Source organism: Cricetulus griseus, chromosome 2 (genome assembly GCF_003668045.3).
Source record: "Cricetulus griseus strain 17A/GY chromosome 2, alternate assembly CriGri-PICRH-1.0, whole genome shotgun sequence".
NCBI lineage: Eukaryota > Metazoa > Chordata > Mammalia > Rodentia > Cricetidae > Cricetulus > Cricetulus griseus.
This window is the reverse complement of record NC_048595.1, coordinates 346042495-346186673: the sequence shown is the minus strand read 5'-3', so window position 1 is coordinate 346186673 and position 144179 is coordinate 346042495. Positions and strand designations below refer to the sequence as shown.

Here is a 144179-nt window from a genome sequence, read left to right as displayed (position 1 = left end):
GACACCCAAAAGATTCACAAGGGACCCTCCCCAAATATGAAAGGAGTGAACGGGTGCTGATGGAGATGGCTGTTGAGTGGTCCACATGTCTTCAGGAGCTCTTCAGGCCTATTCCACTGGCAGCAGGTCACGCGGTATGCGCCAGGGTCCAGCTTTCCTGAGCTTCACTTATGCTGGGGTGGGCTTTTAGGAATGAAGCTGTCTTTGATCCGTTTCCTCTCCTGGAAGTAACCTGTGCCCATACCCCTCTAAATAACCCAAGTAAAACTGTGTGGTTCACCAAGATGGACTCTGGTGACATCCTTGCTTTGATCTGTTGTGAGCTTCCTATCTGGGGTGAGTAGATGTATGTGCCCTGCCTCCCCAGGAAAAGACCCTCGCACTAGAATTTTGAGTAAATTTCCAAGAGCTATAGAGAAGTCCTCGGCTGAGACTTAGAGCTCTTCCTGACCCTGTAGGAAGGATTCCTCCCTGAGGAATCAAGACTTCCCCTGAAGGTCAAGAAGTGTTCAGAGGTGGTTCTGTCGAAAAGCCAGTAAGAGTCAGCACACCTTTGTAGATGGTCAAGCACACACGGTTAATGGGAAATAGGGGTCAAGAATGGATTCTAATTCTGTTTAAAAGGAAAAGAAATGAGCCGTACACTGGCTTTTTCTCAGTTTTGGGGAACGCTTAGGTAGGAAACATTGGAAGCAGGTAGAATAAGTCAAACACAAAATAAAGCTGAATTTTCTTGATTCGAAAGAAAAAGTTTTCTTGCTTATTCACTGGTCCTTAAATTTAGCAAAAGTATGGTTTGGACGTGAATTTCTTGGACAGCAAAAGTATGGTTTCAAAATAAATCCATTATAAAACTGAAACCATTATCCAGATATTTTGAGGCAAATAACATAGAAGATAGTCGTGTAACACTCAAAATATGTTTATCTTAGATTCAGACATTTCAGACCTTGGCAGGTTCTAATTTTCACATCATGGCACATAGGCTCAGCAGTAAGTTCTGTAGGTCTGAAAGCACCTGCAAGAGCTCTCTTCAAAGTATGCGCTTGCATCTCAGCTGCAAGTCTTTACCTTGTGTGACCTCAAGCAAACTGCCTCCCATTCCTTGCTTCCCTGATCCAAAAATGAGGGTGTAACGATATCTCATGCACAGATTGTCAGGAAGGCTAAATGAGATCATCTACATAAAGAACAAGTGCCTGGTGGGCTGGGCGGATGAGTCTGCAGTTGAGAGCACTCGCTGCTCTTGTAGAGGATCTGAGTTCAGCTCCCAGCACCCACATTGGGTGAGTTGCCACTGCCTGTAACTCCAGCTCCTGGGCATTTGATGCCCTCTTCTGGACTCCCTAAGTACTTGCACTCCTATGCAACATACACATAAAATTAAAAAAATAAAAAAATAAAAACAGGTTCCTGGCACATCCTATGAATCCAGTGCATGCTACTGTTTTCATCAAAATGTTGGTAAGCCCGTTTTCTGTGCTTTAAGCTGAAACTGAAAGCAAGAATAAACAGTGAAGGAAAGCAGTTTAAGATTGAAAATGGGAGTCATTCATGTCCAGTCCCTCCACGGTTGGATTTAACACTGGTGATACTTGTTTTGTCATCCAAAAACAAAAAAAAAAGTTTGTATGTACATTCATTAACATGTTTGATATAGATGTGCAGAATTGTGACAAGGGTAGTCCAGAATATGACAAAATGTCTTCAGGGGTAGGACTCATCTCTGCCAAAAGTTGCCAGCATTTCTCATCTTGAACCACAGAAGAATTGAAAGTCCTTCTGTATGGTGAGCTAATATCAACCTTGCACTTTCATCATTTGATCAGATCTAAGATATGAATGGTCGGAAGCAATGTCATTATTTTATGTGTCACTGGGAAAAAGAAAGGATCAGCCAATTATACCATGAGGTCATACTTCCTTAGCTTATCAAATATCTCAGGCACATACAGACATCTCAGTGAGGTCAAAATATGAAAATATGGGTGTTGTAAGTTAACAAAATATGACTGCCTAGTGGTTGAAGCTTCTGACACGTTCAAACCAGCCTGAAAGCTTCGGATATAGCTCAGTGATAGAGGACTTGTCTAACATGTGTGAGGCCATAGGTTCAACCCCCAGCGGTGGTAGAAAATGAAAGAAAAAGAAAAGACCAATCTAATTGCTCCATAGAACAGTTCTCTAAGAACAGGAATTTCCTCTTTTCCAGGCTTATTACCATTAACTCATACTCATGATCTTAACCCTATCTCCACATTCCATCCATTGAATCCACTCTCATTCTTCTGAATTTCTGCTTATCGGATCAGATAAACGCCAAGCGTTTTCTCCAGCATCAGAGGTAAAATGATAACTAAAACAAACAAATGCTGTAACTTCAATAATTCAGTGTAAATATAAATAGCAGATGAAACAGAATATGTAAACAATGAAGTCTAGCCAGAGCACTAAGAGTGTCTTAGTATGTGCTAGAGAAGATAAAAAACCAAGAAGAGAAGGGAATCTAAATATGGTACCCAAAGAGGTACTGACGGCCAAGGTGAGTGTGGGTCTACTCTAGACAGAGTAATTACACTTAAAATAATTTGCCTTTTCCATCCTCTCATCTTCATCTTTGTCTTCTTTTTGACAGCCATGATACACTGTGAAATTTGATGTTCTCACTATCTATAAAATCCCAAAATATTTTTGAACATATGCTATTATATTGTCTTCCCCCACTTCAGCCTGTCACTCTTTCTAATCAAGTATTTCTAAAATTGGGAGGTGGGTTGGTGTGAGAGGAGAATTTTTTTTCCTTTTTGGAGGAAAATGTATGATTTTGTGTTTATGTTGACATATACCACTTATTTGAAAGAATATACTAAGCTGGGTGGTAGTGGCACATGCCTTTAATCCCAGCACTTGGGAGGCAGAGGCAAGGTTAGCCTGGTCTACTGGGTTCCTGGACAGCCAGAGCTACACAGAGAAACCCTTATCTTGAAAAACAAACAAACAAACAAAAAGGGGGGCAGAGTTCCTGCCTAGCAAAGTCTCTGAGTTTGATTCCCCAACACTACAAACAATATTAAAGTAAAAGAGCATACTGGCATGTTAAATTTCTTCCTAATGGCCAGTCTTCCTGAACAAAGCCTGACCCTTCACTGTAATATTACAATTTTGGTTGCCAGTCTACCAAACGTGAGTTGTACATATATGAACAGACCAACTTATATTCTGCAACAGGGCAGTGAATAAAATGTAAAAAAAAAAAAATCAGAAGAAAAAGATGAAGAAATAAATCCATTCTGTCTATCCTGAAATGCCCATTGTATTTTAAAAAAAAATACCTTGTATAAGTCAATGGCTTTTTCTGCTATACATTTATCTCATTGGGAAGTCTTCTGGCTTGCTGTAATCTACCTGTGCTAATGAGTCAAATATAATGATCACGAGGGACGTATCTCAATGCAACCAGGGATCCAACCTATTTCAGATAACGTATTGGAAGCTCTCCCAGGGCTGGGGACCTACAGAAGCACATGCAGTTTGTATGGATTTGCTTGAGCTCATATTGAGATGTCTATGGTGCTTACAAAAATGGGAATTCCATGGAGAGTTCCTGTCTCCTTTGTTTCACTTCAATGGCACTTAGAAGTCACTAAAGTTCCCTCCCACACTTTTAATCATGTTCCCGTCTCTCACTGACACATTTGAGTGCTTGTGCACTCAAACATACAATGCAGATGTGGGGGAAGGATATTTGTGCCTCAGTGAACTCTCTTCACTAGTGTTCACCACAGTGATGAAGCCATGAGCAATGCAAACGTGTGCTTTCCCCAATAGTAGCACATTTAGGGTGCAGCTTCCGTCCAAGCGTCAGAGTCCCTACAACTGGAGTAAGAGACAGTTGTAAGCCACCATCTGGTGATGAGAATCAAACCTGGGTCCTCTGCCAGAACAATCAGCGTCTTTAACCACTGAACCATCAGCCCCAGTGATTATTTATTTATATGTATCCCTATTACAAGGATAAGATAGTCTGTTAATCATCTGAAAATAGACTTAGGAAAAAGCAGAGCATTCTTCACAAAAATTAATATCCTGGGCTGAGGAGATGAGTCAGTAAATAAAATACTTGATGCACAAACATGAGAACCTGAGTTCAGATCCTTAGAATCTGCTGTAAAAGCTGACTCTTGTTGTATACCAGTAATCTCAGTGCTGAGGGGCAGAAACAGGCAGGTCTTTATACATCACTGGCCAGCCAGTCTAGCCAACCCTTGAGCTTCACATTCAGTAAGACACACTGTCTCAAAAATAAATAATTGAAGTGGAAAGCAATAGAGGAAGATACCTGACATTGGCATCTGGCTTGCCTCCACATAAGGACATACACATGCACGCACGCACGCGCACGCGCGCGCGCGCGCGCGCGCGCGCACACACACACACACACACAGAGTCCCTAGTCATGGTCTCTGAAGGAGAGTCTTTTTTAATGAAACTTTACAACAAAAAGGTGAGAGAGGTAAAGTAATGTTGACTGCTATGTTCATAGAAAACAATGATATGCCCTGGCACTATTTCAAGGTCACCAACATACTAAAGAAAACAGAGAAACGTGGCAAATGAGAGCTTTTTGTAGAATGTCTTCCCAGCATCCATTGACACACCCTAAGTGTGTCTGTTCATGTTGCTCCTAGAAAAGCCAGGGTAGCCATCATGAGTGTGCCTTCTACTCCTTCCCAGCCCCAGCTCCCTACCTACGCTTGGAGGAGCCTGACCAATCAAAGCTATTCTCAAGAAATTAAATGGGGAGGGGAAACAAAGAGAGAAACTCCCCCTGCCTTTCTAACAGGCAAGCATCAGGAACTAGCCACAGGTGGTGCTATTTGCCTTGTGGATTTAAGGCGGCCGAGGAGGGCAGGTGTGAAGAGAGACAAAGAAACAGTGGAAGTGAAGAAGGGAGAATAACTCAGCAGAATGTTGATGCCTTCTCAACACCTGCTTCTAGACCTTCCCAGAGGCCCGGGAGACTCTCACTCTTGGGCTCATTAGAAAACCCCATATGATGATAAGGATTGCAGCATTTGCTCAGCACTTTCTGACTAGTTTGCATGGCTTGTCAAGGTGTTCCAGGGTGCCAAAGAGCAACTTGCAACAGGACTCAGCCGTAATGGGCAATGCTCTGTCCACTGCGCTGGAAGAAGGATGAAATAACCTCGGGTATTTTTTTTATCAATATCATAATTGAACATTAATAGTCATTGTGGTAAATGTCAGTAGGAAGTTTCAAGAATCACATAAAGTCTTTTAGTATAATATCCTGGGGTTACAACCTCCTTAATGTCACTTAGTGCTGCCACATGAGACTGTTCAGGAGCAAGCTGATTGTCCACTCTTAATAAAGTGAGGTTGTTTTAACCACCTTTGATGGGTAGCTAATGGAGTTTGAAGGGTAATACATCACAAATAATTAAGAGGTTTCCTTTGTGAGATATTAACTGGTTCGGTGGATAGAAAATCTACTTCACTATCACCCTTCATATAGCATAAAATCAGTTAATTTATACATCTATCTGCTAGAGGCACTCTTACACAATGTGTTTTTTGTTAACATACTTGCATATGTTCCTTGATTAATTTATTATCACACATGCTAATAAATCACATATGCACACATACTTCATGGACACCTTGGTTGGCATATACACATCCAGGTTTTTCATCTCTTGTTCTTCCGAGTTTTATTACCGTAGGCACAGTTCTTAGCCTCTATTGTGCCTTCATCAACCTGGTTCCTGTCTTTTTCTGCAAGAAAAAAAAGTCACATCATATTGACAAAAGAATCGTCTAAGAATACACCGTGAGCTGTAAAGGACAATACAGACGTACCAAGATAGACTCTCAAATTAAGAGGTATGTAACCGGAGGGATGACTCAATGTGAAGCACCTTGGCCCTTCTCCACCGTAGCAGTTCAAATGGTCACATGAAAGGAACATGCTCAGATTCCCGTCTGCAAACCGAAGGCAGCTCCTGATCAGGGGGATGTCTTTTCAAGTCCTCCTCCCTATCCATGTGCTGAACATCTGTGCCTAGGCCGTTCCATATACAATGCTTTGAAGCCCCGGCTGCCTGGAAGAAATACTTTGATTTGGGCTTCATTAAAATGCCTGAACTTCTATTAGGGACACAAAAGATTTTCTAGTAAGAGCTCTCTTGGGAAGAAGACCAACCTCTAGCTAGTTAAATCACTCAGAAGCCAAGTGGCTGGAATGACTGTAGAGCACCAGGCAAGGAAAATCTTGCTGAGAGCTTGTAGCATGCACAAACAGCTGGCTTGGGAAGGCACTGACCCAGGGTGAAACCATTGTGGTAATTAGATTTAATTTCCTTAATCCAACAGTGCCTGGCTGCAACATGTCTACATCTTCTACGCAGAAAAGGCATGATTCCCCTTTAACAATGCTTTGACGTAGTTGAGATTTCTGTGCTTAGTCCCTTCAGAGTAGAAGTCCTTTCTTGGCAAGTCTAAGGAAGCCATCCGGATAGCTGTGTGTACCAAGGAGTTTAACATAGACGTTATCCTACTTCAGTAACTTCCCAGAAAGATCTCAAAACATTAAACAAGTCCTAAATATCAAGCTACACCCTAATCTGCAAGGGTAGTCTGTCCTGGTATCAGCTAATTTAGAAAGATAGATAGCCATGAAGACATTGGTGAGCCTGAGGGGGTTTGGATTTGAACCGCTTCTACAGTCTCCGGGGCATATGGCTTCATGCTACAGCACTCTGGAGTTACCCACTCCAAAACAGCACCAGAGCTCCTGAAGCCACAAAACAAAACCCCCGTGTTCTTGAAATGAGAGAAGCGAAGACATTCATGAATCTGTCTGCTCGCGTCTGTTTATTCTATAAAGAACAGCCATCGGTATTGTTACCTCAGGAGACCGGGTTATTTTATTCGCGTGCATGTTGTGCGTGCTGTCTCCCCAAACTGGCACACAACGCCACGCGGTACCGTGTCCCCGGGAATCTTAATTGCCTAGTCTATTAGAAAAGAACATCCGAACGTAGCTGGTAATTGAACACGGTGCGTTTTGACAGCATAAAAGAAAGATTAGATAGAGTCACACAAGTTCTCAGTATGTCTTAAGTCGTCCCCCCCCCCCAAAAAAATATATATAAGAAAAAAGAGGAAGGCAAAGCCTGGGGCTGCAGGAGTGTTCCTGAGAGCGAACTGCTCCGGACTTCAAACACTGGGAGTCATTCTGTCAAGGGGAGGGGGCGGGCGGGGGCAGGCACTGGGCCTCTGTAACAAAGTCCTCCTCTCTTTGCTCCCTCCCACTTCATTCACTTGCAAATCAGTGTGTGCCCACAAGAGCCAGTTCTCCCGAGCCATAACCTTCCCATCCCGAGAGCTGCAGTTCCAGCCACAGCAGCAAGAAGCACAGAACCAGCGACCGCGGCGGAGGCAGGAGCATCCTGGGCTAGTTGCAGGGTGTCCCCAGGATCCGGAAGGCAAACAGAGGTGGGTTCGGACTCTGTTGGTAATGCGGGAGCTTGTGCGTGCGTTTTCTCTCTTTCTTTCCTTCTCTTTCTTTTTGATACATACATATCTTTAGTTCTGTAGCGTTGATGGAAGCCAATCAGAGAAAGAGAGCGGTCCTCGGCGGCGCCGGGTGTGTGTGGTGCGCTGAGTTGGGAGGGATGCTCAGCCGCCAGCTGGAGTGCGGGCGGGCGGGCGCGCGGGTCGGGCTGCGTTGGTGGTGCTGCTGCCCCTGCCTAGGACCAGCGCCGCTTCCCGGGGAGCCTGGGCGCCGCTCCTCCGTCGCCTGGTAAGATCGAGACGCCTAAGGGTTTATGGGGGGTGGCAGGGAACAGTGCGGACTAGAGGAAGCTGCCTACTTCCTCTCGGTGGAGCTGGCAGAGGCGGCCAGCCGAGCTCCAGCTTTACAAAGTTGGCTGGTCAATTACCAAGGGCACTAGTGCGTGCAGAAGCGATGGAGCCGTTTGGGGCTTGATTTATTTCCACCTACCCAACAATACAAGGGTCTGTGTGGTGACTGCTCGGGCTGAGTTGCGTTTTTGGCTTTGAGAGTAACGCAGAAATGAATTCAGGTAGTCTGAAAACTCTGGAATGCACCCAATAAGGAAAACTTACAGAGATGGTTTGGCTGAGAGAATGGACTAAAGAAAACTGTTAGCTTGCATGTTGGGAGCAATGCCTGCAGGCTTCTATAGGACAGAAATGCTTAGGTTGCAAGGCAAGTCCGACACTGGACTTCGAAAATGGAGCATACTGTCCAGGGAAAAGTCATGTGGAAGACGCCGCTCGCTGGTGCTCTTTCACGGCTACACACACACACACACACACACACACACACACACACACACACATCTGGGGGAGAATGTCTTCCTCTGACTGTTTGGAGAACAGATCTGGTGCGCCTGATTTAGGTGTCAAATGCTAGAACGGAGTTCCCATTGCATTCATGTGGAATTTAATGAAGGCGGTCGTTGCAGCATCCTATACTGCAGCAGAGCTGGGGTCACTTCCTCCGTAGTTATTCGCCTGCCAAGAGTTATGGTTCATGTCGAGATGGGAGATGCTGGAGAGGTCAAACGTGGTACTGAGAAGTGTTGTCGCTGCTGCAATAAAATCCATATTTTATGGGAAGTTACATGCAGGTCCCTATGTTTGCAAGGGGCTGGTCGCCTAACTTTACTACTGAGAACATTCAAGAAGTTTAATCATGTGGAACATTCACACATTTCTTTCTCCCACTCATTTTTTCCTATGAAGACACTTTCCTGTGATAGTCACTGCAAGATGTATCAGTCGGTGTCTCTTCACTTTCACTTACCGAAGTCACACACTGTGGACCAGAAAAGATATTTCCTTTAACAGTGTGGCTGGGGTGTACTTATATGTCTGGGGTGGGAGATGAATGTTAATGGTGAGCTTCCCCAGCGGTTAATTATCCAGGGGGTGCAAACTCCTCCCTGTGATGCTAACGGAGGAGCCAGAGATGCGGCTAGTTAATGGACAACTCCTCAGAGAATGAGTAACAGCCATGTGAAGGACGGCCAAAGCTGGCTTATTCTCTTTCTTTTCTTGCTGACAGTTTTACCTGGAAATGGAAACCCAGAGGATGTTTTCTGCTTTGGAGAGTGCAGGGGTAGCTGGACAAACACCCCCCTCAATTTAGCTTGGGCACAGTCCTTTGTGTGTGTGTGTGAGAGAAAGAGCGCTTGCTTGACTCTGTGTCTGGCATTCTGGAGAATCCAAAAGCCAGTTGTGACCAGAAAGGGGATATGATAAGGCAGATAGCTTCATGATGTCATGAAGAGGGCAAAGTGCATGCCATATTTTCAACGCAGCACTACGAAACTTAAAAGAAATCCAGCAGAGAACTGTGCCTCACCCCCTTTCCCTTTGGTGTGTATCAATTAGCAAAGTGTTGGCATGAAATAAAGGATAGATCTCTTCCTACCTGCTCTCATGTGTTGTGCCATACTTTGGAAGCAGAGGAAGTAATCAATGTCTTCAGAAAATACAAGATAACAGTACCTTGCTGGGAGAAAAATGCAATGATGTAACTCCACTGTATTTGTCCACAATTATCTTTTGCTGCCATTAAGAGGAAGTGACAGGCTGGTGTCTCCAGGGGGATTTTCAGTCCCTCTCCTAGTTGGCTTTTATGCCAATTTATTGCAATTACATTTTGCAGTGCTAACTCTGCAAAGATAATATATGGAACAAAAGCGTTTTCTATCAAGAGGTCTACTATAAAAAAAAATCTTGTGCCTTACCTCCTCCACCCACCACTTCCACCAGCTTTGCAAGGAAGACTTGCTGTTTTCCTCTTCTCTCAGGGGCAAAACTGTCTTGCTGAATGCTTGAGACACTTGCAAATAGCTGGTATTTCTAGAAACCATATTATGAGGGCTCACATGCCCCTTTAGTGAAGCAACAAGTTAGAACAATGGCTTTGGCATGTCTAATTAGTGGTAATGGGATGGCTGCCCCATCCAAGGATAACAGAGATAAACTGGAAAGCACCCACTGTCCTTGGGAATTTTTGTGTGGGCTTCCTTTCTGGCTCTACCTGCTTTGTAGTCGTGGATGGTAATGTATTATTAAGTCTTCATTTTTCCAGCTACCGCAACTTCTTGTTTAAGTGGGAGGAACCTGTAGTGGACCACTCCAGGCCTCTGCCGTGCAGTTCAGTTGCAACACAGATCTTGCTATGATAATAAGAGCCTGTCTGCTTTTTCTTCATAGACAAGTTAGCATTCTCCAAGCAGAACCTTAGTATGTGTGTCTCAGGTCAAAACCACCGCCTGCCATTTGTATAGTTCCCTTCATTGAAGGGACTTCTGAGATATTTTCATAATTTCTAACTACATACGGTTCCAAACCAAAGCAAAGGCCAATTAATCATGAGCCTACCACTACCAAAATTATTCAAGATTTTTCTTATATATTTTCCTAGAACCTTGCCAAGGCTCTGCTTCCTAAATACCATCTTATCAACTACTAAGAATGAACTTATAGTTATGACTCCAACCACTAAGGACTCTCATCACTAAAGAAATGTTTGGAGGTTAAAAAACAAACAAACAGTAACTCATTTAGGGATGGATAGGCATGAAGGACTTGTGCTGAAATAGAGGTACCTAAGGGTAGGAAGTTCCCATTCCAATAGACACAAGGTCCAAAGTGGATAAGACACACATGTTGCCCTTGTTATTGTAATTGTTCCCTATGTTCTTTCAGAGAACTTCTTTTGAAACAATAATCATTATATTTTTCATTTTATTTGTGTGAGTGTGTGTGTGTGTGTGTGTGTGTGTGTGTGTGTGTGTGTGTGTAGTGTATATGCACACATACCATGGCAACTGTGTAGAACTCAGACAACATACAGGAGTATGTTCTCTGCTTCCACCATGTGGAGTCTCAGGATCAAACACAAGTCATTAGGCTTGGCAGCAAGTGCCTTTAGCCACTGAACCATCTCATGGGCCCTAGATAACCTCCCTCTTTAAAAGCTCCTCCTGGAACTAGGAGAAAGATAAGTTCCGGAGGGTGAATCAGTCTTTTCTACTGGCACTCTTCGGCTTTCAACTCAGTTTCCAATTGAAAAATCTGTTCTGAAGTTTGAAATGTGTTGCAAATGAGATAACACCCTGCAGAAGCCAGTGGCCTTGTCCTTGCTTAGTCTCTGCAGCCACTCACAGGGTCCATCTGAATTAGGGTCTCATTTATGAAAATAGCAAGCAATGACTCAGTCTGAATTGCATTTTTCACACTCTCTGGGCCTACCCAGTGTCTACTGAGCCTACCTCATTTGCTTCACAAAAAGGTGAGAATGTAGATAATCAAACTTTCTGTGGCTTCACTTGCTTCTCATAATGACTCTTTAATACAAAACTCAAGAACATTATGGAAATAGGTGAATTGCAGACAAAAAGAAAGTTAAACATGCATGCACACAAGAGAGAGAGAGAGAGAGAGAGAGAGAGACCCCATTTGTGAAAACGTTCTACAAACTAAGAAGAAATGCAGAAATGTAGGTTAATCTTGTTTCATTTTGTCTTTTTGTTTCCATAGGGATGCCTATCTTAATTTTAAGATAAATGAGAGGTTTGGACACATCCTTAGATATAAAGAGTAATGGTTTTGTTTGAACTTGTTCTTACAGAAATTCATTTGCCTATAGTTTTAAAAGTTCCTCTTTAGGGCAAAGGCCCCTATTTTCAAAACAGTCCTATGAGAAACTTCAGATTTTCCTTAGCTATTGAACTAACTGAATATAGTCCTTGGAACACTATCAACCACAAAGTAGGAACATAAGGAACATGGGAAAATGTGTAAGTAATCTTTCAGAAAGTTGGTTCATTTACTAGATGAGAAACAGTCAGATTGTTTAAGCCAAAACAGTTTGGCCCGAGGAAAGCAACTTCAGCCAGTAGTCTAGCTGTTCAAGACTAGACTACCCATGGAACTTCTAAGACTTCCAGTAAAAACACCTGCTGTATGATTATCTCGAGAGCACCTTCATAAATGTTTCATAGATGTGTGTGCAGAGGGCCCTGTCTCCCATCCACACAGATTTTTAGAAATCATTCCACTTCATTTCATTAATATCTTGACATGAACACTGTTGAGCACCCAATTTCTCAAGCAGTCACACCACCTACCAGAGATTTATAAGAGGAGTTTAATTAAAGTCACAATGTTACTATTAAAATTTGATTTGCAGTATTTGGCAGCACAGGTCAAAAGCTTCTACCAGCAGATTGGCGGTGCTCTCTTGGAAGAGAACAATTTTTGCAGATGAAGATCATAATGCCAGCATGCCATGGGGTCTAATTTATCTTCACAGCTCATCACTTGAGAGTGCACTGTGTCTTTCTATAATTTCCTAAGTAAGGAGGTCTAACCAAAGATGTTCAAGAAACCTAATAAGTTACAGGAATGAAAAACAGCAATAAGAAAAGTTAAGCTGAGGGCATGGCTAAGACAGAAACAGAAAGAGACAAATTCCATATATGTTGGGACACAAAAATCAAAATAGAATGAAATGTGCCTGTTTCACATTGGGGTCTATTTCTTCCTTATAAGCACAGTAATTTAAGCACAATTTCACCCTTAGCATGTTCATACACATTGCTGGTTTCTACTGTGGAATGCAAACCTGAAAATCAACCTTTAAAAAATTACCACCTAAAATGATGGTCATGGCTTGGTTATAAATTAACCAGATAAGTACTTTTTTTAATGTGGTCAGATATTCATCAGAATCAAGATTCTTAGTTCTTTAAAGACTAGTAACTCTTTCCCACCTGTCTCTTTCTTGTGCTACAAGCCAAACAGGTGACTCTTTGGAGGCACACAAGCCAAGCATAAAATAGTGATTCAGACAAAAATACTCATTACACATTGTGTATAGTTCAGTTATTGGGGTCTTTTAAATCTATAATACTATTGTTTATGTGTATAGGGAATAGGACTTAAACACATACACACATGCTTGTGTGTATGCGTGTGCAACACATGCATGCCTGGTGCCTGTAGAAGTCAAATAAAGGCATCAGAACCTCTGGAACTGGAGTTACAGATGGCTGTGAACTGCCATGTAGATCCGAATTGAGGTTCTCTGATATAGCAACAAGAGCTCTTAACTGTCAAACTGTCAAACAATCTCTCCAGCCATTGAGTTCAGGGTTTGTGTATGACCAAATAATAATAATGATGAACTCAGCTTTACTGAACTTTTCTATAAAGTCATACAATGCCCTAAACATTTTGCTTTAGTTTTGTTTGTTTGATAGGTTGGTCTTTTTGAGACAGGATGACACTCTGTAGCCCTCGTTGTAGGGGAACTCACTATGTAGCCCAGGATGGCTCACAGCAACCAGTCAAACTCGGCCTACCTTGACTAGGATAATAGGCAGGAGCCAGCATGCCTGGCTAAAACATCAGTTTGGGGAGCCTTTGATCTGTTTGGTGGTGTGGAGTTTAAATGTAGGGCCTTATATGTGCCAGGCAGGTCTACCACTGAGACATCTCTCCAGTTTTATGTGCATTCTGCATCATAACAACCGCACAGTATATCAAAGGAGAAATCTGTGTTTCCTCTTTACTCAGCCCTTTCTTGCTTTGAATTTCCAGGGAATTTCCCTTTTAGCCAAGCACTTAATGAATGTGCTGTTAGCAAATACTTGTGATGTCTTAGAAGTGAAAGTGTGACTCTCTCTGAGAAATACTGAACAGCAGAGGGCATGGGAATGGTTTGATTATTTTGACCAGAGCAAGGCAGAGCTTAAGGCTAAGGAAAATGTTTCTAGGTTACTCGATTTTTAAATTTCATTTGTAATCACGTTTTAGAGCTTATAAACAGTAAAAATCATATGTGGGCTATTTGTCTGAACATAATTATCTTTGCCTGCCATGAGAGATAACTCCATTGATGGAGGAAGCACTTTGAGGAAGTAGAGAAAACTGAAAAGCATTCATTTCACTAATGGCAAGGAACAGCTCGATTTCATAGTACCTACCTCTAAGCACATCAGTCCAGTATTTAACAGTAACAACCTAGTAGTCCAAGGCAATTGGGAGGCTGAGTAGAACTGAGTGAGAATGTATTTGTAGGGTTGGGATGGTCACTTGGTCAGGAAAGTGCTTGCTGTACACCCATGAGGATATTCATTCAATCTCTAGCATCAGGACCCATATAAAAAGCCATTCATGGCCTGGACTGTGATCCCAGCACTGGGGAGGAGACAATCCAGTCCCTAGATCTCACTGGCCAGTCAACAAAGCCTAATCAGAGAGGCCCAGATCCCAGTTAACAGACATCGTAGTGATATCCAAGTTTGCCCTCCCTCCCACCCTTCACATGTACACACATGGGTGGAAGAATATATTTATAGCCTTCCCCAAGTGATAAGTAAAAGAAGTTATTTGATTCTTTTATAACCACAACTTTGTTATTTCATTACTGTCACTGTGTAGTATTTGCTCTGAATAACTTAACAAGAGGGGAGGGATCTTGTGTAGCTCTACCTGGACTCAAAATCCCCATATATCTAAAGACTGCTTTGAACTCCTTGTGCTCCGGCCCTTAGCTCCCCATTGACGGTAAGGCCTGGCTCTTACTTATTCTTCTCAAAGTAAAATTTCATATGCATACACATACAAATCCGCAAAGAGAAAAAAATAGTGAGAGAGAGAGGCAGAGGCCCTCTTAACAACGGGGTCACTTTGTGTGACAAACATAGATGGGCCACCATTCTCTTTTATTCTCCCTACTGCCACTTTTAAGAAGTCACGTAGTTCACCCAGACTCCAAAGAAAGTTTGATAATTAGACACATAATCAGATAACGTGAGGCTTGAGAAGGCTCTCGGAGACTTATCCCATACCGACCATTTACATACGAGATAGCTGATAAGCAGGGAGACGAAGAGTGACTTATCTGTGGGTGTACTACATTCATTTTGTTCTTCCATCTCCCTCCTTTATAGCTTGATGTCTAGTCACCGGATGTCAGTGCTCTGTCATTTCTGCTTAATTCTGGCATTAAAAATTAAAGAAGAAATACATCTATAGTATTGTTGTTTTATTCCGTGGAGGTGCAGGCATGGCAACTTACCAATAAGAATAAAGACCTGAGCCAGGCGTTGGTGGTGCATGCCTTTAAATCCCAGCACTCAGGAGGCAGAGGAAGGCAGATCTCTATGAGTTCGAGACCAGCCTGGTCTCCAGAGCGAGTGCCAGAATAGGATCCAGAGCTACACAGAGAAACCCAGTCTCAAAAAAACAAAAAGCAAAACAAACAAAAAAAGAATAAATACATGGGCTTATTCTAGATTTTTGTGCTTGTGCATTTTTCCCAAACTCTTGTTGCAAAGAATACATTTTAAGATCTCCTTCAGAATTTTGTTCCTGTTTGGGTGCTGGTGATATGCTTTGAGACTTGGTTTACTTATTTAAAAAATGAAAAAGGAAAAACTGATGGCAGTTTTGAATGTTCTTTATCCAAATAAATGACTCTTCCACATAGTCAAAGCCAAGCGTCCATCCTTCTAAAATAAATTTACTGCTTAGCGAACAGATTTGAACACTAATGGCAATCTCTTTCTGTGTTTCCTAAACCTCTATTTATTCTATTTAAAAAAAAAAAACTCAGACAATGACCTTCCTTTGAAGTTAGAATGTCAGTTCTTTCACGAGGGTGTATGTATGGATAAATTATGCTGGTTTTTTACCTTGGCAAGATTAAAATCTGGCAAGCAACTCAATGTCAACTCTTCCCCCTTTTAAAAAATAAAACTGTTAATGTTCCATGAAATCCAAAAGCCTTATGACCAATGGGTTGTATAATGAATGTCTTCATATTGAAAAATGAAGCCTTGTTTGCTTCCTTCTTATATGGATGAGCAAAAAAATAAAGGCAACTTGTAATTATAGAAGAGGCAAGAAGAAAAACTATACAAAACCACTGAACCAACAGGTATCCTTGGGACTTGTAACTACAACACCCATGGGGATATCACTCAGGGGTAGAGCACTTGTCCAACATGAGCAAAGCCCTAGGTTTGGTCTCAAGCCCTGAAAAAAATAAACCTATAGATATTGATTCTACTATTTGGAACCAAAGTAATCTTTGACTACATTAACATGTCCTCTAAAACTACTCTTTTCCAAGCTGATGGCCAGAACGCGTCACAAACAATTAATTTTCCCCACTTGATTGTACAATGGGTTATTCAGCAAGCAATGACAAGTTTTAAATTTCTATCTAATCTGATTCGCAAGAGCAAACACAGCTCACCTTAACCAAATAAATAATAAAAGAGATGTCTTTTCTCCATAAAAATAAACTTCATATACTTGCGGACAAACAAAAAGAAATCTCTAAAGTGTTGATTTGTATTTTAATGTATGCATTTTTTACTTTTAAAAGTGATAGTTGTCTAGGGTATAATATAGCTTTCATCCATGAAAGCCAGTGTATCATGCTTTTAACAGTAAGAATAAAAACGAATTTTATTAATCTGTCATCCACCTTGTAAAATGTTTGAAACTGCTCAACTGCACATTCAAATGAAATACTCTGAGTTCTCCTTAGCAACATGTACTAATTCAACACTGATCAGAGCAGTGTGTGGTCAGACTGAGAAATCACCAATGCAAAGTGACAGAGCTCACCATGACGACTGCGTCGCTGATGAACCCTAATGTGGACCACATCAAGCTTCTGTGTCTCCTAGCAATTATCCTCAAATTAAGCTACTTGCTTAAAAGTACCTAGTTGGGATTTTGCCAGTGTTTCATAAAGAATTAATTCTACACGGGAACCTTCTGATACATCAATGCCAGTTTCTTTCACTGACTTCTCCCCTTTTATCAAAACAAGAGATGTTTGGAGCAGGTCCTGATTAAACTAGCCGAAGGACGCAGGATCACTTACAGTTACTGTCCTCAAGAGGAGGTTCTGCTCCATCACCCCCATATACCAGAGTACCAGCTGGGCAGCACGTGTCACCTTCATAGAGAGCATCCTGACCAAGCAGTCAGCTGGCTTGGAAGGAAATGCAAACATACCAGACACACCTCCTAGACCTGCATTTCAATTTTTTTCATACCATCTATCTTAATCTTGTTTTCCTCTCCCCCATGTCCCTCAGATCCTCCCAACTCACCTAACTTTGTGTTCTTTCTCTTTAGAAAAGACAAACACACCAAAAAAAAAAAAAACAAGAAGTACACAAGAAAATTAACTTTTCAAAAACACAAAGAGGAAATTCAAAATAAACACATGAAAGACCTATAAGAAAAAAAGTAAATAAATGCCCAAACAAAGCAAACTGAAACAGAAAGTTTACAAAAATACCATTGAGTTTGTTTTGTGTTGACCATTTTCTCATAGGGATGGGGCCTGCCCTGAAGTGTGGTTAATATACCCAGTGACAAATCTTTGGAGAAAACTGATTTTTCCATTGCTAGTGGGTATCAATTGTGGATACTATACTCCTAAATATCTTTAGATGGAGCACTGTAGTTTATAAAACAAACAAGCAAACAAAAATCTCCCCAGCTTTTGAATTGAATTTAAATGGACACATACTTTTTTGTCCTGAAAAATAATGAAATTGTTTCAGAGATGGCCACAAAAGAGTACTGGGCAGTGTGCAACATGGAGGCTGGTGATCAAAATGACCACTTTCTCCCCAAACAGGAAACTCATTGGGGACAGTGGCTTTATTTAAATATGTAGGTTAGAGCTTCACAGGAAAATAAAATGCTCTCAAGCAACTAAATTTAACATGATCTGACAAAAGAGTTTAATATGATGGACACAAAGAGAAGAAATGATTGAAAGGTAGGGCTAGATTGACTGGACACTCACTCTAGAGCCAAAGGTAGATTGTACCCTGCTGTTCTGAGCACTGGTGGAGCATATGTTTGCTTCCCAATTTGTCACTGCACTAAAATGGGACTTTTAAACCACTTGCTTTCGAATCCTTTCACTATATCATGGTCTTTTCATCATGGTTGATTAGCAATAGCAGTCACCTAAGACAAGGGCCAAAGTTTCCCTGACTAATAATTAAGAAATGTGTGCTAATGTCCATGATGTTACGAAAAAGTACCTTAAAACCAGGAGTGAAATTTGGACTATGTTAAACTCAACAATTCAGAGGAGCAGCCACGAGGGTCTGCATGCTAAGGAGACACTGTGCCTGTCACATACTTTCCAATTTAGGTTTTAACTGATTGACAAGTGTTCCTAAGAATGATAATTCAGCCAAGAGTTTGGGGGAAATTCATTCTTTGACTCTTTCCACGGTGAAAGCCCTTCTGATACAAATAGAAGACGCTTTATGAAACAGATAAACCTAGGTTGGGGGGGGATAAGAAGATGGTTTTCAAATATCACTTTCCAGTCACAAGATCAGAATTTTAGGGGGACAGCAGCACGAGTGACCGAGATTCAGGAAATGTTTGCTGGGTGAAAAATCACTTGCAAGCTACAAAAAATTTCTCTTGAAGAAATTTTTTTCTGATTTATTTTCTTTAAAGCTCATTCATGCTAGTGGAAATATAATTTGTCTACCCTGTGCTGACTTAATTTTTAATAACTAACTCATTTAAAGAGAGTCTATTTCAAAGATAACTCTGTCAATGATGGACTAAGACCCAGAGGGCGTGAGGTTAACAGGCTGCCTAGCCTTCAAAACAAGCCACCTGACGCCTCCCTTCCTCCAGGCAGACTTCTTACTAAAGTTGGTCCTAAGCATTGTAGCTAGGAGACTGATTAACAATTTATGCTTTCCTAAGCAGATTACAGAGTCTGTTGTTCTGATTTCTTCAATTCTTAATTCGTGTTTGGAGACAGAACATGTTTCTAAGTCTATGCTTTCCATATATTTTTATTTTGAGAAGTCAAACCTAATTCAAACATTGTCCTCCTGAGAATTTTTACCTTCATAGTTTTAGTATCCATGTGTAGACTCTTTTCCCCCTGCTAATAGCTAAGACAACTGCTTATATGGTAGGTACATGAATTTTTTGCCTCTTGTTGAAGTGACCCAATGTGTTCCCTGCTTCTTAGGAAGAAAGACGATTAGTGTAGTAACTAAAAACTGTCACTCAGCGAGCATCCACAAAGCTTTAGGCACATTCTAAAGATCATTCTAGAAATGTAAATTCAATGTTCTCAACAAGACCCTGAAGTAAATACTGTCAGGCTTCCCGGTTTACAAGATAAAACCGGGGAAGAGAGCACTTCTGTGCCTTGCTCCAGAGTCCCATTGCTAGTCCTTAGAAGGTAAAAAGTATTCCTATATGCTGTTTGAACTGTACATTATAGCACCCATTATGCTTAATAATAGAGGGAAACATTATAGGTTTAAAGAGAAATCAGGCACTAGGGAAATGTCTGGAGAGCTACAAAGATGACACCAACTAATAATCTAAGCAGGCTTAGAGGAGGGAGAGGCTACCTTAAATGCCCTCCCCTGATAATGAGATTGATGACTAACTTATATGCCATCCTATAGCCTTCATCCAGAAGCTGGTGGAAGTAGACGCAGACACCCACAGCTAAACCTTGAACTGAACTGAAATCCAGTTGCAGAGAAAGAGGACTGATGAGCAAAGGGGGGCATACCAGGCTGGTGAAACCCACAGAAACAGATGATCTGAACAAGGCAGAGCTCTTGGTTCCCAGACTGATAGCTGGGAATCCAGCATGGGACTGATCCAGACCCCCTGAATGTGGGTGTCAGTGAGGAGACCTTGGAAATCTAGGGGGCCCCTTATAGTGGATCAGTACTTATCCCTAGCATAGGAATGGACTTCGGGAGCCCATCCCACATGGAGGGATACTCCCTGAGCCTAGACACAAGGGGGTGGGCCTGAGCCCTATCCCAAAGGATATGACAAACTCTGAAGACCCTCTAGGGAAGGCCTCACCCTCCCTGGGGAGCAGAAAGGGTATGGGGTAGTTAGGGTGATAATTGGGGGGGCAGGGGAGAAAGGGAAGGAGAGTGACCTGTGATTGACATGTAAAATAATCTTCTTTCTAATTAAAATAAAAAATTTTAAAAATAAAAAAGAATATACATACATGTATGCATTGTGTGTTCAAATAATGAGTGGATGGATAATAAATTAGATAGGTGATAGGTGATAAATGCAGGTAGGTTGATTCTAATGCATATATCTCAAATACAAAAGTGTCAGGTGTACACATCACACACACGGGCACACACAATATTTATTTCTCATGACTCAGCAACTAAGAAACTTCCTCCTTCCTTCTCATCCATCAATCCCTCAGTTAGTACACTGCTCATTCCCTTTTAAGTTAGGTCAACTCATCATAACCCAAATCCACAGATTTCAGCCTCAAGAAAGCCTGTTTCACTTCGGGCCCAGCTCTTCAGTTTAATTCAAATCAATCTTTTAATCACTTATTGTTGTTCCCAAGGGAAAGCTGGCAAAAGCGTTTGGAAGGTTCACATTCATCGTTCACTAGTTAATTCATTCCATAATATTTATTGAGAGCCCTGTGCTCAGCTCTGGAGAGACAGGCAGGGGTAATATAACATTTCAGCCATGTGGGGGGAAAGAGTTTTATTCCTCACACTCTATCCAAGGTCAACAGCACATGCTTTCCATGGAAAGTATAGGGCATTATGAGTTATGTTGACCATTCTCCCTACATTTACATCCTAGGAATACAGAATTAATGTTGAGTCTTGATTGACATGAGCAGTGTTTCTATATGTTTTCAAGTTTGTCTCTGACATCCTGCCCAGCTTCACAACTAACATCACATCCATTTTTACCACAAAAATCCTAATATGTTTTAGGTTTTTGACGGTGTGTCTCAGAATATTTTCATAGTCTTTTTATCTCTACACCCTTGAATAGCCATTTAGTGAACATTTTTATGCAATGGGTAGTGGCACCATGTGCTTGGACATTAGGTTGGTTTCAGTAGGTATCAGCACTTAATATGGCTTAAAAGTCTTTGGGGAAATAAATAGATAAAAAATACATAGGGAATGAATGGATCAGTTTGGTTTTCAAAGTGGGATGGGGTACAGACAAAGTCTTACTATGCAACTCAAGGTGATCTGGTACTAAATATGCAGCCCAGGCTAGCCTTGAAGTTGCCATTATACTCCTGCCTAAGCTTCTTGAGTGCTGGGATTACCACACCTGGCTAGACCTGGGTCTTTTACTCATGAAAGAGATGACCATTGCTAAATGAAGTTGAATATGTTAAACACAACTTGGTGCATGTTCAGCCAGAATCACTGGTACAGATGTCCTAATTGCTGACTCCCCTCTGTCCTCACTCATCCTCATTTGGTTAGATATTTCTCCAGGGAAAAGGTCGTGAATGTTTCTTCTCAGTACTTCCTATCCCCTCCCCCCTCCTATTCATTTTTTTGATGCAAGATCATGTCATTACTTAGCCTTAGTCTCACAGCAGCTGTCACACCTCTTCTTCAGAAGTCTCTTCAGGCCCATCTCAGTATCACCTGCTGCATCTTGAGAATAAGGCCACTGAGTGAATTTCTAGCTCTTAAGATCTAGCAGTGCTTTTGACAAACAGCAAGAACTCATTAAATGTTGGTTGAAAGAACAAATGGAAACTGCTCATTATGGAACTTTGGGCTACATTTATACACTTTTACATTATTCATGTTGGATGTTAGCTTCTTTTCTAGTAATCCGATTTCCTTCAGATGCACTGAGAGGCAGGTCCATGCCAGTCTCCTGAACTGTCCACAGAGGCACTCAACAGGAGGGGGTCTCCCTCCCTCCCCCACCCTCTCCTCCATTCCTCCCCACCTTCTCTCTCTCTTTCCCCTATCTTGCTGTCTTTGACCAAATATCTGAGAACAGTTACAGATCCTGAGTGAAGTGTCTAATAACAATTAATTGAACGTCTTATCTAAAAGTTGGTATTTCATGGGTCAGTCTACACAGAAGTGTAAAATTGTTACAGTTCTTCACTTCTGTGCTCATGTTGGAAACTGGCTGTCTGGTTTTCTTCTCATAGGCACAGACGACCAGGATAAACCTTGGTTATCTTCTTTATCTTCTGGCTTATTATCCACCCATAGTCATACATCAAACTGAATCTGCAAAAGAAACTGTGGGAGACTCTTGTGTATGTGTCTTATGAACATGATCGTGTTTTTTTTTTTCTTCCAATTCCTACCTCGCAGATGTTTCTTGGAGTACTACAGGAGGCCAAACATCAGATTCTATATACTTTGCTGTAACCTTGAGCTGTACAAAGAGACCAAATTAAACTTGACTGATGATGTAGTCCTGTTTTGTTCCTTAAGTGGCAGTCAAGGCACAGAATAAGACCCTCATGAATGCCGCTTGGCAGTGGGTTCACAGTTCCACCCAGCTCCATCTCAACATGTCAAATGCTGCATAAGGTTATGAGATGACGTGAATGAGATCTGGATGGTGTTCCTTTATATGGCTGTTAACTGTGCTGTCCATCAACCTGAAGGCAAAGGTACATAAACAATTTTAAGCTTACTAAACATTGAAGCAGAAATTAGTTTAGTTCATATCCACAGATTTCTTGGACTAAATTAGGTACTATGTTCCCTTCAAGAAAATATTTCAATTGCATCTGACAGCTGTGGAACATTGTAACTTTCAGGAAAAAGCCATAGAAGCCTTGGTGCGGAGACATTGGGACAGCCCTTCCTGGTGCTGTTTCCATTGATTGACACCTCCATTCGGTAGCATTGCTCATTAGCAGAAGTAATATTAACTGGTTTAGTGAACTCTTCTCCCACACTTCACCTCCAAACTTCAGAAAAAGAAGGGAATTAAAGCATTTGGGGAAGTGACTGAGTGGAAGAAGTAAAGAGGAGGCCAGTGAGTACCACTATCAACAGGGAAGATATCAGAAAAGCCAGCTCACTCTTGCTTAGCATCTCAAGATCTGATTATTTCCCAGTCCTTCGGGCTCTGTGTTTCCAGCATATGTATCAGGATGCTGTGAGCCCTGGCTAAGAGTGAATCTTGTCTCAAACTTAAGAATAAGTAAAATTTTGCATGAGAGACTCCTAGAGAAGTAGGCTCCAACATGAGTGGCAAAAGCCACAACCCAGGGTCATTCTGTCTCCTTCCTGCTCAGAGCAGCATCCAAGTCATTCATCCAATGGTTTCTTTGAGAGTTTAAAATGTTTACCACTGGCAACTGAAGCTATAAGCTGCCTCATTCCTGTGTAGCTAAAGGGATTGGGTGCAGAGAGACATACCAACCACTCTCCAATACAGTATTAATTTCTGAGATCTTTCCAGGTGTTATTTGGCTTTTGGACTAAAGATTCCACATTTGTAATCAAGTCCTCCATGTGTCGCGCAAGTATGCATGTATGTGTAGAAAGAGCACTCTTGAATAAAAGTCGAATTCTATTAGGAAGGAAAAAATGGTGAAAAAGGTCTGCTGGGTAGCCAACAGCTCCATCTGCCACAACTTAGCCAGAATCTGTGTTTCTGTGTGTGAAAATACAGGCTTGATGTAAGTGGGGCATTCAAAGGCAGTAGGTTTGACAAACCACGGCTTCAGAGATAATAAACAACCAGCCCACCTACCCTTTCCCACTGACTGGAGGTTACCTGCAAAATGGCAATTTATAGCAACACTTCACCATTTGAGTGATCTCTGCTCCTATCTTTTATTTTAGTCGGAGTCTGAAATGGGTTTTTGCTGTGTTTGTTTTGGGAATAGACTTACTAGAAATACATCACTGTCCAAAGAGAAAACATTTCTTTTTCATCTAGGGATTTGAGGCTTAACTAGCTGGAAGGGAAATATAATTTCAGTTTGTTCTCATAGTCTCATCTAGAAAACAACCTAAAGAGATTCAAAGGACACCCCTGTCACATGAGCACTTTCCTCTCTCAGGGGCTTCAGCTTGAGCTTTAGCTGTTTCCAGCATGTTCTATAGGGTTTTCATAAGCAGTTTTTTTGCCTTGAGCTTTGTCCTAACCACTGAAGCTTTGAGAAACTTTAAAAAGATGTTCTTTACAAATAGCACCAGTGACAGGAGGTGATGGCACACATCTTTAAACCAGGAGGCAGAAGCATATGGATCTCTGAGTTCAAGGCCAGCCTGGTCTACAGAGTGAGTTCCAGGACAGCCAGGGCTACACAGAGAAACCCTGTCTCAGGGAAATAAAAAAGCACTAGCAAACAGTATTCTTCTTTTCTTTTCTCTTACTATAAATATCCCAAATCCACCTTAAGAAGGCTTTTTCACCCTTCGGGCTTTTATTTGAAAGACAAATGAGCTGAAATGTACATGTTTATCTGAATCCAAATCTAAACACTATGAGAAACAATTATAAAATGTAAGTGAAAAGGCACTGAGCCCTGTCCCTGTTGTACCAGGTAATTCTGGGCAGAAGTGGGGTTCTCTGGTTGCTTTTTGCTATTGTGTTTATATGGATGTAATGCATGCCACACAAAAGGGTGTTTCTGAAAGGGGTGACATCGAAAGAGAAATTCTTGATCTCATTTGAATTCCTTAGAACCATTATCTCTCTGCAACAATCTGAGTTTGCTTCTGTGCAAATGTAGTTAAAACAAAATGTTCACAGTTTTGTTTTTCAGCAAATTACATAGCAGAATTAAGAAACCAGGCCCATCAACTTTCCTATTAAATCACAAGATGAACTGTTTGTGAAATCTGGGGGTGGGGGCATCTTTATCATAGTACTCTGGAGTCATTTTTGTGTGACAAAGCAAGTCCCGAATGGACTGTATAGGTACAGTGACTGTCCTGTGGATATGGGCCTTGTATTATCAGGAATAACTAAGAGAATGTCGGATAGAATTTTAGTTTGGTGGGCTGGGAAAGTGGCACAATCATTGAGGTGCTTCTCATTGAAACAGAAAGTTGTGAGTTCAGATCTCCAGAAAACCCTGTAATCCCCATGCTAGGAAAGAAGAGGCAGGGAGATGCCAAGGGCTGACTGGCAAGCCAGTCTAGCAAAATCCAGGTTCAATGAGAGACCTCCTCCATCTCAAGAATAAGGTGGAGGGTCAGTGAGGAAAATACCCAATGAACCCTAGTCTCCACATGCAAGCACATGTGCATGCGTGCACACACAAAGACCTTTAGCATTGTACCTATCATCGAAGAAACCACCCCACCCTGCCCCAGTGTTCGCTGTATATTTTCCTGCAACTGTTACCATTCTTTTTTCTAAATTTCCAATCAATGTGGAACATTTTTAAAAATCATCTTTCAGGTTTTCAAAAATATTTCACTCCCTGGAATTTTTTTTATGTTACCCCCACATTTTTTTTTATGTTACAAGTGAAATGTGCCACTGGGGGCAAGATGCCCACAATTCTACTCGCCGAAATGTGTTTTGGCTGACACAGTCATGTGCCAAATGTGGCTTAAATTCAGAATTTCCTCAGAGCATCTTCTGCTCTCTTCCCTGGGAATCTGCAACCCAAGCTGGGCTTCTCATCTGGACTGGCAGAGGTGTGAACCAGCCACAGCCAGTGTGAAGTAAGAATGGCAGATAGATTCTGTTATGGAGTTTGCTGCCTTGGGCTGTGATGGTACTCTGGTCTGTTTCTCAGGCAAGAGATCACAATGGTGGCATAAAAAGTACATGGCACTCATCCTGAGCTGAACACACATATACACCACACAACACATACCACCAACTTTATTACCAAAAATATAGCTGGCTATAACTGCCTTTCTATGGCCCTGCGTACCCCCTTCATTCCTCATAACTCTTACTTTTCAATATTTTTCCATTCATCCCTTTATGATTCATTCATTCACTTCACTCTTATTTTCAGATGCTCGTTGCTTGCTTACAACATGGTAATAAAGAGTTTTAGCTATTTATTTTCCCTCCACAAGAGCTTTATATCTCCAGGAGAAATTCTCAAAAGGAATCAACATTCTGGATGCATCATCCTCAAATCAGAAAACACAAGAGATAATGATGGAGGGGAAAGGACAGGACATCAGAACACAAACAGTGAAACCATAAAACGAAAGTTGTGATGCACCTATCGGGAAATCTCCCAAGAAACCCAAGTTGCAAACTTCCAAACATGAGCCAGGGTGCGTTCACCAAAAAGGCAAAGGGCCCAAAACTAAAACTACATCTCCAGTCCACACGCTAGGGAATTAGCTGTTGATGTCTCTGTCCTGTGTGAAATTCAGTTAGAAAACATGTCCTGTTCAGCTTGGGAGGTGAGGAGCGCTGGAGTGGAGGGGGCTGGTACCTTGGTGGGTAAGGAAACCAGCAGCCATTCAAGAAGTAGTTCAGCCATGCAATAAATGCTGTTGAAACAGCTTTTTACGTAGGATTCGAGTGTAAGTCTTTTAAACCACCTCTAAGAGTCTCTGTTGAAAGCTGTTTAGGAAGTGCTTTCCTTGTTTCCTGTTGGACTGTCAGTTGGCAGATGCCTCTGAGAAATGGCTCTGGGAAAGGGGTCTACTTTCCAAAGCACATCTAAATAATGTGGGCTAAATTTTCCCTTTAGAGCTCTCTGCATAATGGCACCTTGCCCTCTGCATCTCGCCCTCCCTAGCCCCACCTCATTTGCCAATTACTTCCTGCAGGAATCTCCTGAATTCTCTGACACCCAGGCTGACATAACATCCCATCCTGGCAGGCAGCTGCCAGTCCTCATTGAAAAATGATTACTAAACATTTCAGCACCAGCTCCAAGGAAGAGCTCCCTCCTCTGCCCACAGCACTACAGAAACCACCATTGTCTCTCACCCTTATGGGCCCAACCCCTCTGCTTTGTACCCCTGCCCCTGTGGCCATGGTGGGCTCTGGGACAGCACAAGGAGGAGTGGGTATCCTTAAAAGTCCATGGCCTTGGGGACTAGAAAGATGCATAGAAAAGAATCTTTGCCAAAGGGGAGGGGGGAGGGGAACCTGGCCAGCAGGCTGGGAAAAAGCCAAACACACAGTGCAGCCAATTCAGAAAGAGGTCATGGGACCATGTCAAACAACGCAGCCATTCTTGTTTTAAACATTTTTTCAGGATTGAATTCTGCAGGCCATTTTCATACGTCCTAAGGAGAACAAAATATCATCTACATACTTTTTAAGGGCATTAATTAAGTTTAGCCCTGACACTAAAAGAGTAATGGTCTCTGACCTAAGCCCCAACCTCCAACTGGGGAATTTGGATGAGGCTAATGGCTGTCGTACAATCAGATCTGTGTCACATATTGAATATAGGTCAAAGGACGACTGCTCCCTGCAGAAAACAAAAATAACCTTTCGAAGACACCATTTTATATTAGCATAAGCCCATATGCTCAGGCTCAGAAAGACACTCTATTGTATCTAAGAGGAAATCATATTGGGAGAAGAGCACATTTGAAGCCAAGGTATTTGGTGATGCAGCTGCACTTCTGTAAGCCTTTATTTACTGATTGGAAATAAATCTTGACCTGGAATTAATGGAAAACCATGAGCATGTCCTGATAAAGTTTTAGAAATTCATATGAATTTGAATCATTCTTTTGGCTTGCTATCAAATGTTTAGCTTCAAAATGTTTAAAACACACACACACACACACACACACACACACACACACGCAGGGCATAGCAATTCTTGTTAGTCCCTCCAGGAAATCCAATTGAACTGGATCAAGTCACAGATATGAATGGCTAGATTTAATTCCTTTTATCCACTTGATACTGTAGTGCTGCTGTTCGGGAGATCTCTTACCCCATTTGAGATAAACCAGCAAATCCTTGCCACTGTAATTCTCACTGAATAGTCTCTGGGATGATGAGAATCAACTTTAATATATTTTCATCTATAATTGTGAGTAAAGTCCTTTCATAAACACCTGTCGGCGAATTAATGATGCTTCATATATCACTTCCCTCTTTTTTGAAAATACTTAATGAATTTTTAAATCCTCTAAATACATAGAATTATATCCTGAGTGAACCATAATAAACTTGCACTGCTATAAATTCTGTTCCACCAGTGCTCCGGCCTAGTTGAAAGTTGAAGCCTTGAAACAACTCATAGCATTTTATTCCTTGTTTTGACTAACCATGAGTTTAAAGATGCAGTGCAGAGAGTAGATTATGGGGTGCCATGTCTCCTCAGGGAAGAGAAAATGTAAAACTAAACAGCTTGGGTACAATTAAGTTCTGCTTCATAAGATAGATGTTGCTGAGATCATACCAATGCTTTGATTGAGATGCCTAATAGATTGAAACTCTGATGAAGTTGGGTAAATGGAGAATCTATGTATGGCGTGTAGAAGACTCACACTTGTCCCACAGTGGTGGTTTCAGTGTTTGTATGTGTAAAGGTGTATGTATGCAGGCTCAGTGGCAACAAAGTTTAGGAATCAGTGGCCTCTCTGCACACTCACTAGTGGGTTAGCTTAATGATGTCATCCAAATCCTTCTTCAAAATGCTCCCTCCTTAAATTATTGTGAAGGTTAAATGAGATTTGGGGTAAAGCCTTCATGTTGTTTATGGCTCATGGTTGAGCCTCCTTATAACTTAGCCATTTTGATTGTTGTTCCCAGCCTAAAATATGGACAAGGGAATAATGTGAGCCTGTCAGAATACCACATACTTTTTCATAAAGATGGAGAGGAATAGAGAGGGATAGGAAGAGGGGCAGGAGGAGACAGAAAGACTTACAGGAAAATCAGCCAAGATTTTCATAGAATTCCACTCATTCACCTGATTAGACACAGGGCAGAGATGTTCTACACAAGATGTAAAAACTGTAGTTCCTGACAGTGGTGATGTTCTGGAAGACGTAGTTGCCATTGTAAAGCAGGAGGGGCTCTGACTTCTACACCATAAGCAGCAAGGTCCGTACAAGTCTTCAAGTTCCAACAGATAGTCTCTTGCTTCGTTTAAATTATTCGGTCATGCTCACATTCAGTATGCTTTCAGAACTTCTAATATATCTAACTTTAAAAAAAGACTTGAATTTTTAAAAAACTGATCATTTCTGGGCTTAAGAAATTTGCAATATTGTGCTAGTTTTGTCAATTAAGACATAAAAATATCACATTATACTTCTTTGGGGAAAATTCTAATATAGAGGTCCCAAATCTCCGCCAGGCCACATCTGGCCACTGCTCATTTTTGTATGACCCACAAGTTAAGAATTTGCTTTACATTTCTGTATGTGTATGTTTCTGTGCACATGTGTGCCTGTATGTGTGCAGGCACAAGGACAACTTCAGGTGTTGATCCTTGAGAACTGTCCATCTTTATTTTGAGGCATAGTCTCTCCCAGGCTTGGAACTCAATAAGTAGAATGGGCTGGCTGACTAGTGAGTCCCAGAAACTGTCTCTGCCTCCCCAGCACCATGCTCCGCTGTGTAAAAAAGTGGGTATTAGGGACCTCAATTCCTCTTATATTTTCGTGCACCTTACCAACTGAGCCATCTCTCCAGCCCCTGCCTTTTAAAGTGTTTAATGGTTGAGAAAAATAAAAATAAGGATAATACTTAATGATATTACTTAATGAATATTATTTAATGAAGCTATCATACATTATAATCTTACATGTTACATAAAATGCAAACTTTAACACCCATAAATAAAGTTTTATTGAAAGAAAACATTTATATATTATGAAATGGAGCCCACACCCAATACTGCTTGACTGAGCAAGAACCAGAGATTATATTGCCCAGAAATCTAGGATAAAACAAAATAACAACAACAAAAAAAACGTTATAAAATTACTCCTAATGACATTCTACTGTATTCATATATTAGTGCCTTCTTTAGTCACCATCAAAGAAGCTTCCTTCTACAGCAGATGGGAACAAAAACAGACACACAGAATCAGACATTATATACAGAAAGATAGACCTCTGCTCTAAATGAGATGTCCTCACCAAATCCCTTCCATCAGGGCCTGGGAAACCTTGCAAAAGAGAAGGCAGAAAGAGTACAAGAGCCAGAGGGATGATGAACACCAAGGAAACAGAGCTCACTAAATCAACATGCACAAAACTCATATGAACCCACAGAAGCTGACACATCAGGTCCTCTGCATGTGTGCTCTGGCTTCCAGTTTAGTGACTGTATGGAATTCCTGAGTGTGCAGATGAGCTGGTCTCTGATTCTTATGCTTTTTCTTGAGCTCTTTTCCTTCTGCTTGTCTTGTCCAACTTTGAAGTGGTAGGGTTTTTTTGTTTGTTTGTTTGTTTCATCTCATTATATTTTGTTTTGTTATATTTTAATATTATCTCTTAGAAAGCCTGCTTTTTTTAGTAAGAGGCACAAAGGGAGTAGATCCAGATGAGAGGGAAGGTGGGGAGGAACTGGGAGGAGTAGAGGGAGAGGAAACCATAATCAGGATGTATTATATAAGAAAAGAATCTGTTTTCCATAAAAGGAAAAAAATCAATTAAGTAGTTGCATCCCAGATTGTACATGAGCCATGAAGCCTAAGATCTTTCCTGGCTGGCTGTTACAAAAGGAGTCTACTGACTCCTGTGCTAATATAGCAAATCACACACACACACACACACACACACACACACACACACACACACACACACACACAGGGTGGGCTGGCTGTTACAAAAGGAGTCTACTGACTCCTGTGCTAATATAGCAAATCACACACACACACACACACACACACACACACACACACACACACACACACACACACGGGTGGGCAGTGGCAACACACAATTTTGGCTCAGTTTTTAACCAAAAAATCTTTTGGAAGTCAGATATTCATAGAAACAAGACTAGCAGCTTGATTCTTCGCCTAGCCCATAATTCCTTGGCTAGCCCATATAATTTGTTGTGATAGTAGTGATAAGAGTTTGAGATAATCCACACCACCAGAGAAGTTAGGAAACAAGGAGGACTCTAAGAGAGACATACATGGTCCCTCCGAGAAGGGAAAAGGGACAAGATCTCCTGAGCAAACTGGGAGCATGGGGGGAGGGGAGAGGGAGTTAGGAGAAAGAGAAGGGGAGAAGAGAAGGGGTGAGGAGGACAAGAAGGAGCAGGAATATTGTGTCAGGGGAAGAATGGAGGAGAGCAAGAAAAGAGATACCATCATAGAGGGAACCATTATAGGTTTAAAGAGAAATCTGGCACTGGGGAAATGTCCAAAGATCTACAAGGATGACCCCAACTAAGAATCTAAGCAATAGTGGAGAGGCTACCTTAAATGCCCTTCCTCTATAATGGGATTGATAACTACCTTATACGCCATCCTGGAGCCTTCATCCAGTAGCTGATGGAAGCAGAAGCAAACAGGGGTAAACATTGAGCTGAACTCCTGGAATCCAGTTCCAGAGAGGGAGGAGTGATGAGCAAAGGGGTCAAAACAAGGCTGGAGAAACCCACAGAAACAGCTGACCTGAACAAGAGGGAGCTCATGGACCCCAGACTGATAGCTGGGAAACCAGCATGGGACTGTTCCAGACCCCCTGATCATGGGTGTCAGTTAGGAGACCTGGGCAGTCTATGGGGCCTCTGGCAGTGGAATCAGTATTCATCCCTGGACTTTGGGAGCCCATTCCACATAAAGGGACACTCTCTCAGCCTAGACACCTGAGGGGAAGGCCTAGGCACTGCTCCAAATGCTATGACAGACTTTGATGATTCCCCCATGGAAGGCCTCACCCTCCTAGAGGAGCAGAATGGGGATGGGATAGGGGACTGGTGGAGGGCAGGGGAGAAGGATAGGGGGAGGGAACGTAGATTACATGTAAAACAAGCTTATTTCTAATTTAAATTTTAGAAAGGGAAAAAAAGGAGTTTAAGATATGAAGAGCTAGGTTCAGAGTGTCCCCCACAGCCAGCTTTTGTGAGGGTGTGGAAATTCTAGGAGGTGGAACCTAATAGAGAGACATTAGAACATTGGGGACATGCTCTTGAAGGGAGTTTGGGACACTTCTCTTTGCCTCCCGGCTTCCCTGAGGTGAACAACTTTGTCTCCACCATGTGATCCTGGCCATAATGTTCCACCTCACACAAGCCAACCAACACAGAAAACTCTGAGACAATGAGCCAAAATAAACCTGTCATCTTATTAAGTTGATTTAACTCAGGTATTTGTCAAGGTGACAGAAAGTTGACGAACACATGAGGTTCGGTAGTCAGTGGCAGTTAAGTCACCAAAGGGAGAGGAAAGTATTTCTGTAACCCTTTCCTGGTGGAAAGACTGCAGACATGTATGTGTGCATCCTTAGGACCCCTTTCCATGAATACTCTCACATTCTTTGAGCAGAAAAATACATTTTTATCTTCCTCTCAATAGTTAGCCAAGCCCATTTAAACCCATGAAGAGAAGCTCTGTGTTATATATGTTCAATGTTCAGTGTGGCCTCAGTTTTCCTTTCTAGTCTTACTGTCTCAGTATAGAAACAGCCTTTTTCAGATGTTTAGGTTCTCTTTTTGAGGAAAGAAAACAAGACCACTTTAGACAGGGGACTTCCCAGCCACAGAGAAGGAATGCAAGAATGCAAGGATAGCCAAGATCTCAGCCTTGGTCAGGCAATCTTCTGTTTGCAGTGTGTGACAGTTAATGGAGAGACTCGTACATGGCCATATTGCCAAGTGCTGATGGGTGCTCACACCAGTGGGACATCTGCACCACCCCTGCAAAGCTCAAGGGACATTGCAGGGGAGGTAGAAAGAAAAGCCTGATGAGGATGGGGTTGGGGAAACCCTATAAAACAGTGTCTTATGGACATGACATGGCTGTTGCCCAAATGATCTCACAGCTTTAAGACTGGGTCCATCTACATTCTATGCCCCATTCCTCCCTGAGGAGCCATAACAGTTAATAGGGTGGAGTTACAGGGGTGGAGAGAATCAAATTCTTCAGTGGTGAATTATCCTTCCTCAAGTAAAATAACCCCTCACCCATGTCCATGCAAGCAACCTTAATTAAATGCCACACAGAAAGAGCTACCATGGAAGTAAGAGGCAGATTGAACAAGAGAAGGGATTTGTGTTTGGGGGTTATGGAACAATGGGAGGGTGTTATCAAAGTATAGTGTGTGTGTGTGTGTGTGTGTGTGTGTGTGTGTGTGTGTGTAATTATGAAAGAAGAAACACATTTTTAAATAAAAATAAATTGTAAAAAGTTCACAAGCCAAGAAAGAATAATAAAAGAACATTTCAACTTTAAAAAACTACACCAGTAGTTTTCCAATATTTTGACCACAAATTCCTCTAAAAACAATACACTTTACCTTACAATCTAACACATATAACTAAGACAAAAGCTTAAGCAAAGAAAACCCTGCAAAGCATTCTATGTGTAGAACTCTCTGTCCTGTTATATTTTATCCCATGGAATGACCTCTTAAATTCATGTCAGAATTGCTGATTTAGTCACAGACCGATGGGTCAGAGTCCACAGTTTGAAAAGCTGGGTCTATAGAATTTCAAGATAAACAGCTGAACACATTCGAGGGCTAATTGGGTAAGTTATTTCAGAATTATTAATTGAGCACGTTAAGAAGGCCCATCTCAGCCCAGATGCCAGAGGCTGAGATGCTGGGATTTTCAGCATGGCCTCCCTGGGCGCTGAGGGTTGAAGGCTTTGGCAGAGAGGTAAGAGGCCACCAGTCAAGAGAAGAGGTGCTCTGGGGCTCAGGGCTTCCGCAGGTGTACATGGGAAACAGAATCAAGTTTCAGGCTTGGTTCATCACCATTTAACTAAGTTTCTTTAACCTTGTGATTAGCATATGGTTTCAGGGTCTGCTATATGGGTCTAACTACTCCCCCCAAATGTGAGTTTTTGATAGTTTAAACACTCTAAGCCATTCTCAGCTTAGATCCAAAGATGATTTGAGCTTCAGTATGGTTGAAGCTAGGAGCAAATATTATATTTTTATAAATTTTATAAAATAGCAAATTTTAAGTAGAGAAGGCATTTTGCTATTTTCATCAGTTTAAGCTTTAGTTCATTTGATAACTAAATTATGAAATAATAACATTATTACTATGATGCATTTGAAATTGAAGAGCATAAATAACCATGTAAATACCAACTTGAAATATACCTGAAACATCTTCTTGCAACCATTACTATTTTAAACTTAATTATAATATATTATCCAATGAAGCAATTAGATACTGTATAAGCAGACAAATTCACAAAGACAACACAAAGGGACACAATGCTCAATTGTTGTATTTAAAAATTATAGCCAAAAGGAAACTGTGTCTGAATGAGCTTTATCTCACATGTCTCAAAGATTTATAGTTAATTAAAGTAAAACACGAGTAGGTAATTCCAGCTGCACTGCAATTTCATCCATTTAACAAAGAACTTATGCTACCAGTATAAATTACAGATGCAAGAAAGTACGGGGATTTTTCAGTTGTTTTTAAAGAAATTATACCCATGCCCTCTTATTCTGATAGACAATCCCTAGGTGTGTTCCTCCCAGTCTCTCCTCATTTTTAAGATGGGGAACATGCTCAAGCCCTCTTCTATCAGGCCCACTTTCAATCTATGGGAGCCCAGTCCAAACTGCTTCCTAGACAGCCCTGCCTTCTGTCTCCTTTCTTATCTCTCTGCCTTCAGACCCAGAATCCAAACCACAATTGCTTCTTGTCCACACTGCCACAGATACCTGGTGTGGCTTCCTCTTTCCCAGGCTCTCCATATGGAAACTGGCCTGAAAGATTTATCTAAATCAGAGCAAGTTTCATGGAAGAACCCCTCATATCCTCACCAATGCCTTGCCCTCCCTACTACCAACCCTTCCTCTCCATGTATCCTGTCCACTGTCGCAGGCTGATAGCTAATTTTGTGTGTCAACACAGTGGCACCAAGGTACCCAGAGACTGGACAAACATCATTTTGAATGTCTGCATGAAGGTAAAATTGTGGATTTTAAGTGAAACAGATTACCTTCCATAACTGAGTGGGCCTCTTCCAAAAGATTGAAAAGATCAATAATGAATAGAGCACATACAATACACACACACACACACACACACACACACACACACACACACACACACACACGTGCACGCACTCATGCACACACGTAGGTACGGGTATGCATACATACAAACACACATAGAATGGATGGATATGCACATGTGCATACACACATCATCTACACACACACACACACACACACACACACACACACACGTATGTGCATGTACTCACACACACACACACACACACACACACACACACACACATACACACATGTGCATGCACACATGGCCAGCAAAATAAAACAACAGTTTCTAAGGACTCAATCCTGCCTATGCCTACCTCTTTAGGCTCTCTGCCTCTCTGTCTCTGTCTGTCTGTCTCTGTCTGTCTGTCTCTGTCTCTCTGTCTCTCTCTCTCTGACACTGACTCACTATTCAGTCCAGGTTGTCCTGAAACTTGTGGCAATCCATCTGTGGCAATCCAGCTATGTGAGTGTTGGAATTACTCTTGACTCCTTTGAGATTAAGATTTTAAGAAACCGATATATATTTATATCTTAATCTCTTTCCCTCTCTGTCTCTCCATATATATGGGTATATTAACATGTATTAACATGTATACATGCATATGTATACACATTTATAAACTTCTTTAAACCTACGTATTTACTTACTCACAAATTAATTTAAAATATACACTGATTTATAAATTATTCTATATCTATTTATATAAAGAGAGACATAGCTAAGGAGAGAGAGGGAGATGCTATGACAGTCAGCTGCAACACACCAGACAGTCCAAACCTCCTCTCTGATAACACCTTGGCTCTTGCTGTCTCTTGCTGTCACCTGTTTCTGGAACTCCCTTTCCAGGATCAGCAGAGCCATGCTGCCTCCTTCACCTCATTCTTACATTAGCTCCCTGTAGACACTTCACACATCCTTTTCATCCTGAGGGACTCCGGTTCATCTGGCTATTCTTTTGCCCCTGATGGATTCCAAGCTCCAACAGGTAAAGACTGAAGGTACCTGAGACAATGCCTGAGATATAATGAATATTCATAAGATAGTTACCAAATGAATGAATAAACAAATCATTTAACAGTATGAGGCTAAAGTTTGAGTGGTTTCCTGTGCACTGCCCACAGTCAGAATTTGTTCAGTCTAGTATGCAATTCTCCATCTTGAATCCACACAAGGAAAAAGCAGCTAGATGATTTATGAGAATGTCAAATGCTCTCTTAAATCCCCCGTGCAACCATGGTACTGATACTGAAGTCTTAACCAGGAAAACTCAGGTGTATACAAAAAAAGACCCCCCCAAAAAAACCCTCTGTTTTGTATAGTTTATTCTAACAAGACCCTTGCAGAGATCAGAGCAAGGGACCTAGTGTTTTCTAATAAAGTATCATGATTTAAAAACTGTTTTTTGTATCTTCCTGGAATGAATCTTCCCCATCAGGGACCACCAAAGGGTCTTGTCAGCATGAACACTACTTTCAAAGATTATACCTACTAACCGGCTTCTTTTTTGAATTAACGAGATGATATTGTCTCTATTGCCAAAAATCAAAGCAAAATACTTTTTTTTTTTTTTTTTTAGTGTGAGAACTCAGGAAGCGTGACTCACTCCAACAGATATGCTAAATCCATCTACAGGGTGTTTGGAATATTTTTACTTCATATGCACATTATATCACACTGCTGGGATTACCCCATGTTATTACTCTTAAGAGCTGGTGTAAGTTATTGGGGGGTCAGATTATCTGGAAATTTACAGATAGACTCTTCTGTTCATTTATTTCCTTTAGAGATCAAGGACTGAGATAAATGGCAAGTGCACCCTAGGGAACAAAATAGACTTGTGTCTGTCTGCCTTTGAGATAAAACAGGAATAAGCCAGTAAGTCAATAGCAGGTATATTGTCTTGGAGCTATAATGCATGTTATAAAGAGATGGACTTTAGTATGGTAGAGGAGAATGCCCTGCTGGAGAAGTCATGAAAGACCTCCATGAAGCAATGTTTTGTCCCACACTGAAATGATGAAAGAAGAGAACCAAGAGAGAACCTGGGATGGAAATATGGGGATAGCTGAACCTGTAAGGACTGAAGGGAGCAAAGGGCATTATCTAGTCAATAACATAAAAGGTCATTTTCCAAAAGTTGTCCTCCCTAACATCTGGATTTTGCCTTTCACTTTGATCTTACTCTTCTGTCTTAATTTCCACTCTATCCTGGATGCTGAGAGAATGGGGGAGACAGTTCAATAAAAACCACAATTTGAGTTTCCTGAACAGAATTCCGTTTAACAGGTGTACGGGTTGTTCACTGTGCAAGTTCAACCTAGTGGCACATTGTTGAAGTCCTTTGTCAACTGTGGCCACTCCATTATTCCCCATCACTCCTTGCTCTCAGGTCGAGCCTCAAGCTCATGGCTATAATGCTTAAGAAAGAAAAACACTTCTGATTGGACACATGGGATTGATTGCTCTTTACCTTACATACTTAAGGCACTGATTTTGTAAGCCAAAGTCCAAAGCCTGTGTTTGTTTTACACTCAATCCCATGAGTTTAAGACACTTCACGGCTGCTTTAACTCTGACTTCAGTGTGTTAATGCTAGCACCTCCACACCAGAAAGTCTTAGAATTAAGTGGGAGAATAATTCTGATTCTAATCACTATTTTTCAATGACTTTAAGTCAGCATTTTATTGAACATGATTCAAAGAAGATTGTCATCAAGGGTCGATGACTCATGGAGAGAACTGGAAGAAATCAGAAAATCTGATTTGAAATCCCAAAAGAGCTTAGTGACTATGATCTTGGTGTGAATGCTTGTGTGATTTGAAATTGATTTCTCTCATTTGTCATTTGCATGTCACTGTGAAATAATGGAATACTGTCTCTCTAATGAAAGGCATGTGTCAACAGAATTAGACATGCTACCCAGTTAATCACCACAAATGCTAGTTGAAATATAAATGTTGGATAAGGTGTTAAAGGGAAAGTTGTCAAAGAAAGAGAGTATGCTGCATTGGGTAGGCAAACTGGGATTGCAGAAAATTATAACTGAAATTAAAAATTCCAGTTTGGCCGGGCATTGGTGGCGCACGCCTTTAATCCCAGCACTTGGGAGGCAGAGGCAGGCAGATTTCTGTGAGTTCAAGGCCAGCCTGGTCTCCAAAGTGAGTGCAAGGATAGGCTCCAAAGCTACACAGAGAAACCCTGTCTCGAAAAAAACAAAAACAAAAAAATTCCAGTTTGGCCCTTGTTGGTCATGAGCTCCTAAAGTAGACAGCACCTCCAGTTCTTCAAAGTTCAATTTTCTCATCTATTAAAAGAGATAGAAACTACTAGCTGTGTTTCTTAATTAGAGTTACTAATTAAGTTACTAGACAAACACCATAACCAAAAACAATTTGAGGAAGAAAGGGTTTATTTGACTTATATGCCCTTAGTCACAGTTCACTGAGGGAAGCCAAAGTGGGAATTCAAGCCAGGCAGGAAGCTGAAGGCAGGACCCGAGGCCACGGAGGGGTGCTGCTTACTGGCTTGTTTCTCGTGCCTTGCTCAGCCTTGCTCAGCCTGCTTTCTTATAGAACCCTAGGCCACCCAGGATCAGTGGCCTAGGGTGGCACCACTCACAATGGTTGGACCTGCACTCATCAATCGCTAATTAAGAAAATGCCCTATAGGATTGCCTACAGCCTGATCTTATAGAGGCATTTACTCAACTGGAGTTCCTGCCTCTTAAATAACTCTAGCTTGTATCAAGTTAACTTTAAAAAGACAGAGCTCTGTGTTACACCGATTATGTGAAAAATGGTGTATAAAAAAACCATGAAGGATGCTCTCTCCAACTGGGAGTTCTAGGCTTAACTTCATTTGACTTTCTTTTACTTACTAACAACCTCAATAAACCTATATAAATGCCTTTCTTCCATTGTAGTTTTATGTATAGACAAGACTTCCCAGACCAGATTGTCTATAAAACTCCTACCATGGAAATAAATCTTAAAATGACCCAAGGAACGTAATTCTTTTGGAATGGAAATCTTCACTACCTCTAGGGAAGTATTCCTACTTGGAATATAAAGCTCCTAATACATGATATACGGTAACCAGACTCTGACAATCATGTGAACATTCTTCAGTACCAATTTTTCTTTACTCTAAGAATGTAATCCTGCCATCTTGTAAAAGTGATTGATACAGATATAAAAGTTAGTCCTGCATATAAATCAGAGGGAATAGAACTATGCTGAGTCCCTTATTTTTCTATTTGTCACACACATCAAAGTTTATGCATTTTTATTTTGCCTGGGATAATGCTATGGGAAGTTTTTAATTAAAAAAAAACTTTCCAAAAGAATATATTAAGTTGAGCTTAAGATAAAGTGTTTTCTTCTAATGATTCAGATACCAGCACAATAAGTCACATACTGGAAGCTGAGATCAATGCTAAGACTTTAGCTCACTTAAACCACTCATTACATGTAACATTTACATATGTACATTGATTTGTCATACAGGTGATACTATTAAAATTCAGAGAAAGAAAATATCTAAGGTGGCAAAATTAGTTACTAATGATATAATCCAAATAATAAAATTTGACTAATTCTACATAATCTTGATTCATACATTGCAAACAGCAAAAAATAAAACAATAAAACCAATCCAATATAAATGTTATTCATTTGTTGCTTTTATTATTTTGTGCATTATCCTTAAATGGTTGTTAGTTTGATATTTTCTTGTAAACTCATCTTATGGATGATGGACTCCTCTGCTTTTACAAAACACTCCTCCCCCATCCCTTCCTCCCTCTATCTCTCCCTTTCCTTTTTCCCTTCCTCTCATATGCACACACAGCACAGAGTGCTTTGTACCAGATCTTTGTTACTTCCACTTATAAACTATTTTTTAGTACTAACAACATCACCTCCCAGTTTCTCTCCCAGTTGACTCATATGCAAGCTCTTTGATGCCACCTTTATCTTTTGAGCAGCAAAGATTTGCTTAGAAATTCTCATGAAAACACCCAGATTTTAAGGCCACAGTCTGGTAGTGAAGGATATGCTTCCCTCTTAAGGCTTGCTCGATGCATCTTCATCTCCCTTTCTGTACGTGCTCTGCTCGAATTGCTCTGCCTTAGCATTTATTTCTTCTTAAAGAATTTGTTGTCTCAAAAATTCATGACTTTGCTGCTAATAAAAGTAGGCTTCCAGAAAAACTGAAGCTAGGTAACACTATCCCTCCTTCTGGGCGGTGTACCTGTGCTCTCTAATGTAGGATATAGGATTTTTATAAATCAACTACTTCATTCAGATAGTTTAAGAGATTATTGCTTTGTTCTTTTTTGGTGACTATGTGTAGACTATGAAGTTTTCCGTGTTTTAATTCTTAAAAAACTAATTAGTGCTGTTGGGATGATTGGTCTCCTGTCTCTGTGGACACGCTCTTGGTTGTGGTGATGTATGTTGCTGGGGGTTCCCTGTGGGCATCAATGGATGGAATCCATATTTAACTGTGCCAAATCCCATCAGTACTAATGAAGGAAGGAGTCAAAAGGAAAAAAAAGAGTCAATATGAAATGTGAAATCCCATAAAAGAAAGAGAAAATGTTTTTACCATGGAGATGCCTTTTTATTGAGAATGTTGGGGGGTTTGGGGGGGAATAGCTCTGGGTGATGACTGTGATGAGTAGTATAGTCAACAATGAGGAAGGAGTTAGATTTGCTAAGTGCACCCAACACTGAGACTTCACAAGGATTCCACAAGGCATGAGGCAAGTAGGGTTTTCATCCCCCATGCTATTCACAATGAGAGAACATAAACATTGTGGGGTTCAACAAGTCAAATGACAAGAGATAAACTCTAAGCTTTCAGAAACAAACATTTAGCCAATGGCACTCTCATTTTCAGTCTCAAATATTTATGTCTCAGTCTAGTCCTGAGCATTGTTATGTTTTCTGTTTACTTTGGTTTTGGCTTTGGGAGTGTGTGTGTGTGTGTGTGTGTGTGTGTGTGTGTGTGTGTGTGTGTGTGTGTTTGTTGTTTTTTCAAACTATCATTGTTGTTTTGTTCTATTTTATTTGTGCACGGCAGGGAACTGAATCCAGGATATCATACATGTGCTAGGCAAATGCTGTCCTATAGATCAGTGGTCTTCAAAATTGTTCAAGTCATAATTTTAAGACAGAGTTTCTCAACAAGAGGTATGCCCCTGCCCAGGAAACATTTGACAATATTTGGAGGTATCAAGGACTGTTACAGATGGGAGGGGCTACTGGCAGCTAAGTGGGCAACATCCAAGCATGCTGGGAGATATCACGCAGCGCAAGAGGCAGTAGGATGCAGAGGAGGCAGTGCTGATGTAAAGCTCTGCTTACGCGGCTATCCAATGAAAGGATTTTCTGGCAGCCATGCCTTTATATGGCTTGATTTCAACTCTAACTGCTCTGTTTGCTGCATAAATGACTCCAGGCTTTGTGTCTGTCAGAGAGACTGCACAAAAACAGAAAGTTAACATCATTCCTCAGAGCCTCTGGGAGTGGAGCTCATGCATCCTTCAGGCATGAGCCATGACAATGAGAGTGGTAGACGCAACAAGAAAGCACATCCCAGATGTACAATACCCACCCATGCCACATATGCAGATGTTCACAACACTGTGCGGAGGTGCTGTTTCCCTCAGATTGTGGGTGAGTAACCTGAGAAGTGCAGAGGTTAAATAACTTTCCTAAAATTGCATAGCTAATAAATATATTCTGATCCCTATGCAGACTCTGTTCAGCCCACCCCAGATATAATTAGCGTGAGAGAAATGTGAAGTCCTGGTTCTACTTAATCCTTCCCTGAACTAAAAGTGGGGCTTTCTGCTGTAAGTGAAGCACTTTCCTGCTTCATTTTTTATCAGCTTGGATTTAATTGAGTAGCCAGGCCATTTAAGAAGTTTGTTTTTAGTCCACAGAAAAATAGATCCCAGGATCTCACAACGGCGGTGTAATAGTAATGCTGCTGTAGCGGGGCAATCGAATGGCAATGTCTTCTAATCTGCTACTGTCTTTCCTCAGACGAGGAAACCCAGGCACAGAGAGGTTGAATAACTCAACCACATTGGTAATGAGTTAGGGGATGTCTGCAAGCGGAGCTCAGTTGTTCCTTCCCTCAGTGCCCACCTCCTCCTCTTGAATGAAATGCTTTTACAAATTATGTACATAAAATTCATTATCTTTGTTATTCTCAGAAATTGTTTAGAACCGAAAATATGTTGTGAAAAATTGGGCTTTTGAGGAAGAAGAAAGATGAGACAATGAAATCCCACAATCCTCATTATTATGCCATCAAATCACTCTGTGAAACTAATTAAGGATGTAGAGGTCTTTTTTTATGCCTCTCAGAATCAAATGGGGAAAAAACCATGATCTCATGAAAATGATGAGGTTGTTCACACCGAAATCTAGTGCCTTGGAGGTACTCCTCAAAATAGGGGCCCCTTCCCTAGCACAGTGGCCTCTTTAACATGGGCAAGCTCCCTGGGAAGCCGGGTGTAGCATGCACTCATTGTGTGTGAGGCCCTACTTTAGGCCCCAGCCCCAGGGAGGAAGAAAGGAGGGAAGGGATAGATGGAGAGAGGCAGAGAGAGGCTCCTCAAATTTCAAAGTGCAGTGCCCCCTCCTGTACCCTGCTCTAGTTTTATTTTCCTCACTGTGATAAACACCTGACTAGAATTACCATAGAAGAGGGAAGGGCTTATTTGGCTTATATCACTTAGGGGAAGTAAAGAAAAGAACTCAAGGAAATCATCCATCCTTTCACAGCTTCAGTCAAGAGTAGAGAAGTAAATGGATCTGTTCTCATTATCTGGTTAGGACCATCTGCCTAGAGAGTGGTGCCACCCAAAATGGGCTGGGTCTTCCTATGTCAATTAGCACTCACTTCCCAACATGATCTAGATAATTCCTTATTAAGACTCTCGAGTGATTCTAGTTTATGGCAAGTTGATAATGAAAATTAACCACCACATCTCCCTTTATAAAATTTAATTGGCAAAAAAAAAATTTAAAAAGGACATTAGGATAGAGGAGCATCACACTTTTCAGAACCTTCCTGACTTCCTTCAGCACTCTGTCATCCCACACCTGAGGCAACACTGTGGTCTGGGGAGGAAAATAGCAGAAGTATTATAGACATATTAAGCATTCATGATCTAAGAACCTTAAATCCACAAAACTCCAAAATCTGAAACTCTTTCAGTTTCAATACAACATCACAAGTAGACAATAACACACCATAGATCCATTTCATAAACAAAACTATAAAATTCCTTCCCATCTCCTGGGAGAAGGGAGTCTTACCTTAGCTATCCTACATATGAGCGAGTCGTTTGCTTCTTCTTGCTCTGATACAAGATTGGTGGCTTAAAATAATACAGATTTATTCTTATAAACATTTATAGATCAGAAATCTCGGGGGAGGGGGACTCCGGAGGAATTGGAGGATTAGAGGGAGGGGTGGAGATGATGAAAATATAGTACTCATGTATGAAATTCTCAAAAAATAGCAAAATAAAAACAAAGTTTATGTGGCCAAAATCAACCTGCCGTCTCCAAGGTAAATCGATTTCCTTGTCTTTTCCCGCTTATATAGGCTACCTGAAATTCTTGGCTTGTAGCCCTTTCCTCCACCATCAAAACCCATAGTATAACATCTCCAGAATCTTCTCTCTGTCTGTGCTTGTTCCTCACCCTCACATCTCCTTCTCAGACACCCCGCCCTCCTAGGAGGACTTCTGTGATTACAGAGGTCATCCGTGTGATTCAGGATGATCTCCCTAGCTCTCCCTATCTCAGTTTCATCCTCAGTATCCCTTGAGATGGGAATGATAACCCAGGGTCTGGAGACTGGGAATGACTTATCTGAGAGATTATTGTTCCTCTAACCACAGATCTCCAAGTCTAAGGCTCGGGAGATGAATCAAACCCTGGAGGATAAAATCAAATGCTGATCCCAGAGCCAGATGTGGGATTCTGTTCCAGCTAAGCCTGTAACAGAATTATGTTTTTTTAAATAATCTTCCTGACTTCATTTCCTCTTCTGTAGCACAGAGAAAAATTATACCTCTCCCATAGTGTCTTAGAACGGGAAACCCACCTAGTACAGTGGCAGGTGTTCATTCCTGGCTAGCTCTTTCCCATCCTACATGCCTCCTTCAATGCTTTGTGATACTAACAAGAACTGGGCAGAACATCTAGGTTTACCAGCTGCCCATCTCTTGACCTATGTGACATCCTTAAATCCACAAAACTCCAAAATCTGAAACTCTTTCAGTTTCAACACAACATCACAAGTAGACAATAACACACTATAGATCCGTTTCATAGGCAAAACTATAAAATTCCTTCCCATCTCCTAGGAGAAAGGAGTCTTACCTTAGCTATCCTACATATGAACAAGTCGTTTGCTTCTTCTTGCTCTGATACAAGATTGGTAGCTTAAAATAATACAGGTTTATTCTTATAAACATTTTGAGGACAACTGTCCTTAAAAACGCTGAGTGTGATCAAGCAAGAGGAATTTAGTGAGCAAAGGAATAGGGGCAAGGTAGGCACTGGAAGCTGAGTGTTTGGAATCCAAATCCCATGCATGTCACACTCCCCCGAGAGCCCCTGTGCTGGCTCTGGTCACCACATTAGGTAGACTTTAACTGTCTGGCCAAAGTAGGCTGATGTGTAGGCAGTGGAGCACATCGCCCTTTGTCTTTGTGAAGTCTGCAAATGAGCAAACCAGGATCAGGAGCTGCAGGCTGGAGAAAATATTTTCTCTCTGGAGCTGGGAGGCACTTGTTACAAGTTGTGAAAGTGGTTTGGCTGTTGCGACTGTATGGCTGTTGCCAATTTGGAAGCCCTTACAGGTCTCTAGTTTCCCAGATATTATTGGTGAAACCAATAAATGTGGTTAATTTTTTATGTAAAAAGAATTATCACTCTGAAAGAATGTGTGAGAAACACTTGACTCCTTCCTAAGGATTTCTTAGTGAAGAACTCATTATGATGGAGAGATCCTTTGTGTCTATGATCACAGCAACTGTGTAAATGTTTTCTGGGCCTTCAATCTGCAAAGGAAAGGAAGACTCTTCTATGTGTTTCTTCGTGAGTCTAAATTTGGATTATTAAGGAGCAGTATGATTATGGCCAGAGGCTTTTTGTCCTTGGTGACTGACGTAAGGGACCCTGCTATCTATCCTCCTGGCTGGTGATTAACAGGCCAATGATTCCCTGGCACAACAATTAAGATTGAATGGTGTCATCTGTTTCATAATTAAAGTCTATCTTCCATATCCTTTGAACACTGTATTGGTGTTTAATTGGCTGATCTGTTTCCTCTGCCTCTGCTGTTGGCCCCCACAATGACATCAAGATAATCACGATGCTACTCAACATAGACTATCCCAGTGGAAAGAAAACTTGCTTTCTCTTTAGCACACAAAGAGCCCTGAAGTCCTAATTTAGAAGCAGAACATAAGCAGCCTGGGGCCTTTCTGCTCCTCCAGGTTCTCAGGGTGTTGTTTAGAGTCTAAAAATTAAAAGATAAACTCAACATATACAAAGAAAATATTGTCCCTGTCCAGTAGCTAACTCCTCCAAAGACACGCAGAACTCACTAAGGAATGGTGAATACTGTTTGAACAGGCTTCTCTGTGCCGTGCCGCATCACAGTGTTTTTCAAAAAGAAAATTAAAAAAGAAAGCCTGGTTCATTTCATTCACTTGCCAGACAAACGGTCTCTACAATTATGTTACATTCTCATGTTAAACACCATTAAAATAAGTTTCCAATGTGTTTCTTCGCAGAGACCACGGAAGCATTGGGCTTCCTCTACTCCTACTGACTTACCTTCCTGTTTCATCTTTAAGCCTTTGGCAGCTGGGGATATAGCTCTGTGGTAAAGCACTTGCCTGGCATGTGGAAGGTCTTGGGTATGATCCCTAGCATGGAAAAAGGGGGGATAGAGAGGAGTCACTATAGGTGTGTTTAATAATACCACTAGGTAATGCACCTTATAAAAATGGGAGGAGGAAACCTATTAGGAAAACAAGAAATAAATCCTACATGAGAAAAGTGGAATTTGAGGGTTGGAGATATAGCTAAGTAAATAAAGTTTTTATTTTGCAAGCATTTCGAGGATACCACGAAATGCTGGGCATAGTAGTATGAGCCTGTAATTCCTGTGACCTGATGGGAAGGAGGGAACAAGAGAGTCCCTGGAAGTCTGAAGGTCAGGTAGCCTGGTGTGCACAGTGACAAACAAAAACCCCTATCTCAAACAAAATAGGACAGGACCTCCACCATGGTTATTCTCTAATCTGTTTTCTATACACCCACTATACCATGCAGTCATGAGAACTCACCCACACCAGGAGGACATACACAAAGCCTGAAGAAAAAAAAAAGGAGAAGAAAGAAACAGAAGTTTTTCAAAAAGAAAGAAATCTGGTTCATTCCATTCACTTGCCAGACAAACAGCCTCTGTGATTTTGTTTTAAATTCTTCATGTTAAACCCCAACTTGTTTCTTAACAGAACACACACACACACACACTTTTAAAAAAGAAAGAAGTGTATTTTTTTCCTCAAAAAAAACCCAAAAAGGCACTAATTTATGATGAAAATACCATTTGCAAGATAACCCTGAGTCTGTTCTTAGTAGACAACTGGTCCATTCAGCTTAGTCAAAATCAAAATAGTGCTGAAGAGAAACTGGAGATTTTGTACAAAAGATGCATAAGAACGAAATTTCTCATCCAAGATCAAAAGTATGCTAATTAATAAACAAATACCCAGGGGAAATCCCCTGAGCTGGGAGTGGAAGGACCAACAGAAACCTTAGGCAAAAAGCTAGAAGCTCTGTGAGGATGAACACCTTAAAACTTAGTTTCTGAGCACATGAAAAATACACAGGAAACCCAACTCATTTTTAATTTCCTTTAGTCATATGACTACCTCTTAATTATAGTTCTTATTTGTTGATGGTGTTGTCACTTGTGGCCCTTCCTTCTCCTGGTCCGAGGCCACTGCCACCTTATTCCATCTTCAGATGACCCAGTGTGCACTGATTTGGGGGCCAAATGTTCAAAGTCTTTTTAACAGATCACTCATGATACAATTAAATTAAACACACTCATGAAATTGGTATTTTAGTCAAGTTGTCAGGTATCTGTATGTTGACTTGGAAATAGAGGAAGACCTAGGAACCCCAGGGCTGTGTCTACTTGGCCCTTGGGAATCTCTTCCCTATTGGTATCTTCATTAGATGGTTGTTGAGGTAGAGAATGTGGAATTCCCATCAAATATGTTTGAAATGATTGGAGCTCATTTTGAATATTGTATAGATATTTCTTTTGTGGCTTAGCTCTCTATAGAGACAAATAGCTTCAATGTCCAGTATTAGGACTCCGTGGAAGGAAAATGTTCATTTCTAAAGGAGTACAACCTACTTGCTGTCATACTTCTACAATCATTGTGACTTGTCCTTCTGGTCCACCAGGGGCTATCTGTCTTCTCATAGTTGCCCTGCAAGTCAAATGCTTTTTTCACATTTTGAGACCTAGTCATTAGCATTTAACTTTTGCTTCTGCTCATACACTACTTTGTTTGCAACCCTTTAATTAGAAATGGTTAATTTGACTTCTTGTCTTAAGGCAAGGAGAAAATGAGTCTTAAACAGTATTAAGCTCCCATAAATATTTCACTTCATGCTAATCCTTATGCTTCCAGCTGAGCTGTTTGAAGTTCTCAGAAAAGTGTTGATGTTCCCCTCGATTAAATATGTAACTGAAAAACACTAAAATAATGATCACATTTTCTGCCCCATACTTATTCTCCATTTTTTTTTATTCTGTACCTTTTCAATTTTCCTTCAATGAATGCTGTAAATCAAGACAAGCACCCAGTGCCCATCCCAGGGTTGGGCATCCTCTAAACCAGGGTTTTGAATAAATATTAGAGTGCCCTCAAGTGGACAGATGTTTAATTCACCCTTAACCTCTAGAAAGGGATATTGACTGCCCTATCAGTTCAGAACAGAAACATTTAGTTGGCCTAGTCTACAGCAGAGAAGTGTCCTCCATGAGTTAGAAATGCCCCCAAATTCAGTGAAAAATCTCCAGTCAAATGAAATTTGTGGACAATGGGGGGAAGCCTGATATTTGTTTTTTTCTTGTGCAAATATAAGTTCCAATAAATATTTACAATTACTCAATTCACTTGTATAAAAAGTGTTTGTTGAATACATTGGGAAAGCAATATATGTAGTTATTGAGCTATGTGCCACAGTTTTCAAGAGTTTTACTTATATTGATTCATTTCATCTTCATAACATTGGCATTCTAGTGCTCAGAGAAAGAAATAGAGACACAGATATTAAACACCTTTTTAAAGGTCACAGAGCTAACATGGAAAATCAAACATGAATGGCTATGTCTATACAGGTAAACCTTTATATATACATACAACTCATAATGCATGCACACATGTATAAGGATCACGTAGTAATATATATTATAAGGGGCATATTTGAGGGCTGGAGAGATGACTCAGGGATGAAAGAACTGGCTGCTCTTCCAGAGGCTATGGGTTCAATTCCCAACACCCACAATGGCAGTTCACAACCAGCTACAACTCAGTCCCAAGGACTGGACTTCCTCTCATGACCTCTGCAGCACTGAACTCACTTAGTACACAGGCATACATACAGGCAAACACTCATGCACACAAAATAAAAATAAATAATTTTTGTAGAAAGTAAAGAAGCAAGTTTTACACCAAAAGCTCCTTTATGACATAAAAGCTATGAAGAGAAATGTAAGCTACAAACACCCCAACCACAAAACTTAGTTCATCACTTGCCTTTATCGTTATTTACTATTATTATCCATTGTAGTTGGCAATCATCTCACCTTCACCTTCTCATTAACTACTCTGTGCTTGCTTTATTCAATCCACTGAAAGTTCATTTCCCCATGCTGCTGTTCACTTGCTGTTCCCTGTATGCTATAAACCTCTGACAGTTGTCCCATGGCTGACTCATTGACATGGTCCTAGTGTCTTCACAGAGAACTTTTTCTTGACTTTATGTAATATCACTTCACTCTCTTCTATCCAGAATCCTCTTACCCTAGCCACTCAGTCTTCATGGGTCTTATCTGCGATCCAAACACGCATGACCTTCCTGTCCTTCATTTTCGTACAGTCTCCTTATGCTTGTCACCTTCTTTGTGGCTCTGATGAAACACCCTGACAAGAGCAACTTGAGGAAGTGGCTTTTTAGGTAACAGCTTAAGGTTCAATTCATCATAATCAAGTCAAGATGGCACAGCAGGAGTTTAAAGGAGTTAGTTACATCTCACCCCACTCAGGAAGTACAGGTGAACAATGTGCTGAACTCACTGTCCCCTTTTTATATAGTCTATGATCTCAGCTCAGGGAATGATGCCACCCATGGTGGGAGGGTTTCCCAACTGCAGTTATCCTAATCAGGATAATCCCAAGAGGTATGTTCAATAGCCCTTCTCCCAGGGAATTTTAGATTACATCATGTTGACGGTTGAGATTAATCATCACACTTTCCTGTTAGAGTATAAGCCACAACAGGCAGGATACAGGGTCTGGGAAATATTAGGAACCCAAAATGTAATTCTTGATGAATTATTGAATTATTATGCTTTCATTCTGAAGGGTTTTGGATGAATTATGATGATGTTCAATCCCAAATTGCCTCTTTCCCAATGCTATTCTGTTTAAAGTATATTCTTAAATATTCTATACCATATTTATATCCCTGGCATACTAATAAATTCATTTAAGGGTCTATTTTTGTCCCAGTTTTAGAGCCTAAGATGCACTACTTTTTAAATATATGCAAGAAAAATAGTATGTTTTAAAGATGATTTGGGTCAAGTGGCGGTAGCACATGCCTTTAATCCCAGTACTCAAACACAGGCAGGGGGATTTCTGTGAGTCTGAGCCCAGCCTCATCTACAGAGTGAGTTTCTGGACAGCCAGAGTTATACAGAGAAACCCTGTCTCAAAAAACAAACAAAACATGATTTGGAATTTCTATGGATGAGGGTAAAACTCAAAAGTACTCTTTCTGTTGATAGTAATAGACCAGTCTTGACTTCAGAGTCTTATTACATGTATTGCATCTGTATGTATCCCTGGTGATGCCATGGCCTGAGCCTCAGCAAATCTGTCATGGGTTGGAAATGGAAAGGCAAGCCCTGGAGAATGACACTGAAAGAAAGTTACAAATAACTAGATGCTATTTTCTAAGGCCTGCCATTCAGAACCCTACAGAAGGAAGGAGAAAGAGGATGGGGAGACCCATCCTCACTGCAACTCTGAGTTCTCACAGCAAGTCATTGGCCATTCATATCCCTTAACACACACACACACACACACACACACACACACACACACACACACACACACACAGAGAGAGAGAGAGAGAGAGAGAGAGAGAGAGAGAGAGAGAGAGAGATGCATGCTACACTTTACATGTGATGCCCTCCTTCTCATGCACATAACTGGAGTTTATATAGCCCTGTCTTCTAGCAACAAGCCTTCTTTCTAAGATTTCTGTCACTATAATAAATATCAGCTCAAATTCTGTATAGACATAGAATTGTGCATGCATGCATGCATATAGATACCTGTGTATATAAATTTACATACATTTATTTATTCTTATGTGTTAGGCCTCCTTTGAAAAGCTATCTCAAAGCACCTTGTACTCAAGTGCCAATCACCTACAAATGTGCAATGTGAATCCATCAATTTATTAGTGGCAGTGACAGGAAACTGTGGTTGGAGGCTTCTCCATGTTCATGTGTTTGTAAGGAAATTCTGAATGCCAACATCAGTTTCCTCCATTTGATTTCCATTCCTCTCCCTCTTCTATCTGCAGTATTTTTTTTCAGTAGTCATTATTCAGAACAAATATTTTTTTGATTTTTTTAACTTTTTTATTTGAATTAGAAACAGGATTGTTTTACATGACAATCCCAGTTCCCTTGTCCCTCCCGGCCTCCCCTACAACCCCCTCCCAACTAAAACCCTATCTATCACATAACCTTTCTGCTCCCCCTGGATGGTGAGGCCTTCCATAGGGAGTCATCAGAGTCTGTTGTATCCTTTGGGATAGGGCTTAGGCCCACCCCTGTGTCTTGGCCCAGGGAGTATTCCTCTATGTGGAATGGGCTCCTGAAGTCCACACCTGTCCTAGAAATAAGTACTGAACTACTATAGGAGGTCCTGTAGATTTCTGAGGTTTCCTCACTGAAACCCATGTTCTTGGGGTCTGGATCAGTCCCATGCTGGTATCCCAGCTATCAGTCTGGAGAGCAAAAGTTTCCCGATGTTCATGTCAGCTGTATCTGCAGTATTTTTAATGAGAGTAAAAACTAACTACTCATATAATTTCTCTGCAAGCAACTACCAGGCTAACTGGAGGAAAAACAGCAAAGCTTATGCATGGCTGGATGCATAAACCCTTTATTTTTGGGAAACAAGCCCCAAATGAGTAACTTATTTATAGCAATGAAAATTAAATGAATATTTTCTTCTTTTCAAGGAACAAATGAAAGACAAACTCATTTCCAAATGTGTTTTCTAGTTTTTTAATTCAAAATGAAAGGTCAAAAACAGATTATATTTTAATGCATGCAAGAAGCAATACTCTTCCCACATTTTAGAATATGAATCAAGAAAATTATGAAATTCAAATTTGTCATAAAATAACTTTTGCAGTTTTTTTTACTTTGTTGATCATCAGGGAATTATAGACATTTGAGACACTGGTTAGCTTATTTGTATTAATTTATGCCTATTGTTTGTACTAACATGACTGATATTTGCATTTTTATTTGCTTTTAATTGCTAGAAATTTACTCCTTTTTGGCATTCTTTTTTTGAGTAATAAAAAACATTTGTCATTGTTTTTTGAATAAGAGCCAGATGTCTGCAAATATGTAACAATTTATTATAAAGTATAAGTTTTTATTAATGGATTAAGTGTAAATAGCAATTTTATGCTTTGCCAAGTGATTTTGATGTCCTCTATATTCAGTAGATTAAATGTAAGTAATTTTTGTTTAATCCAGGGAAAATTAATGGGAAAGTCTGAAGACATCACTAAATAATGAGAGCATTCCCTCCAATTATCCCCATTGTACTTTCTTGTTGAGTAATAACTGCCTCAATCAAGGTGTCTTTCACTGAAACCAATCACTCAACGTTATTCCAGTTGTAGCTTATAATGACCCATTGAAGTATCATAAAATACTCCTCTAATTAAGAAACGATGGGAACACACTATGAATGCAGGTGATGTGAAGGAAACAGGAGGCAAATTTCTATGCTGCCTCCTATCTACCAGGTTCTCAGAGATGCACAGTCCTGCTCTGGGGAAGCCATGTTGCAAACCCTGACTGTGTTCGTTTCCACAAGTTCCATTCTGCTATATATACCCTCAGATTCTCTCAAGCCTCTCTCTGGCTGGTACTACTTCGTCAATCTGCTGGAACACTAGAGAGGATAAAAAGAAAGCCTCCACTTATAGCAGTGATTCTCAACCTGTGGGTCCCGACCCCATTGGGGTCATATAGCGAAGATTCTGCACACCATATACTTACATTATGGTTCATAACAGTAAAACAATTACAGTTATGAAGTAGCAACAAAATAATGTTATAGTTGGGGTTCACCATAACATGAGGAGCTGTTTTAAAGGATCACAGCGTTAGGAATGTTGAGAACCATCCCCATCCACAACCCACCTCCATCTTCCATCTCTCTGTCTTTTGTCCTCTAGCTGAATTTCAGTGTGCTGGCTATGAACCTGCTTTGATCAGCAAAATTTTTAAAGTTGGCTCCCTCATGCAGAAACGTAATGTCAATATTTGTGTCCAACATCTGAATGGAGAAGTGGGTCCCCATGCACACTTCTCCTCCAAGTACCTTTCATCGCAGTTACTTCCTTATTCGATGTGATTTCTGATGTTTGGGGAATACTGTGGAATCACGCTGATAAGATGGCAAAGAGCAAAATTTATCTCATTTCAGAAGGAAATCCACACAGATTTCTACACTTAAGCATACATTGCCATTTAGCTGTCTTACATTTTTTTTTTCATACAGGGGGGAAATAGCTTTTCGGGAAGAGAGAATGTTTAAGAATGAATGAACAAATATAAATTTGTATATTTAAAGCTTGTGTTGTTCCAGGGAGGATTTAAAGTAGCTGAACAAGACAGGTCAGCATACAGGATAATGTCTAATAAATGGTTAGCCACAGGAGATAAGTCATTTAGAGAGGAATAAATCAGGCACTGAAGATAGGATCCATGCTATCACAAAGCCTGAAGGAGCTCTCTGTGGTCCTGAAGGATGCTGACCTGCCTGAACAAATCTGTGCCCCCTAATGGATGGAGATGTCAGAAGATGGTGGGAGCCTCATGATTTCCCACCAGCCATCTGAACACTAGATTACAAGGTGTGCACTTTGAACCACAGTCTCCGTGGCTATATATTGATTGTCTAGAACGATCATGCCTTACATGGTTTACATCCAGGTTGGGGTAGATTTGAAGCAAGGAGATTCTAGTCCTTCGTGTCTTATCAAGAAAGAGATAATTCACACAAACAGTAATAATCTGAGTGCCTCTCCATATTTAATCTCCAACCCTCAAGTCAGCATTTTTGATAGGGTAGCTCTGGGGTAATCTTACCCATATGATTAAAAATTGACTTTTCAGTTGTGACACAGAGAGAAAAGAATAGATTTGCCCTTATCCCCTGCAGGATTTCTTTGTGTGTGAAATTGGTTTCCCTTCCTCAATTCTCTGTTGCCGTGCCATGTTCTTCCTCTCGAGTTTTCTTCTGGAAGACCAAACAGGAGACACAGCAGGGCAAAGTGGGCTTCTCAGTTGAAGCTACTAAATCCATTTCTCACCCTTGTCAACTCTTGCTACAGTTGTGTGAGTTATTTGTTCAAATTCTTGAAATCATGGAATCTTGGTTTCTGCATCAGTCAATGGAAGTCATAATGTTCAATCCTAGACTGGACTTTGTGATAGCTAAGCATCCAGAGGTCTCCAGACAGGACTATGCAATTGCTGAGCACCCAGAGGTCTCAGACAAGACTGTATGATAGCTAAGCATCCAGAGGTCTCCAGACAGGACTGTGTGATTACTAAGCATCCAGAGGTCTCCTGACTTCTTCTGTAATCAACTGTTAGTACACAGACCACACACATTCAAATTTTGGATAAGAAAGTGTATACACTATGAAATTAAGTCTTAAGTTCTTCTATTTTCATGTTTGATTATTTACAGGTAACAAATTAAATTTGTTATATTTCCTAAACTTTACACATGAAGTTTTTTCAGTTTTGGATATAACCATCAGAAAATGGCTGTTGAGAAACATCCAAACGGGAGGTATGTTTTGAAGTTTGAAAACACGACCCATTGCTGGGGGCTGAGAACTGACAGGTAGCCACTGCCAAGTCCAGTTTCAAAGACAAGAAAGGCATGTACATGAGGGTCTTTTGCTCCCCCTCACTTCACAAATCCTCTCACCTCAATGCCAAGGTAAGATTTTTTGATTCATCTGTCCTCTTAAAACTATAATGAATGAACTATTGTTTAAGTTCATTCTTTTCCTGGTTTATACTGTTGTCATTCAAGACAGTTATAGAAAACATAGCAGTAAGAAATAAGGTATCTACCTTGTACCCTAAAGACTGTAAGAACCTTAAAATTAAAGTAAAGATGGAAGTTTCAATCCATCACCATCACTCCTCTGATTTGCAGAATTGACTCAAGTGTAGGCAGTTGAACAAATCATCAGAACCACTACTCTTTATTTATTATGCTACATTGCTATTACCACAACCGTGTTGTTTTCTACTATTTTCATTATATGCAATACATAAGTCGGGCAATGATGGCACAAGCCTGTAATAACATCACTCAGGAGGCTGATGCAAGAGAACTGACACAAGTTTAAGACTAGCTGGACCACAAAGAAGTTCCATGCCCACCAGAGGGATGTAGCAAGATTTTGTTTCAAAAGAGGAAGGAAGGAAGGAAGGAAGGAAGGAAGGAAGGAAGGAAGGAAGGAAGGAAGGAAGGAAGGAAGGAAGAAAGAAAGGAAGGGAAGAGAAGAAGGAAGGAAGGAAGGAAGGAGAAAGGAAGGGAGGCAAAAAAAGAGGAAAGTTAAATGACCTCTAAAACTTAACTGGGAAACAAATCTTTCATAATTGTTCAATACAGAAATTTCATATTGATTCTATGTAAAAAACAAAAAATAGGAGCTGAGAGCTCTGGATGCTTAGCTAGCACACATTCTTGCCTGGGGTTGGACATGAATTTCCATGTTTGTGACATATATTTCTAGCAAGCGCGCGTGTGTGAGAGCGTGCGCGCGCGCGCACACACACACAGACACCACTTTAATTGAAAAAAATAATGTTAAAATTTGGACCAGAACTCATTTAAAAGTTAGACATTAGTTACATGGATTGGATTTCCTAGGAATAAATTAGAATACAGTATTCATACTTAATGCATTTACTTTCCCTAGTTTTGTAAACTCCTTTATTATAACAGCACTGTCCTCAAGAAATACAGTATCATAGATGTAATTTTACATTTTCTAGCAGCCAGGTTAGAAAGCAAGAGAAACAACTAATGTTAGTTTTAATAATATTTTTTATTTAACTCAATATATACAAAATCCTTCCACATGCAATCAGCATTCTTACTATGAGAAATTACTAATGAGGTATTTTAGTCTTTTTATGGACTTCCAGATCTGGTACATATTTCATGAACATCTTGATCCACACTAGCAACCGAACATGCTCTCAATGGTCATATAAAGCTGATGGCCACTGGACTGGATAGCACAGCTCTGGTAATTTGCTCTCTTCTCTATGTTCTATGCATACGAGCTTTTTCCTAACCTTGTGTTTAACTGCACTGTACTATATTCAGTAAGTTAAAAGCTAGTCTGAGTTTTGGATCAGGTATATGCTTCTCTATATGGGTGTAAGAGGAAAAAAGGACACACTTAAGTAGCCAAATGCCCAAATACAATTTTGACTGGTAGCTAGAATGGTGTTCACTCATCCTTTATAAAATAATGGGGCCCGTTAGGTCATCTATTTCAGTGTACCACAGATGTGCTGTTCGGGGAGTCATAACCATTCCTCTGCAGGGCATCCAATGATAGATATGTATTGAAATCTGCTAAATGTGGAAATTTGAAAGGAAACAGAGTGAGAGGCATAGATTTTTATAGCTTGAGAGATCCCTGGAGGAGATCATCCCAGCCCTCTTATTTTACAGTTGAAGAAACTGAGGCCTAGAATAGCTAAGGGATTTGCCAAGGGCCACAGAACTTATTAGGACACAGAAGAGATGGAAAGTAGATTTCTTACCTCCAAGTCCAGACTCATTTTTACAAATAATAGGAAATCCCTTAGTTATTGCTTGGACACCAGATTATTACCAAGTCCACATACCTAGTCCGTGCTATTTTAGCAGGTTGTGTCTTCATTTATGTTCAGAAGCACCTAAAAGTAAAATTTAGCTTGTTAAAAGGCATTGATATAAAATTATGAAATGATATAAAAGATCACTCCTAGGCATACACAGGAGCACGTATTTACAAATGAACGGTTGATAAAACCAACTTTAAAAGCAAGGTAAATTTAGGTGGTGGCCTGACTATCACAGAATACGTGGCTCGCAGGCACTTAGACTCATGGGCAGGGGTCTAGTGGTGCACTGAGGAAAAGTAAGGTATCTGACAAAGCCACTGCACAGTGTGCACTTAAAATCTCGTTGCACTGAGGTTACATATTAGTGTGTTGGAGTCCATGACTCTTTGGCTCTGGAGGAAATGAGCTCCCACTACCTCCAGCCTTCACTTTGTTGAGGGATGCTCTCCGGCTTGTGTCTCTGGTTCAAGGGGGAAAAGGCACATCATTTTAACAGAGATGACTCTTCAAATGGTCTTTCAGATGAATGAACAGGAGCTCACTGTTTTTTTGTTCATACTGATTCATTATCTGTGAATTTTTCTGTAAATGGAGGAATGAATTGGGCCAGCAGGTCTCAAAGTGTAGGCTGATGAACGCTCAATCCTCCAGGACGATAGAAGGTAAAAAGAAAGTCCCTGGACTCAGAAGTGTGTGAAAGTCTGTTCTCTGTATCGCTGTTGTGAGATCTGCCGCAGGCTTTAGCATATTAAAGGCTTGGAGACTAGAGGTTTAAAAAAAATGATTCTTCTTTTAATGCAGATTTACCCATTATTGGGCCATAGTGGTTCCTGGCTCCCACCTTCCACAACCTCTGTTATCACCCCATGGAATTGAGACTCCTGTGGGTTGCAGGGATGTGCTAGCCTTGCATATTGACTTTCTCAGTTTAAGAGCAAGAGGAGAAAGCGATTGCACCCCACCGTATGTATGGGCTCATGTAGAGAGGTGAGGGAGAATTTCCACCACCACACTCTGAGCAAACTGAACTTCACTTAAAGATAGCATTGTAGCAGCCCGACTTTCAGGTCATTCCCAGAGAAGAAAACATGGTGATGAGTAAATGACACTGTCACTTTATATGCAGAGAGCAGTGGGTCACCTTACCAAACATGTCCTTCTCTCATATGAAATGCTCATCTTCTCGGCCCACCAACTGCGAGGAAGACAGCAATGCTTGTCTATTGATATGAATTCATGTTTCCCACAGTTAGTGACACAATGCCAGAACCCAATCCAACTATTCTCCATGCTAATATGGCAATATGGAGCAAACAGTGGATAAAGGGGTGCATGGTAACAGCCCTCAGATGGGTGTGATGGAGTGGGGGAGGGGTAAGCCTGTTGTTCTTTCATGCTTCCTCACATCTTTCCTTCCCACCCTATAAATCGCATCTGGAGCAAATTCTTTAGCTTTCTGCTTGGTCTGTTACTTTTATAGTCTGGCCTAGCTCTGTGCAGTTGGAAATTCCAACTCACATATGGTCCAAAGTTCTTTCACATCCTGGGCCTCACCAACTCAAGAACATGGGTGGGGAGCCATCTCTTTTCCCTAGTCTCTAATCCTAACACTTTACTAGATGCAGAGAAGGGATAATGCAAGTGTCTCTTGTCCTCAGTGTGATGACTCCTAACCCACCACCACTGACTAAAGCTGAGAATCCAACCATTAGTTCACGTGTGAAGAAAGCGTGAGGTATCAGGCATCCAGAAGCCATCCACTCACACATCTTAGGATGATACATTACCCCAACTCTCCTTCCATCACTAATTTTGGGTATCTCTGTAGTTTTTAGTTATTTGGATTGCCTCATCTACATTTAATATATGCATAATGGCTATGGCCATTAACCCATGGAGAAATCACACTTTTGCATGGTTTTCGGTTAGGGAATACTGGCTGTTAAAGAAATCTAAATTTGAATGATTTGATCCTGCAGAAGTTTATCTTTAAGAAAAACCCAAAAAATCTGCCTTTGGCGATGCAAATGAACTTCAAAAACCCCATTCCTTCTGTCCTATAGTTATCCCCTCCCCAAAAGCCATGATGTTATTAATCTCCAGCCTTTGAGGAAAAGACTACAGAAGATAGCATGGGAGGGTTGTCCTACGTGTCTTCGTAACTGTTCTGTTGTCCTAAAGAGACACCATGACCAAAGCAACTCTTACTCTTTCAGAGGTTTAGTCTATTATCGTCAAGGTGAGGGCATGACAACACTCATGGCACTGGAGCAATAGATGAGAGCTACATCCTGGTCTATGAGCAGAGAGAGGGAGAGTGGCATTGGGCCTGACTTGGGCTTTTGAAACCTCAAAGCCCACCCCAAGTGACACATTTCTTCCAACAAGGCCACACTTCCTAATCCTAATCCTATCAGAGTTCTACTCCTTGCTGACTAGGCATTTAAACTTGTGAGCCTATGGGGGTCATTCTTACTCATATCACCCCAGGAAGTATCATAAATGTGTCCCTTGTAGCTCTTCAACAGGTTTTTGTCATGTGGTCACACCTTGCAGCAAAGCAGACTGAGAATGTCTACCCCAGTGCCCAGAGGGTAAAGGCAAAGTAGCACAGTGATATTGCAGTTATTGTCTAATGGCTACATTCCACCACCTCAAGAGGCAGTATGAAGTGTCATCTCAGAGAGTCCTCAGATCCCCCTGACCCCTTTTCCTAGTCACCTACCTGATTTCCCCTTGATAATCATGAATGAATGATCAGTCATCCCATAACCCATGACATATTGGCTTGTGATGCACAATACCCACAATTTCAATACTTAATGGGTTTGGTGCTAAGTCTCCCTGAAGAAGCAATTTTCCTTTATGTATGGAGATATTTAAGCCAGCAAAGCCCAAATCCGTGGGACTAAGGAAAAAATTACCTACAAACAAGACCTAGGCTTAATAATGAGAAGTGCCATTCTACCCATAAATGCTGGTCCTCCCCAAAGAATGATAACATTTTGGGTTTAAGAGACCGTCCACACCATATTTGAATATGATGCCCTAATCATTCTCTGCTTAAGCAGGAAGCACTCAAGACCTAATTAGAATACAGGTTAACTTAATTTGCCATTTCCACTGAGTCCTTGATTGACAGACTCTTCAGGCCCACTAAGGGTTTTCACCTAAATTTCCATTTTTTTCTTGACTCCCAGAAATCCTGACTATGGCTAGTGCACTACAGTGGTGGTGTTAAGGCCCCAAGACTGTCCTCAGCTCAGACCCACAGTCCATGGTCCCACCCCAAGTCAGTTCTTAGTTTATAGTTGGAATAAATAAGCCCAAGAACCAAAACTTCCCGTGAGCTTATGATCTCTGGAATGTGAACACTGAGACAGAAGCCTACAGAAGTCCCATCCTGGTACACAGTGCATCATCAGTGGGGGTGCAGATGTGCATCTCCATCCAAATGTGGAGTCCTCAGGGTATCTTCCTTTCCTTTGACACAACTATGGTGAACATCCATAAGTCCCTTGAAAAGGGCTAGGGTCTGTAAAATGACCTCAGATGCCAAACCTCTTCTTCATTCTAGAGAGATCCAGGAGGCATGTCTTCATTGTAATTATTTTATTGTAATTATCAAATGTATTAATTGTGGAAGTTAATGAGATTCACCATGATATTTCCATGCATTGATCATGTCTGTCTCTCCTTCTTTTACCCTCTCCCCGTTCCTTGATCTCCACTCTCCCTGATCTCTTTCCCAGGCACTGCTAGCCCCTCCTCTATTTTCCACCATCCTGAAATATGTATGAAGAAAGAGGTGCAACTCTTATCTTCTCTGTCAAGCTTACTTTACCTAGTGTGATGGCCTCAGTTTTACCAATTTGCTTTCAAATGATGGAATTTCATCTGTTCAATCTGAATAATATTTCTCTGTGCATGTACTTTACTTATCAATTCATATGTTGGTGGGCACCTAAGCTCACTTCCTAGGAACTACCTTGGGATTTAAAAGTCTCTACATGAGGTGACTCTGTCTGCCAAATTTGGAATTTGGTCAAGAAGAAACTTGGTAGATGATTTAAGTCCTAGAACTCCCCTTCTACAAAACCCACCACCAAGAATTCTTGGGTAGCCCCTCTTTGATCATGACTGTTGCTTGTGTACCTGTCATAATGCCTTTGACTTCTTGAGGTCACATGTTTTACCTTGCTTTTCCGTCCTGTTGTATGCAGTCTCTATGGCAACTAAAAAGCTCATTTCAGTAGTGTGATTTCCATAACCATCATCAGCCTGCTGAGAAGAAATCTTTAGCATGTTTCAAGGGTGCTGGTATGAGATATAGATACAGATATAGATATAGTCCCTAGGGCATCTAGAGGGTGTATAAAAAGACTAACTAGTGAGAGTAAGAGAACAGACACAAAAGATAAGTGCACTTCAACTTTCTGTACTGCAAAGTCTTTGGATTCCTTCTACTATAGATATCTAGACTCTCAATTCAACATGGGCCACTGCTAGGGTTGATATTAAATCAACCAACCAAGCCAAGGAAATGAAGGTCAGACGGGAAATACACATGTGCTCAATCTAAAATTTTGTTCCTCTCTGCCTGGCATCAGTCTTCAAATCCTTTCTTATATATCCCTCAAGTTTGCAATTCTATTGTGTAAGTGATATGCTCCTAGGCTTGACTGTATTCAGCCCCATGGGGCTGTGGGGTCTGCTACTAATTACAGATCCAGAGGCAATGGTTGGTGACATGGGAACATGAAGCAAAGAGCACCATTGAAAACTGACTATACCCACTAAGGTAGTGAGACCATCTTCAATCCTGGCCGTATGCATGTCAACACAGAGGGAAGCAGTACATTGAACAATTGGACTTCAGGGTATTCAGGTCATCTGAAACTTCAGTGTCTCCAAATAATTTGTGAAAAATAGCTCTTGCAGTTCATACTTGCAGCCTCCTCTCTCTCTCTCTCTCTCTCTCTCTCTCTCTCTCTCTCTCTCTCTCTCTCTCTCTCTCTCTCTCTCTCGGCCCCTGAGTCTCAGGAGGGCAGATCCAAATAGCAGCCCCATGCTGTGCTCAACTGTCCTCCCTCTATGATGGCTGAGGCTTTATTCCTCCTTCAAGCTTGCCCGCTTTCCCCCTGAGGACAATCTTCTCCCCGAGAGGCATCAGAGTGTCACAGCCTCAGACAATCTGGGCAGGCCATCCCCAAGAGTCTGTCAGACACATCCAGACCTGCTGGATCCCAGAGGGAAACACATCTCATGCTCAAACAGGGAGCCATGCTGCCCATGTCTTCAAAGCAAACCTGTGTTTCTTCCCACCCTCTGTTCCACAGTCAAGGATTATCACAGGAAACGTTCACTCCCAGTCTCAATGAGAGCCACCAAGCCTATAAATGCTACGTTTAAAGGAAAAGTGCACAATGTGAGTTTCACAGACATTTAAAGCTCATTTCTTTTTATGACAATTTCAGCCCAATTTTGTGCAGACTTGTTTTATGGTCAACTCAAACTCTTAAGTGCTGGGTCACCGACAGAGAAGCTAAACGTGCTGTTGTGACTTGTTTCCAACTCCTGTAGAGTTTTTATTTTATTATGTAGAATTAGGCTGTTTCTCCCCATCTCGATTAAATCGTGTTTGTGTACGACCAGCTGCAGATTCTACTGAAACAGGCTTACCAGATAAGGCACTCAGTGGTCTGTATGCTGTTCTCATCATGTCAGAACTCATGAATGGAATGAAGGCCCAACCCCGCCAGGTCAAGAGCATAAAAAGGAGACACAGTGAGGATTCTGAAGTGGGATTAGTAAGGACATTTCTTCAGCAGGCTCAGTGTTGCCAAGTTTTCACCCTCCTTTCTATGGGGGGGGAGTGTTTAGATCCCTGAATGTGCATGACACAGCCTAATCACTGGACTGATATAGTGGCCAGACTATGAATCAAGAATGACTAACTCTTAGGGTCCAAGAGTATATTACTTCTAGGAAATTTTAACTGACTGTGAGAAATAACTTTGCATTTTTACTTCAGTCGTTTTCTTACCAGAAATATTCCATCAGTTTTGACTAAGTTATTTCTTTCTCCTTCCTTCCCTTTCTTCCCGACCCTCTCTCTCTTTTCTTCTTTCCTATCTACTTTACCCATTTTTTTGAAAGGTAACAAGACACCATCCTCTCACTGCAATTTACTTAAACCTTGTGTCCAAGCACACGGGTGTTCAGAGAGCTGATGCCTGGCAGAAGAAGGTATCAGGTTTTGAACTTTGAGTTGGGTGTATTGCAAAATATACTCAGTATAGGTGCTAACAATAAACTAGAGACTTTGAAAATTTCGTGTTTTGCATTCTGCTATTGTATCTCCTGGGTATCTTCACTCAACCTTGCATTTTGATCCGCCTAATATAAAATTCAAAAGTTAGCAAGGATCAAAAGTTATAAACACACTAAATCTTAATTTTAAAAAAATGACCTGCTAACAGCTACTATGTTTCAACCCTTCTGTCTACTTTGACATCTGCTACACAGCTACTATGTGTCAGCATTTTTGTCAACTTTGCTGTTTGACTCCACGTTAATGTCACAGTATGGGAATATGATCATCACCAGTCTAATGAAAATTCTGAAACTTCAAATGGTTAATAGTGGGTCCAAAGCCACACAACAAAATGTCAACCCATGTCTGGCTCATTCCTTTGCCCAGTCCTTTAACTGAGATGTCCACCTGTCTGGTGTCAATTGGTTTATCTCTTCACACTAATGAGGGAGGACCACCTGGGATTAGAAGACAACCAGGGATGCTGCATCTTGAGTCTTGGTGTTCACAGGAGCCACTACAGTCTCTTATCAAACAGATGAAGGCCAGAGTCATTTCTTTTTCATGCCAAGCAGTGGGAAATGCTGGTCATACAGACAGCAAACTGCTGAGCTATAAATAGTGGCATTTCCCTGTATTAAAAAAAAAAACCACAAACACACTTAAAAAAGCTTTTCATTTCACTTTAAATTAAAACAAATATTTTTGTTAGTAAAAGCATTTGAAGACAGCAGATTTAAAGTACTAATGTTGTCAAATTTATGAGCAAAGTTTTGCGATGACCTGGATGTTGCTCCAAGCAGTTTGTGGGAATTATACAGAGTGTGGCTTATTCTAATTGCATTATCAAAATAAAGGTCTCTGTAAAACTACTCTGCAGATTCTACCAGAAAAGGCTAAACAACAAAGAGCTGTGAGAGGTTATTTATTTGCTAAAATATTATTCTTGAGACATTTTTCCCATAAGGTTCACTGCAATTTGGTTTTAAACACTAAAAGCCTATCATATAAACTAAGGTGCCTCGCCAATATGGGAAAATCATTTTAAAGGCTTTTATTAAATGTGTGTGTTATATTTTTTCTTTTAAGCAATTAAAGTATTCACTCTGGCCAAGAAAGCTTTCTTCCTAATGATATTAAAACAAGAAAAAGGATTCATTGGCATGAATACGATATTTAACTGTTCAAATTAAAAGCAGACCTCAAAGCAGTCTTTCAAAGTAAGTATTTGATATAACGTCTGTGAACTAAGGCCATTAATGACTTGGAGGGGCGGGGAGGAGCACCTCTCTGTCTTTTTTCCCCACTCGTTTCCAACTATCCTGAGCCAGCGAATTTCCTGCTAATCATACATATTTGATTTTCAACCTTCCTAGGCACCTAACTTTAAAAAGACGCCCACAGCAGCAGAGTACTTAACTCAACACGATGAAAGTCTTCTAGCTTGTGCAGTTGCTGCTTCAGGACAGCATCCCCTCCGAGTGGCTCTTTTTCATCTCTTTCCTTTAAGGGCTTGTTTTAGACTGTAATTATTCTTGAGACTCCAGGTTAACACTGCCATTAAATCTTGTATCGGTGGATGATAAATTGGAGGCTAACACGTTGTACTGATCCTTTTCTCCAAATTCTTCTTGTTTGAACTCAACGGCCATAAAGCAACGTGAAGAAATGTCTCCATTCCAAAAGTCTCCCACAGTCATAATGCGGCCTGCTCATCCAGGTATTATGAAAAAGCACAGATCCTGTCCAGAAAATAATTTCTGTTGGCCTCATGGAAGGTGATTGGTAGAAGATTTCTAAATTAGGTGTGTCATAGTTCACAATTTTTATTGTTTGGTGGACTTAACCATTGCAAAATGATTTTAGTCCTCCTACCACCTCCTAATAGGAATTTTCTGAATCAGGGCTCCCTCAAAGAAAGAATAGAAAGCAGTTGTGTTCTGAAAAATAATAATCATTTTCAATACAAAAAAGTGGTAATTATGTGAGGTGACAAGTATGTTGATTATCCAGACTTAGCCAGCCTATAATGTATATATTTATCAGGTACATCCAAACACTGTGTTTCATATGAAAAATTCTCTCTCTCTCTCTCTCTCTCTCTCTCTCTCTCTCTCTCTCTCTCTCTCTCTCTCACACACACACACACACACACACACACACACACACACACACACACACATTTGTTCTTTGATAATTTCATATGTGTATTTACTACATTCTGTCTACTGTCATACCTTCACATACCTTCCTCTATTGCTTTGCACCCCCCCACACACACACACCACTGTTTCATGTACCACATTCCTGTTGTTGTTTTTTTTTTGTTTGTTTGTTTTGTTTTGTGACACACTAGCTCCAACCAGGACCCTATTTGGAAACATCCAGTATAAAGCTCACCTATGTGTACACAAATGCAGGCAACAGCTGTCCCTGCTCTGGAATCCATCAGTAATTGAGCAAGGAAGATTAGAGTTCTGTGAACTCCTCCCTGATCCATGATTGGCTATTGACTTCTTAGTCAATGAGATCATGGATACTGAGATCATGTTTGCAATAGCTGTGTTGGGCCCTAGAAGTAGTATTTTGCAGCTTTTATTTCTATCTTGATCTCTTTCATTCTTTCCATCCTCTTTTGCAGAGTGTTTCCTGACTATTAGAGAGATGGTGCCAGGGATTGAACCTAGGGCCTGGCAGGTAAAAGGCACTGACCAATGAGCTAACTCACAGCCTCAAATACAATTTTATTTAGCAATTTATATAAGTAATTTTGCTAAAGGCCAGATGAACCTAACCACATAGAACTCAAAGGAGGATGTCCCATTTTCTGCCATTTGGTTTTATCAGCCCTCATAGACTTGCCACACTTTATACTTGCATTCAATTTTCTCCCTCTGTTCAAGACCCGGTTCTGTTGCTATCATCTGTGATCTGATTTGTAGATCTGATTTGTGAATTGGTGAATCCACCAATTCACCAACCTATATTTTCATCTCACGTCACTGCACTATCATGATTCAAGTGATCTGAGGACAAAGCAAGAAGAGTTGCAGATGCTGATAACTGTGAGTGAAGCGCATATGTAGGGAGAAAAGCTCTACCTCTTCAATAATGTGTCTCTGCCTAAGCCAATGGACAAATAAAAGTCCATCAACAAAGCTCCTTGTGTAGGATGGAGGCCTTGTGATCTTTTCCCCATCCACTCTGGCATGCCTATTGTTGTCCTTGATCATTTCATGTTTGTGCAGTCATATTGGTGAGACTATGGATGGTAGCACCTGACATTCCTAAGATGTACCATCTCACAGCAAACTTCCTGATCCTCTAACTCTTAAAATCTCTCCACCTCTCTTTTCTGCCATGTTCCCTGAGCCTCAAGTGCTAGAGTTGTCGATGTATCCATTGTAATTGGACTCACAGCTCTGCATTATGATTGGTTGTGATTTCCTGTAATGGCCCCCATTTGTTGCAAAGAGAAGTTTCCTAGATGAAGGGCAAAAATTCTTCTATGTCAGAACCAAGAGGACTGGAAGCAAGGCCACCCTTGAAGTATTTGGAAAGATGCAAAACACCCAGGAGAACCTGTACTTTGGCTTAATGTTCACCTCCCTCTTGTTTCCTGTGACTCTTAAATGATGAACAAGGGGATAAACAGTGAAGGATTAAGACATGTGTGAACACTGCTAAGCCCTGAGGGTCCTGTGCTTCCCAGAGCTGCTCACTTGGCCAGCCTTCTCTATGGAACCAAAGTAATCCTTCTTGCTCTGAATCTAAGGAACAATCACCATTTCTTAATTGCAGTGAAGTAGCACTATGTTGAACCCAAGCCTAAACAATGCCCTAGTTCTTTAAGCAGAACCCAAGAATGACAGGTCATAGAAGTCAGCAGTCCAAGGTCTAGAATATAGATTTGATTTCAAAATCAAAGTACACAAGACCTTAGACATAGTGATCCTGCTGCTTCTTAGAAGAACAGCAACACTAGTCACAGGAATTGCCTCAGCCTTGGACTCCGTAATGATTAACCCAAAGGCAGACAAAGTGGATGTTCATCATTGGGTTAAAATCTGGTATCTTCATACAAACATTCAGGAAGAATGAGCTCTCTGGAATTCTACCAGGGAAGAAACTTTTAAATACACAGTCCTTCCAGAATCCAGATTTTGAGATGATTTTAAAACCAAGGATCCTGACACCTACACCAGAACAGAGGTGAAGTCATGAGTCACTTGGCAAGAGGCCCAAATTGAAGAAGCATCTGCACTTTAGCAAAGAGACCAATGCACTGCTCCAAACAGATCGTTCCCATTTATTTCATTTCTTTCCAGGTTATTAGCAGCCCCAGTCACTTATTCTAGATCCTCTTCCATTTTGCACACCCCTTGGATTTTGGGATCCCTGTGACAGGTGCATGAACAAGGTACCATGGACAATGACACTCCAGTCTACCCAGGCTGTGCCAAAGGGAGTGATCCAGACCCTCCTCTGATGGTTGAGTTAGGTACCAACAGCACCAATCCTAGGAGTAGAACTAACATACTTTGGTTCATCTCCTGCCCTCATACCAACATGTAGCCAGGATGATAAGAGCAATGCACACACTGGCCTAGCAATTCTGTCTTCAAAGGACTCTCTACTCACCCTCAAAATGCCCATCCCATGCAAAAGTTGCTGGTGTGGACAAGCAAAACACAATCAACCTAATGAAATGATGAGCTGCGGACCTCCAAGGTAGGATAGATGGTCCAATAGAAGCTGGAGAAGGGGCTCTTCAGCCCACAAATTCTCAGACTTCTGAAATGACAGCAGGCACTACCAGCAGAAGACCTATTGGGTGCTTGAGCAGCTGTACCAGCCCCTTGCAGAAACCTTACGCCTTTCAGATCAACTGCTGTCAACTGAGATTCAGGAATATCTACAAGGAAAAAGACCACAGCATATATAGTGAAAGCATCCTCTTCACCATAAACCACCAGCATCAGAAGGAGTAAGGCATCATCCTCATGACTTCATCTAGGTCTCCTTTTCTGGTGTGTAGGGTTTGTATACAACATAAGGTGATGGACAGTAACTGAAACTAAGAGAAACAGCTACCACTTGGAAACCCAAAGGGGATATTTCACTTGGTTCCCTGGGCAATGCTGAATTGTTTCCAGGTTCTATCCTGCCCCAGGAAGCACCATAGGCACCAGACCAGGTGAATCATGAAGAACCAAAATATTTTCATAGCAAACATCACCTCCTCCCTGCAACCATCACATCTGGAACACACAGGGGCTGGGATTAAGACAAGGCACTGAAGACATGTCTACAGGGGCACACATGAGTTTCTATATCTTCTGACAAGTTTAGAAGTTAAATGTGATGGCAAGTTGATGGATGGAAGATGGGAGGTGCTATATGTCTTGTCCTGTGAGTTCTTACTGTGAAATCACTCATAATATGGAGATCCCTGCTTGTATGGTAGTCCCTTTGAACATGAAACAGAGAAAAATGACATAGAAATTTAAATAGCAATTCCACAAAGTCATTGGGGAAAATGTATGAGCCTTAGTCCATCCACAGTGTTAGCATCTTAGCATATTGATGACCTAGACACCTATAAATTGTCCCTAGTTACTTACAAGTAAATTCTGTACCAATTTATTTTAAAATACAAGTAAAAATCCTGAACTCATCTTTTCATTTGTGAAAATGACACTTCAGAACTTTATCAAAAATTCCAAGTCAAGCAAAATAAAGATTATACTTAATTTTCTCCGTCTAAAATAGCTGGAGCTACATTTTCTAGATACTTTAGTCATATCTATCACAGACACACACAAAAAAATAATAATTCTGGGACAAAGCCTGCAATACAGGTCTTTGCTGCAGATCCTCTGCATCTTAATAAATGGTTGCCCATGACCCAGAGCACCAAGTACTGCTCTCCTGGCATTATTTGTGGTTGGCTGTGATTCAATTAATTGGAATTTTTTGCTGTGGCTAAAGAAAAAGTGAAATGGGAATTTATAACCATGGATACCTGATTTTTATTGACAGTCACCTAACAAAAAAATCTACATTAATGACAGAGCTGTGGCCTTTTAAGCTTAGTCTGTCAGAAACACTTGACTCTCAAAGACACTTTAAAGGGTATCTATGGTGTGTGTGTGTGTGTGTGTGTGTGTGTGTGTTTGTGTGTGTGTGATATTTGTGTGTTGTGTGTGTGTGTGGTCTTTGTGGGTGGTACGTGTGTGATTTCTATGTGTGTGTGTGTGTGGTTTATGTGTGTGTGTGTGGATTGCGTATGTGTGGTGTGTGTGGTTTGTGTGTAGTCTGTGTGTGTGTGTGTGTGTGTGTGTGTGGTTTATGTGTGTATCATTTATGTGTGTGTGGTTTGTGTGTGTGGTTTATTGTGTATCATTTATGTGTGTGTGTGTGTAGTGTGTGTGTGTTTTATGTGAGTGTGGTTTGTGTCTGTGGTGTGTGTATGTGTGGTGTGTGTGTATGGTTTGTGTGTGTGCGCCTGTGTGTTCTGAGTCAGAAAAAAAGTGCTTATTTTACAAAAACTTTTTACTGTGTTGTGGGGAAAATCCTGAAAGCTTCACTGACGTCCATTAAACAATTACTAATCAAATAATAATACTGGATGCTCCAAGTGGAACCAAAACTGAGTTTGACAGTAGCTTACAGGGCTAAATTATATCTTGGCTGAGTTTTCATATTCAGGAAACTCATTTCATAATTGGTAGGTGTGCAAATGTGCTGGCACTCAAGGTTCTTATTTTATACCACAAGAAAGTACATAAGGAAAGTCTATTTCCCCTGCCAGCTGGAATTAATAAGAGCAAGAGAGCCAGTGGTGGGCTTATGTCTTGAACCATGCTCTTTGTGCAGGCATAGGGTTTGTTTTTTTAAGAAAAACTATTCCTACAAGAACGTTTTCTGCTTTGTTTTGTTAAGCAAGCTACCTTTCATGAAACTGTGGCCTTTTGTTCTTTACACCAAGCTCTAAAACAGCCTGCCCCATGTGCTAATATCACAGAGCTTTCAATAGACCATGATCTCTAAAGCAATCTGGAGTAATGGCTATTTCCTGTGTCTGTGGCCATGTGCTGAGACTTTTACAGAATCTATACCCCAACTGCTACAGCTGCCTTAACAATAATACTATAAACTCAGTGGCTTATACACAGCAGAAATTTATATCTCAGGGGTCTGGAGGCTAGAAGTCCAAGAGTGAAGCCCAGCAAGATTGTCTACAAGATTGCCCACTCCTACTCATAAGGGCTGACTTTCTGGGCTGTTAGCTGTCTCTTTGCTTTCTCCTCACCCAACAGAAGCAGGTAAGGGGCCTATCAAGGACTTCTTTTATCAGGCACTAGCCTCATTCATGAGGGCTCTACCCCCATGACTTAACTACCTCACAGACCCTCACCTCAAACACCGTCCCACTGGGGATGGAGTACAAATTTTGCAGGGTCACATTTAGACCGCAGCACTGTTTCTCTTTAATACAGTGGATGCTGAACAGAGCCCAACTCTCCTATCTCAACTGGAACAGAATATCAAGCCACTGTCACTTTGTAAATCCACATGGGATCTGGTTAAATCGGTGGGTTGAAGAAATTTGGCAATTGGTTTCAGTAACAAGAGAACAAATTTTAGCAAGCCCAATACAAAACACCATTTCAGAAATGCTTCAGGACAAAACTGGTATAAGAATAGTTTGCAGGAAAAGAACAGTCACGGTCTTGGGTCTTGACAAATGGCCTACTATTTACAAACAGAAAAGCTGAAAGAGTTTAGGTAAATCTTCCTAATAATGGTAAGGAGAATGAATGCATTGTATGCTTTCAGTCACATCTGAAATTTGCTCTCATGCTATCAGAGCTCTTGTTCATTCCCATAGGTAATACTGCCTATTCCCATAGGTAATACTGCCTAGACAGGGTTCAAAACCAGTTTTCAGTATTTTTCTTCTGACTTTCCATAAGGTTTCTAAAGTAATGGCAGATCTCAGAAAAGTTGGTACCACTTGGTGTTTTAGTGGCCCCTCAGCTGCTTGCCAGTACTGATCTTCCTAATACAAGTAGTCATGGCTCACATTCACAAACAGGGAAAGAGAGAGATCAGTATAAACAAAAGACAGGAAATAAATTAAACAGAAGGGGGCTGGCCAGATGGCTCAGCCAGGAAAGGTGCTTGCTGCCAAGTCTAAGGCTCTGAGTTCAATCCCTGGAAGCCACGTGATAGAAGGAGAGCATCAAAGTCCCAAAAGGACTCTAACCTCTACCCACACATGCTCACACTCGCTCACCAATGAATGTAGATTGAAATTTCTTAAAATAAAGAAATGAAATTAGAAAAGTCAGTACCACCCAAACTCTTTTTTCTCTCCACATACGGTCTTTTTATTAAAAATATTTTTCTATAGTTTTAAATAATTAAAAAAGCTGTATTCCTGACCTATTTGAGGAAGCAATAACTGGGCATCCTGATACGATACCACAGCACAAAAGAAGATGAATGAGAAAGCACTTGACTGGACAACTGTGGAGCAGATAGCAGCGCTGAACAATAGCTTGGAACAAGGGCTTCCAGGGGGGAAGCGCTCTCCCCCTGGCCTGTGCTGGGTTCTGGCACCCCATTGTTTGTAATTATACACGTGTACTGTGACAGACAGTTGTTAAATTGGAAACGGAACTCCTGTGACAACTGTAGCAAACCTTGACAAAAGATAAATGTGATTTCCCCTGCGCTTTTCCTTCTTCTTCTTTCACATATTTAAGCATGTATTAATTAACTTGTTCTGGCAAGTGTTTAGTAAACATTGAACAGGGGCATTTCTTTAGTGGTATAATTAGAATTCTCTTTTAAAATGTTTTTGTGTGATATTTTATGCACAATTTGACTCAAGTAAACAGGAGTTCTAATTAAAGTTTCTAAACGAAGGCAATCAAAGTTGATACAGCACCCGGTATTCCATTCAAGGATATTGTCTCCCTCTCTAGTGCAAGTTTAATTTGATGGTCAGCTAACATCTCCAATTAGTTACAATGTCTTCACCCTCACAAGTCCTCTTCAATTTTTTTTTAATCTCAAAGAACTCTTTGAATGTTGTACTGCCTCTTTAAATTGTTGTGCATTATTTATTAAAATACATTTCTTCTAAGTTATTTCACCAAGATATTCTAAGAAGCATCTAATTTAGGGTACGAATCCTCTGCAAATAGTGTTACATAAAACACACTGAACGAACAAAGCTATTCAGACAGCAGTGAAGCTTTGACTGTTGGTTCCCTACACCTCTAAAAATACTGTTTTCCTTTGGGGTGAGAATAGCCACAGTAGATTTTCAATGCTAACAGGCAAATGTGTGTGTGTGTGTGTGTGTGTGTGTGTGTGTGTGTGTGTGTGTGTGTGTGCTTATGTGTGTGTGTTGGGAAAGGTGAGGCAAAATGGAAAAGAATTTATTCTGTATGTAATGCATTGATTGACCTGAAGCAAAAGATATTTTTAGGGAACTGTTAAGTAAGCTCTCTGTCTTTAAATTATTCATATGTTTTCCTTTTAGTGATGTTTTGAACAACTCCAAGAGGCAAACCTGTAAATTCAAGAATTATTAATTAAAAAGTAAGTGATTGACTGACCCTGGGAACCCTGTGTTTCTAATTATTTTAATTAGTGGGGGTTAAAATGGCGCCTACGCATCACTTTCTACAGCCCTCTGCTGCCATGCATTGAGCTGGCCAGGCATAGGAGAGGAAGCTCATCCATGCAGGCTCATCCAGAGATACAAGTCATTTTTTCATTCATTTTTTAAAGGCAAAATAAAGGGTAACCCAGGCTCTATGGGAGCCTGCCTAATTCTAGAGTTTACTTAGAAATCCTACTTGACTTTTACACTAAGCCACCTTTTTTCCACCTGGCTTTCTTTTTAAGTAATGAAGAATGTAACTTTTATTTCATCTACTACTCCTTTATTTCTTCATTTCTTTGTCATTTGAAAGAGAACAAGGGATTTTTTTTCACCACCTCTACTGAAACCCCCAATTTGACTATTCTTGAGTGAAAAGTGAGGAAACAAAAGCTCATCGGGTCAAGCCCCTTGGCAATGTCTTGTAAGTATTAGTGAAGGGACATACATGTGTAAGCTGGAGCTCATATGCTTCTCTCCCAGTGCTAATCTAGCCCTCTAATTTCAGACTTGAGAAACAGAAACCTAGAGATAGAAAAGCTCGCACAAGGCGAAAGAGAGATTTTGTACATGCTACTATAACAACTTTTCACAGTAATTCTCCCACTTCTATATGCCTTCCCATGCCAAAGAGTCAAGAGAATTTGAATCTCTTCTTAGCTGTTTAAGGTCATCATTGTGTGCATCCATGTGTTGTTGTTTGTATCATCATGATGCCTTCAAGCTCTCCAGAGTCCTCATTGGTTCTTGCTTAGTCCTTAGAGCATTATTAACCCATGAATCTAGTTCAACATGCATCTCATGCTTATATGCTGCATGTATGCTTTCACTCCTACAACCGCGTATCTTATTTAGTGTTACTATATTCCAGGCCCTCCTCTGAGCTCTGCATCATAAGTCTTCATGGCATTCCCGAGGCCAGGCCCTGACTCTCCCTTCCATCTCCTCTGCCTTTGCAGCTACTCGCTAAGCTTCAGTTAGTCCCTCCCTCTAATGTGACTAGCCTAGGCTCCAGTACTACTTGCTTCATCTCCTATTTGGTGGGAATTTAGAAGGCTCATGATAAATTTGTAATAATTTTGTCTGAAATAAGAGTAAATAAAACCTAGATGCTGTTTTCATAAGCGAAATACAAATGGGATTGTTGTCTTGGTTAAGAAGAAATGTGCCGATGACTGTCACTCACTATGTTCCCTTGAGCACTGGCCCCAGACCCTCTAATCCTGTGTTGCTCAACTATGCAACAAGATAAGAGGGTGGCCCCATCTCAGATTGCTATAGGACTTAACATTTTTGTAAAGCATTTGTCCTATTACCTGGCATGGCACAATGTGTGTTTGTTGTTGTTATTTAGCTCATATGCTCTGTGATGACTGTTTTTGCCCCTTGGAGACCTGTGCTGGTGCTAATTTTGAGGAAAGTCATGAAGAATCAATTCTAAGGTCATAGCTATATTGAGCCTGGCCTGTGACTTCCCTGTGGGGGTTCAGGGTAAGGCCACTTTCATCTGATGACTCTGTTAGGGTTTAACGTCGTCATAATGTTTACTGAATGATCTTGAACAAGTTTCTCTACCTCTCTGAGCTTCAATTTCTATTATCTACTCATGGGATCATCATGATGTACCTAATGTGGATCTATTATGTAGTGGGTCCAGAAACAGGATCCATTAAATGTTAACCAGAATAGTATGAATGAGTTAGACATCGCTGATAAATGTGAAACATTCATTAAAAGACTTGATATAAAAACCAACAAATTACATCAGCAAAAATAATAATAACTCCACTCCTCATTAAGCTTTCTATAAGATTAAGCTTTGACTGTATACCCCTATGATGTACTTACCTTGACTGTATGTACCTACAGCTACTCAATGACACACCCAATCATGTCGTTCCTTTTGCAATTTAATAAGGCTGGACATGTTGACCCTCTCATAGCAACAAAAATACCCTGTTCCCCACTCACCCATAGCTACCAACAAATTCTCCCAGGCTGCCCTTTCATTAAGGACTGAAGGAAAAGCAAACTCATTGAAGTCTGGAAGCCATTTTTGTTAATTGATTAGCGAGTTTTGACATCTCCCAGTCTCATTTAAGTTGTACTGTCTTAAGTGGCTGCATGTTAAAAAAAAAAAGAAAAATTAATGTCACATCCAGAGAAAACTAACATATAAACAGGATAATATGAAACCAAGTCTTCATACATTTCTGTAGCCTCAACATATGGTCTGCTACAGAAATGTTTAAAATTCCTACCATGAACAGCTAATTAAAAGTATAAAATACTTTCTCTTTTCCTTTCTTTGCATCAGTAAATCCTTTTAGAGAAAGACGGGGCTCACATGCCTGAAGGCCCCCAGGAGCCAGGCAAGATACATGAGGGAATGTTGCAAGTGGATCCATGAGAACAAGGTGACAAATGACAGTTGCACATAAGCCCTCATTAAGGAAAACAATAAGGAGATAAGGAACAGCGTGTACTGTGGCAAACAGGAAGTACTGCTGTGGAAGGCAGATCTCCACACTCCATGAATAAAATCAAGGACCACTGAGATTCAGGGTTAGTTCATTTTGAACTAAATTTGAACATGATTCAAAATTTTTATTTATGTTTTAAATTGGTTAAATCTATTGATTATTTCATATACATATATAGTCTATTCTGTATGTATTCTCACCCTCTATCCACCTACCCCTACGATCTCCCCTCCTCTCCACAGGTCTCCTTCTCATGCCCTTTTGTTTTGTTTCATGCCCCCACTGATTTTAACCAAGACCATATGTGTGGCCACAAGTTTGGAACTATCCACTGGAGTATATAGTTGAAGATACTGACTATCCCAGAATCCATCATTTGTCAATAATTCATTAGGGTCTTTTGAGCCCCGCCCCAATCCATGACTGACTGTTGACAGACACAATCTGTGCAGGCCCAGAGCAAACAACTTCAGCTGCTCTGAGATCTTTCTGCAAGCACTCTGCAATGCCCTTAAAATAGTATTTCTCTGTTCTACTTCCTTCAGGCCAATCCATATGTTCTGCTCCCTCTTCCATGGTGTCACCTGACCCATAGAAGAGGTGATAAAATTGTCCTGCTTAGGGATGAGTACTTGTCTATCATTTATTCTAAGCATCTTGAACAGCTATGAGCATCTGCATTCACCACCATTAACTGTGAAGAGAAGCTTCTCTGATGAAGGATGAGAGTGGCATTTGTCTATGGTTGTCAACAATATTTTGATTACAGTTTGGTACCATGTCAGTGTTACTAAACACCATGTAATGAGTTCTCCCCAAGGGCCCATGGCCTCTCTAACCATGCGTTTTTAATTGGATTTACGTGCCAGGTATGTATTCCCTCCTATTGAGCAGGCCCCAAATCCAATCTGAGAGCAGTTGGTGATGCCCGTAATATCCATGCCCTATTACATCAGTGGGCAGATCTCCTGTGACCTGGCCTTATAGTTTGTGTCTGTGACTAGGTAATGCCATTGATGCCTGATTTTAAAAAGACAAAATAAAAATGCTTGAGCGGCAATACATGGTCCAAGGATGGCCTACATGTACCCTTTGCTAAGTCATTCTTGGACTTTGATTGTAACAGTCAAACCACACAAATTCAAATGTTTACTTCATCTTTGCAGGCATCTGAGAGGTAACAACTATGAATAAAGAAAACTGGGGTCCTCTATTTGTCCAGCTATTATCGTGCAGAACTGAGATTTCTGACACAGACATATGGCATGCAGAGTCTAGTCTTCTTCACACTGTGATCATTTCCCTGACAATAACATAATTTAGGCATTTTTCTACATGTAGTACAAGAAGTGATCTTTGATTCACACGTGTTTATTTTGTCCTACATATTTCAAGCCAAATACTCCTTATGCCCCCAACTATGTATATAATAAACCCATGTTTTATGTAGTGTACCACATTTGATTTTATCTTCATTAATCTAATGTGTGGAATATGATTTTAGAATGAGAGTAATACTGTTGAAATGGCTTCATCTGGAAACGCATTCGTTTGCAAACAGCTTGGCGTGTTATCCACAAATATAAACATTTACAAAAAAAAAAAAAATCAGGCATCATTTGAGGTCTGCTGCCATGATGATTCATTGGCACAAGAGAAGTGCTACATGGTGAGAGGTGCCAAAGCCGCTTGACACATTTCAGTGGAGTTCATTACACACATGAAACGGAACCAATTTTACTCAACAGTGACTTTGACATTTACGGAAAAATGAAATGGGGGGTTTAGAAATGAAGACTTCAAGTGAAATCCCTACCAAATATTTTGTGATGGTGCTATCCTCATGTCACCACTCCCAGAAGATCCTCCATGTCCAATGGATGCATTTTTAGTCACAGCAGACGGCAACCTATTCAACCAAGTTTGCTGAGTGATTAAAAAATTTAATCTTGATTGGCTACTAAACTCTTTTATTTTTAATGTGTCTGTTTAGCACCACAGTTTCATTCATCCTGGTAGATGTTCTACTTTTATTTTTATTTTTTTTTTTTTTTTTGGTTTTTCGAGACAGGGTTTTGTAGGGGAAGCTGTAGCCACGCCTTCTTAGGGGCTGGCTTTTCTACCATGGTAGCTGGGTACACTAATGGTGTACGAGTAACAACCTTAGAAGAATAGTCACGATACCTGGGTGGAGTAGGTGCCTGGGATTGGAGTGATTCTGCTTCTGAGGCATCCCACTGATCTTTAAGCCTAGCAATGATATCCTTTTGAAAAGTTTCAATCTCCTTAATCATAAAAGATTCTAAGCACGTTAGTGAATCTGTAAATTGCTCTAACTGCTCATCTACACGTTTTTCTAGGTCTTTCATACGATCATCCTTAGACAGCATCTGGATGGCATGGAAACTGCCTTCTAGGTATTGGAGTCTAGATTCTAGGTCATGATTTGCTGATTTTGAGTGCTCAGTAATCGACCGTATGGACCTATGTAATCTGTCAGCCCTGTACTGTAAATTATCTTCCAAACATTCAAATCTAGACTCAAACTTCTGATCTGTTACCTTGGATGCTTTAATGACTGATTGAATGGCATTGTCCAATTCTTCAACCCTATGCTGGGTATTTTGCACCGTTGCATCTAGTTGATGAGTAACATTGCCTATCTGAGTTTCTAGCTGGCTACAGATATTCTTTAGCTGGTCATGGTCTTCTGACAGCCTAGCCTCTAAGGCCTCAGACATGGAGGATCTCTCTGTGTTTATCTTATCATAAATACGCTGTATCTCATCAGACAGCTCTGTCTTTAGTGTATTGGACACAGAGCCAAGCTTATCATCCAATTTCTGTTCCACTTGCTGCACAATTGTGGTCTGACCTAATCGTAAAGCTGTTATTTCCTGCAAGCAGGTGGTGAGGTTATCCTTATCCCTATTCCTGTGTCCTCTGGCTAGTAATACTATTTGTACCAGCAAGCTAACTGCCATTATGGCATATAGGCCAGTAATTGGCACATTAACATCCTCCTCAAACAGTGAATTCACGTAATAAGCAAAAATATTACCAATTTTAGCAAATGATAAATATTCCGCCATAATTTTACCTGATTTCTACTCCAGATGCAGTAAATATATTTGATCAGCAGGTAGCACAGGCGTTCAGTTATTCCGAGGCGTTTGGCAGCAGTCAGCGGTGGAGAGAGGTCACAAAAGCGGCTGCGCTTATCTTAGAGAGTATACGGCCTTGCGGCTACAACCACTGAAACAGATTCGGGCTTTCCCGCAGGCCAGGGGAAGCCACAGCTGAAAGCGGAGGCCTACCTGGACTCTAGGCAGCTAGAAACTGTCTCTGAGCTGGGTGGATGGTTCTGAGCAGCTCAGCAGCAGTGGGTCGGCTGCTAGCCGGGAACACCTGTGGAGAGTGGGTGCTTTCCGGGCCTAGGCGGCGGGCCCGATGGAACCCACAGCCTGTCCCAAATGGGGTGTGGGTTTCCAATATCACGCTTCTGACACCAGATATAGTAAGAAATTACCAATACGGAGTCAGATAGAAATATAAGGGTATTTAATAGGGAAAAGCCTTACTTACAGAGCGAACCAGCCAGCCGGTGGTAGTCTGTACAGCAAAAAACAAAGAGAAACCAAAACCAAAAACGCAGTCCCCCTACTCACTCTGACCACGCCCTCACAAGCCCTCAGGTACTCTTGTAGCCAGCCCCTAAGAAGGCGTGGCTACAGCTTCCCCTACAGGGTTTCTCTATGTAGCTTTGGAGCCTATCCTGGCACTCTATCTGGAGACCAGGCTGGCCTCGAACTCACAGAGATCCGCCTGCCTCTGCCTCCCAAGTGCTGGGAGGAGGTACACAGCAAAATGACATCATGTAGATGTGACACAGCAGCCGTACAATTGCACTCACTGTACAGGACCCGCACAAACCTAGGCCTGTCTCCACTTCAAGATGAACAGGGAACAGCCCATGAGGTCATTCCCCTCCCTACAGTACTATTGACAGTGAAGGGTGCCATAACACACAATGGTATAGCCACTGATAGTTGCCTTTGCTCCACTAAATAGCCTTCCACCCACACTCAGGCAAGAAACCCTGAATTCAGCTTGGTGTATCACACAGAAAGAAGGCATTAAAGTAGGTGGAAGATGTTGGGGAAAGATTGGTTTTAACAGGAGAGGGAGAGGGATGGGCGGGGGAGTGAGGGATGGAAACAACTAAAATTTGTTTATATTAATGTATGAAACTGACCAATGATAATTTTTAAAAAGAACGTGATACTCTTTGTTGGAGTGCATTGGAGTCAGGAATAAAGCTAAGTAGTTATAAACAACCAGCTGTTTTCTACTTCATTAATTATAAAGTGGAAAGGGAAAGGTACTAAAAATTAATAAGGGACTGATGGTACATAAGCTAAAAGCTATGCTTATGACTTGGATGCTTAGTGTAGATGATTTTTATAGCAATGTTTTCTGTGAGTAGCCTCAAGCAAAATATTATGCTATTATAGAGATACATATATTCAACATCATTTATCTGAAGAAATAATCTCATAATCAATTTTTTAAATTTTTTTACTATGGTCAGTGGCTGAAGCAGGCTCACAACATTGCTTTACTGAATGCTTGCTGGGCTTTCAATACCAAACTGAAGACCCCATATACAAAACAGTGGATATGTTTGGTTTCATTTGCAAACTAGAGAGAATATAGAAACATTGTCCTGATGAGAATTAATCAAGAACACTAAGGCAAATAAATGTATGCCAAGTCTGAACTTTAAAGCAGTAGTGTAATTATATTGCTTTCAATATATCTAATATTATTTGTCTGTAAATAGTGTAATGGAATCAGCATCAAAACCCAATACTACAGTCAAGTCATTCAAACTGTTAGCAAACATAAGTCACCAGAGAAGCAATTCAATCAATGGAGATATTTTCTAATTAGCATATTAATGATTTGTGAATGAAAGGTGATTCCAAAGTGCCCTAGGGAACTCGAAGACCTTATAATTCTCCTTCTCGCTCTACACACCCAATGAAACGTTTTTCATATTATGAAAGCCTGAAATCTAAAGGAAAGGCTTTGCTAATCAATGGAGAATATCAACTCAGCTTCTGGATTAATCATTAATCATTGTAAATTGGTAGAACCTGAATTAACAGATCCAACTTTCTAAATGGTATGCATGAGTAAAACCTGAGCTTAACTAGGTATTCTTTTTCTTTTAATGATTTATTTATTTTTATTTTAAATGAATTGGTGTTTTGCTTGCATGTATGTCTGTGTGAGGATGCTACAGACAGTTGTGAGTTGCCACGTGGGTGGTAGGAATTAAACCCAGGTCCTCTGGAAGACTAACCAGTCCTCTTAACCACTGAGCCATTTCTCCATACCCCTTGACTAAGTATTCTCATGATGACTGAAGTTCATATTGTCTTCTGGACAAATGCAGTCTTCATGTATGCAATTACTAACATTGGGGGGATCTTGCCCTACTATACATAAGCATCTTAATTATCTTCTGCATATTACTAAAATCCAGCTTCTACGAGATTCAGACTGTTTCTCTGCATTAAGCACATTTACAAAGCAACAATTGCCTTTAAGAAAAAGCAACTTTGCTCCCAAAAGAAAATCCAAAGTAGAATCGGGGTCTTTGTAAGCTACCATTCGACTGTAATTAGACAGTTCAAGTTGAGTTTTTATGGCGTTGTTTATGCGCCTAGCTGATTTGCTCTTGATGCCAACAGGCATGAAAGGAGGGGTATAGGTGGCCCAGTGGCACAACCTCTACTTCATTGTGCTCTCCCCTCCCACCATTTATCTTCTGGCTCTTTCCTGATTGAACACCATGCCCGAAATTTTAAGATCCAGTAGGAGTGCATGCCCTCAGTGCTTTGTCCTTCAAGCTGACTTTGGGAGACTACAGAGTGAGCCTCACATCCATTAGAGTTTGCCACATGCTTCTCTCCTATCTCCACTGCTCAGGAATGCCCAGCCTCCCACACTCCTCAAGGTTCTGATGATTCAAAGCACTTCTTTGCCTGAATCCCTGACCTTCAACACCTTGAACCCCAGGGGAGGTGGTTGATGTTGTAGTTGCTGTTGTACATTAAAGACATGTGTTTGGAGTACATTCAGTTTTTTCCCACTTCATAATTTCAGATTAGGCAAAATCTAAAATGTAAATAGCATTCATTCTCACCATATCACATCCTAATCTAAAACTACATGAGAATTGTGTCAGCATGCTCATTACCAAGACCTTTTGTACAAAGCCAGAACTAAGTTGAAGCTGGCTCTGGTATTTTTTTACACCTGAATAAAGGAAAGATTTCTTTTTAATCTTAACATTTTAACAGGGACAGGAAGAAAATCACACATTCTATGAATGTACGGCACTCTGCTTTTTGTCCTTCCTATGGGCAGTGGTGGAGGGGACAGGGTGTGTCTGCTTTCTCTTTCCATGCTATAACTGTCAGAGCTGAACTGCATGCCACACAAAAGTGAACAATTAGCAAATGGGTCTACCTCACCTCTAAAGTGCTTCAATTACTGAATTCTAAAAGAATTCTGACTTGCTTGGAGATGCTTTCCAGACAATGCAAAAACATTTAGTCCTAAGAGGGACCTGACCTTCTTCAGACTCTTCCAGTGTGTTATATTTGGATATGTGGTTTTGATGCAAATGGTATTAACAAGAATAATAATAGTTAGTATTTAGCATACATTTTTAAGTGGCAGGCACCATCTCAGGTTCTCTACATGTAATGACTCGTTTTACTCCTCAAACTGCCCCCTCTCTGGAGCAGATACTAAAATAACCCTGCCAACAGAGGAAGAAAAAAAAAACTGAGGTCAAATGGAATTAGGCAGTTTTCCCAAATTCACAGAGATAAAATTACATAGAAATATGCCCCTCTTAAAAACTACCATCAAATATGAGCAGATCGTTGTCATTGTGTTTTGCATATTGAGTTTTTCATTAGGTCTCCGCCTGTCAGATTGATACAGGAGCTGGATCATAGCAATACTAACGTTACAGTGAACATGGAAACTGCTTGCTTAAATTTGCATTGCTTTAAGAGCTCACTCCTAACTAAGAAAAAAAGAAATACTTGACATTTTGGTATCTGTGGTATTAAAAAAGAACTAATATTTAATATTCAAGTGGCAACAGCTTGTAGAGTTTGCATACAACGCCCACAGGGATCGATTCTTCTTCAGAATGGCCTTTAGGAGTTGGCTTTTCAACAGCTGACACCTCCATTCTCTACAGCCCTCTCTCCTGCCAGCACCATGGGGCACACACAGAACAGAGCAGCAGACGTGTAATTCTTCACTGCAGGATTTGTCTTTGCAAATAATGGCGGATGTGGGAAATTAAGAAAAATGTAATTTTCACTGAATCAACCTCAGTGTAATCTCTATTTCTAAAAATGAAAAGGCGTCTCTGAAGAGCTTTTCTCCACATGCTCTCTCAGTCCCTTCACTGCTCCAACCAACAAGAGAAGGAAGAAGCAACCATACCTAATGGATGGCCAGTCATCCCGCACCTGTGCTGAGGCAGAAGCCTGATGAGTATATTGTGGCCTGGCATTACTCCAACTTGACTAATAGTCACAATGCAAACTCTGTCACCTGTGGAACTTTCAACTTGCCCAGCCTACTGTCAGGAAGATGCATAATAATTGAATAAAAGTTTGAAGATGCTCAACATGATGGAATATTTCCCCTCCCTCCCAATAGAATGCTTTCAGTACTGTGTTAAATGTCTGTAATTACTCATGGCTGGGTTAAAAAACAACTCAAAGTTAAAATCCTTGTCAGCTATGTACATTGGTGTGATAGGATAGTAGGGATCAAGTAGAAACAAAAACACTGGACCCATTACCCATGGTGTTCATCTATATGGTTTAGAGAGGATGCCCCCACCCAGTAACCATTGTGTTCTCATCACCAAGTTCTTGGGGTTATTGGTGCATTACTCAAGAAAATATTCAAATAGTATGGCAAATGTATCATCTGTTGGATTCATTGGTTTCCTTTTTCCAAGGAATATAAGCCAGATGTGGTGGAGCAGGACTATAATGACAGCATTCTTTGGAGGCTGAGGCAGGAGAAGAGGATAGGAAGGAGACGTGGCATGTATGACTTTAATTACATAAGCCATTGAATCAAACTGGACATCTTTGCCAAGAGTCTGGCTCCAGGGTTTTTTAAATAATAGGTTGTGTTCTTGAAAAATAATATTTGCCATGGAAAATAATTACCCACATTGTTTAATAGCTGACTTCTGAAAAAAATCACACAGTCCTGGTGGATATGCTTAATGCATTTGTGAAATCAGAAACTATTTGAACAATTTGATTGCTGACAACACAAGTGAAATTTAGAGATACACTTCAAGGATTTCCTAAGGAAAGTGGAATATTACTTAATTACCTCTTACAAGTTTATTCTGTATGATCCAAGAGAAAATCTAGCATAGCCATTCTTTGGGTTTCAAATGAGTGAATTCACTAAGTCTATAAACAGAAGTAAAGTGGTAAATAGTAAGTACCTGATAGGTAGAAACAGCAGATAGATGTCATCAAATCAGGAACTTACAGCCTCCAGTATTGATGACAAGGGTAGCCTGACAGAGAGAGCAAATGAAAGACCATCATATCAGGGTTTATAAAATCCAGAAAAAAATTGACTGGAGACATTGAAGCAGTCAGCTGAAGTTCCCAACTGAGTTTTCTCTCCATGGATGAGCATCCCACGATTCAACATGTAACTCCCTGTTTCCACTGTAAGCATTTTCCTGGCATGGGACAGACAATAGTCACCTCAGGTGGAAGTGGCTCACCTTTTAGCTGTTCTCTAAGACACAATGGTTTTTACTCTTGGGCTGTTTTTCTTGTCTCTTTCCTCCCTGTCACAGAGTTATGGGAGCAGCCTATCCCCAGACAAGGGCTCTTCGGTGACATTCTGAGACAACTAAGTTTCTAAAGCCAGTTTCTCAATGAGCTCAAACAGCACATGGCAATTGACCAACATAAAGTACATCACAGGGTTCTTAAATATAGATTCTATATAATTTTTCATAGTGTAAATAGGTCTCATGGTATCCTTGGTGGGGGATGGTGCCTGGTCAGGTTTGCAAAGTTTTTGGATTAAATACAAGCCTACTAACTCCATTACAAAAAGAGATAGACAGACAGACAGACAGACAGACAGACAGACAGACAGACAGACAGACAGAGATAGAGATATAAATATAGATCACTTCAGAAACTTCCCTCTGCACACTGCATTTTTGAAGAGAAGGCGTATGGTGTTTTCCAACCTTATTTGACCCTGCTGATCCATCATAGCACATCTCCTCAGCCAAGAATCTGCAGAGTATGTTCTGCCTCCCTTCATGCCTGGCACATCACAGGTGCTCAGTCTATTCCAGTGCAACTTCAAAACAATCCACTTTCAATTGAATTGAAATTGTCTGTGGTATTCTTTGCCTTGGACTTGCTCGTGGATATAAATATGCAAATAGAATCAGGAACACAAATGCGTGGCTTCTAACCAGATCTCAGCCCACATATTCCAAAGCAAAGGAGTAGTGAAATGATCCATCGTGGTGTGTTGAACTCTAGCAAAGCTATTACTTAAAGTCGGATTTGTGCGAGATATAAAAGGAAAACCAGAAAGAGCATTTCCTGCTGGGTTTGTGCCTCCCATTCTGTATATCCCATTCTACGTACCTAAAAGACTGTTTTCCTCTTTTCAAAATTGATAGCCAACTTTTTTGTTGTTATTTTGCTATTCAAATCTCCGTGCTCTTTTTCCTGCCGATTTGCTCTAACACTGAATTTTAAGCATCTCTAAAACTGCTTGATACGTTATTATTCTTTCCAGATACCTCCTGAGAGCCAAGCAAAGAACACTAAAGACGAGAGGAGGAATGAGACTGGATCCTGTGCAGTGAAAAGAGACGCTCTAAGGAAAGGGGAATTCACTGTCCAGAGACTCGCCGGCCTGCCTTGTCATCAGAATGAGAACTTACCGGTACATCTTGCTGCTCTTTTGGGTCGGCCAGCCCTACCCAACTTTCTCCAGCCCGTTATCTAAAAGGACTAGTGGCTTCCCAGCAAAGAGGAGGGCCTTGGAGCTCTCTGCAAATGGCAAGAATGAACTGAGCCGTTCGAAAAGGAGCTGGATGTGGAATCAGTTCTTCCTCCTGGAGGAATACACGGGATCCGATTATCAGTACGTGGGCAAGGTAGGAGTCCTTTGGGTGCTTTGACAGTCTAGACTTAAAAGCCCCAAGAAGTTACTGCTAAGAAATAGATAGGGAGAGTGTAAACTATTCCCCAACACGGTATGAATGGTTGTTTATCTGGTGAGACTTTTTCTCTCCTCGCTTGAGTAGTTGAGGGATGAAAGTGTAGCAAGAAGCTGAGAAATATTAGCAGTGCAACAGAGAGCGAATGCTCTGGTGGAAAACGAACCGCCCACAACCATCCACCGGAGGATTATCATAAATCCTTTAATTTTTCACTTTAGCTGGAAAAATGGGGTCCAGCTAGTCTGTAAAGTGGGGCCTATTAAAAATAGAAATGGAGCAATTTTGCTGTGAGGAGAGCAAGTCCTTTTTCTCAATTTGAAAGCAAACATTCTGAGACTGAGTCACTTTAACTGTTTCTTAACTCTGTTTCTCCATGCACCCCTGGCTCTCAGAACAAAAGTTCCCTTTTCTTGGCCAAACTCAGCCGCAGATGTTAGATATAGCAGTTACTATTGCCTCAAGTAGGAGTGGTTAGTCTTATCCCAAATAATTGGCCAGAACCAAGCATCTTAAATTCTTAGGATTTAACTGTAGCAAGATTGACGAGAGATGCATGTTACACAAAAGTGCTATTTCTGGGTAACTACATCAGACCATTTTATTGACTAGAAAGTAGAGTGAGGAGTGAGGTCCTAGACTCACTGGTCCATGGCATCTACTCATGTCACAAGCTATCTTGCTGAAGAAAATTTGACCTAGGCAAAGATGTAAAAGACAAGCCAGGGTCTCCATAGCTTGCAGATTCTGCATTTCAGTAGGTGGTATGGATAAGAAAATAATTGTCACACATATCTTACGGATGATAAAATGCCCTTGCCTATGATTGATTTTAAAACACCTTCATCAGGACAGCATGCAAACAGCATAAATTTTGCAGATTCCTCAGGCTGCATGTTCACTTTTCAGTCTGTGATCAAATACCCCTGAATAACTCTGTGCAAATATTCTCCTTAAGTATTTACCACTATAAATGAAGGAGGCTTGGGTTGAGGTAGCCAGGCAATGTTCCAGTACAGTGAATTATTAATGTGGAATAAAGTAAGAGAGGAAAATATCCAGAGACCTGGTGAACAGCAACCCTGATGCCCCAAGGATCTTGTCACTGATTTGCTTTGCAACTCAACACCTGCTGGGACCACTAAGGAATATACTTCTTTTCCTGCTTATACTTCCCTGCTTATACTTCATTTCCTCTGTGCCACAGTATTAATAGAGTAATAGTTTTTATTTTAATCTTTAAAGCGCTTTCACAATGCAAATAGCATGATTACCATAGAAGATTAAGCTTTAAAAAGCACTTTGTCAAAAAATGATTGAAATCCCCTCCCCTGCTTTTTTTCCTTCTCAAATTGTGATACCATCAGATTCTTGAAGTCCAGGATGGTAGCAGCAGCAATGGGTAAGAATGCACAAGAATGGGTTTCACTTTTGTAATTGTGATAGGGAAAATAGCTAGAGGAAAGTTGCAGCTATGGATGTACAGGTCCAAAACTTCATCACTAAACTGCCAGTTGCCAGGACCCTGAATGGGTAAATGAGCCTTCTGGGCTTTGGTTTCTTCACCGGGGAAGTTCAGGCAGCTGCATCCCCAGCTGGAGTTGCAGGGGAACACCAGAGAGATGAGCACCATTGGCCAATACACAGTGTGTGCTTGAAGTCTCTAAATGTTGAGAACCTCATTGTATGTGTCCCACTAAGTCTATGTATAATGAAGTGAGGTTGAATATTGAGCTCTGTAACACTGCAAAAGCAAAATAATGCAATTAGCAAATCTCAGTGGCTGAAAAATGTGATGATTAATGGTGAAATCCCTTCACAGCTGTAGCTTTCCCCACACTCATTGGATCTGGATAGTCTATTGGCAGCAAGACACAGTTTCCCTTCCTCACCCCTCATTGTCTTCTGCCATTTTCTGCTGCCCTTTCTCCTCCTTAAATCATAACACTCGAGGGAATAATAACGAGAGAAGAAAAATATCAAAAGTAAGAACTGACATTGTCCTTCCACCCAGGGTGCTGCAGGGGATGGAAGAGTCATTCTCAAACTGCTGAGATGGCTATTTTCCAGATCTATCTCTGCAGTAATGTGATGCCAACAGACAAATGGGTCTTTATTCTAATTAGAAGTAGAAGAAAATAAGAATAAATTTTACAAAAAGAAAGAGAAAAGGCAGGGGAGGTGGCTCAATGGTAGAATGCTTGCCTAACATGCCAAGGCCCCAGGTTCAATCTCACCCCCCAAAAAAGCAAAAGAAGGGGAGAAGCACAATGGGCCTCCAGTGTGACAACACATGGGACAACCTTTAATTTCAACTAATTAGGGAGAAAAGAGCTGATGAGACTATCCCAGAATAATTGTGTCTGGAAACCTTAGAAAAAACAAAAACAAAAACAAAAACAAACAACAACAACAAAAAAAAAACCCACTGGACTAAGGCAGAGATTCCAAAGTTCTCTCAGGTCACAGGGCTGTTTCTCAGGCTAGCCTTGGACAGAAACAAATATCTAATGGTCTCATGTAGTAGATAGACTAAAACAACTCAATAATAATTTCTCTTAACAGCTCAGTAGCCCTTTGAAAAGATAATAGATATAAGTTAACAAAAACTAGTATTTTTATTTTATTCTTAATCACAGTCACTTACATGGCTTTGAACTCATTCTCAAACAGATTGCATTTTACCCCCTAGTTGCCCTTTCTACCCTGACATTTACACTGTAGATGTTTCCAGTCTCAGCCATTAACAGGAATCCCAGCACTCAGTATGACATCATCAAAAGGAATATAGTGCCACCTTCTGTAAAATCTGTGAACTACCTTTAGCTAGTAATGGCAAATTGGTGGGCACTCCTTCTGAGTGCCCTGCAGCAACCAGGCAGCCTTGTTGAGAGCTCTGGGAGGCATGAACTGTAGTTAAGTCAGCATGTGAACTTACACAGAGGCTGTAAGACAAACTTTAGTGGCGTCATCAGTGCTGCAAACAGTAATTACTCAGAGCCTAGCATAGTTTTGCCTAAAATGAAAGAGATGAATCAGATCTACACAGGGAAGGATAGAAGCACTTAATGAGGAAAAGTCATGGACTTGAACAAACAGTATTTAAGTTGAAGGAAAATACTTCGCTTTCATCTGCTTGTATTTGTGTGGATCTGTTCAAAGTGGGTCAGAGAGGCAGTGGGGAAGGAATGAAAATGTGAGGCAGAAAGTAGAAAGTGAAGAGGGTACAGGCACATAAGTTTACAAGAGCCAGCAAGGAAAGAGACCAAGGCTGGGCCAGTAATGAAGGAACCATGAGATCCATACTGGGAAGCAAGGAGCAGCCGTGACATTTTTCCTCTTGTCCTCATGTTCTGCAGCCTTCTGCTATATTCTATAAGCTTAACATAAACACAAGAACAAGGCAGAGCCAGATTGCACTTATGGGGGAAAACCTAAATTTGTGGCGGCATCTAGAGATAGCAGGATATGAAGGAAGAGGCCTAAGTGCAGTAGCAATGTGTGAGCAGAAACATGTATCCAGGTATAAGTAAATGACTGATTGGGGGGAGCAATCTTGGGGTGCTTCAGCAAAGAATCATCCATCAGACCTCGTTGGAAAGGATTCTCAGGCTCTACCTAGTTGTCACTGAATCGGAGTCCCCAGGTGAGCAGTTTGGCAGTTTAAAAGTTTGAGAACTGCTACTTTTAAAGATGCCTTGCTCTGGTCTCTACTCCTTGGAGATTCTGAATTAGTTGGCTTTTAATTAAGCACTAATGACTCTGACATGTTGTCAATTTCCAGAACCACAGCCCTAGGGGATACAACCGCCAGTCATGATAGCAGAATCGTCCAGTTCAGTGGCAAAGTGACACCCACAGAGAAAATGGGAAAATAAAGGAGTGAGGGCAGCCAGGCTTTGAGGTTCAGCAAAGCCCCCCTAGAGAAGGTGAGAGTGGACCCCATAGTCAAGACAGAGTGGGAGTTAGTGCTCAGTGAAGAGGGAAAGTTGCTTAGCCCTCCTGGGTAATTGCCTGCAGACATGAAAAGGGCAAAAGTCAGAAGTCTGAAGAGTCCAAACGTTAGAGACTCGACAACCAAGAACGTGAAGTGATGATCCAGGAAACACAAGTGCATGGTTTTTGTTAGAGGGTGAAGGGAGAGTGTTTGACTTTACTCAGTATGATCTCTGGCTTATGTAAACTTAACGGAAAATGGGGAAGAAATCGTTTCAATTCTTCCTTCCCAGAAATCCCCATACCCCTGGGCCAGCTTCACAGAATCTAGTATTTCCTTTTTCATATCCATTTGAGAGCATTCTATACCAGAAAAGAATGGGTAGCTATAGTCAGAGGCCAGATTTTGAAGATGGATGCATTCACCAGTCAAAGATGAACCTTGTGTGTAGAGGGCCTTGTTTTGTTTTGTTCGTGTGTGTGTGTGTGTGTGTGTGTGTGTGTGTTTTGTTTTGTTCTTTATCTCCAAATTTGCCCTACCTTTCTACAAAAGCTTCACACATTCTACATAGCCTGTGGCAAATTTCATCCACTTGATCTTGTAGGTTGTTCTTTAGCCTGCACACGACATCCACAAGCGATAGACTGCTATAAGTATCTGAAGTATGGTTCCTTTTAGTAGCATGACAGGAGGTCTGTATTTGTGGAATTTTAGTGCACCGTGTATGTTTAGAAATATTTTTCTGTTACCTTTGGGGAAATTAGTAAATTTCTTGGTGGGGGGAGGGGAAAGAGTTCCCAATAACTGATCTGCTGTGTACATTAATATCATGAAATTTTAGGTTCTATTTGAGGCCTTAATGGTCCTGATTGGGCTGTCTCTTGAGTCTTTAAAATTAATGTCTACCCAATTCCAGAAGCCATTCTTCTCCTGGTAATTAGACAGTAATGTTTTAACAACCCATAAAAATAAACGCCCTCAGCCAAACACACCTTTAAAATTAGGGATGAGCAATTATTTGTTTCTATAATTATGTGGTCCAAATTTAGTAAACACCAAGCAATATTTTATCAATATTTTAAGGCACCAATATCTCTCATTCCCATGTTAGTGTCACTTTTGGAGAGAGCATAAGCTAAAGAGGAAACCTCCTGGCACTAATTCAATAGGCAATTCAGAGCATCTCTCAGCCACTTGTTGCTCCGAATAGCAGCAGTGTCAGATCAAAATGAGGCCAGAGCTGGCATTTTCTGAGCATCACTTTGGCCCAGACTCTCTGCCCAGCACTTTCAGTGTTTTTGCTGTACTGGCCCTGCTGCATTCTGTCCCCACCAAAACTCATGCCAAAGTTGGCCAATGGAATGGTATTGAGAGGTTCCGGGGTCTCTAAGAATGGTTTCGATTGTGGCAACTCTAACTTCCCAAGGGAATTAATGTAGCTCACAGGAAAATGCGTTAGCAGCCACAAACGTAGGTTCCTATAAAACATCTGTCCCCATTTGCCTCCCTCTTCCTCCCACAGCTACTTGCCTTTCCACTCCGTGCTGCAGGTTGAAGCATGACAAGGTCCTCACCAGAGCCATGCAGAATCTCTCATGATCTTTTCTTGGCTTTTCCCATCCTCCAGGATTATAAACTAAATAAACTTCTCTTCTTAAATCCCCCAGGTTCAGGCATTCTATTACAGCATCTGGAAACAGACTGTAAAGCTGGTGTGTACAATATACTATTTATTGTTGTTGTTTTACACACTGGTCAGCCAAGGGTCAGAGAAGCTGAGCTTTTCAGCCCCTGATCTCACACTGTTAGGACCCTAGCAGGCAGAATCTATTGCCAGATCACCTATGGATTACATTATTTCTCCTCTGTCATATGTGTACTACTTCACAGTCTATTTTGGAGCATAAATTTAAAAAGTAAAAATAACAATAAAAAAAGAACATGCCTTACCATTTGGCACCACCCTGGGAACTAACTGATTACAATCTAAGTGCAGAGAGAGGACTGTTGTAAAGACAGCTTTTGGTTGGTTGGTTGGTTGGTTGGTTGGTTGGTTGGTTTTTCAAGACAGGGTTTCTCTGTGTAGCTTTGGAGCCTATCCTGGCACTCGCTCTGTGGACCAGGCTGGCCTCGAACTCACAGAGATCTGCCTGCTTCCGCCTCCCAAGTGCTGGGATTAAAGGTATGTGCCACCAACGCCCAGAAAGACGGCTTTTTAAAGGGCTACACAAACCCAAATGTGCATCCCTCCTTCTTGACTGTCATTTCCAGAACACCAGTGATATTTAAAATGGTTACAGCATGTCAGCATTTTACAGTTAGACAAAATTAGTGATCTTTCTGGTCACCGTGATTTTTTTCAAGGTCTTTTCTTCCCCTTGATAACCTCTAAACTTCTATTCTGGTTCAATGGCCTGTGACAATCTTTCCTCTCTGACTCAGGGCAAGTGCCTTGGAAACATCCTTCTTCTCCATCATTTAAATTTAATGCTCAGTCATTTAACATTTTTATATTTCAACTCATTGATATATTTAAGAGAGAGTGGCTGCATATACTCATTCATTGATTAGTCTTCAAAAAGTTTCATGGGGTCACGTCCAGCTGCCAATATCCGCAGCCATCTGCATTTTGTTTCCACTGTCTAGCAACTGATTCCACATTAGTAATAAAATTTTTAAAAAGCTTCAATCTGCTATTTGACTCAGAGAAATTGCCGGGTGTGGCAGCAGTCCTCTGACTTTTAAACTCTCCTCTGTGCTTGGCAGCTCAAGTAGAGAGCAGAAATTTTCAATATCTGACCTTGACCATGAACCCAAAGGCAACTGCTCAGCTGTGCTGGCTGCAGAGCAAGCAGAGCAACATATAGAAAACAAATGGAGATGCAATCCCCAATCCTCCAACTTCCATTCCTTTATGATGGGGAGTCTGAGAGCTTCCTCCATGAATTCAATTTGCTGTTCAGAATGAAGGGATCATGGAGAATAAAAGAGAGTTAAGAGTTCAGATCCTGGCTGCTGTAGCTATTTTGCCCTTGTGAAACTTAAGCTAAACAGCTGGCGGTCATTGGCAGTCACAGATGCCCCCATGCTCATAATATAAATGCTCTGCTCTCTATTTGTAAACACTGGAAAGTATTTTTATTTGTTGCCCTGACTTGGTACTATTATTACAAGATGAAAATGCTTGGTTTGCAGCTGAGTTCACTTTACACCACACACTGGGCTCTCTGCACTAGATGACATCATCAGGATACAGAATGCCAACAGTGCAACTTACATCTCTTTTCAAGCCAAAATCCCTAATTATGATTTTTGAGTGAGTTTCATTTCAAAAATCAAATAATAAATTCCTAGTGTAATCAATTGTCAGTATATTCTTCAACAACTGTTTTGTTACACTGGTTTTCTTCACTTCCATTGACATGAAGGGCCAAAGGTGTGGTCTAGTCAGATGAAGTCTACTCAGAAGTGTAAATTGAGAGAACCTTTGGTTCTCTAGTCAAAGGTACATTCCAACCACATTTTACCAAAAAATAAACAGATTTAGGAGATGGGTCCTTTTGATGCCATTCTCCAAGAGAGGCTATGCTTAGATTTCAGTGTGCCACCGTGACTTTAAAGAGGAGAGTTTTTGTGCAGGTGCATATTGCTGGTAGCAAACTTCATCTCCTTGTAAGATTTCATATTGTGACTAACCAATGTTAAATGAAATATAATCCTCATTCACATAGTAAAAGTTTCATAGTTACTTCAAAACTTCAGAGGTTAAAGTGAAATGTAGATGTTACCATAACAGAGTAAGATTGTCCATGTGCTTTAATGTTTATGTGTATGGATGTTTTGACAACTTGCATGTGTTCCATGTGCATGCAGTACCGTGGTGACCAAAAGAGGACATCAGATCCCCCAAAACTGAAGTTATAGATAGTTTTGAGCCATCATGTGGGTACTGGAAGTTGAACTCAGGTCCTCTGCAAGAGCAGTCAGTGCTATTATCCACTGAGCCATTTCTCCAATTCCTTCATTGCCACTATTGATAAGTAAGCAAATGTAACAGGTTTTCTCAAAGGCCAGTATAGGAAATCAAATTTGAAATTATAGACTGAAATAAGGACGGGGCAGGAAAGAGCCATAGAACAGACTCTTTTCAGGGAACATGCAGGTTCTCTCGGTAGTATTTGTGTGTGTGTGTGTGTGTGTTTGAAAATATAGATAGATTTAAGAAGATTAAAATATGTGTGTATGTGAAGTGTATCATTAAGTATTGTAGGTTAGTTGGTGTAAGCACAATTGGGAGTGTGGCAAAAAACCCCAAAATGCCACTTTAGATGCAGAATTTAATGCTGTGCGCCCCCCCCACCTCAAAAAAAGAAAAATGAAAGAAAAAGAGAGTGTTGGTTAGAGGTAAGGAAGCAGTTGAAAAGATAAATTCCACTGCAGCATTTTAAAAATAACGTTGAGGAGAGAACTATTTTCAGGCATTCAACTTCATTCCATTTCAGTCGTTCACTAGAGGGTGTGCGTTAATGCTGTACTCTGCCTGTGTTTTAGCCCAGCTGCATTGCTGGCTATGTGTGCAATACAGGGCATGATATTTAACCTCCTTCTGGTCCCTTATTCTCTCAGCTGTTAAATGACAGAAGTAACAAAGTTAGTGAGGTGAGGATTAAATAAATTTAGCACAGAAAGGCTTAGAAAAGACCGGGCACGTCCTTCTTACTAATAAGGACTTAAGGGGAGATCAATATCCCTGCCTTCCAAGAGCAGGAAAATTAAGGCAAAGGAGAAACAAAGGTAGTTATGCCCAGGGTTATCCTGTGAGGTCAAATATCATGGGCTTCTAGCTGTTACCAGAGCAGCAAAGGCTATAGAGATGAGACATGCCAACAGCAATCCAGAATGCTAAGTACATATGGCAACATGAAGTTGTTTGGGGAATGTTTTCCCCAAGGAAACATAAATAAACATGTACTCTGGCCTTATGGGGAACCAACAACAAACCATGGTGTGATTCCACCAAAATCAACCTGGAGAAACAATGAGTTTATTAAATTCACCTTCAGAGGATGGATGAGGGATATGTACAGGAGAGTGAGTCACCCCCAAAGCACCATAGAAGGGCCTGACAACAATAAGGGGTTCACTTTGTAGACTCTGCCCTGTAATATTTATAATTTGATTCTAAAACCATCAGTTTGTGCCATCCTTTAAAGTTTCCATTTCTTCAGTTGTCAGGAAATGTTAAAGTAAGACCAGGCCTTCTTTCTTACTACTATAAAATGTTTAAGGCATCTGACCCCCTCAAAAATGATTTCTACACTTGAATCATAATAATGCAAGTTAAGTTTTTACATATTATAATCTACTTATTATTGAACTGGAGTTTTATTGTGAAAACTTAGTGCTGATTTAATCTTTTAATTATCTCGATAGTTCACCTTCTCAAAAGCAAAATAATTGATGCCTTGTGTAAGATGAACTTTGACCTTAAATTTATGGAATAGTGTTCTCTATTCAGTCACAGACTGCTCTTTCAATTTTATTTCAGATATTAAATTTATACTTTTGAAACTTATATCTTTGTAAACTCTGCAAAACCTCACACTGGATGGCTTATTAATTTTTCTGTTCCCGATGGTGCATAGCACAGACCTGTTCATCACAGAAAGCCAAATATTAGTTGAATTAAACTACAGTGTCCCCCAAAGATAAAAATCCAACTTATTATCTCAACACTGACTACCATAGCTTTAGTGCTTTTCTTAAATGTACTTATTATTCTATTGATGCATTATGATTGGAATTTAAATTTTTTGTTTAAAAACAAATTGCCTCCTAATTTTTTCCAGCTTAACTGAAGTATGATTCACAACTAAAAATTGTGTAGAAGGGCTAAGGTGATTGCTCAGGGGTAAAACACTTCCTGTGCAAGTGTAGGGATCTGAGTTCAGATCCCCAGGACTCCAGATGGGGTAGTGTGTGTCTGTAATGCCAGTGTTCCTACAGAAATGGAAAACAGAGTCAGGAGACTCTCTGCAGGGCCACGGGCCAGCTAGCCTGATATACTCAGTAACAAACAAGAGACCCAGTTTCAAGAAAAGTCAACTGAGGGCACGCTCTGACCTCCACACGTATGCCACAGCACACACACATAAGCGCATACACACACATACAAGCACATCACTATATATATATGGAATACAAAAGGAAGTTTTATGTATATATCCACTGAAATGGTAACTATAACCAGACTAATTAACACTATTATTATTTCCCATAGTTACTATCTGTGTGTCCATGAATGGAGAACATTTAGCATCCACTCCATGTCCCACTGATATAAAGTAATGACACAGTATAAGTAACCATTGACATGATACTAGATTTTTGCTCTCACACCTCCCAGTTCATGGAGGTGAGCCTAAAGTTATACTATTTTGTGTTATTTGGTTGACAACTGACTAAATTGTTTTGAAGCCTGAGGAAGTATTAGATAATAAATACATAAACCAAATTTTTAGGAAGGTCTTTCTACGGAAACCACCTCTATATTTCACATCAGAAGAATACACATATATTTACAATACCATAGGAGAAAGTTCAGGCTCCCTCTGTGTAAACCAGAAAGACCAAAAGCAGCAGAGTTAGATGTGCATATACAAGAAAAATAATAAGAGAGTATACAACAAGTAATATTGTGTCATACAAATCAGTTCCTTTATAACTAACAGACAAAAATTAGACAATATTTAAAGTCTTAGTAGAAGAAAGTTGGAAACAAAACCAGAGAAAGTCAGAGTTGGCCAATAGGAGTAAATTTTTGTTCTTAAAATTCCTAAGAAGCAGGTTGGCGAGATGGCTTAGTAAGTGAAGTGCTTCCCAAGTTTGAAAAGGGAAAAACTAAGCCAAACATGGTGGCACCTGCTGGTCCCTATCTCAAGGGATAAAGCTAGGTAGAGAGTGATGGAGCAGGACAGTGGTTACCTCATGCATATGCATACATATGTTACACACACACACACACACACACACACACACACACACACAGGTGGATGGTGCCTAAAGAATGACACTCAAGATTATCCTATGACTTCCACATGCACAAATACACCCACACACACACACACATACACAGAATCCTAAGGAGCTACTTTGTGCAGACAATTCACGAGACATTATCAGAGAACTTGTGGAGGAGCTGAGAATGCCAATGGCAATATTTCACCAAAAAACGTCAGCTATGGAGAGCAATGTGATAGTGCAGGGACAGAAAACATCTCCATGACTAACACCAACTGCATATGTAACCAATATATTTAGAGTTCTCACAGGAAAAAAAAAGTGTTTCTAGGTAGTCACATCTTAAACCATTCTCCCACTGTAAGTACAATTACAAGGGAACAGAAAGGAAGACGTGCAAAGAAAACTCTTATCTTTAAATACAATGATTTAGAGCATCAACATATTATCAAATGTTGTAAAATGTAAGGACCTGGCTCATTTCCTTTCTTAATATAGCCTCAGGTTGGTTTGGTTTGGTTTGGTTTGGTTTGGTTTGGTTTGGTTTGGTTTGGTTTGGTTTGGTTTTGGCAGCAGTGGCCATGGTGGTGGTGGTGGTGGTGGAGGTGGTGGAGGTGGTGGTGGTGATGGTGATAAAAGTGGTGGTAGGGGCAGCAGTGGTAATGGTAGCCATGACAGTGGCAGAGATGAAAAACAATAAATTATATACCCTGTAGAAACCTAACTTCCCCTCTAAATACCAGATAAAGCATGTCACTCTTAACATTCTTGCATAGTGCATGTTCTAGCTATTTTCCCAACTATATAAAGGGGGAAGGGGACTAGCTATTCATATTGGAATAAAGCTATGATCTTGATGATTGCCTTTCCACCTGCCTTTTACAGTAAAGGAGTTTTTAAATCAAGCCAAGAAAATTAAATGATGTCAGCAAACTTGAATGGCAGTATTTTATTCAGGTTTAGCCTTGTCAAGGGTCTAGCTATTACTTGCTTGAGTTGTAAAATGGTGATGTGACAGCCACAGTTTTGACTGCCATGCAAACTGTCAAGTAACACCTGAAGAAGGGGCAGGTGCTAGATGGAAAGAACCAGAAAAGAGAATGCAACAGACGAGAGATTATCCCATGAAAAGTTAGGAGGCATCAGGATTGTTTGTGAGCAGAGCTTCATTGCAGGAAAATTGTAGCAACATTAGGAACAAGGGGAATAGCTCCTCTTTTGGTACAAGGGTCAAGTTTGTGAACTACTCTTCTGTGTGTGAGCACATGAGAGTGCCCCGTGTCAACACTCATTCAGCTGAGAATGATTCAGCCTTTTGATGTGTGAGGAGCTGGGATCTCAGGTGACCACAGGTTGTCACCAGTTGAACACTAACACTGAGGCCAGAATCCATGTGTTATCACATAGTCACATATAATAATGCTTTCTGCTTATTTCACATGTTTGAGAAGATGGTAGCATAATAAAGACTATTGTCCACATGTGACAAGCAAAGCAATAATAGCACAAACGCTGAGAAGTTGGAAACCAGTGAGAATAGCATTCACACTCAGGACACTAGCAACACAGTAGACCTGACAGCATGGCGGTCAGGCAGGACCAGTGGTTCTTCACTGATCTTCCACAGTTAGTGCCCTTGAAGGGGGCAGAGCTCAAAGCTTGTTCCAAAGCAAGAAAACTTAAGAGCGAGCTCAAATCCTTCTTCCTAGAACTGCCCCCCATTACCTCCTTGACTTCACCATCAGGTTGTGAAATTCAATTTAAACACCATTTATTGAGCACATTCAGGATGCTTGAGAGCTATGAATTTGAGGAAGAAATGATCCCTCCCTCCGGCAAACTACTGCTTTTATAAAGACAGAGCTTAACATTTTAGGTACTGAGCCAGGGTCGGCAAAGAAGAATATAATATCCAACTTACTTTGTGCCTTTCAAGAACAATGCATTTTAGGGAAAGTCCATTAGTTTCAAGTATCTGTATTTTATCTATTGATGTTTTTTTATAAGGCATGTGTGTCAGAGAGAAGGAAAAATAGAGGGCAGTGTGCATTTGTGTGTGTGTGTGTGTGTGTGTGTGTGTGTGTGTGTGTGTGTGTGTGTGTGAACATGAATGTGTATCCTTAGATTTGGCAAATGGCTGAAGAGATTATACTCTGAGGCCAAAAGATAGGATTATAGCTGGTGAGGTACAGTGCTTTACTAAATCAATTTTTGACTGGGTATCTGGCTCGCAGCATGATTTACCACTGGCTTTTGAAAATGAAAATGTTAGACTAAGCAGGAGCTGAGACTAATGTCATAGTCTGCCAAGACAAGAAAGACCTTGACTTCAGGAGCCGAGCAAAAAGCAATAAACAATGCCTTTTTTGGAAAATAACTTTGTGTGGTTAATAAACCAAACAGGCATTTGTTTAATTGATAAATCCCAAATGAACAATAACATCTATTACAGTTTGTATCATTTATGCCAATAAAATTTACAAATCACTTAGCCTGGGGCCTAAGATATTAAATGAATCCCAAATGTATGCAGTCATTGTGGGTGCTGCTTTGGCAATATGGGCTAATGAAAACAAGCATAGACTTCAGAAACAGGCATGTCTATCGTGGTAACATTCCTGGCTCTCCCTGTAAGTCTAAGTGAATCACTTAACCCCTCTGACCTCAATTGCCAATTCTGGATATGAGAGAGAGAGAGAGAGAGAGAGAGAGAGAGAGAGAGAGAGAGAGAGAGAGAGAGAAAGAGAGAGAGAATCTCCTGGAAGCAATACAACTATTAAGTGATATAACACCCAAAGGGTCTCTCTGCCATGCCTGACACATGGCAAGCATCCAGTGAGGGCTAAGCTTCTACCCTCTTTCACAGGGATGTTTAAAGCACTATGTACAGTTTAGCTCACTATGAATTCCAAAAATAGGGAATCCTTTTCTTGGCTTTTATTGCTGCTATTCCAAATTGCCATAAACTTGGTGACTTTGAGCTACACAGTAGTATCCCCTTGCAGTCTTAGAGGTCATCTGTGTGAGTAATGATGCTGCAAGATGTGCCTCTGGAGATAGGAATGGTAGCTCACATCTGTAATCTCAGCACTCAGTATGCTGAAGCAGAAGGATTACCATGAGTGAGAGGCCAGCCTGGGCTGCATAGTGGGTTCACAGCCAACCTAGAACCCTTCTGGAGGGTACCAGAGAGAATTTGTTTTCCTGCCACTTCTGGACCTTGAATTTCTTTGTTTATAGCTTCCTCATCCATCTTCAAAGTCAACATCATAGTTAGCATTTTCAAATTCTCCCACAGCTATGCCCCTCTGATTTCATGGAATTTCCTTTTGCCTTCCTTTCCTCCCCAGGACTCTTTTTCACTCTGTGCTCACGTTGGTAATCCAAGATAACACCCCTCACCCTCCCATCTTAGGATCCTTATCTTAGTCACACACACAAAGTGCTTTTGCTACACAGAGCAACAGGTGATGGGTCCTGGGAATTAGGACAAGGAAGACCAATATCCTGCCTATCACAACTATTGTAACACTAAAGTTTTGTTCGTTTAAAATTGCTTGGTTCTTTTGACATTAAATTCAAGGTATTGGGTGTAAAGATAAATGTCAAGGGAATTAATAAATTTCTCCTGCCTTGACTTAAAATTCTTTCGCTTTTAGCACTTTGTCAGAAATCCTCTTCCACATAACACAAGACCTGTTTCAGTAGTTATTAAATCTAACAGGAGATAAAATATTGAATTGGGTGGGGCCATGCAGAACCTCAGCAATGCAGAGCCCTTTATTGTATTGTTCTGGTGTATTGGAATTTACAGGGTACACATTGAGAAGAAATTTGGAAGAATAGAAAGACAAACAGATAGATCTATAAATGACAATAGATGATAGATTGATGGAAGAATAGATGAATGGTAGAACAATAAATCAATAGATGAAAGAATAGTATATTAAGATAAGTAGGTAGATGATAGATTAGATAGAAGAAGAAGAAGAAGAAGAAGAAGAAGAAGAAGAAGAAGAAGAAGAAGAAGAAGAAGATGAAGAAGAAGAAGATAGATGGGTGGATAGATGGATAGATAGATAGATAGATAGATAGATAGATAGATAGATAGATAGATAGATAGATAGATAGATAGATAGACAATCTCAACTTTATGCTTGGTTAGGAACCTGCAGACATTTTTGGTTACCATAACTTGAGAAGGTGCTACTAGAGACTGGGGTGAGAACCAAGAATCTACTGTTAAGCATCCTTTGTGAAGTTAGGCAACCCCAAACATTTTGTTGTAGAGAGCAAAGTGACAATAGTGTTGTTGATTACAGAAACAAGAAAGTAGATTTTTGCAACTCAGCACTTATAATATTGCTTGACTCAGTGATGTCCTCAGTAAATGTCCATACAACCAAATGTAAAGATCCACAGGATAATAAAAGTTAGCAAAATCCTCAAAAGTACTGCTATAGTATGAACTTAATAGCCTTTTCCAAAATCGCAGCCAGAACAATTGCAAAAGATGAGTCATATTAGATACTATTTTGAAAGTAAACTATCCTCACTGTCAAGGAAGCTAATTCTTTTATTGAAAGTATATAGGAAACACATTTTTGTTCAGGTCAGGAAAGGAAACATAGGATATGCAGGCAGCTCCTTCCTAAGTTTTGTCAGAAAAAAAAAATCAGAGTTTTCTAGATTCTCTCAGAGATTGCTTTACATATCAAAAGGTAAACGTGGGAGTAGTGAGATGGCTCAGTGGTTAAGAGTGCCAGCTGCTCTTCCAGAGGACCCAAGCTTGGGTACCCTTGTGGGGCAGTTCCCAGTGGCCCGTAACTCCCACTCCAGGGGATTAAGTGCCTTCTTCTGTCCCTCAGCAGCCCTAAGCACACATGTGATGCACATATACACATTCCAACAAAACATTCATACGCAAAAAACAAACAGAAATACTTTTAAAAGAAAAAAGAACACTTTTAAAAGAACTAGAAGAAGGAAGGCAGAAAGTCAGGAATTTGCCTGAAACAGTTATCCAAGGAGATTGTACTATTGAATCAAGCAGACGTTATTGTATTGCCTCAAATTTTTGACTCAATGCTTAACCTATAGCGAGTTCCTAGTATTCAATGGGACTAAGGCTTGAGGGATAAGCTATAAAAAAATAATAGAGGTGCCACATCCCTGGCACATCTGAGTGCAGTGTGAGAAAGAATGTGACCATGAAACACAAGAGAAGGAGTGTTACTATTTTTGCTGACTTTATGGGTTTTATTACTGCAGGCACATATGTAACGCCGCCTCTCATCATCTCCCACACTCAGCCCTAAAACCATGCCACGCACTCACATGATAGTGAAGTCATTTTCCTCCCATCAGTAACCTGAGCTTCTCCAAGACACCTTCCTAAGCCACCAAAGGGTTTATGCATTCTCTTGTCCCACACTCCCTGTTTATAGGTTCTCTGCTTCCTTATCATTCCTAAATAATAATAGTGGGACTTGTGTCTTATTTCTGATTTTATCCCCTGCCTTTTACCTATGAGTCAGTGTTCCCCAGCCTAAGTTTCGAGTTTATAAAAACCATGTATGAGATGATTTTATGTATTGCCCAATGCAACCATCTAGGCCAATAAATGTTTTCAAATGGACTTGGTTGGCAGCATTAAATTAGTTCATGATGGAGCAATGTGTCTGTGAATTGGAGCACTTTCTATTCTCTTCTACAACAGGTGGTACATGAAAAAGTTCACTAAATAGGGCTGTGTCCTCACCACTGACAGGTGACCTCTGAACAACACCAAATCTATTTATCATGATCAGGGGTTCTCAATGCATTTGTAACTGCTCTACATCTGTCAACAAATACAGAGCAAGGTAATGTTGTTGCTCTGCTCTATTTGGTATTTTATTGAGGGTTAAGTGATTATTGAAGGGAACTATTTAGATCCAAGGCAGTATCTTGAATTATTCCTTTGCATTGCTCAGCTCAGACCATATGCCCGCTATGTGATAGTAATTGCTGAATTATCCAGCGACTTTTGGGAATTTGTGCATAGTCTTGATAGCCAGAGTTCTCCTAAGGTCAAAAAGAAATCAGATGGGGACACGAAGATTTGTTGACTGTCTGCTATGTGCCAGAACCTCCATTTGTCATAGAAGTCCTATCCAAGACGACCTTTACAATAGTCACTCCTATGTTGCTGGCAACGACCACTTATTGAGGATCTATCATGTCCCAGTATGTTGGCTCTTGAGACTACTGAAGTGAAGGAACCAACCAATTCCATGCTTTCTTCCATGATATGTGATGTAGTGAAGAAAACAGCTATAAAATGAGAACAGCTATAAATTAAAAAAAAAAGAATGGATGGAACTAGAAGAAACTATTCTGAGCGAGGTAGCCCAATCACAAAAAGACAAACATGGTATGTACTCACTCATATGTGGATTTTAGACATAGAGTAAAGGATTACCAGCCTACCATCCACACTGCCAGAGAAGCTAGTAAACAAGGAGGACCCTAAGAGAGACATACATGGTCCCCTGGAGAAGGAGAATGGGTCAAGATCTCCTGAGCAAATTGGGAGCATGGGAGGAGGGAATAGGGAGCTAGGAGAATGAGAAGGGGGGAAGAGGAGGGATGCAGAGGACATGAGGGAGCAGAAAGGTTGAGTCAGGGGAAGAATAGAAGATAACAAGAATGGAGACACCATAATAGAGGGAGACATTTTAAGTTTACAGAGAAATCAGGCACCAGGGAAATGTCTGGAGATCTACAAAGATGACACCAGCTAATATTCTAAGCAACAGAGGAGAGGCTACCTTAAATGCCCTCCCCAGATAATGAGATTGATGACTGATTTATATGCCATCCTATAGCCTTCATCCAGCAACTAGTGGAAGTAGAAGCAGACACCCACAACTAATCACTGAACTGAACTGGAATCCAGTTGCAGAGAGGGACAAGTGAAGAGCAAAGGGGTCCAGACCAGGCTGGTGAAACCCACAGAAACAGCTGACCTGAACATCAGGGAGCTCTTGGTCCCCAGACTGATAGCTGAGTTACCAGCATGGGACTGATCCAGACCCCAGAAACATGGATTTCAGTGAGGAAACCTCAGAAATCTACGGGACCTCCTATAGTAGTTCAGTGCTTATTTCCAGCACAGGTGTGGACTTTGGGAGCCCATTCCACATAGAGGAATACTCCCTGAGCCAAGCCACACCAGGATGGGCCTAGGCCCTATCCCAAAGGATATGATAGACTCTGATGACACCCTATGGAAGGCCTCACCATCCAGGGGTAGCAGAAAGGATATGTGATAGGTAGGGTTTTAGTTGGGGGGAGTGGTAGGGGAGGACGGGAGGGACAAGGGAACTGGGATTGTCATGTAAAACAATCTTGTTTCTAATTCAAATTTTAAAAATCTGAAAAACATATGCTGATGGTTCAGTGGGAAATATGTTGAGAGTACGTAGGAGGAGAATCTTAGACTAGCAACATAAGGGAGGCTTCCCTGGAAAGAGAAGATTAAGCAGTCCTGGCAAAGTTATACTCAGTATACTGGATTAACCAGTTAAAAATTCTAAAATGGATTTATGCCAAGGGGGACCATCCTGAGAAAGACTTATCTATGAAAGAGACAAGTGTGTTCTCAAAAACCACATGGAGTAGAGTGTGGTGAGAACAAAGCCTTGTTCAGAGAGGATGGAGGCAAATGAAGATAAGAAGAGGGGAAAAAGCTGCCATGTAAAGGGCTTTGTCCCAAGAAAACAGGATTTAAGTAGAATGGTGGCATCTTCCATGTTGATGTGATTGGAAAGTTGGTCTAGTGACAGGAAAATAAAGAGAAGAAAGTATGCGCCCAAGCATGCGCACATACACACACAAACACACACTTGTATAACAAAGAGAAATGGTGGTGGAAACAATAAATAATTGAGTCAAGATATATGCAAGAGGTAGGGAGACAGCAGAGTCATTGTCAAGTACATTCCAGGATGACATTCTGGTGGTCTTTACAGATATGAGACACACAGGAGTAGGGAAGTATTTGTGGGATTGGTGATGAGGTCAGTTGGGATGTACTGAGTATAAAAGGCTAAGAGACTTGTCCAGGAGGCAAATACATCCTTGAAATCATCTCATCCTTGAAACACATCTCAAGGAAATGGCCAGACACCCTGGGCATTGATGGCAGTTGCTCATAGGTAGTAGCTGCATGCGTGAAAAAACAAAACAAACAAAAAAAAGATGACCTCACTTAAAGATAAACCATGAAATATGGAAGGGAAGGAGCTGAGAAACAAGCCCAAAGCCCCCAGCATTTAAGGGACCATTAGGGGAAGAATAACTGGCAAAGTTAATTATTATGAAAACTGTTGCAGGGGACAGATGGAGTCTAGCATGGCTTAATTAATTTGCTAATTAATAGGAAAGTCAAAATTCAAACCCAAATCTTTCCATTTTCAAAAAATCCACCTTCTGAGTCCTTCATATTTACAAACATAACAGTAACTTACAGAAGGCTTTCCCTAAGCTAGATCCTTCTAGATTTGCATGCATTATTTCAGTAATTTTTAGAGCCAACTACTTGTAAATGAAATACCATTATTATTCCTATTATGAATAAAGAAATGGTCTCTGAGAATTTAACTAAGTTTCCCAAGGTTGCAAGATGAGTAAGTAACATGAATTTACTCCCATTGCTTTCTTTCATGCGAGACCATCCTTCTGCTATTGTCATTGTACTATTTAAGACCATGGTTCAGATCTCAGTGATCATCGGAGTTAGTTAGAGGGTCTCTTCTATTCCTCACTGTAAAATGTACAGCATCTACTCAAATACAGACAAGTGTTCACTAAATTGTTCAATTAAAATGTAGCTGTCCTTGCCTAGTTTCAGAGATACTTTCAAATTGGGGGAATAGAAATAAATACAGGATTTGACTATGGCAGTAATTGTCTCTGTATATGTTTGTTTAACTTTTATTTTAAGTTTTCATGTACCTCCCCACCCCCCAAGTTTACCTGTATGTACACCAATCTGGGTACACAGTGAAAAATCCTGCATGAGATTAATGAATGTAATGACAAGTTTGTTTAAAAATCTCTGTTTTAAATTCTTGTATACACACAACACATAAAAACCCTAATTTAGATTTTGTATACATGACCTAACAAATGGAATTCTGGACAACTTTATAAAAGTTTAACTAGCCTACATTTTAACATGTTACACTGATCATAACCAGAAATGTTTCTTGGTCAGTATGCACAAGCAAAATTAAGAAGAATAAACAAGACTAGAGAGATGGCTCCCCTGAATTCCATTCCCAGCACCCACCTTGGATGGCTCACAACTGCCTATAACTTCAATTACAAGGGACCTGACACACTCTACTGGCCTTGTCGGGCACCAGCACACACATGTACATATTCATATACATACATACACACACACACACACACACACACACACACACACACACACACACACACACACACACACACGCCATTAAAAATACAAGTTGCTGGGGGACACCCCTAACTTCCTGATTCTAGGCAGGGCATTTGTGCTTCTAGCTAGGTCCCAGGTCACACTCCTGCCCACTTTGAGGGCCAGTGAGACAATGTAAGGAGAAAATCCCTGTGACAGCAACAGATTTTAAAAAGAAAAAAATCAGAAATACCATGGCTGTAGTTAAGAAACTTTCCTACATCATATTAGATGCTGGTCAGGTAAGAGATGGCTCTGAAACCCGGGCCCCACCCCATTGTGTTCCTATGTCCCCTCAGGCTCTGTGCTCATCAGCCCTCAGGAAACCAGGTTCAGCCTAGGAGGAAAATTCTACAATAAGCCAGTTCTTGTTAAGCAGTGGGCGCTGACAATTACACGCACATGTATTACATTATGAAAAGGTGATCAAAGGCTAACCTGCCATGTGCCAGCCAGAATTGCTAACTGTGGAAAAAACAGAAGATGGGGTCATGGTTTGGATCATAACTGTCTCCCAAAGGTCCAGGTTATTAAAGCAGTCCTGTCTGACCTGCAACTTACAGTCCATGTGCATCCCAGGATAGCCAGGAATGGGTTCCAAATGTTTGTAGGTGGCATTACACCACACACAAAGGGTGGGGTACTTTGTTAAAGTACTTTTCTAGCCTGCCTGGGGGTAGAAGCTTTATAAAATGAGGTGTAGTTCAATTTACTTAGATTGTTGGCAGCTCGCCTGAATTTGGGAGAGCTCTTTGTTTCCTAACAACTAGGATTCGAGCAGCTTCTTCTGCCTGCTTGCCACAGATCCAAAGCAATAGAGCCAAGCATTTATGGACGGATCCCTCTGAAACTATGGGCCAAAATAAACCCTCCCTCTTTAGAAGCTTATCTCAGGTAGTTTGTTACAGAAATGCCAAGTTAACAGGAGTTTGAAGAACAATTAACCACCCTGCCACAATTATGCTAGTCTCCATTTTTGTCATCTGTAAAATAATTATCAGATGTAAATGAGCTAACTCATGTAGAATCATTAACACTCATGTAGTAAAATATATGATATGAAATTTTTAACAAGTTTTATTTACCCAATCCTATAATCACTAAAATGGAATCATTTTTTTGTGACTTGCCATCCTGCAGGATTCAATTTCTTTCTAATGTAAAATCTACCCATCAGATCTTCCCAGCCTTCACTATATTAAGTGAATTTACTGTGTGGTTACTTTTCTAATGCTGTGATGAGACACCATGACCAAGACAGCTTACAAATGAAAGCGTCTAACTGGAGTCTCACAGTTTCAGAGGGTCAGTCCATGACCATCATGCTGGGGAGCAAGGCAGAAAGCAGGCAGGCGTGATGCTAGAGCAGTAGCTGAGAGCTGCATCTGATCCACAACCACTAAGCCCAGAGAGAGAGAGAGACAGAGACATAGAGAGACAGAGAGACAGAGACTGGGCCTGGCATGGGCCTTTGAAACCTCAAAGCCTGCCCCCAGTGACACACCTCCTCCAACAAGTCCATACCTCCTAATATTTCCCAAAACAGTTCCATCAACTGGGGACCAAGCATTCAAATATAAAAGCTTATGGGAGCCATTCTCATTCAAACCACCACAGCGCATTATATAGGAAGATGTATAAATATATACAAACAGATACAGTAATATCAAATAAGACTTATTTTGGCATAAGTTGATGATAGACTCATTTCCTAGTTCAAAAATGATATTCATGACTTCTCAGCCTTTTTGATGAGATCAAATGTCAAGTGATGTTTAATCTACTAACCACATCTCAGATGAGCAACTATCCCTTCCTTAAAAGGCCACACTACATTCTTCCTACTTTGTATAAACATATTAACCATAACCCAGTCTTGTTTCAGCCAACCATCACATATTCCCTTCCATAAACTCTCTTCTGACTATTGCAGGCTTATGTGGTGCCATCTATCGAATCTTAGGCTTAGACTCTGTTTTCCACCTCTACAGTGAGTGCTCTGAGAAGAGTCAATTTTGGACACTGACTCAGAGATTCACTAAGTGACTCATAGGAATGGGAGTAATATCGCAGCATTAGCTGGCTTCACAGACTACTAAAAATCTATACAATTAATGTCATGCCCTTGAATTTAATTCAAAATTAAGCTGCAAGTTGGTACATGTGGCTGATAAAAGGATGTTCTATTCCCAGGGACAGCCCCTCAGGCAATGATGCCGCCATGGGGCCATGCAACAGAGATCCCTATATCTGTTTTCCAAGACACTGCATTCGCTGTTGTTGTTGTTGTTGTTGTTGTTGTTGTTGTTGTTTTAAAGTTAACAGAGAAATGTTATCAGAGCGCTGTCTGGCTGAAAGTGTCACAGATACAGTAGTAAGAAACCCTGCCCACTGCCACAGGTGAGATGAGACTTCTGGAGGGAAGTGGCTAATTCTTACTTGATGGCGGAACATTAAAAGTGAACCAGATGATTAAACTTAATGGAACAGACACATTAAACTGAAATTAGTAAAAATATGCCTTGGGCAACCTACAACCTTTTATTTGTTGTTGTTTAACGTCTGTCTCTTCCAGTGGCCATGATAAATGACATCACAAAAGAAAAAATCTAATTAAAATCTAAGTGCTCAATAAACCCCTAATGTCTGCTTGTTGCCAGAAGACTCCAAGCACTGGAGTCTTCTGTTTTCTTTCTTTACCAAGAATAGAGAAAAAAGCTGGCCCCAGGAGTGTTCTGTGGAAGGGAGGAGAGTGAGGAGAGATGAGGGGCGGAGGGGAGTTTTGGCTCCCCGCACTTGTACTGTCAGACCCAGAAAGATCATGTTGTGGGCTGAGAGGCAGGGGGGGGAGGTTAAACTGTTTTATTATCAGGCCATGCCTGAGTGAAGAGATGCATGTTTCCCTCTGGTTTTCAAATATTGATAAATCAGAACAGTGATCTGCATCATAGTCCCTGTTCACACTTTCTGGCATCTCCCCTCTGCCTCTCTATCGTCTCAGGTGTTTGTAGTATAATTCATGGAAACGGTCACTTCTGACAGCTAAAAATAAGTTTCTGATTACTTTTACCTGAATAAATCTTGTGACCGGATATGGTATTCACCAACTAAGTGGGCAACAATTACACATTGAAGATGATGAAAGAAGCAGCCAAGGAGAGTCTATAACCTAGTGGAATAAAGAATAGAATAAATCACATGTAAAGACAGCAGTTGCCACCAGGTAGAAGAATACTGGCTTCTCCTAACAGATTTTACCACAAAGATAGGAAGTGTTTACAAAATTGGGTTTCCACGGTCCTCACACAAAGTTCTCAAAGTCAGAAGAGCAAAAAACATGCTGATGACAAACCCACAGCTGATGCTCATGCTCGTAGAGTATCATCTATTCAGATGGCCCTTTATAATTCATCAAACACATACCGTGATTTTATTGCATGTTTATGTGGCAATTAATGAGGTATTTGTATATGGCCTCTAATTAGTTCTTCACAGCCGCTTGTCCTGCAGCTCTTATTATCCTCATTTTACTGCTAAGAGGCCTGGCTTGGAAGCTTAATTGACTCTGCTGTGGTCTTACACCTGGTGAGGGACACAGTGAACGTGACCTGTACTTAGAACTTAGATGCACATCCCACATGTGGCACCCTGCTTCGGACCATGGCTGTTGACCACCGATGCTGACCATGGCTGCTCAGGAGCATGTATCCGAAGGGCAGCAGTAGTGCTTGCTTTACTCATGCATTAATAAAATGGCCTTTGAAGAGCTCTCTTCAGTCATTAGGATCTGTCAATGGAGAGTTAACTTCTCCCTAGTGCCTCTTTTCTATGTCGTGGTGGTTTCAGCACTTCCTTGGCGTGTCACGTTACACAAATCATAGAGCGCTCTTGTTTTACATTTCTTATTGCATTTGTCTCACTTCGAAGCAATTTCCTCCCTGTTCGCATTTTATCTTCCATTATTTCTGCCAAATTGCTTTCAAAGCTACTAATTGTATGAATAATATTCTCATTCTCAAATTCAGTGATCAACTCAGTGTAGCTGTGTGGCAGTGGCCATAGTTGTTCCAGCTCCAGAAATGAGGACATTGCACCAAATATTCTACAGGGCACCTTGCTGCCGCCAGAGTCTCATCTTTGACTCTCACTTGAGCTGGGTGTGATTTTGAAACACTACATAAATTGGAACTTTGGGTTTTCTGCCTCTACAGTGACAGGATTATAAAAGAAACTTTCTGGGAAAGCTGTCACAGGTTGTACCCAAAAAGCATTGCATTGAACGTTAAAGCTCCAGATAGTCATGTTAAACAAAGTCATGCCACATAAAGTCTGAAATTCAGACCCTTATTGTCATTCATATGTTAGTTAGTGACTCCAAGAAGGAGGCAGATCAGTTATTTCCCAAGTCACAGGACCAGAGAACTCTTACCCTCTGTGATCTATGCAGTAGATAGTCCACAGAACGTATGTTTGGGAAACTGCTTAGTTCATCAGTTCCCTTTTGCTTTGGGAGTATCTGCAGGTATTCTAGAACAGAGGTTCTCTTGGAGGTCCATAGGGAAATACAGATTTACATTATGACTTATGACAGTAGCAAAATTACAGTTATGAAGTAGCAATGAAATAATGTTATGGTTGGGGGTCCCCACAACATGAGGAACTGTATTAAGGGGTCACAGCATTCTAAAGGTTGAGAACCACTACTGCAGAAGCAGTCTGGAGCATTTCATGCAGAGTTAATCAGGACCATGGCTGTTTACTTACTGCATTTACCAGGCCATCCAGCTCCTCCATGTGAAGCCTGCAAGGAGACTCTGTAACTAACATGTCTGTGATCATGGATGCCTATGATTCCAGCTGTTAAACGGTCCTTCTCAACAACAACCAAACACATTGTGGGAAATCGTGAATAGAGTTAGACTGCTAAGAGACCTAAACTTTTGCTGGGTAGAGGGCAAAGAAATTTAGGAACCCAGGTCTGAAAGGAGATCTTTGGGTTAGGATACAAGAATGACTTCTCCAACTTAGGGTCATCACCTTGTACTCTTGTAGCTCCTCCACACATTCACTTAATCCTACACTTTCCTCTGGACCTTTTCACTAACAGTGAATCTTCATCATCCCTGCTTGGTTACTTTCAAGAGTGGGGTGGAGGGTCAGGTCTCACTACCTCATAAGGCTGGGAGTTTTAAGTTTAGGCTGTCTCTGCATATCAAAAGGCCTTTTCCTGTTTCCTACTAAATTCCGAGTGTCAGATGCCATTGTCCCATGGAACTGATGGACTGGCCAGTGACACGGTCTCAAGGGACTGCTGAAAGCAGTACTAAGGAGGTCTCTTCAATGTCTTAAACTGAAACAGACAAACGCATATCACTTCTCAGAAAGTGGATTTTAATTTCCATCCATTCATGTGATTGCCTAGGTTCCATAATTCACCTCAAGGCAGACTATCCCCACATGTCTCCAATGCAAACACCAATGTCCTTTTAAGTAGTGGAGCACTTGGAGAATGACTGTATAGACAGTGACCAGGAGAGTCCACTCACAGGGTCTGCCATCCACAGTGAAAAGATTCCTCCAGTCTAACTTATGTGGCCATGGGATCTTAAAATTGCTTCTGTCTTTAGTTTTCTCTTCTTCAAAATAAGAAAGATTGACAAATTTTCTATTTCATTCTGGAAAATTCTATGAGTAAGAAATGCGTGCATTAATGAGTGGTACTTTCTATTGGAGGGTTATGTAAGTAATTTTAAGTAGTTAAAAGAAAACCAAACATCTGTACAGCTGTACCTGCCTTTGGAAGCTGGTAATATCAAATAACAAACAGTTAAGATAGACTGCATGGTAAAAACGAAACAGTTTAGGATCACATGCTTGACTTTTATTTTCTTTAATTTTTTTTTCCCTACACTAGTTACATTCAGACCAGGATAGAGGAGATGGATCACTTAAATATATCCTTTCAGGAGATGGGGCAGGAGATCTCTTCATTATCAATGAAAACACAGGCGACATACAGGCCACCAAGAGGCTGGACAGGGAAGAAAAACCGGTTTACATCCTTCGAGCTCAAGCTGTCAACAGAAGGACAGGGAGGCCCGTAGAGCCTGAGTCTGAATTCATCATTAAGATCCATGACATCAATGACAATGAGCCAATATTCACCAAGGATGTTTATACAGCGACGGTCCCTGAGATGGCTGATGTTGGTGAGTAAGATGCTAATTTGACAGAGTAAGGTCCCCACACCCACAAAGGGAAGAACCCTGAGCCAAATTTAATGAAAGAATTTAGAAGCCAAATCCCAAAACTACCATCTGTCCTTTTCATAAGTGCACCCCATTGTCTAATGTCACCCTAGTCTTATCTTTGGCTGCTATAAGAAAAGGGCATTTCCTATACTGATAAGGGTATAACGGCAACAGGGAGAGACTGGGAGTGAGCAAGGGAGGCCATCTCATCTGCTTTCTCTCCCAGTTTCTTGGACTGAAAGACAGCAGCCTTGTCTATTCCTCTCAGCCAACATCACAATTAGTCTGGGGCAGGAGGCCATCTTCCCAGTTAAAAATTGAAGCCTGAATTTCCAGTCCAGCCTCAAAAATGCTGATAGGGCCATAAAGATGACTCAGCAGGTAAAGGCACTTACCTCAAAGGCCTGATGCCCTGAGTTCAATACCAGACCCACCTGAAAGTGGGAGGAGAGAATGGACTCCATAAAAATGCTCTCTGCTCTGGCACTCACACACAGTGATAAGAAATTTGTTTAATACCAAAAAATAATAATAATGGTAGTTGCATTGAGTAACTGAATTTGGGAGAAAGACTCCAAGAAAGCTTTTTTGTTTTTTCAAATCTACAAATAATATGCAGATAGTAAAAATGTCCATGAGCTTTAATACAGAGGATTAATATTGCATACACTACTTCACTATCAAGTTTAAGTTATATGGACTTAACTTTGTTTAAGCTAGAAGGAAGTAAATAGGAATTAAAGAAAGGAATAAGTTCTACTACTATCTCTCTTAGAAGCTTTAATATACTTCATAGGACACAATGACACACTCCAAACCACTATGGGGAAAGGTTGTTTTTATTTTCACTCTGCCAACTTCAAAAAGGCTGAAATTACAGAATAAATTTTCTCTGGCATCAATTAGATATGAAATGTATCTAAAGTTCAGAGGTCCAAAATTTGAAAAATATTCAGTCTGGAGAAGTGATTGTAAAGCTGACAATTCTTCCTCCTGAGGAAGAAATTGTCACATTATTTGAAGCCACTTTTTCTGTTAGAAAAATCTGAAGCCATCATCAAAACAAAGAAAGGAGTTGGGATTATTTTTAAAGAACCTTTTTTTTTTTTCTTGGATGGATTGGAGGACATTTTTCTTGTAGGTGGTAAAATTGTCACTGGTACCACCTGAACAAAATGCAATGCCCTGCACTGCTCTTAGAGAGTGTCACTCACTTTTAAAGCCACGAAAGAATTAAATATACATTACAAATATTTGGGAGAAAGCCCAAATTACATGTCTAGAGAATCACTATTGGCATAGACAAAAGAGTCTTGAAAAAAATGTATATAAAGGGAATGGGACAACAGCAAAGGGTTGAAGTGAACTTCAGTATCAAATTAGAAACTGTCTCCACTAATAGCCAGCAGTGTAGCCTTGGGCAAATTACTTGATTTATCTGATCTTCATTTCTTTGATCCTCCAATTCCACATCTACAAAAAATAAATAATATATGTCTTCTCCCAAAGGATAATCATGAGGATTAAATAAGAAAACAGGAGTAGAGCCTCTCCTTCAGTAGCTGCTCCTAATGGGTGCTTAGAACACCAGATAATCACATTCCAAAGGCAAGCAGAACTTATATTAATGCAAATAAGAATTTGGGTGTTTGTTGACTTCTATTAGCTCTCCTTCTAAAGTCGTAGGAGGCTCTCACTCTGGCCACTTAACCTGCCAAATTGCAAGGGTGGGTATTGTGTCTCATGTCTCCACAGGATACAGTGAGAGCCAGCACATCCAACCCTAGCACAGTGCACTCTATTTGTTTAATAAATGAAATGGTTAGATATTACAAAAGCAATTTTAAAATTCTTTCATTCTCTGCATGGAACTTCCCTGCCCTTCTCAAAGACAGAACAACTACTGCCTGTCTGATAGGAATACCAAAAGGCAGAGGGGTTTTTTGGAACTTTTCACCCATATAACCGACATGCAAACACACACATGAAATTAGTATGGCCTTAAGGCACTGTAGGAATACTTCAAAAGTTTTTAGATATGGGTCCACAAAGAATGCCCGCCTAAACCACTATAGCTACCTTTGTTCTTTTAATCTTAATTTGAAATTATACTATCAGATGTTTACAGTGTCTTATCCCAGTCAACTAATGTTTGGTTTGGTTTTTGAAACTTGTAGCCCAGGCTAACCTTGAACTCACATTATAGCATAGGATGACCTTGAACTTCTGATCATCTAAGTTCTACCTCTGTGGGGCATGAGATTACAGGTGTGTCATTACACCTGGTTTATTTGGAGTAGGGGTTTGAACCTGGAACTTCCTACATGTACTTTATCACCAGCCCTAACTAATTCTTTATCTGATCTAAACTACTCCTTTTAAAGGTTCAAAATCTTTCAGCCTCTTAGAATTATCAAATATTTGAAGAACCCATAATAGGAAACCTGACTCAAACTAGTTTAAACAATGAAAATAATTGCTGGTCATAGTATTTAAAGCAAAGTGAGCTTTGGAAAAATTTGATCTGGATCCTGGCTACTTGGTGGTTTTCTGTTCTATTCAGCTCTGTTCCCAGGCTGGCATATCTAACATCACAAAAGCTGCTACAATTGTGACTTCATGTGCCACATTTCAGGCCAAGACAAAGGGTCTCTAGGACACAGAATTTCAGCAAAATTAAAAAGTGGCCACCCACTAGACAACACCTAATAGAATTCCTGTAGACAAAGTAATTCAAGAGGCTGATTGTCTCTAGATACTTAACTTAGTCCTAAGTAACTTGAAAGAACCCTTGAAGCAAGAGTCCAGTAACATCCCATCACAGGAGATGGGTATGACTCACCTCTACCCAAGGCTGCCCTTCTCTTTAACCTACTCCTTACTCCATTCATTGATGTGAATCTGATCCCTTTCAAGTGAAGGATCAATGGCTTCCTAACAACATATATTGTACTATGATTCTCCACTCCTTTGTCATGGAAGCTGGTATTCTAGTTGACTTTATATTGCTGTGATAAAAGACTGTGACTTTCAGGTTACAGTCTATCATCAAAGGAAATCAAGATGGGAACCTGGTGGCAGGAACTGAAGCAGAGACCATGGAGGAGTGATGCTCACTAGCTTGCCTTGTGTGGCCTGCTCATCTTGCTTTCTCATACAAATCCAGAACCTCTTGCCCAGGGGTAGCACAGCTCACAGTGGGCTATGCCCTTCCATATCAACCATCAATCAGCAATATGCCCCAGATATGCCTACAGGCCAATCCAATGGAGGCAATTAAATTGAGGTTCCAGCTTTCAGGGAATTCTTGTTTGTGTCAAGTTGACAAAAAACTAACCAGCATAACAAGATGGCTCAGTACAAAGATACTTCCTTCCAAGACTGATGACCTAAATTTGATCTTCAGGTTCACACAATGGAAAGAAAGTATTTCTACAAGTTGTCCTCTGAACTCCATTCATGCACAATGGCAAGTGTGAGCCATCACATGCACACAAATATACACATACACCAAAATGTAATTTAACTTTTTAACTAATCAAGATCATGTTTTCTTCATATACACATGAGCCAAGTAACATAATGGGCCCTTCTTTGTTTTCAGCTACGTTTCTGTCTTTGCAGGCACGTTTGTAGTCCAAGTCACTGCAACTGATGCTGATGACCCAACGTATGGGAACAGTGCTAAAGTTGTCTATAGCATCCTACAGGGACAGCCCTACTTTTCAGTGGAGTCGGAAACAGGTTAGAATACTTTCTTCATCTCCTGGTCTGCGTTCTGTAATTTTAACTGGCATGTTCAGCTGACCTAGCATATTGTTTAATGAAAACAATTAGCATGATTGGATTTTCCTTGTGTTCCTCTGCCAAACTCTAATGATTTATTTGTAAGCATGGCATCCAGATAATTTTAATAAAGAAATAGGCAGTGAGTCTTTTACACCACACATATAGAATAGAGCCCTTCCTTTCTTTTTCCATCCAGTTTGGCAAGAAGCTGAAGGAGTGGCCCTTTCTGAGAGTGGCTAAACCTATTATCAGAAATCCTGGGTCCTCTTTTCTCTTTCCTACTTGATGGTGCCACGTCTCTCTGTTCTGCTCCAAAGCTAGGTATAGCCATGGGATATATTTACACAAATGAAATGTGGCAGCGAGATAAGTCACTTCCAAGCAGAGTTGTACACTATCTGTCACATACCCTTCCCCTGGTCACAGTGATCATGGAAACCCTTGTTGAGACGGGGCCTCAGCCGGGATGCCAGAGTGTTACTAGGAGCAGAGATCCCTGCCTGCCTTTTCAGAGCATGAGTCAGAATTGAACCATAACTCTGTCACACCACTGAGATTTTTGTCTCATTCTGATGTCGTGGTCTAGCCCATCCTGTCCAACACATCCCTGGCCCAACAAATCAGCTTGCCTTATGGAATCTTTTTTATGGCATCTTATTTTTCTGAATTTGCCCTGCAGAGTCTAAGTGAGATGCTGGACTCACTGCGGCCTGTCACAGATGCCAATGAGAAGAGACAGGAACTGAATCTTTAAAACGGCTTTATTCTAAGAGCTGGCAATATGAGAAGACAGTAGATTAACATCAAAAAAAAAAAAAAAAAAAAAAAAAAAAGCTGTCTTCCATCTCATCCCCCATCAGCAGACTACAGGAGCAAGCATAACAAAGAAAGCCAGTCGTTTTGGAGCTCAGCCTGCCCTCTGGTCAGATGGCCAGACATGTTTCTGAGAACTTTGATGCCTATGCTTCTACCGTTGTCATCTCTTGCAGCCTCCCCTAGTTTTGTGGATGTTTGGGGCTCGGGCACTTCTTGAAATGCTTAGTCAAGTTAGTTGATATCAACCTTGTTCTCCAGGGGCATTTGGGCTTTCAGGGGGGTCAACTCAGAACAAACCAAGCATTGACAGTGTGTGCTTGCTAAGCTATAAATAGCACAGAGGTGCCAAGGCCTCTCCACAATACAGAGCACAAGTGTGTCTCATAATGCAGAATACAAAAGCTGTCTCTGTCCAAAGCGCCATGCTATCAGGTGGTTTGTTTTTCAGTACAAAGCATTTGTATTATACAGGAGATTCTATACATATTTTGAATCAAGTTCCTTTCATATATTTTTTTTTCAAACACTCTTTATTTTAAGCCAGAGCTTTTCTGGGTTACTACATCCAGCTAGAGATCTATGTGTGAAAAGGTGAATGAACCTGGAAAGAATCCCAAGGAGAGAGAAAATGTTGAGTTGAAAAACAATGAGAATGAAGAATTAGAATTACCCTACTTAAAGGACAAAAGGCTAAGGTGATTTCCTGTGTTTAAATAAAGAAGAACCATTATTTGGAGAAGAGAGAGCCGCTACTCCTTGACGCCAAGACTCTGGGAATAAAATTGACCTGTTGTCTGAGGCATTCTTGTTAAAAAGGAAGAAAAGATATTTTCGGCTTCATTAGTGGTTAAGCATGAGAATGTGAGACCGGAGAGGGTTACAAAGCCTACTCCAGTGATTTTTAAAGGAAAGTTAATTTAAGCATAAACACTCTACAGAGATTAGGCAAACTTTGAGAAATTCTTTCAAGTCATTATCTAACTGCCTAACAGTAGAGACAACTTTAACCTATCTATCTTTAAAATGTTGGTTGCTGTAGGGATTGCCGGGATGCAGTTCTCATTCCCTGTAAGAAATCCCAAATTCTCCAGGATCACACAAGATCATAATCAGGAGGAACCTCGGGTCATTTTCCTTAGCCCATAGTTTTGTGGCTTATAAAACCCACAGAACATTCATTATAGTAGGTACTCTTGAGGAGCAATTAGCCAGGTTGATAATGTGAAACTCTGGTGTCAGCTCAGGCATATGGCTTTCTAAACTATCCTCTCAGAGTACCCCAATGCTTTTTATCTAGCAGCAAGTGTGGTATGTCCTCTCATGCCACATGCCAGTTGTACTTTCCAATGTCATCCTACGACATTTATATTGTACTACTCATGGTCTCTTTTGCCCGGGCATTCACTTGTGCTTGTTTTCATTCTCCTTGTATTACAGGCTTTTTAATGAGTATCTCTCCCCCTGTGTGATTGTAATTTCCTTCAGTAGAAAGGCTGCATATAATCATCTTTATATCACAGTGACATCTGCATAGTGTTTTGCATATTGTGGGTGACAGTCTACATTTGTTTGCATAAATAAATGATTCCATAAAATACTGTTAATGCCTCCCCTTCCACTCCTGAATTTCAATTTCACATCCATAGGTATCATCAAGACAGCGTTGCTCAACATGGATCGAGAAAACCGAGAACAGTACCAAGTGGTGATTCAAGCCAAGGACATGGGTGGCCAGATGGGAGGACTGTCGGGGACCACCACCGTCAACATCACCCTGACAGATGTCAATGACAACCCACCCCGTTTTCCCCAGAGTAGGGACATTTGATTGAACAGATTTCTCCAATATGCTTTTGTAAAATTTTGCCTTTAAGAATATTTCCATTGCTGGCACTGCTGTCAAAATCACTGGACTTAGGAAGAATTGGCACTTTTATTAAAATTATTTAAATGAGTTGAAAACACCACTTATGCTCAGGAAGTGTGAATGCTTATGCCCTGCCATTGGTAATTAGCTGAGTGATTCCTGATATGGCTGCTGTTGTAAAAGCAACAGCATTGCTGTCTCTTCCCTTATTAAAATGACTACCATAGACATAAATTTGCCTGAGCAAAGGATATATATACAAGTGTGCTGCTGTTTGTTAGGAAAAAGTTGACTTTATGTTTTTATGAACTAAATCAGGCATGTAATCTCTGCTAAATGCTCACAAAGTTTTGCAAGGAAGGATTTATCATTTTCCTAGTTCTAAAAATACAGCTGGAGAAGTTGCTATGTGCTTAATCCATTTGTAGTCATAGTTTTTTTTTTTTTTTACAATCATGGTTAATTGAGATACTGAAAATCAACTCAGATATCATTAACTGTCATTACCAAGTGAGAAGAAAAAACAAGACCCATGAATATTGCCTTTCTGTCGAGCATCACGCTAGACTTTCACATCCAGCCACCCAGGGGGAACTGGTTGTAATGCAATTTTCCCTTCAAAGACAGATGCCTTTGGGACCATGCTTCCCTGAAAAACTTATCTGAATTGTTAAACAAAACAATGTAGCTGGATATGGTGACTTACAAGTACCATCCTAGTACTAGGACAGCTGTGGTGGCTTCCAGGCTGCGCTCCATAGACAGTTCATACCAGCCTAGGAAGACCCCATTTTTTTAAAAAGAAGGGGACTAAAGAGAATGAGTTGGCAATTGGTTTAGAGGCTCTTCCAGAGAATTCAGGTCCAGGTGGAGCCTCACAATGGCCTTTAAGTCCAGTGCCAAGAGATACAACGCCCTCTTCTGGCCTCTGCAACCACCCAAACACACATAGCAGACAGACACACAGACATGTACACATACAGAAAAATAAAATTAATAAAAAACAAACCTTTTTAAAAGAAGTAGAAGGAAGGAATGAGAAAAGGGAAGAGGGAGGGAAGGAAGAAGGAAAGAAGGGAAGAAGGGAGGGGAAGGGAGGGAGAAGTGGGGGAGAGGAAAACCCACTTACTCTACTGTGGCATTTTTTAAACAACCAGCTAATGCAGGCTTCCTTTAGAATGGAGAGCCAAATGATCAATACGACACAGTTTCATCTTTTTATTCTCCAAGTATATAATCAGCTAACTAGATGCCAAAAACAGAATAGCTAATAATTTATAATATAGGCAGAAAAAAGTTTTATGAGCCCTAAAATTTCTCCATACAGGCCTAAATGAAAATAGCATGCTCCCCAGTGCTTTGCTCTGGGGAGGATAACGCAAGGGTGTCTGGCACTTGGCCCTATGGGGATTTGTCACTTGTCCTGCTCTTTCCTTACATTGCCTGTTACCTACTGTCAGACCATGTGCCAAAGCAAGGGAAAAGAGAGTGCAGAACAATCTAGAGAAATAATATATTTTGTTATTTTACAAACCAGGAGCCCAATATTCAGGGAATTTGCATCATTGAAGACCTATATATATTTCAGTGGTGCATAGATAGTCTGGTGGGGTTTTTTTTTGTTGTTGTTGTTCTAAAATCATGCATGAATAAATGGCAAGTGTTAATTGCCATTTATTACAGCATTTTTCTTTATGTAATATATATATATATATCTAATATTTATATATTATGCTTCTATAACAATATGTAAACATGTATAATCTTGTTTTGAGACAGCCTCACTGTGTAGACCAGGCTGGCTAATTCAAAGCCTGAATTGAATAAATTTCAGAAGGCAGCTATGTTCACCACTTTACCATCAATGCTAAAATAATTTTTGTTTCTATACACACACACATACATACATACATACACACATAAACACACATACATATACATATACATACAAACACACACACACACACACACACACACACACACACACACTAAGTATATGTTGGTCTGCAAGATTGTCCAATAAAAGCACAAACTCACATGCTATCTTTAAACTAATTTTTGCAATATGAGGGTATTTAAAAAGAGCAGCATCTGGCCAGGCGTTGGTGGCATACGCCTTTAATCCCAGCACTCGGGAGGCAGAGGCAGGTGGATCTCTGTGAGTTCGAGGCCAGCCTGGTCTCCAGAGCGAGTGCCAGGATAGGCTCCAAAGCTACACAGAGAAACCCTGTCTCAAAATAAAAAAAAAAGAGCAGCATCTACAAAGTACAATTTTAGATTAGAAATAAAAATAAAAGAATGCTGACAGAGGTGGTGGTGCACACTTTTAATCAGGAAGAGGCAAGCAGATTTCTATGAGTTCAAGGCCAGCCTGGTCTACCCAGTGAGGCTGTCTCAAAACAAGATTATACATGTTTACATATTGTTATAGAAGCATAATATATAAATATTAGTATATATATTACATAAAGAAAAATGCTGTAATGAAAGTAAGAGTGAAAGAATGAGTTAGTCAAAGGAAAAGGATGGAGAATTCCATTGCTCAGTGTACTTCCCTGTATCCCTAACTGCATCTAGATCCAGTTCAGATTATTAGTCAAATCGTGGCTACTTGAGCACTTTTTTCCAAATTGCCATAATTTTCTTCCACCTTCAGCTAGTATTATCAAGGTCAGGAAGAAGCCCTGTTAAGAACATATAGTAATTGGCTTCAAGTCGGTCCAGGTTAGGTTTTCTATTCTTTCTGCTCTATTACCTTCCTGGGGCTTTTGAAACCCTCCTCTCCCCGTTAGTCTCAAAACGACACAATGAACTGGGGAGCTTGTTTACAGAACAAGAAAAAAGCACCCCATTTGCAAGGAGAGAGACCATGAAATAGAAGGAGGTGTCTGATTATCACAATAATAAAGACTTAAGGAGGACAGGGCACCATTAATTATTTTGAAGAAAGCATAAGTCTGTTTCTACCCATCGTGAGGTCTTCAAGGCATCTCCCCTCAGCCACGATTGGGCTTTCTATGGCTTTACTTATTGCCAAGCACAACACCAAAATATTATTTAAAATATCTTTATTGCCATATATTATTATACTGGTTTTTTCTTAATAAAAAATGTGTTATTACAGATAGTCTATTATTGTGCCCAGTTTACACGTTAAACTTTATCAAAGATATGTATATATTAAAGATAAACACAGAAAATATAGGGTACTTAACCTGCACTAAACCCTTTCTTTAGGATTTAGTACTAGTTGCACTTAGGACTCTACTGGGGATCTTTAATGCACCCCTAATTGTAAGAGTAAACTGCATATTGGGGTAGATAGAGTATCTCCTAGTCTCTGCCTCACTTGTCTGTTTGGTGATTAATAGGTACGTACCAGTTTAAAACCCCCGAGTCCTCTCCACCGGGTACACCGATTGGCAGGATCAAAGCCAGTGATGCTGATGTGGGAGAAAACGCAGAGATCGAGTACAGCATCACAGATGGTGAGGGGCAAGATATGTTTGACGTCATCACCGACCAGGAAACCCAGGAAGGGATAATAACTGTCAAAAAGGTAATGGCATTGATGTGGATATTTGTTACAACTCCCAGGACAGAGGAGATGGCTCTGTGAATAAAGTACTTGTACAAGTCCAGGTCCCCAAGTCTGTGTATCATGGCACATGGTGGCAACTCAGGTTTGGAGGAGTGGTGGAGAAAGAAACCTTGGAGGCTCCCTGACCAGGCAGTCTGGCAAAAATAAGGGTCCGAGTGACAGAAGGAATGATATTGACCTCTGACTTCTTGTCTCCAAACACAAAGATGCAGAGTGTATATGCATACACACACACACACACACACACACACACACACGCACACGCACACGCACACGCACACGCACACGCACACGCACACGCACATGCACACACACAGCATGCACACATAGAAAAGGAGAGATAAGGAGATGTAAACACAACTCTGAATTAGATTTATTCAACTCTAAATACTATTGTTTAGCAAGAGGAAGAATAGGCTATTTATGGGTGCCTCTACAAATAACATAGCTATAAAACAAGATAAAACTCTTAATGTCTTACCAATAAGAGTGCTTCCCTTTGCTCCCAAGGACAATGACAATCTCCTCAGAACATTTCTTCAGATTCTTCTTTTACTCACTCTTTAAAAACACCGATTCTAATTGCACTGAGATCTCCTGGATTGACATTTAGTAGTCAAAAGTAATTTTATATATTCATTGCTTCTATTACTTTCAATAAATTTCTACTAAATATCCTCTAAGTAAATAATAGAAACAAATGGAATGCATAGAAATGATTAAATAAATTACATAAACAGTAAAATAGACAATACCACATGTCATTGTGGGTACTTACAACAGAAGATCTCTGCTGTCCTAGAACCTACAGGCCAGGAGGGAATAAACAAGAAGTGAAGAAACCACTAAATGAATATGTACATGCAAACCGTGAAATGTGCATTGAAGGAAAGGCTTAGTGCAAGCAAGGGGCAAGATGACCTGAATTAGAGAGCGAGCATATTCAGAGACCACACATTTATGCAAATGAGGAAATTTCACATGACCCCTTCAGTTACTTTCCAGAACATGAGGTCATCAAATCTCCTCCTCACCAGCATGCTTGTGTGCTAGTTGACCTCTCAAAATTGGCTGGCACCACAGAGCACTAAACCAAAATGTGGCCATGGTTAAAACCAACAAATTGTGTGCTTCGGGGCTAAAAGAATTGATTTAGGTTAATTCTCATTGATTTCTCTTTTGTCATGCATAGTACAATAGCTTCTCCCTCCCTTGGCCCACTGTGGATTGCTACTGAACATAAGCATGGTGGATGTAAATAACAAGAAAAATTTCCCTCTTAAGAACATGTCTGAATATCTGGAAGCACAATAAAACATGCTTAAGCGACACTCAGACCAGTGTCTTAGACCCTGATATGATTAGGAAGCCCATTACTGTGCATTAACCTTTTTAATTTCCTCGGTGCCTTATCAGATTCAAACTGAAATTTTGCCTCGCCGACTAAATCACATTCGTCTTGATTAATAGTGTTTCTAGCGAGCCTTGTCATGATATCATCTGAAACTACATGTCAGCAATATGCATTTGGGTTCACTACGTCTTCAAAAGCAAAATCTTTTCCTAAAGGTCTTTGACAACAGGGATCATTGCCTTCTTTGGCAAGTAATTAGCCCTTGTGAGGATACTGAGGAAAGCTTTTTACTAACTCCTGCAAAAACAACTTACTTAGTCTGAATGGGCAAGAGAGAGTCACTGTGCCAACCTGTGGGTCACAATTCTGGCTCCACTCAGATTCCCCTGAAGCTGTTTAAAAATACAGATAAGCATCTCCACCGGAGAAAGTTTGGTTTAGTAGGTAAAAGTGGGGCCCTAGGCATTGACAAGTTGTAAACACCCAGGAGGTAGAGCCAGATATGAGAACCCTTGGCAAAATGGTCTACTACATGCTACCACTCTGCCCTTGGCAATGCCCTCTATTAAAACCCAATGTAATTTAAAGGAGAGAGAGGCTGAAACAGATCCCTGTGCCCAATTCCCTTACTGCCCAGATGCATAGCGATAGCGCCTGGGTACCCACTTTTCTGTGGACATTTGGGCTGTACTTCTATCATGGCAGCATCATGGTTTTTCACAGCCTATGTAATAGCTTCCTTACTAATGCTGTAGGGTGCGGGAAAAATACTGATCTCAACTTACCTTTGCTACCTCTGCCCAACATTGCAACAATGTGTGGTAATTTCCTGAAGCAGCCCGATCGCATTCATTTATCAGAGATTCGCACTAAAATGGTTTGTGCCTTGCCTCTCTGTGTGTTGCATCACTTCCTTCTGAAGCTCTTGGATTTCGAAAAGAAGAAAGTATACACCCTCAAGGTGGAAGCCTCCAATCCCCACGTCGAGCCCCGATTTCTCTACCTGGGTCCCTTCAAAGACTCAGCCACAGTAAGAATCGTGGTAGACGATGTGGATGAGCCTCCAGTCTTCAGCAAACTGGCCTACATCCTACAGATCCGAGAAGACGCTCAGATAAATACAACCATAGGCTCAGTCTCAGCTCAGGATCCTGATGCCGCCAGAAATCCCGTCAAGTAAGTGCGCCTCAGGGACATCTCTTTCATAAGTTAAGTCCATTTTTTTTTTGTCCAAACAACCGCCTCCTCCTTAGAAAAGAGGAATACTCTTTCCAAATAGACAGCTATGTTTTCCTGAAAAACGGTTCCAAATAGCACCTTTAACTGTCCTTGCTCACTGCATAAATATTGTTTTAGTAACAGCATAAACCTCAAGTACACAAAAGTTGAGAGGAAAGAAACATTAAGAGGAGAGATACAGCAGGAGTTTGCTGTTTAAGTGAGGTGATATAAGGTGGTGCACCTGATTGACCTGTGCTCTTTGAAAGGTTTAAGATGATTTACTGAAAAGTGGAACAGAGAAATAAAGCAGCCACTGAGCTTGATAACCAGCATGCTTTTCAGGGCCTGGGGGACCTATCATGTAACACTTAGAGGCAGCATTATGATCCGTTTAGATGAATAATTGCCCCCTTGCATATGTAAATAAAAACAAGAACTGTTTTGTGATATGTCTGTGAAATGCTGGAGAAATTAATAGGGTAGACTCCAAATGAATGATCCATAAACAAGCTCCATCTTACCTGTGCTTTGCTGGCTCCTTAGTTATAAATCAGGTGGCAAGAAAGCCCCATTGCTCTTTGAGGCCACTGACATCTTGGGAATTATAGAATCATATGTAAATCCTGGAAGGAACCAGCTCCCAACCATTAACCAGTGGCTCAGTAGAATAAATGAAAATAGTGCTAAATCAGAGTGCTGTGGTGTAAATCATTCTGTAGAGATTCTTGCCAGTGAGCCCACAGACATATTTGGATCAGGGTACCTGCCACACACACCACGTCCATTGCATTCATAAGGGAACTCTATGAGGTCCCCATATAGAGAACTTACAGAGAAACATAAACAATGGATAAATATGCAATAGGTCAGATGAAGAAATTCTAAGAATCAGATTAACGGTGAGACTGTTTAAGATGGTGTGACCAGACTTAGCCTTCTTGGCAGGAAATTTATGCAGTAAAGATTTGAAAACAAAAATGTAGGGATGAGCCATGTGGAATCCTAGGGGAAGATCTGCCAAAGGGGAAGAAGAGGGCTAATGCCAGAGATGACTTACTCTGTTCTAAGAGTGGCTAAGAGGTCTGCATGTCTAGGAGAAGACAAAGAGGAAATGGAGAGGGGGAGAAGGGAAAGAAAGGAGGGAGAGGAAGAGAGAGAAGAAAGAGAATGGGGAGAGAGAAAGGGAGGGAATGAGAGAGGGAGAGAGAGAGAGAGAGAGAGAGAGAGAGAGAGAGAGAGAGAGAGAGAGAAGGGAGGAGGAAGTAGAGGGGGTCAATTAGGAGGCAGCAGGGCCGTTTGCCACAGTGGAGTTTGTGGGTAAAGCCTGAATTGTTATCCAATTGAGGTGAGAAGCCATCTGGAAGCTTTGAATAGAAGAGCAACCTAATCCCAAACTACATTTTAAAAGGGTCATTCTGCCTGTTATGTGGAGAATGTTATTGCAGATAAAAGAATGCATAACTCTAAGTAAATGTTCTCTAGCATCCGGTCCCCTTTGTTCTGGTCAAATCTCATGGCACCCTCATATCAAAACACACAGATGTCTGCTCTATTCTCAGGGCACAGAGAGCCAGGCTCTATCTATCTTCTGGAAGATCTATGACACACTAAAGATGGCTGGGTCCATCAGTGTAGTCCTGTGTGAGCTCCATGGGCCCAGTATTTCCCCATGTAAATGTGAGATGCTTGATCAGGGAAATGAATGGCAGCCTTCATTTCCACAGTGCACACACTTTAGGTACTTTCACAACTGTTCTGTCCCTTGGAGCTCGTTTTAAGAGTGGGAGGGGTGCTTAGGAAGCCTGTGTGAAGTCCAATTTAAAAGTGTTAATGCTAGAAGTTAACAAGAGAGCTCCAGGTACCTCTCTGATAGATCAACATGCTCTGGATTTGAAGAGAAATAAATGTCTTCTGGAAATTTAGGCTAAATACTTCTATGTTAGTTTTTTAAACCAAATACCAGTTTTCCCGACTGCATGATTCTCTGTGTTATGAATGGAAGCACTCACCAGGCGGGTTGGTTGTTGTTCATTCTAAATACTTTTCTGCCAGCCTTCCCTCAGCACATATGGATTTGATGTATAAATATGGACTTAAGTCTAGAAACGTACATAGATTACACTGGTGTATCAATGCATGTTCCAGTGATTTTACTTACAGGATAAAATCATTCTTATATTAAGAAAATATGCCTATACATAATCTAGAGTTAGTCTAGACATCAATGCTGAACAACTAGATAAGAATGTTAGATGAACAAATGATTCCTGAAATGTTGTTTTTATGCGGACACCATCTTTAACCTTTCAATCATAAAGTGATTTCCTATTATAACTTTATCACAATGTCTTTTGATACATACAAGAGAAAACATATATATATATAGTACATCTGTGTGGGGACTAGAGAGAGGGGCTCAGCACTTTCGGCTCTTACAGAGGACTCAAGTTTGGTTCCCAATATTCATATCAGATAGTTTATAGCCACCTATAACTCCAGCTTCTGGGGATCCATTCACCTCATTAGGTACCCAGGCTGCTGTGTCCACACATAGACACACAGTCATACACACAAATAAAAGTAAGCCTTGTTTAGTAGACATGCAAATACAACTTCTTTCCCACCAAATAAATCTCCCTCACTTCAAGACACATTACAAGACAAATCATTTAATCACAAAACAGTGAAGTCCCAGAAGCAGATGTCAAATGATCCACTACAGCCATGCAGAGGCCGACTGCCTTTCTTCCTATTGGCAATGATCACAGTTAATGTTGCTGGACACTAAATATCATGGATATAAACTGACATTACTTTAGAGGATAGAAGAAAAACAGCAACAAGAAAATACAGTTTCATCTGTAACCATCTCTCCTAAACAATATAGGCATTTTAGGGTTTCCATCAACTTTTAATCTCCCAATTAGGGAAGACAATATAAATTTTGGTATTTCCTAAGCAGTTAATCTCCTCTCTTTAAAATTTAAAGCTGACTTCAACTAAAACTTCCTCACTGCTTCCCATTTATTTCAAGGCTTGATAGAAAAACATGATAATTTGGGAAACTTAAAACTATCCTGGAAGGCTGAGACAGAGCAAAAGACAGCCATGTGTTACTGTGGCAGATCACAAAGGCACAAAGCAGGACACCCTAAACCTGGCATTTTTCATGAGGGAAAAACATGCTCATGGATAGCTATTAAATTTCTCACAGTCTATAAGTACAGTGACTTCCTTTTTGAAAAATAGCCATGTGTTATAAATAGTTATCATTTGTTTTCAAAAATGAAGAAAGGTGATCGAGTAAGTTCGGTGTTCTTGCCTAAATTTTTTCATAACTGCTGGTTCATGGCAGAAATGTCAAAACCAACATATAGCTTTTTAAGTATGGGAGAGCCCTTCTGAGGATGAAAAGGCTATGCTAAATACATCGAAACTAAAATTAAGACCCAATGGCATAATGGCCATTGTGAACTTCATCAATTTCTTCTGACATAAGTTTGAAAAGCAAGCAATAAACAAATGCCTATTTCATTCAGACAACTGCTAAGTGATAAATATCAATATAAAAATATGTTGTTTGTTATATCTTGTTACATAAGTATATTTAAATAAAAACAATTCACTGAAATAGAATTTTGAGCACTGTATATTATTGCAAACTACTTGTATCTTTTCAGAGCATCCATAGTTCTAAATATATCTGGCAGTTGGATGATTTACTTAAATTGTGTTTCTACTAAGTCAAATTTTAAGCCAATATTTTTAAGCCCCTTCAGTGTCACAAGTTTTGAAAATGCAGAAGAAATGGGAAACTATTTTTCATAACAAATCTTAACATAACAAATCTCTTCAAACTTTTCTCTTGATGCCCATTCATTCATAAACACACATACATACTTGTTCCCTTTACATGTCATCCTAAAAATAATTGCAAAATTAAATAAATTTAAAAGTAGGTTAAAAACTATAATGAATCTATTTTTGAAAGATACCAATTTTCTAATCTACTGTTAGTGTTAGTGTTAGGGTTGAGGGTATTCTCCATCTTTGGTTTTTAAGATAGCATTCTGGGCCCTCTATGAGTTTCTACAAGCTCTCCATAAATATATATCTAGCCCTCACTCTGCCCCAGCATCATTCTTGTCCTTGTCACTCTGGGGCACTTAAGTGACACTGTCCTCAGCACTTTCTTCCACCACTAGATGTCCTTTTCCACAGTTGCTCCAGGTTGTCTGTATGGTTCTCTGTCTCCTGTGTGGAGACCTTGCATCGATTTACACAGCATTTAGAATAGACCCCCAGTTCTTTCCTGTGGCTGATCCCATCCCTCTGCTTAGATTTCATTCCACTCTAATCCTATCTCCTATAACACTTGCCTACCTTACCATCCTCACTACACTAGGCATCTTCTGTTTCTAAAAGCAATGATTGTTAAAATAAAATGGATAATAGAAAAGTAACCGATTCCCTATATAAGCACATATATTAACATTCTGAATATCTAAAAAAAACCCTTAATTTAAAAATAGTGTATGTGGAAACAGCCACAGAGACCCACAGTCAAACATTAGGCTGAGCTTGGAGACTTCTGCTGAGGAGAGGGATGAAGGATTATAGGAGCCAGAAGGGTCAAGAACATCATAAGAAAACTCACAGAATAGATAACCTGGGCTCACAGGAGCTCATAGAGACTGTACAGACAACGGAGAGCCTGCATGGACTGACCTAGGTCTTCTGCTTATATGTTACAGTTGTGTAACTTGGTCTTCTTGTGGGACCCTAGCAGAAGGAGCAGGGACTGTCTGACTCTTTTACTGGCTTTTGGGACTCTACTCCTCAAACTGGGTCATCTTGCTCAGCTTTATATAAAGGAGGTGCTTAGTCTTACTATAACTTGATATGCCATGTTTTGTCTGAATAGAAATGGAGAAGTAGTAGAGCAGGGGAGGTAAAGGGAGGTGGGGTGAGGGGGGACTGGGAGGAGAGGAGGGAGGGGAAACTGTGGTCAGGATGTAAAACAAACAAACAAATAATTCTTTAAGAAAATAGAATATATGGTTGGTAAATGGTGCATGATATGATCCCTGAAAGATAGGACTGAAGTGGCCCCCAGAGCCCAGATAAAGGACAGGTGAACATGGCAGCCTGACTAGAATCCCAGTACTCTGAAGGCAAGTCCTGGCAATCTCTGCAGCAATCCGGACAGCCAGAACAGCCATCTCAGCAGTCTTGGGGCTCAAGTGAGAGGCCCTGCCTTGATGAATGAAGAGGAGAACAAGGGAGATACACTCCCAACATCAGCCTCTGACATCTATGTGCATGCACATACACACACACACACACACACACACAGAGAGAGAGAGAGAGAGAGAGAGAGAGAGAGAGTCGTAGACATAGCTACTATATAAACTTGCTCTAAATTACATAGTAAAATAAACTTTGTCTAATTACATATAAAAAAGGAAATTGGTAGTGATCTCCAAAATCACGAAACTTGCCTACTACTCAACCTGATTGTAAAGATAGAATTTATCAAAATATTTTCCTTAACATTACAGTTATAGATGGTGCTTAAAAACACTACAAGTAGAAAGAATTAACAGATGAGCTATTCTTGGAGTGGTTTTATGATGTGAAAGGGGAAAAAAATCAAGAAAAGTCTTTGTAAATTCTACTCTGTATTTTCAGGTATTCTGTGGATAGACATACAGATATGGACAGGATATTCAACATTGATTCTGGAAATGGTTCGATTTTTACATCGAAACTTCTCGACCGGGAAACACTGCTGTGGCACAACATCACAGTGATAGCAACAGAGATTAGTAAGTTCAACCTTACCAATGCTGTCCCCAGTGATGGAATGAGGCCCCGGTGAGGGCTTGTGCAAGAATGGTCAAAGCTATCCACCTCATATTGACAACCCTGCTCTATACAAGTTGAGGGAAAGAACACGGGGGAGAGACCTGCAATGATGTTACTTCTAAATGTGTGTTTGGTTCATTTTAACTGGAGAAAAGAAACACTGTGTAAGTTCTGCAATTTGGAGACAATAAAATAAGAACACATCTCAGGGAGGGGAAGATGACCCAGCAGGAAAAGAGCTTGTGAGGCAAATGTGAGGACTGGAGTTTGGATACCCAAGATCCACATAAAAGCTGAGTGGATACAGCAACTGCCTAATTCCAGCATTCAGGAGGCAGAGACATGGGATCTCCAGGGCAAGTTGGCTATCTTGCTGAAAGTACTCAGCAAGAAAATCTGTCTCAATCGGTAAAATGGTTATGATGGAGGAAGGCGCCCAACATAAATTTGGGGCCTACACACACACAGACACACACACACACACACACACACACACACACACACACACACACACACACACACACACACACAGCTTTTCAAAAAAAAAAAAAGAATATGTCTTTCAAGTGAAATAGAATAGGCACATAGTAGGTATGACTTCCCATAGGTTATAAATTTTTAAAAAATCACAATAACAGCTGAAAAATGGACTCTCAAACAGGAAGCAAGGGAATGAGTAGGGTCATATATATTCAACATGTAGGTATTGGCCAACACCTCTTAGATATTCATTCTCACATTCTACAGAATTTCTATTTCAAAATCTTTACCAAATTAAGAGTTACAAATTATCACTTTCCTATAGTCTATCAAATTGAGCAATATGAAGTACCAGATAATCAATAAAATATTTAGAATGAATTTTATATCATGCCCCATAAAGTACAAAGAAAAATAGTGTCCAAAAAAACCATTTCAAATGAAATTGTTTTACTGAATGGAAATTAATATTAATGTGAACTGTGAGCAGTGTTAGACAGGAACACATTTAAAGAAAGGATAATCTTTAAAATAATATTTGAGTGTTTAAAATAAGCTTCTGAAGTATAGTTCTTTCCATTTTGTTTTTAATTTCTGAAGTTCTAAACACTTTTATCTCTGTTGGATATCTGCTGTGAAATATTCCATATCAAATGGTTTATTACAGTTCTGTTTTGTCAACATAACTCATGCGATGTGACAACGCTGAAGGAGAGTGGATGGAATAACAAACAGCCAGTGTGGCCAAAGGGAAAGCAACGGCACTGATAGTGATCAGAACACCTAATTAGACATTCATTAGACAGGAATTTGGTTTCCAGAATTTGTGCCAAGGGACTGGCATGGATACCGACAACAGTAAACTTAAAACATTAAAGCTTCGTTTTTCACTGAAGTAGTCATTTTATGCATTATTTTAGGCTTATGTCTAAAGTTTTCTGCTTTTAGGATTTAATGTTTAGTTAATATATTTGAAAATATGAGTGATTGAGACATATCACAATTTATGCACAGCCACTTTCACTTTGCGAGGATAATATGAGGAAAAATAGATGCTTTAGATGCTAAGAATACTATTGTCAGAACTTGTTAACCACCTTCAATAGCCCAAAACATGAGAGCTTATACAAAGTCATCTCCCTCTTAACCCCAAAGCTTCTGCTTGTTCTTTCATTTCCCTAGGAATCCAAAACTTTTCACATGGCTTACTCCTTCTTTTCAGCCACACCTGAACAAACGGTACCCCTGAGAAGGCACTCCTGGTTGTCCCATTCAACAGAACAGCTCCATGTCTCTCTATTCCTTTTCTCTGCTTAATCTCACCATGTGGTGTCTTGCATGTTCATTCATATGTTTCATGTGCTTCTACATTAGGATAAATACCTAAAATTCACCATTTTTATTAAGCTCCTTATCTGTCCCAGACAATATCAGGTGTCAGATGTCCAGTAAAGTTTTATTAAATGAACATTCGAATAGACATGTAGGGTAAGTGGATGAGAGAAAGAAAACATGAGTTATCAACTCCTGACCCTGGCACCAGAAGTCTCTCCTCCAGCTATCCAGGGGATTAGTGTGGACGAATGAGAACAAAAGAGTGGGTGGCCTTTGTCTAAAGGGAAATGGTGATCAACATGTAATGCTTATTTCTTTCTTTTTGATATATGTCAGATAATCCAAAGCAAAGCAGCCGAGTGCCCCTCTATATTAAAGTTCTTGACGTCAATGACAATGCCCCAGAATTCGCCGAGTTCTATGAGACCTTTGTCTGTGAAAGAGCAAAGGCAGACCAGGTGAGTTGTATCTTGAAAAGCACCTTCAAATAGGAAGTCAGATTAATTTAGATCTAATAATTGAGGTGATACATGCAGCAGAGGGCTTGTCTTGAATTATCTATGAGGTGGGCGCCAAGGAGATTAATGCCATAAATAATAACCAAGGCGGATGTTTAACTTGCATAAGAGAACAAATAGTTTTTAAGAACTGGAAGTTCATCAGTCTCCAAGACTGATGTGGATTCCAAATCAGTTTTAAGTTTTCATTAAAATAGATTAGTCACACTGTTGTTGAAATAAAATCTCTATTGGTGAACAGATAGCTTAATTTGCATATGTACTTGAAAATAATAACTAGAACATATTATCCAATTGCCTATAATTCACAGTTTTACTTATTTACATTGCCCATCTGTAAAGTAATACAAATTCATGAATGTTTCACTGTTTTACCCATTTGTCACCCACCTGAAATAGGTCTTTGCAGCCTGTGACAGAGAAATTATGCTACACTTTGTCAAAACAGAAGTGCACTGTGAAAGTACAGGGGAAAGTGGGAAGCTGAAGTTACTGCCTTTTTTACTTTAATTTCCTTTTTGAGTTTTTTTTTCCCAAGTTGCTATGAGCAAAATACAGTGTATTTACATAGGCTGCCCAGAGTACTTCCGTTCTGTTAAATGGCAATGCTGTTAATGATCATTGTTACGGCAGTTTTTCCCAGCCTGGTTCCACAACCAACTTGCCTCAAATGAACACACAAGACTTATAATAATTATAAAATTGTTGGCCATTAGCTTGGGCTTCTTATTGGCTATCTCTGTCTTAATTATTAACCCATAACTATTAATCTATATATTTCTACGTGGTCTTATCTTACCAGAGAACGCCTGACGCACATCCTCTCTTCCCAGGCTCACATGGCAACTTCTCTCTGCCTACACTTCCCAGAATTTTCCTCCTCTGGTAGCCCGGCCTATCCTTCCTGCCTGGCCACTAGCCACACAGTATTTTATTCATCAACCAATAAGAGAAACATATACACAGAAGGACATCCCCATCAGATCATTGAGACATTTATAGTTTTGTATTACTCTTCAGCAGTGCTTCTCAACCAGGGTGACTTTGCTCCCTGGGGATATCTGGAAATATCTGGAGGCCACTCAGATTGTCACAACTTAGAAGGGGACTTCTGGTATATAGTGGAGTGAGATCAGGGTGAAGACCACATAGTTTTTGGAGTAGATCCCACAGCAAAGAAGTAGCCCTGGCTCTATGGGTTTCTAACATATCAGTTCTTTGAATAGAATGCACTGGTTGCTTTTTAAGAGTTATCATTTTAATTATGTTAATAAAATTCAGCAATTTCTTGAAAAAACTGTAAGAAAATACTTTGGGGTCATGAAACTTTTGTGATAACATTATGGCTTCTGTTTCAGCTGATTCAGACCCTACATGCTGTTGACAAGGACGACCCTTACAGTGGACACCAATTCTCCTTCTCTTTGGCCCCGGAAGCAGCCAGTGGCTCAAACTTTACCGTTCAAGACAACAAAGGTAAGTGAGATTCTTGCCTTCCCTCTCTCCACACCCCTGTGGGATTGGATCTCAGTCTCCATCCATATCCATTGATTTCCATCACAACCTATTCAACACATGATGTGGTATTGACACACATTCACCATTTTGCTTTCTGCTTCCAGACAACACTGCAGGAATCCTAACTCGGAAAAATGGCTATAACAGACATGAGATGAGCACCTATCTCCTGCCTGTGGTCATTTCAGACAACGACTACCCAGTCCAAAGCAGCACTGGGACAGTGACTGTCCGGGTCTGTGCATGTGACCACCATGGGAACATGCAGTCCTGCCACGCCGAGGCCCTCATCCACCCCACAGGGCTGAGCACAGGGGCTCTGGTGGCCATCCTTCTGTGCATCGTGATCCTACTAGGTAAACTGCTTCTCCCTGCATCCTATCTCCCCTTGGTGAGGGGCACACACTGTTACTGTGACACTCTAGATTTTTCCGCCTCCCCCATTAAGGCATACAGCCTGATCTAGGTGAGTAGAGTTATATGCTGAGAATCTGTGTTGTTCAAACATGAACTAGTTTTTGCTTTGGAGAATGAACAGATGTAATATGTGCCCATATCTTTGCTTGTTCAGGGTACCATTTTACCATAAGAAATATATTGTATATCATACTGAAATGCATCTCAGGGGAGATTAGAAATGGAGATATATATACCCCCTGTTTGTTCTGTGTGTTGTCTGATAATTAACTTGGCAAACATTGGTGAATTTTCAAGAGTGCAAATCATGCACCATGGAGTGTCTGATGAAGACCACTTTTTACAAAGGTAACATTTGAGATCAACAGAAAATCGGAAAAGGATGATGGTGGCTTTTTCTAACTCACCCAGGGGTGGGGAATATAAAAGTGTGACAATCTCTTTAATGAAGTAAACTTACTATGAGCTACACAATGGAGTAACTACCCACTTAGTGCTGCTTTCTGGTTACCGCACGCAAAATGTCTATTTTCAGACTGTTAATAAAATAATTCCTGACATTAGGAAGCAAATTCTGCATCCCCCTCAAAAAATGAATGTAATAAAAGTGAAACACAAGATCTGTGATGGCTTGGATGTGGCGTCTTCCCCACAACAGCTCATGTATCAGAAGTGCTGTCCTCGGTTAGTGGTACAACTGAAAGGGAATTGGACCAAGAATTGCTAACTTCATCAAATAACCAAAACACTGATGTGTTCATATTTGAATGATCTGGGGCCCAGTGGAAGGAATTATGTCACCTGGTATAACTTTAAAGGTTATATCTTGTCCCTGAACCCATCCTGTCTCTTGTCCACCATGAGTTGAGCTGTTTTGTTCCAATACATGTTCCTGCCACCATGACACTGCCTCATCACAGACCCAAAAGCAGTAGATCCAAGTGACCATGGACTGAACTCTCTGAATCCACAAGCCAAGATATATCTTTACCCTATTCAGTTGTTTCTCCCAGAAGTTTTCTCAAAGAAATAAAACCAACACAAGATCTAGAAATGATTCAAACTATTTTTTTTCCTTCCAACCAACTCGTTAAGCCAAAAATGTGAGTTTGAAAGCCTTTAACTATTACGCAAGTAAAAAATTCAAATATCAGCTAATGTAGCCCTTCCACAAATGAAAACAAGGGCCTGGAGAGATGGCTCAGCACTGGCTAGTTGTATCCCCAGCACTCACATGCCAGATCTCACAACCATCTTTAACTCCAGTTCCAAGGGATCTAATACCCTCTTCTGGCTTCCAAGGGCACCAGGCATACATGAAGACAAAACACCCACGGACATAAAATAAACACAATAAAGAATAAAGTTTTTAAAAACAAGATTTGTATTTACAATCTTGCCTATACAACTAAAAAAAAAAAGTTCAACACATGACTGTAATCATATAATCACAAATCTCAGAACTTGAAAGGTAGGAAAATAAAGATCAGAAATTCAAGGCTATTTTAACTACATGCTAAGTTTGTGCCAGCCTGGGATACACAAGCCCCTTTCTAAAAAGCAAACAAGAAAGCATGTACCTAGATTACAAGAGAAAAAATCTCAAAAAGTAGCCTGAATTACAACAGAGATGCATAGAAAAGGGCCTGCATCTCTACACAAAAGACCTTTCTCATTGCTGATCAATGTTACCAATGATCAGCAGAAGACTGGAAACCCAACTTCAGAACCCTAATCCTCTTCTCAAGCAAGAGTTGAACCAAGTATTTTGAGACCAGAAGGTATACCGCAATGACAGCATACAAAGGCATGTCAGCATCCCTAATGCTGTGTACCTGTAAAACCTGGAGGACTTGATCATTGTTTTTGATCAAAAAAGGAGTGTCCAAATGACCTTGGGGGGAGGATGTGAGGGGATTATAGCCATGGAAGGAGAGGCAGCTCTTATCTGCTAGCCCTTCTCCTTCCTCTCTCTAGTCATCTGTTTGGCTTTTTTACATTTTAAATTTTTTTAAAGGTTACCATACAAAGCAATGTGTTTCATCATGATCTCTTCACATATTATGTGTCCATACTCTGTTCTGACTCTCTCCCTTCCCTGCTACTATACACTTTCCCCAGCTGGTCCCCCCTTCTGCTCTCTTTCATAGATTCACTTACCCACCTCCTCCCCTCTCATTAGACCCTTTCTACTTTTGTAACCTGCACTCCTACATGTATATAAACACACACACACATATATAAATACGTATACACGTGTATGTACACACATATAATGGTAATCTGGATTCTTTTAGAAGAAAATATAGGATTTATTCTGAGTTTGACTTATTTCACATAAATGATTTCCAGTTCCATCAATTTTCCTGCAAATGTCATGATTTCATTTTTGTTTGTGGCTGCATAAAATCCCATTGTGTATATTTATCACATTTTCTTTATTCATCTATTTAGACATCTAGGCTGGCTCCATTTCCTGGAAATTGTGTGTAGCAATAATCATGGATGTGCGAGTATCTCTGTGGTGCATTGACTCAGAGACCTTCAGGCATCAATCCATTTTCTCTTCTCTACTTTCTTCCTTCTAACTAACTCATCTTATCTTCCCCTCTCATTTTTTTTCTGGCAAAAAAATTCACTGTCTCTTCATTATTCTTAATTGGCTTCAGTGCCTCCCACACCTTGTCTAGTATTTGGGGAATTCTATACATACTTTATTAAAGGAAAAAAATTGAGCTTTATCTTAACTAAGTTCACACCATAGACTAGATGCTGTGTGAGGTGCTTCACAAGTGTTTTGCTGGCTCCTCAGAACTAACTGGGGTGTATTTATCTGCATCTCCAGCATGAAAGCTGAGGCAGCAGGCTACGAAGTAAGTCACATGGCCAAGTCACACACGGAGCAGGTGGTAGAGCTCAGCATTACACACAGGTCTTTTATTCCATGATATGATGCTCCCATCCCATTCCTAGATTCTCTGTGAGCTTCTGGAATGCAGTGCAATCTCCAGGCTGAAAGAGACATCAAACTTAAACTGGGAGCACTGGAGAGATTGAAGGCAAACCTGAGAGGTTGCCAGAGAAAGGAAGCCACACTGATACATGAGGAAATCTGGTACAAAAGTGGTCCTGGACTAGGGGTGTAATTTGGGGATAGGGCACTTGCCCACCGTACAGAAGTCCCTGGGTAAATCCCAAGGCATCTAATATTTTACTAAAAGAAAACAGTAAGAAAATTCAAAGAAAAATTGGGGGGTATGTAGGGGTAGGGAATTAGGGTGGAACTGATCAAACACATTATATCCATGTATGAACATTAAATAAAATGGTTTAAGCATCCCAACATCAGCTACATCTAATCTATATAGCAATTTAGAATTTTGCAAAATTTTTCACATTGAACTAATGACAGCATCTGACATTGTATTACTGCTTCCCTTTCACAGGTGTTAAATCATTAGGTCTGCTAGTTCTACAATGGGATTAGAGCATGAATTTGACCATGCCATCCCTCCCTCTCCCACCCCCAAAATCTTGTAGCTGTACTCTGGCCCCAGGAGGGTGGGAGAAGAAGAGACTAGTCCCCATAAAGAGACATACAGATGAGCTGAACTGTTCTAAATGCTTCTACCCCAGCCCAGTACCCACTTATAAAAGTCGGTTTTCATCGAGCTCTCCCATCAAGACATCTGACATACATTGGGCTGATAAAAGACATAGGTAGTCTTCGCTGTAGAATTAAACCGTGAATAAGTACTGAATACCTTTGACTTTTGGTTTTGACCTCTCACTTCTCACTTGTAAAGGCTATAATTTTAGGTAAATGTAGGACTGAAATTTAGAAATCTCAGTACTTGAATCTGGAGAATTGGGGAGTAACCATTGCTTACTATCTCACCTTTAGTGACTGAAAGAATGCATGCACACTAGAGTCGGATTCTTTAAGGGCTGGGGTCTGTCCTCCGATCCCTAATGCTACCCTTACTTACATCACCATTTTGCAAATCCATACCATTTCACACTGGAAAGCAGCATAAAAGGAGATTAGGCCTAAACCCTGAAGGTCTCCACCCTCAACCTAACCCACCAAGGTGGAGGAAAGATTCCCAAAGCCACCAAGATGCCAGGGGACATAGCTCTTCCCTACTCCTCTCCTCCATTCTACTGAGACTCTTGTTTGTTCCTTAAACACAACAGGCTCAGACCTCCCTAGGGGCTTTCCAATAGCTGTTTCCCCTTTGCCAGAGAGCACCCTGGATAACCCCATGAAACGATGCAGAAGAGCACAGCCCAACAGAGAAACATCCCCATCTTTCCCTGCTCTTTCTTGTTTTGCATTGCACTTAATATCCACTAATAATTTCCTGACTTGTTATACATGTTGTTTATTTTCTGTCTCCATCCAATAGTCCCCACATATCTGCTCATGCTCCGAGGCTTTTGATCCACCATGTTATACTGGTAGTGCCTTGAACTGTACAGGATACAAAGCAGACACCACATAACTATTTGTTGAAAGAATGAATGGACACCCTGGGTGGATGAGACAATGGAGGCATTAGGACACTCTCTGACAAAAACAGAGAGTGTGGACAGTTAGTTACACAGCCACATACTTGAGAATGGCAAAATTGTATTTCCTTAGGAAAGTGACAGTCATCCCAATATGCTTCCAGCATGGCAGGTAAGAGTGCAACCTTTTTAGTCTGGTGGACCTGGATTTGAGTGACTGCTGCTTGTGACATCTCTAGGCTTCAAGTTCTTCTTTGGAAACTGGGGTTTTCAGTATGGTTCCTATTTCATAGGACTATTATGATGATTAAGTGGGACTGAGTATGAAATGCACTTAGCACAGTATTTGGTACATAGAAGCCATGTATTAATACTATTAATGTCTGAAAGGATAATATAGATCTGTGAGCATGCAAATCTATTCATTAGGAGGGAGATATACTTGCCTCCTCAATCTTATTGCAAGATTTCTGTTTTCATGGCTTACAAAAATTGGACCGTGTAATAGGTGAAGTAGCAGAGAAACTGCTAGAACTTCCTGTAGTAAATATCACTGGACAAATGAGGGCTGGTAATGTATTGTCTGCTGGATGGCCGTTTCCTCTGTAATCTGTTGCTATGTTTTTATTTTCCATGCATAAGTCCACTTGTAGGTAGATGTGTCTCTCTACAGGCAGTCAGCTTTGTTCTACCAACTAGCTGTGAAGAAAGAGCAGAAGCGATTTAAACGCAATCCTTGCTTTGCCTCTAATTTGTGCTAGAAGAAAAACAATAGTATGTCTGTAAAACAAGCATTCTGGCCAACGAACTTGTGGGATGTAGGTCTTTGAAAGTGAAATCTCTTATAAATATATTTATTTAACTCAAACACAAATCATATGGAAAGTGTATTACTATCTGCACTATTTAATTGGTTGAGGTTGGGGCCCAAAGTAGCTTTCGGAGTCTGGGTCTCTCAGGGGTTTTATCTGTACTAATATTTCTTTGTATGTGGGAAGGTATGCAAACGTTCACATCTCTGCTTGGGATTTTAAACTAATTTTACACTTTTCTCGGGTGGGGGGAAGAGGAAGGCATAGCGCAATAGTTATTTTAAATGTGGAGTTATGCAAAGCCTTCAACACTTCCCAGAGGTGCCAGCCTTTTCTTTATAACCAGTTTTGGAGCATTTTAGGTGCTTGACATAATTTGCACTTTTATCACAGTACTTTCTCTGCTGCTCCAAAAAAAATTGCATTATTATTATTATTGTTATTATTATCGTTATTATTATTACTTTTCCTACCTAGAAAGTAGCTTGCATTTTCAAAGGGGGTGGGAGGAGAACAAGTACTGACAAAATAGGACGGCATTTTATAATCCGGTTGAAGTACTTGTTTAAAATACTGGTTAAGCCTTGTTTAAAATACTCCATTCTGGGGTCCTTGTCTGATAATGGATAGAGACAAATGCATCCTTAAGACCTGAAAAAGTTGAGCCTGCATTTTCAAGTGACGTTTTACAGCTGCAGGTTGGAGCAGTGTTTCTTCCCCATGTTAATTGGATGGCAAATTAACTTTCCTTCCCTTCTGTTTCGCTCTCTGCTTCTAGTGACAGTGGTGCTGTTCGCAGCTCTGAGGCGGCAGCGCAAGAAAGAGCCTTTGATCATTTCCAAAGAGGACATCAGAGATAACATTGTCAGTTACAACGACGAAGGTGGCGGAGAGGAGGACACCCAGGCCTTTGATATCGGAACCCTGAGGAACCCCGAAGCCATGGAGGACAGCAAATCGCGCAGGGACATTGTGCCTGAAGCTCTTTTTCTACCGCGACGGACTCCAACAGCTCGCGACAACACCGATGTCAGAGATTTCATTAACCAAAGGTTAAAGGAAAATGACACAGACCCCACAGCCCCGCCCTACGACTCCTTGGCCACCTATGCCTATGAAGGCACCGGCTCGGTGGCCGACTCGCTGAGCTCACTGGAGTCAGTGACCACAGATGGGGACCAAGATTATGACTATTTGAGTGACTGGGGCCCTCGGTTTAAAAAGCTAGCGGATATGTACGGAGGGATGGACAGTGACAAAGACTCCTAATCTGTTGCCTTTTTCATTTTCCAATTATGACACTGGAATATGTGAAGTGGCTATTTCTTTCTATTTATCCACTATTCCGTGAAGGGTTCTCTGTTGTACCCGTTCCAAAAGTCAATGGCTGCAGTCAGTGCGGATCCAATGTTAGAGACTCTTTTCTAGTACACTTTTATGAGCTTCCAAGAGGCAGAGTTTTATTTTTTAGTTCATGCAGTTAATCAAGTTAGCCGAGCAGGCACACGGTGGAGGAGAGGAGGGAAACAGAGTTTTCCTCTTGTTCTCTTAGGGCAGGTTGGTCACACACTCCTACTGCTGGCCTGAACACTACTTTAGTTCATGGCCTCAGGTCAGCTAACTGCTCCAACTGTACATTTCACATGCTATTGGGAGACAGGATTATACTCTGATAAAATAGAGTTTTAGTATAAAAGAAAAACACAAAAGGAGGGAACAATCGGGAAATTGTTCTTGGTCTATCAGCTCTCAAGGAGATAATTAGCTAAGGAAGGGTTTGTAAGGGTGTATGTGTGTCAAAGAACTTAAAGAGGCATCTAGGGCATGCTGTCTGTGCTGCAAGAGGTGTTTCAGGCACCAACTACTAATAGCATCAAATCCTTCTGTGTTGTGAAGTGATGTAGAAGCAAATGATACGGTGACATTCAAAGACAGTAACAAAAAGCAAGGCTGTGTTCCTTGACACTTGTGATCTATTGCATGTGAGAAACACAAAAAGGTCACCATCCAACCAAAGGAAGGGAACAAGAGAAATAGCTAAAAACAAAAAAAAGTTAACAAAGGAAATATTTAGCAAATTTCAAAGTTTTTGTGCCACCGACTATATTCCAGATCCCTTAATTCATTCAACTATCAGTAATCCAATGAGAAATAAGTCTCATCATATAAAAGTTCTTGAGCAAGTTTTCTGAGTCAAATGTTAACTCTTTGTCTGTAGTCATTGTCACTATTATCCTATTATACCTGAGAGTAGCAGTGTGAAGTACAATAATTCATATTCTTCAAATACTTCTTATATAATTAACTTGACTTAGTAAGGTTAGATTGAATATCCTACCCAAGAGTTCAAGGGTTAGACCCAGCCACATTTGAACCTAATCCCTGCCACTTGCCTTCAGAGGCATCCATATACTTACACTGCAACAAGGGGGTAAATGAATGGTACTGAGATGTCGGTGAAAGCCTGCATCCCATGTTTCTGAAATGCTCACAAAAGACTCTTGTTAAAGTGACAATTGATTTCCAAAAGCATTCTTATTTCCCCACTGTTTTTAAACTGGCTCCTATAGCAAAGCTGCCATCTTTGTCTTTGAACTGATGATGAAGTAATGGTCTCAACTAAGACAGAAAAGTAATATGAAATCCATCCCATCTATTAATGCTCTAATTATGCAATTAGGCTCTCTTACAGTTATTATCCAGGGGATCCAACTGAACCAAGCTAATCCTTCTGGCAGGTTCAAATCATTTATTTCATATGGACGTTCTAATGACTCTCATCATTAGGATCTCACATTGTGCAGTCATCAGAAATTTCCAAAGTACTGTAATGATAACATCCTCATTTGAAAACTTTTTAAAAAGGCTCTGTATATACATATATAATATATACTTAAGAATGTGCTGACTTTTCTTATTAGTCATAGGGATTTATTTTCAGTTAATGTTAATTTTATAGAGATAATCTTAGCATCATTTCCATTTAAGGGTAATGTTTTATCAACACATTTTCTATTTAGAAACACACTGTTGTTTAGTTGGCTTTTAAACAGTTTTTACCCAGGAAGTAAAGGTGGCACCTGTTTAAACAAGAGAAATGTAGAATTTGGATTATGGTTTTTAAAAAAATACAACAATATTGCCCTTTGTATTTCCTGAATGGTTTCCTGTTTGTGATGAGATACCCTGAAGAGTAATGAGTATTTCATTCTTGCGCTATTTCCAGATTTTAGGGTTTTTTTTTTTAATTTTTCATATGCACACTGATACACACATGCGCAAGCATGTGTACACACACACACACACACACACACACACAGGAATGCAAACAAATGCTACAAGATGGCTTCACTGAAATGGGTCAGTATGTATTGTATTCACAGGTAAGTAATGAAAACAGATAGCCAAGCAAAATTAATAAGAGCTACTAGATATAGCATGAGACCAGCACCTTGCACAATTCATTGTAAGATTAGAGTACTCTATCTTGTATCTTACATCATGTGACAAACTGAACCAAGAAACATAGTTCTTAAAAAGAAAGGTATCATCAAAAGTTGCCCTTTTAAGCTTTTGGTGTGAAATTTGGTGTTAAATTTCTAAGAGTTGACAATAATAACAATTTCCAACATTTGGGGATAAAAGCTGACCTCTCCCTCTTAGTGCTAGTATATACTGAAAGGAAGGTGAGCTATTTGAGATGTAATTTGCCAAAGCATTTTTATGCCAGCCTGAAAATCACACGTTGTACCAAGAATAGATGAGTACAGCTTAATGTTGAAATAACTGTTTAATGTCTTATCACAATGATTGTTGGTGAGGCAAATCTACAAGAAACTGGATTATTTGAGCCCTGTAGTGGTCAACTTCAGACGAACACTTTCCCCTAAGAATCATCATGCAAAGAAAGAGAGGCCCAGCTCCATCTCTCCATGTAGTTTTTCTTCCCAGGAAAATACCAGGTCAAGAGCATCCCCATGGACAGA

The 144179-nt window shown here is 40.5% G+C and overlaps 1 protein-coding gene across 2 annotated transcripts; it reads left to right on the top strand.

Annotated features, from left to right (window-relative positions):
- Positions 1-85096: 85096 nt before the first annotated feature.
- Positions 85097-141462, top strand: LOC100767269 (cadherin-6). Of its 2 annotated transcripts, XM_035439146.1 has the most exons (11): positions 85097-85324; positions 111749-112043; positions 115710-115829; positions 118337-118504; positions 121929-122116; positions 124435-124688; positions 130425-130561; positions 132753-132874; positions 134293-134410; positions 134557-134808; positions 140972-141462. In XM_035439146.1, the coding sequence occupies exons 1-11, from the start codon at positions 85097-85099 to the stop codon at positions 141460-141462; spliced, it is 2373 nt and encodes a 790-aa protein (XP_035295037.1). The 2 variants fall into 2 exon arrangements, with proteins under 2 accessions (XP_035295037.1, XP_035295038.1); XM_035439147.1 differs by lacking the exon at positions 115710-115829 and having other exon boundaries at positions 85256-85324.
- Positions 141463-144179: the final 2717 nt, after the last annotated feature.

What these genes read in the sequence shown, in the direction of transcription:
- LOC100767269 (XM_035439146.1), top strand. Translation starts at nt 85,097, where the DNA reads ATGAGAACTTACCGGTACATCTTGCTGCTCTTTTGGGTCGGCCAGCCC. An exon ending in AAAGAGCAAAGGCAGACCAG is followed by an intron (nt 132,875 to 134,292) that starts GTGAGTTGTATC and finishes CTTCTGTTTCAG; the next exon opens with CTGATTCAGACCCTACATGC. An exon ending in TACCGTTCAAGACAACAAAG is followed by an intron (nt 134,411 to 134,556) that starts GTAAGTGAGATT and finishes TTCTGCTTCCAG; the next exon opens with ACAACACTGCAGGAATCCTA.